The sequence below is a fragment of the Oncorhynchus tshawytscha genome, linkage group LG16 (genome assembly GCF_018296145.1).
Source record: "Oncorhynchus tshawytscha isolate Ot180627B linkage group LG16, Otsh_v2.0, whole genome shotgun sequence".
NCBI lineage: Eukaryota > Metazoa > Chordata > Actinopteri > Salmoniformes > Salmonidae > Oncorhynchus > Oncorhynchus tshawytscha.
In genome coordinates this window covers 76,331,375-76,453,270 of record NC_056444.1, presented here as the reverse complement: position 1 = coordinate 76,453,270, position 121,896 = coordinate 76,331,375, and the positions used below count along the sequence as shown (strand labels likewise).

The following is a 121,896-nucleotide window of genomic DNA, read 5'->3' as shown; positions in this document are numbered from 1 at the left end:
GCTACTCCGGGAAGTGACGTTCAGGCTAGCTCAGTGCTGCCACCTCTCATTGTCTAACTCAAATTGAAGGTCGACTGGGGTACTGCATGCTGCCATTAGCACCTAAATTATCCTTATAACTTCTGTATGTGATTTTTAAAATCATCGTTTGAAGGACATACATCTGGTGTATTAGAAGCAACTATTGGTACCATGATTGTCTTCTAAACATGTTGTTCTTTACACGAAGTTTGCCATTTTCCATTCACTATAACGGGGATCATGTTTGCCGCTAACAATGCCTGCAGTACCGCGGTCGACCGTGAACTTCCATGGCTTCAATGACATGGGGGGGCCAGTCGTTCTCTCCTGCCTCGCCAGAAAGCCCCTAGCTTACGTAGGAAGCGCAGTTGTTCTCGCGAGATTCAAACCTACCCAGCTCGCTAGTGCAAGATGGAGAAGTGAAATTTACACGCATCTAAGGTAAGCAACTATATGCATATCTTCGTTAACATTGGGCTCTAGTATGATGAATTTTTGAAATTAGGAGTCTTTAAAAACGGTTCATATAGGTTTGATAGTGCTAAGCAGGGGTCTGAAATGCGCGTCGTTTTAGGCTAAAATACGGACATTCTGCTGTGTGAACCGCCATTATTAATTTAGCCATGGACCATGCATACATAGTCCCACCAGAGTTTTCTCTTTGGTCCCACTGAGTGAAAAATCACTGTGGCAAAAATAATTTGAATAAACTCTGTCGTTGCGGTGCGCTATACACGCACTACAAACACACTGCAGCTTGCGTGTTTTCTGAAAAGCTAGCTAACCTAGCTTGCTATGTTTCCTGCATTTTGTGTAGGGTAAAGGCATTTTGCAAGAGGCAGATGCCCTTTGCTTTGAGATTTACAATGAGTAACCATGTAAACACGAACCTCAGCGGCAGAGAATCAGATATCCCGTTACAACTAACTACTACTCGTCGAGGAGCTTGTCGAGATTGCGGATGAAAGTTTAGCAGAAAACCGACACCAATGTAAAGAGGCTAGCGAGTTACTAGGCTAGCTAGCGCTGGACATCACATTATGCCGGTATTTTGATTGACAGGTCGTTTGTTTTACGAGGAGATCCTAGAAATGGTATTCAGAACTGAGCAGAACAGCCAGCACACATTCAGTTATTACTAGTAAGTAGAGGTTGATTTAGGTCAGATCAGCCCATTGGATTTGAAATAACATTTTATATTGTTGACATTGTATGAATAGTCAGTAGCATTTGAGTTTTTCATATTTGATTATTAATAAGCCCAGTCTTTTTTACATTTCTCATGAGCCTTTAGATTGAGATTTCATCCAGTTTCACAAACTGCCTTACAATATCCCATTTGCTTTTCCATTTTGTTTTTTTTAACCTTTGTTTAACTAGGCAAGTCACTTATTTACAATGATGGCCTAGGAACAGTGGGTTAACTGCCTTGTTCAGGGGCAGAAAGAAAGATTTTTACCTTGTCAGTTCGGGGATTCTATCTAGCAACCTTTCGGTCCAATGCTCTAACCACTAGCAACCACCTGCCGCCCCATCTATGACAGTTCCCTCATATCCTTCAGCTTCATTCGAATAGGTAGGCCAACCATTGTCTTAGTTGTTTTTTGTTCAGCTATAGGTTTGGTATGTCCCCTTACGAGCCCAGCTGTCTAAAAAAACAACATTTTGCTCAATAGATGTGCTTGTTTTTAGGCTCTCAGATTGTTTTAGGAGACCAGACAAAACAATGCTAAGGAGGAGGAAATGATGGTGACACTAGTGAACCAAAGCAGTTTCTGGTATGTACCAACTACTGGTAGTATTGTAAACTACTATAATTTACAATAAGTATTAATCTCTTCTAACAAAGTTGTCGTTCTTCTGTCATCATTTTATTATGCTATTTATCTAACTAAAATAATTAGGGGATGAACTTGAGAATATTGTATACTTACAACATGTTTCATTTGACTTTGAATTGTAGCTAAAAGCATTGTGGCCATCAGAAAGCCATTTGAATAGCAATGCAGTCTAATTGATGTCAGACAAACAGCAGCAGATCGAGATTCTTCCAGTGATTTGCTTTTATGTATTCCACTGTATTCAAGAGACCATTGTTTGCCCTCTGACATCCTCATGTCACATAGTGTGGTTATCCTTCTTGCTGCAGGGCTCTAAGGAGGCTTTCACACAAAATTGGTTTGGAGTTAATTTACCACTTTTAGTTTGGTTAGTGTTCACACCAGTCGAAACTATCTGCACTCCGAAGCGCACTAAACAACGCACCATGGTTCTCTCAAAGGGTGGTCACAGTCCGATTCCATTTGTGCAGTGATGCGGTTCGCGCCAGGTGAGAAAGCAGTCTGGACCAAACACAGGAAAATAACCAGAGGCGAGCTATATTATTGGTTGTTTGACTGCGATTGTTTGATGAAATGGATACATCATCGTAATTTCATATCCTGGGGATTTTGGCTACTGAATATAGCCTTTTCGCTTCAGTTAGAGCAGCTATTATGCTATTTCCTGTTATTCTTGGAAGGCCAAATTAATATGAAGCTTGGGGTGCAAGTGATGCTTAATTTCATGATAATCATAATTGGATTTAACATGAGCATTTTGTGCAAAATAAACTAATTACTAGCATGAACACATGATTTTGTTTAGGCCTTTTAGCTTGTTTGACATTTTGCAATGTGAAACCAACCGGACCAAATTGTGGGGGGAAAATACAATGTAACAAATAATCTAACTCTGATTTGAACTAGAGCTCAGAATTATGTGTGAAAACGCCCTATTATTGAGGCCAGACTGTACGTGGAGAATGGACAACATTTAGAATCGATGTATTTTGGTCCGTGTGTGACGTATAAAATGCCCTCTTTACTAATTGGCTGAAGGGGGGGGAATAATGGCCAATAATGCATATAGAGGAAACCACTGAAATTGTAAGGATATGGACCGATCATCTCAGCTGCATTTCCCATTGTGAAAGCATTTGAATTCAAGAATACAGATCAAATTAACGGGCCAGTCTGGCCTCACCTTAATGCTGCAATTGCTTTGGCAAATAGAAGAGAACCCAACAGTTTTAATTGCGTTCATCTAATACATTTTACTAGATTGGAGATGTATACATAGACAGACAGGATTTCCTGTCAAAATGCCAAAAGTATATTTGCTCACCTGCTGATGTTTTACATTTATGAAGTGTTGCTTGCTAAACGATAGTGGAGATGAGCTCTGTCTGCGTTGGTACCTTCAGTTTATTCAGAGGATAATGTTACTCTAGTTACAGGGGGGATGGATGGTGACTTGTGTTACTAGAAGATCTATAGATACAACTCTTATGATAAAGACAATATATGCACAATTTGGTTGCTGAGATTTTGTGGTTGCTGGATAGGGGCTTAATAAAATGTGTGTCAGTACTCTATAAAAGGCCATAGAGGGTGTTTTGATAGTTACTGTTTTTAGAAAGTAATACTTGATGTGGGGGAAAATAATCTCCACCCCAAAGTATTTTTTTAATACTGAGTAACACACAGGAATTCAAATCCTACATGTTTCTGCTGTTACAATGGAAAACATTGAGATATTTGTATTTAACTTTTGTACAGAAACTTGCAGCAGATATTCCCACACAAAATATGAACATGTTTTAGAGGGATGGAGAAATTAACGCCCATCTCCTATCACAGGTACTAACTAGCTACGCAAATTTGATGTACTAAAACTGAAATACACCACCAACTCGCTGTCACGTTAGGTCCGTATGGGGGAATGATTCAGCTGGTTATTAAACGTTTCGGCTAGCTAGCTAACCAACCAACCGGCTAGCCAGCGCGGTAAGTGAGAGCGTCTTTTTATCCACTTCAAGCATAATATTTTGGGAAGAGGTATGGTAAAACATAAACGACTGATTCGTTCACGTCTGGTCGGGTGTGACTGTTGCCAGCCAGCTAGCGAGTTGTGTGAACGGTTTGTGTATTGGTACGGATGCAGGGCAGGAGAGGACGGGCTTCTTGTGAGGCCTACTGCAGCCGGGCGCTAGATTTAACGGCGTGTTAAACCGTTTGAGGAATGAGGAAAATACTCGCGGTTGAATCTCTCAACTTGTCATTGCTAGGATTAGCATAGTTTGTTAATTTGCTAGCTAGTTTACCACACATGTCGTTAGATACGTCTTATTTGCTATTGCCTCGAGTATTAGATGTGTGTTGACATCCTCAAAAGCAATATTGATTGAAATAGCTAGTTAGCCAGTTCCCCACTGTCACCCAGCTAGCTAACTAGCTGCTAACTAACCTCCTACCCGGACATTTGTTCTTTCGATGGGGTATGCAATACATATGTATTATTACAGTTTAGCGAACTAAAAATTATTTTTATCCATTAGCCAGTTAGCCCCGTTAGCTAGTGAACTCTCCCCTTTTTTTATTAGCTAGCTAGCTAATAATTTCCTTACCGCAGTAGCTAGCCTGCTACAGTAATGTTAGCTAGCTAACAGTTGCCTAACTACCATTCGGTTGATGCTCTTTTCGTGTATGCTTTATTTGATAACGCCAGCTTTGTTTTGGATAGGAACATGCTTGTCTGGTGTTAGACTAGCTAGCTAATTTTGTTACGTTGAGCATGACCGCGGTATGTAGAGAAAGTCAATGTTAGCTAGATGGCTAACGTTAGTTGGCCGTATACTCACGTTGTTGTTGAATGTAGTAACTTTGCTAACGTTAGTTAGCCGATTGCGACGTTCTTAGATTCTACGGTCTATTGGCGAACATTCATTGAAGTTTAAATGCTTTTAAAGCACTTTTCTTGACAGGTTAGAGACATTAAACTGGTAACGTGTGATATTTTTGACTAGTTCTGTGCGGGAATCTTTCAGCTATATTCAGTTATGTTGTAATGTAGATTAATATAGCTAATATATTAGTTAGCTTGTTCATCAAGAGATTGTATCAGCAAGGTTTTCAAATGCTTGGAACCAGCTGAGCAAACCCCCCGAATCCAGTCAATTGCAAACAGGTTGAGGGTAAGCTGGCAACAATCGTCTTTATGATTTGTCTGGGGTTTGTCGTGAACCAAGCCTTAGAGAGATAATGTGATAATGACCCATGTTTGATAGTAAGTTGCTCAGAGATATACTGGTGGAAATGTGCCATGTTTCTCAACATTGTATTGATTGGAACTGTGTGGATGCGCAACTGTCCTTAGGCCTATACTTTTGAACCCACACTTGGCTGTCTTGCTCAGAAGCTGTGTCCAGACTGTTACCTAATTGTATAGGCTACATGATTTGAATCTGCACCACTGAGCAAATAGATTTTCCTAGCTAGGCCCTCCTTGGTTGTTCTGTCTGTTCGAGTTCAGAAAAATACGTTTTCAAACCAGGACTATCCAAAAAATCTGCATTTTAAACCATTTCACCTGTGTTTTTATATTCATTTATTTTTTTATTTTTTTCAATGGAGTGATCAGGGGTGTGCAACTATAATTTTCCTTAACAGAAAATACAACATGAAGTGCAATGCTATTTGGCTAGCAGCCACACAAGTAAATGAGCTTACAATGAAAATGGCCATATTTCTGTTTATCATAAAAAATAATGCAGCCAGCTACATTTCCTAATGTTTTGCTTGAAATGAATCTTGCATTTCACTTCAGGCTACACCAAGAAAAGCACCACAGAAAAGTAGCTAGACATCAGCTGTCTGCTGATAGATCTCATCCGATTGAAGTGCAACTGAAGTGTCAAATTAGTCTTCTGCAGAGCAGAAATTACAATAAGAGGCATTATAGATACGTGTTTACAAAATGCAGCAAGATGTTTCTTATGCATTATCTTTTTTCCTCATGGACAAACTCAGAATCCTGCATTAACACGACCCCTGGTTGGACAAGAAAAACCCATTTTTCATGGGAGGAATGTTTTTTTGATTAGGGCCTAATGTCTAACCCTAACTTACACATTTAGACAAGTTTTATTTTAAACTTCTCGCTATTCTCTCCCTTACAAGTGTTGAAAGGCTTGTACGGAAATTAGTGCCTTGACACAGGATAAAACTTTTTTTTGTCTTTCATAATGCCTTTATCTTTATAGTGTGAATGACTGTCTTTCTCCTGTTTCAGGCATTGTGAATGAAACATGCTGTTAAGTGGGTATTGCCAAATTACTTAACTGTAAGTGACACTTGTATATATTTTTTCTTCTCAAAAATACCCCAATGCATAAGCTCCATTTCAGTCTGAAATGAATTAAACTTACCATCTACTATTTAACTTCTCATTTGTTGTTGCTAGACTAGATGTAAGGCCTACATTTGCAACTATACACAACCGCACAATTTCCATGGAAACACACATGCATTTTAATCTATTATGTTCTGCATTCCAACAGGTGCATCAGATAGAAGCTATTGACAATGAAGGTTGACAGAAGCAAGTTAAAGAAAACCCCCACTGAAGCTGTGAGTATGCATCTCAATGTTGTCTCTGTCTGTAGTCCCTGTTGGACCCGGGCCTGCACTCTACATCCTTTACAGTCTCCCCCTCCTCTCTCGCCCTCTCTTCCTCACAGCCTGCGGACTGCAGGACGCTCATAGAGAAGCTTAAGGGATGCCGCGACGAGCAACTGCTGTTGGAGCTGCAGCACATCAAGACCTGGAATATTGGCAAGGTGAGCAGGAGGGAGAGGAACTTTACAAATTATTTGTTAATGTGACGTTCAATCTTTGTATTAGATCACAATTTCATTCATAGGCAGTACTTTACCTGATCAGGTAAATGTATAGAAATGTTTCAGATTTCTCAGAACCAATTTAAGGAACGTTTCAGGTTTCTCTGAACCGTTTTAAGCTTCCTCCTCGATTTTAATATTAGGCGTTTTAGTCCAGTACCAGGCTTAATCTGGGTCTGGGAAACAAGTACTGTATTATACTGACATGACCCTGAATTGGCGTCACCGGGGATATATCCTCGTTCACCTGGGCTGTAGAACAAACTATCCTCTGACATATAACAGCTATATTCATGACCTTTCTATCTGTAAAGTTCCACAACGTTTGTCTGCTGAACGTGGCCCAGGTGTTGATGCTGAATCAGCAGAATGTTAGCTCTATCTAAAGTGATTTCTTGAGTCATCACCTGCCCATATGTTCTCCAGTGTGAGCTGTACCACTGGGTGGACCTGCTGGACCGTTTCGATGGGATCCTGTGTGACGCGGGCCAGACGGTGGAAAACATGTCCTGGCTGCTGGTGTGTGACCGGCCGGACAACGGGCAGCTCAAAGCCCTGCTGTTGGCCGTGCTCAACTTCACCGCCCTGCTCATCGAGTACAGCTTCTCCAGGCACCTTTACAGCTCTATAGAGGTAGGAGTAGGACCACTCTCCAGTTGACACAATGACCAAAGACAGTAGGACCACTCTCCAGTTGACACAATGACCAGGGACAGTAGGACCACTCTCCAGTTGACACAATGACCAGGGACAGTAGGACCACTCTCCAGTTGACACAATGACCAGGGACAGTAGGACCACTCTCCAGTTGACACAATGACCAGGGACAGTAGGACCACTCTCCAGTTGACACAATGACCAGGGACAGTAGGACCACTCTTCAGTTGACACAATGACCAGGGTCATGTTTAGTAGAGCATACTGAATATTAAACTGTGGACCACTTCTTATTGGACAAGTTCATGTTCAGGCTGCCTCCCCTTTTCACTTCCTTTAAACATTTTCTCCCTTCTGACACTTTGTTCACAATGATGTGCTTTCCTCTTCTGTTGGTTGGGTGAAGTGGGCCTCCCTGCTTAGCTTTGTTGGGACCCACTTGCCTAAAATAGTTTCACCTCTTGGTTTAAATTGACAGTTTTGCTGCCAGAGAGTGTTGCTTTGGGGGCCTTTGTAAAATAATCCAGGAAACACATTGCAATAACATGTCCTGAGTAAAGGTTAAATTAATAAACTGTTTCTTCCTCTCTGAGTGATGCACCTGTCACAAACCTAGGTGGAATGAGCCAAACAGGTTTTCACTTTCTCTCCTCACAGCACTTGACCACCCTGTTAGCGTCATGTGACATGCAGGTGGTGCTGTCTGTGCTGAACCTCCTGTATGTGTTCAGTAAACGCTCCAACTACATCACTAGACTGGGCTCTGACAAGAGGACCCCTCTGCTGGCACGCCTCCAACATCTGGCTGAGGTACCGTACAGGTGGCAGAATGAGAACATGTTATCAGATATCCTGATGAAGACATGCTTGTTGATGCTTTTCTTCTGCATGTCCATGTTAAACCGACTAAATGTTGATAATGAGTGACATAGCCGTTTGTTTTTGGCTTTCAGTCTTACAGGTTTTCAACATGCAAGCCACAGCTTATTTTGATGTTAGCACTTGGTGTTGTATTTCAAAACCAACTGGCCAACCGTATAGTAGAGTAAAAATAGAGTAAAGTAAAAAAAAGTAGAGTAAAAATGATTCTCTGTTAATGTATTTGCCTTGATATTTAGCCTAGGTAATGAAGCGATTTGGATAGGTGGTCTGATGTGTGACGTTATCCCTGTAGAGTTGGGGAGGGAAGGAGAATGGCTTCGGTCTGGCCGAGTGCTGCAGGGACCTGCCTATGACGGTGAGGCTGAACCTTTATCATTGTCACAATCTGTAAAGGCTTGCGGTCTCCAGACAATCAGCTCATTTGCTTTGTAATGATTACATTTCCCATTATGACTGTCAAATGATACTGATGATGTTAGTTTCTATCACTCCCCCACGACTCACCTATCCTCTGTTTGCGTCCTTCACCTGTCTCTTTCCCCCTCCTTCCACATCTCTTCTCTTGGCATCCCCCATCCCTGTAATGGTGACCTGAGCAGAAGTACCCTCCCAGTGCCACCACACTGCACTTTGAGTTCTATGCTGAACCTGGCCCTGAGGTCAAAGTGGAGAGGAAGGTAAAGACTGACACATTTCCTTGTACTCTACCAGAAAACAAATATTAGTGGGCGACTAATGCATGTCCCTGGTCTTTAGTAAGGCATGTCTTGTTATGAGTGGATTTATTGACCATTTGTGAACTTTCTCTCTGCCTGACAGACCAGCAGTAACACATTACACTACATTCACATCGAACAGCTCGACAAGGTAAGGAACAAATGTTGTCTATTTTCTCAGAGCATTTAATGATTTTAAACGAAGACTGAACAGAAGTAAATTTACCTTTTTTATTTGTTTAGGACTTTGCTGCTTTTCTTACATTGATCCTACATTCATATTAAAGAAACCAACCTATCCCCCAGGCCAAATTCAGATGTTCCTGATATTCTATGTTGTCTTTCTAGATCTCTGAGAGTCCCAGTGAGATCATGGAGTCACTTACGGTGATGTATAACATCCCTAAAGACAAGCAGACCCTGCTGTTCACACACATCAGACTGGCCCATGGTTTCTCCAACCACAAGAAGAGACTGCAGGCCGTGCAGGCCAGGCTCCACGCCATCTCTATACTGGGTAAGGGGGAGGGAGGGAGTGTGTGCTGCCTCAATATAGTTCAAAAGAGGTTATAATTGATTGGATTTATGTAGAGCTTTATCTAGACTCTCAGACCGTCATTCACTGCCAATGACATGGTGCTTTTCTACATCCACCATTACAAGTTCTATGTTCAGTCGGTAATCAGTGCTTATGTCTCTGTGATGTTTACCTGTGTGTCCAAATTGTCTGTCTGATGCGTCAAATCCAATTTCCCCTCTGGGGATTAATGCAGTCAATTAATTTCATCCATTACATGTCGATCAGTCTTTGAAATGAGTTTGTGTGGTAGCTAATTGTATTGTGGGGTTCTTTCCCTCCACAGTGTACTCCAATGCACTCCAGGAGTCGGCCAACAGTATTCTCTACAACGGCTTGATAGAGGAGCTGGTAGATGTGCTACAGATTACAGACAAACAGCTTGTGGTAAGAAATTACATTCTTTCTCCTTTCCACTCTATCCTGCTGTCCTCTGCCCCTAATGGGGTGGTGGGTCTGTGTCACATACCAATAGTAGGTGTGAAATTGGAGCCAATATTGTGACTGCAATCATGTCATATTATAGACTAGTATCAGATGTCACTGGATTGTAGTTAATGTAACTAATACAAGACCGTGATCATTACAATGTGGTTTGTGGTCAGATTTGACAATACAATCATGATTGTCTTGGCATTGTATATGTACCTAAAGAGTTTCCACAGTCATGGACAATCCTGGAAATAATGATATCTTGAAAGTCCAGGACAACATACCCGTTGGCCTATATGTATTCCTCTATGCAGTTCTATAGTTTCATGAATACCCTGTCTCTTTCCTCAGGACATAAAGGCAGCGTCTTTACGCACCTTAACATCCATAGTGCACCTGGAGAGGACGCCCAAGCTGTCCAACATCATCGACTGCACCGGCACAGCTTCCTACCACGGCTTCCTGCCTGTGCTGGTGCGCAACTGCATACAGGCCATGATCGGTGAGTGGTCTAGCTGAGTGGTCTATCGATTTGAACTTGGACTGATTTTGATGCCAGTCCAATGAGAACACAAGCCTTTACATTTTAGCCATTTATCAGACACTCTTATCCAGAGCCACTTAGTTAGATAGGTGCAAACAATGGAGTAACACATCTTCAGAGTTGGTGTTATGGTCGGATATGACTGTTGTACTAAGTTCTGAAAAAAAACTCTTAAGAACTATTCTTCAAGACAAGATGGGTATTTTGGTCTCCTGTCACTATGCCTGTCTGTGTGACTGAGTAGAATCCAGTGGAGGCTGATGGACCCAGCTCTAGGAAGCAAGGCTGCCTAAACAAATGGGCAACTGCACTGGAAGGCCTGCAACAAAAATAATTAATTGAGGTGACCGTTGAACAGAGGTCAATATCCCTGACCGTGCCTCTAACCTGCGGTGGGTGTTTGTCTCCTCAGACCCTCTGATGGAGCCGTACCCACACCAGTTTGCCACTGCTTTGTTCTCCTTCCTCTACCACCTGGCCAGCTACGATGCTGGGGGGGAGGCCCTGGTCTCCTGTGGGATGATGGAAGCCCTGCTCAAGGTAAAGAAACACACTGTCACCTCTGACCTGGCATCCACTCGCCCTTTTTTATTCTGCTAAGCCGGCCTGGTTTCACTATGTACGTATGCTGCGCAGGTGTCTGACAATTTGAATGATCTGTTGATCGTCCACAGAGTGTGTATGTCCAGTCCAGCATACTCACTTGCTCTGCATAAAGGCTGAACAGATCTAAATATATCCTTCCTGCTTATGGTCCCCATAGGTATGCCAATTAAGCCCCCTTCTGCTCTAAAAGGCTCCATGTAGAGGAGCTTAATTGTTTTCTAAGATAAGAATAGGCTTGGTCTTGGAGTCTGATCCATAGTGTTTGTATGCGCACAGTCACAGCTCCCTCTCCACTCCCTTCCTCTGTAGGTGATCAAGTTCCTGGGGGACGAGCAGGACCAGATCACGTTTGTCACGCGTGCAGTTCGAGTGGTGGACCTCATTACCAACCTGGACATGGCAGCCTTCCAGTCACATACCGGCCTTACCATCTTCATCAGCAGGCTGGAGGTAGGGTCCTTTACACACACACATACCCCTAACACACCTACCATTCTAGATACAGGGCAGGCTCCTCTGCCTATCTCTGTTGCCCCCAGCCAAAACGCTTTTATTAGTTTAAATTGACATGTTGGTGCCAGAGGGCTTGGAAGTGGCTTTTGGGGGCCTTTGTGACCCACTTGGGAAATAATAAATGTGTTACATAAATAACCTGAGTGGGTGACGACGCACCTCACTGCCTGGGACCTGACGCAGCACTCTAGGGGCTCTGTACTCGGCTCAGTCTCTGCTGGAACACCCATGTGCCAAAGTCCTGAACTCTTTCCCTCTCTCTCGCTCCCTCATTGTTCTTTCTTTCCCTCCCCCTCTTTCACTCTCTGTGCAGCATGAGGTGGACCTGTCTAGAAAAGAGTGTCCTTTTGTCATCAAGCCAAAGATCCAGAGACCCAACTCTACTGTGGAATCTGAGGACATGGACACAGACGTGGATGGCCAGTCAGAAAGCTGTAGGCTCCTTTTTATTTTCTATTGTCCATCAGCGGAACCATACATTGGGCTATAGGCCTACATTTAGTTGAAGAGACCATATGAATTGATCAACATGGTTATAAGGTGTTAGTCTAAAATTGGTACCATGTTTTGGTCAGTCAATATAGATCCATTTGATTTGACTTTTGTTGAGGGTTAAACGGTATGTGGAGGTACTGTCCAGTAATTGTTCTATAATAGTTAGCTAGCTATGTGTTGTGTTACGGTCATTACTTGCAAACTAATCAATTCACAAAACTAGAATGTAAGAAGTTAAATAGCCTCCATTTTCCCATGTTTTCCTTGCCTTTGTTATGGGTGAAAATATAGATCCAGTGTTGGCTGTTGTGGTATGGCTGGGGTCTTATGGTGTTGTGGCTGGGTGTGGTGGTGGTATACTTGAGATCTAAAAAGAACTGGAGACTGCGTCCAGGATGTCCGACTGTTGTTTTCAAGGTAATCTACTCAGGTTCGTGGAACGCTGATTCATGGACTCTATCGTGCTTAAATCTGGTTTATATGGACCAACATGACATGTGCACAAGGAGCAGTAATGACATCATCCAAAAACATGGCAGACACTGGATGAATATAAACTCAGCAAAAAAAGAAACGTCCCTTTTTCAGGACCCTGTCTTTCAAAGATAATTTGTAAAAATCCAAATAACTTCACAGATCTTCATTGTAAAGGGTTCCCGTGCATGTTCAATGAACCATAAACAGTTAATGCACTTGTGGAACGGTTGTTAAGACACTAACAGCTTACAGACGGTAGGCAATTAAGGTCACAGTTATGAAAACCTAGGACACTAAAGAGGCCTTTCTACTGACTATGAAAAACATCAAAAGAAAGATGCCCAGGGTCCATGCTCATCTGTGTGAATGTGCCTTAGGCATGCTGCAAGGAAGCATGGGGACTGCAGATGTGGCCACGGCAATAAATTGCAATGTCCGTACTGTGAGACGCCTAAGATAGGGAGACAGGACGGACTGCTGATCGTCCTCGCAGTGGCAGGCCACAGGATCGGTACATCCGAACATCACACCTGAGGTACAGGATGGCAACAACAACTGCCTGAGTTAGACCAGGAACGCACAGTCCCTCCATCAGTGCGCAGACTCTCCGCAATAGACTGAGAGGGGCTGGACTGAGGGCTTGTAGGCCTGTTGTAAGGCAGGTCCTCACGAGACATCATCAGCAACAACGTTGCTTATGGGCACAAACTCACTGTTGCTGGACCAGACAGGACAGGCAAAAAGTGCTCTTCACTTACGAGTCTCATCAGCGGTCATGGTCGGATTCACGTTTATCGTCGAAGGAATAAGCGTTACACAGAGGCCTGTACTCTGGAGCGGGATTGAGGTGGAGGGTCCGTCATGGTCTGGGGCACTGTGTCACATCATCGGACTGAGCTTGTTGTCATTGCAGGCAATCTCAACGCTGTGCGTTACAGGGAAGGCATCCTCCTCCCTCATGTGGTACCCTTCCTGCAGGCTCATCCTGACATGACCCTCCAACATGACAATGCAACCAGCCATACTGCTCGTTCCGTGCATGATTTCCTGCAAGGCAGGAATGTCAGTGTTCTGCCATGGCCAGCGAAGAGCCCGGATCTCAATTCCATTGAGCACGCCTGGGACCTGTTGGATCGGAGGGTGAGGTCTAGGGCCATTCCCCACAGAGATGTCTGGGACCTTTGTGGAAGAGTGGGGTAACATCTCACAGCAAGAACTAGCAAATCTGATGCAGTCCATGAGGAGGAGATGCACTGCAGTACTTAATGCAGCTGGTGGCCACACCAGATACTGACTGACTTTTGTGTTAGTTTTGTGTTAGTCACATGTCTGTGGAAATTGTTCAGTTTGTCTCAGTTGTTGAATCTTATGTTAATACAAATATTTACACGTGAAGTTGGCTGAAAATAAACGCAGTTGACAGTGAGGACATTTCTTTTGTTGTTTAAAAAAAAATTCAGTGCTGAATAAGAAAAAAATCGGCCTCAGCGACAATTATTGGAGTAATTTAATGGATGTTTTGTGTACAAAGGTGATGACTGTCTTTTTAGTAATTTTTCTATCTGACTTATCTATGGAAATGGTCTTTCTGGGCCGGGCGGTAGTATAAATATAAGGATGTAAATTTGATCAGTCATGCTTATCGGTCTATAGGTTCATTTGCATAATTTTGTGGAATTATGGTTATGCATCTTATCACGCCCACAGCATACATGAATATCCTATCACCTATCAGACAGAGCCAGAGTAACTCCTCACTGGAGTGAAACGTGCTTTTGTAAGCCCAGTCATTGAGCAACCTATAACTATTCTAAATGCAATTGCCTTTGATGGCCATGATTGAAAAGGAAAAATATTTCTCAATCTCAACTCGTAATTAAAGTGTGCCTCCCATTTGCCATACGAGTACATAGCCTGCCTACCGTTGACTATAGCCTATCAGCGCATCACCCACCACTTTGCAATGTGAGCTTGAGGCAGGAATTATCTGAAAGCTTTACATCAAATAATGACAGGTCAACCAGCATTTCTCTCTTGTTCTGTTGGTTATCATTTCAACTTTCTTTCGCTGTCCAGAAGACCAGGGCACAATCCTAGTCATGTTAGCAACCAATCCTAGTCATGTTAGCAACCAATCCAAGTCCACCTCTGTCACATCTGCTCACATTAGGTTTAGAAAAGTTTTTTTTCCAGGGAATTGCGTTGTTTGATTGACTTACCCGCTTCATTACCGAAGTTACAGTCAAAATGCTATAGCCTATAATTGAGCATGTAAGACGATTGGCTTGCTATCGTTACATGTTTTCAATAAGCTCTTGAAGAAAAATGCCCGGTCTTTCTATGCATAGTATCATAGAGGGGGAGGCGAACTAAGAGCTTTCACTCACCAAAATCTGTCCAAAACAAGTCCAATGTTTCTGTCGCCTGCCTTCCAGCCTTGGGATGACTACCATTGCTAGGGCGGGGAGAAATAAGAATCTCATTATATACAGATCTCTGATAGTATTTTTTGTTGGTCACGTCATTTTACTGTTTATACATAATTTTATACATACAGTTTGTTAACCGGTTAATGAGGGTCAGTTGGTTGACAGCAAAATTGACTGTAATGTACATCCCTATGCAGTACCGAGGCAAAATTGTCGAAGCAGTTGAAACCATGCTTCTAGACTGGAACCCTGACCCCTCGGGTGTGGTGGCTGTGGTGTGGATGTTGGCTGTGTCTTGGTGACTGTTGGCTGTGGTGTAGATGTTGGCTGTGTCTTGGTGACTGTTGGCTGTGGTGTGGATGTTGGCTGTGTCTTGGTGACTGTTGGCTGTGTTGTGGAGGTGGTGTGGATGTTGGCTGTGTTGTGGTTGCTGAAACTGTGTCCTCTTAAGTGTCAGAAGAGAGGATGGAGAGCAGCCCTGGTCCCTCAACGTCCTCTGGCTCCAGACCTGAGACAGACCACCGAGCGCAGAGCAGCACTGCCAGCACGCCCCGCACAGGTACACACTAGCATAGCAACGCACATAAACAAACATTCTCAGCTTAGACTATCACACGCTCAGTCAAACACACACACACAGGCGCTCACACTCCTATGTGTTCCATCTCCCATGTGTTCTCTCCCTCCAGGCCTGCAGTGTATTCCCCAGAGAGCAGCTCTGCTGAAGTCAATGCTAAACTTCTTGAAGAAAGCCATCCAGGATCCTGCCTTCTCTGATGGCATCCGTCACGGTGAGTGAGCTTTGATAACCACACTCTTAAAAAGCATGAACAATGGAGATACGCAAAACTTAAGCTATCTGAGGGGAACTGGTCTTATATGATCAGATGGGTTAAGGTTGTAATGCTTATAATAGGTACTGGGGCTTCAACAAAACATGATGGGAAAATGTTGAATGAATTCCCCCTGGACGTAGCCCGACTAACCTCCTGGTCTCTGTATGGCCTCTCTTCTCCAGTCATGGACGGGTCTTTGCCTACCTCACTCAAGCACATCATCAGTAATGCAGAGTACTATGGACCTTCTCTTTTCCTACTGGGTGAGCACTTGAGTCACACAACATGCTTCAGAGGAATCTACCATGACATTCATTATAATGTGTAGTATGTTTACTAATATCACTTGATCATTGAGAAAGTTCTGTGAAGTCCATCAAAGCATACATTATGCCATGTTGATTAGAGTCAGTTTTTTCCCCCTCTGATTTTAAACATATTTCTCTCGTTTTCCCCCTCCCTCCCTCCCTCCCCCTCCCTCCCTCCCTCCCTCCCTCCCTCCCTCCCTCCCTCCCTCCCTCCCTCCCTCCCTCCCTCCCTCCCTCCCTCCCTCCCTCCCTCCCTCCCTCCCTCCCTCCCTCCCTCCCTCCCTCCCTCCCTCCCTCCCTCCCTCCCTCCCTCCCTCCCTCCCCCCTCCCTCCCTCCCTCCCTCCTCACTCACTCCTCCTCCTCACTCCTCCTCACTCACTCACTCCCTCCCCTCCCTCCTCCCTCCCCTCCTCCCTCCTCCCTCCCCTCCCCTCCCCTCCCCTCCCCTCCCCTCCCCTTCCACAGCGACGGAGGTGGTGACGGTGTTTGTGTTCCAGGAGCCATCTCTGCTCTCCTCCCTGCAGGATAATGGCTTGACTGACGTCATGCTGCATGCCCTGCTAATCAAAGACGTGAGTCCCACAGCACTCATCTCCTCTCGGCTCACCCTGCATTCAGACCACTCTATAGTCGTCGATGCAGGTTGGCTTTGATAAGTGCGAGGGAAAGTTTGTCGTTGGTGTCTGAATGCGAGGTCACTCTTTCTCTCTTTCTTCTCAATCTTTTCTCTACCTCTTCAGTCGCTCAGCGGACCCCCTCTCATCTCCCTCTTGTCCTCTCCTGCACATTTGACATGTTTAAATGTCCCGTTTTCTTTTTCAGCAGGGTCATACATTAACACCGGTGTAGCCAGTGGATGTAGAGCCTACACTGCCTAGTCTTCATCTTGCCCTCCATCTCCTCTCTGTCACACAGCATTGCATTAAACAGTCATTCTCCCTCCTTGGTTTCACCGCTTCCTTTCCTCCCTCACTCTTTCCTTCTGTTTTCCCCCTGCTCCTGATTGCCTTTACGTTTTGATTCCCTATGCCCTACCCTCACCCTCTCTTCCCCGCACCCTCTCTTCCCCGCACCCTCTCTTCCCCGCACCCTCTCTTCCCCGCACCCTCTCTTCCCCGCACCCTCTCTTCCCCGCACCCTCTCTTACCCGCACCCTCTCTTCCCCGCACCCTCTCTTACCCGCACCCTCACCCTCTCTTCCCCGTATCCTCACCCTCTCTTCCCCGTACCCTCCTTTCCTCCCTCCCCAGTCGCCTTCCTCCCAGTTGTTCCCTACCCTCGCCACTCTGTCTCTCACTCGCTCTCTCTCTTCCTCCCCTTTTTCTCTCTTTCTCCCTTTTCTCTCTCTCACAGTCTCTCTCTCTGCAGGTCCCGGCTACCCGGGAGGTGCTTGGTTCTCTCCCGAACGTGTTCAGTGCCTTGTGCCTGAATGCGCGAGGCCTGCACTCCTTCGTCCAATGCCAGCCCTTTGAACGCCTTTTCAAGGTGCTGTTGTCACCTGACTACTTGCCTGCCATGAGACGACGCCGCAGCTCTGACCCTCTGGGTGAGTTGGGCGCGTGTGTGTGTTATTGCAATCTAGTATGGTGAGAGAGACCTTTGAGAGAGGTGTGTTAACTTAAAGGAAGCTAGTATATTGGGACACAATTCACTCTGTTGAAAAATAGGTGTTTGTTATAGGAATGTTGGGTTGTAATTTGAAATACCTGCTACACTAGAAGTTAATGGTTACATGTATGAGGAATGTATATTGTAATGGAGGTTGGATAAGAGCCAGGGGCTTGTAGAGTTACTAATTAGGGGGAAAAGACAATCACATAGTTGTGGCCACAGGTAAGTGTGGATTAGTGAGGAATGGGGACTGTGATAAGTCACGTGATGGGGGAAGGAACAGTTTATTACTCACATCACTTAACTTCCTGCCTAGCTACAAAGATGTAGTGTTTAGAGGTAAGGGAGACTGCCTAAAGGGGGGTTTGAATACTGGTGCTGGTGGAAACATGTCTGTCTTTTCAGCTGTTTGACTCCGTGTGTGAATTAACTTGGTTTGAGCTTTAGATAGTTGTGCGTTAGTTTTTACTCTGTTTATTTTTTTACTCTGTTTATTTAGGGGAACAATACTGAACAAAAATATAAATGTAACCGTTTCAAAGATTTTGCAGAGTTACAGTTCAAATAAGGAAATCAGTCAATTGAAATAAATGCATTAAGCCTTAATCTATGCATTTCACATGACTGAGAATACTGATATGCATCTGTTGGTCAAATATACTACAAACAAAAATGGGCCTCACAATGAGCCTCAGGATCTTGTAACGGTATCTCTATGCATTCAAATTGTCATTGGTAAATCTACATTGTGTTCGTTGTCCATATCTTATGCCTGCCCATGCCATAACCCCACGGCCACCACGTGGTACTTGTTGACATCAAAATAACGCTCGCCATACACGTTGTCTGCGGTTGTGAGGCCAGTTGTACGCACTGCCAAATTCTCAAAAACTACGCAGGTGGCTTATGGAAGAGAAATGAACATTAAATTCTTTGTCAATGGCTCTGGTGGACACTCCTGCAGTCATCAAGCCAATTGCACACTTCCTCCAAACTTGAGACATCTGTGACATTGTGTTGTGTGACAAAACTGCACATTTTTGTGGCTTTTTATTGTCCCCAGCACAAGGTGCACCTGTGTAATGATCATGCTGTCTAATCAGCTTCTTGATATTCCACACCGGTCAGGTGGATGGATTATCTTGGCAAAGGAGAAATAATCACTAACAGGGATGTAAACTAAATTTGTGCACAATATTTGAGAGAAACCAGCTTTTTATGTGTATGGAACATTTCTGGGATCTTTTATTTCAGTACATGAAACATGGGACCAACACTTTTTTTAAATATTTTTGTTCAATGTAGTATGGCGACACTATACACTGTTGATGCAGATGTCTGTATGTAACCATGCTGGGTTGTGTGTGTACAGGAGATACAGCGTCCAACCTGGGCAGTGCTGTGGATGAACTGATGAGACACCAACCCACTCTGAAGACTGACGCCACTACTGCCATCATCAAGGTGGGTTTACAATGACATGTACAGGAGGCCTGGGAAAACTGCAATGATCAGCACCATTGAGCAGGTTTGGGAGTGAATACTCCAGTACAGGTTGGTATATGATTACTAATAATCAAATACAAGTATTCAATTTACAAATATAACTATTTTAGCAGGTTAAATGTATAAGCACAGGCACAATTTCCAACTGTAAGATGTTTATTGTTTTGGAGTATGTCAAATGCAGTGACGATGTTTAAGTTGTGTATCAGAACCATCAGTCATTGGAACAACCTTTAGCATACTGCAATCTCTTTTTGGCCTTCAAACCCGTTTCACGAGTACTCAATTACTCAAAATGATTTTAGTGAGTGCACAGACACTCATTCAAATGCCCATCCCTACCCATTGTTCATGTCTGGACTTGTAGTTTTAACTCCATGTGACTTGACCAGGAAAAACTGAGGTCTTGTTGTAGCTTTTAACTAGGGCACAGAGTTCAACTGGTTCAGGTCATGTGTTAGGACCCTAATAATATAGATTAACCTTGTAAACTGCATAGTGAATTAGCACAACATGATTGTTTCTTTAAGCTGGGCCATGTGATCTGAACAGGAACAACTTAATGTTTATCCTTGGAGGAGTTTTTACATTATGGTAAATTAACACACACTTGTCTTTTCTTCAAAACAAATACCCTTGCCTTGTTTTCACCAGCACTCAAACTTGTCTTATCTTGCCAGCACCGACTTTGCTGATAGCTACTTTACTGTAATGTGTGGTTGTCCCACCTAGCTATCTTAAGATGGATGCGCTAACTGTAAGTCTGCTGTGTATGAGCGTCTGCTGAATGACTAAAATGTCAACTGTCCTCTCCCAGTTACTGGAGGAGATCTGTAACCTGGGCCGAGCCCCGGAGTACATCTGTCAGAAGCCCTCTATCCAGAAGACTGATGGCACCGTGACCGCGCCCCCTGCCCGCTCCTCCCACGCTGCCGAAGAGGCTTCCAGCGAAGATGAGGAGGAAGAGGAGGCGCTCCATACCTTCACCCAGCAGCAGGGGGAACCAGAGAACAACAGACAGTCAGTGCCAGTTGAACTGTATGACATTCCAAATCAGCGATGTGATTCTTCCTGATCAATTCAGGATTTATTGCCCCTGATATAATTTTTTCTCTCTCTATTTATAAATAATTTATGTATTTATATTTTGTTACATGTTTGATAGGGAGTTGGGATAAGTGTTTTTGTCATTTTTCCTATAGGGTTGTTGGCACTGAAGAGAGGATACCGATTCCTCTGATGGATTACATTCTGAATGTGGTACGTGTGTTGATGCACGTTCTCTGGTTATTCTATGTGATGATACCTGCAATAAGGCAAACTTAAATCAAGTCCCTTTACTCACCAAAAATTGTCAATGAAGTGATGATAGGCAAGATCACATTATAACATTTGTCTTGTGTTCAAAATTAAACAGAACATTTGTACAAAATAATGACTTCTGGGAGCGTATAACGGTGTGCAGACTGTACTACTACTATTGTCTAATCACTTTTTGGGACGTGCTTCGTCAGTCACTAGACGGCTAAAACCCTGTTAGTGAACTCTGCACCTTAGAAGCTGCTGCCTATGTACATAGACATGGAATCACTGGTCACTTTAACCTTCTCACATGTGAGTTCCAAATATCTAACGGTCGCCCCAGCAAGAGTCGTTTTATGCACGCGATGTTAGAATGCACTCACTGTTCCAAAATGTGATTATTACACAACGGGACAGTTAACACGTGCTGCCTGCCAGGCATCTTTTGGCTACGTTTCAACTTGTCAATTTCAAATTATTTTCTATCAGTTTGAATTGAGGTGTGTTCCGCCACCTCATTAATTCACATAGATGTAGCCGATTTCAGCGTTGCAAACAATTTGTTTGAGACTTTACTGAGCAGGATAAACTTCGGTCTTTGAGGAGAGCCTACCACACTTCACTTATGTTTGCGCAGATCAAGTATGCATATGTTTTGCGCAGATCAAGTATGCATCTGTTTGCGCAGATCAAGTATGCATATGTTTGCGCAGATCAAGTATGCATCTGTTTGCGCAGATCAAGTGTGCATCTGTTTGCGCAGATCAAGTGTGCATCTGTTTGCGCAGATCGAGTGTGCATCTGTTTGCGCAGATCAAGTGTGCATCTGTTTGCGCAGATCAAGTGTGCATCTGTTTGCGCAGATCAAGTGTGCATCTGTTTGCGCAGATCAAGTGTGCATCTGTTTGCGCAGATCAAGTGTGCATCTGTTTGCGCAGATCAAGTGTGCATCTGTTTGCGCAGATCAAGTGTGCATCTGTTTGCGCAGATCAAGTGTGCATCTGTTTGCGCAGATCAAGTGTGCATCTGTTTGCGCAGTCTTCCAAGAATTGGAACATTTTCTTGCTGGCGCTCGCTTTGCCTTGTTGTTTTCCTTACAAATAATAACTTTGGATATGTGTGTGTTACTTTGATAGGAAGTTCCTTATTTTCTCTATCGTGTTTCTACTGTAGGCACGTATGGAGCATAATGAATTTACAGTTTTAACATGTTTTCAAGTACTTGTGACAAATAATGCATTCTGATAATTGCATCTATTGTAATGGGCACCTATGATGCGTGTAAAATAATTTTTTGCAGGTTATACTGATGATAATGAGCTAAACTATTTGCCAGCTATGTGTGGCGCCATGTTTGTTGAAATTATACAATGCATTCTGGGTGTCAAGTAATCTGTCCGACCGAAGATGTTATAATGAGGTGAGGGAATGGTTCACTCTTCTTTTGGGTGAACTTGCAGAAGTGAATGAAGGGAAGTGGATGATTGTAGAAGACACACCCCTTCAACATGCATACTATAAACAGACCAAACTCATCTGGTCTCTTATCTTTGGTTGATGCAAAAAAAATAAACATTCCGGCGCTCACAAACTACCCATCGTCGGATTACTTTCGATTTCCAGGAAGTGTTTTATTTCAATCAATGGTGAGTTCACCCGTGATGTGATTAATTATAAATAGTAGTTGCTATTAACTAATTCATATTGTAGTTTCTGTCAGCCGGGAGTCATATTTGAGTTATACAAAATATGTCAATCTTTCCTCAGTTAGCGCGAGGACAAATGTAGCTTTTATTTTCCGGTTTGGATGATTGTGTTACGCTGTAGCTACTTTGGTTTCCTTTTGGATGCAATGTTCAGACATTCACAGATCACATTCTGGACGTGACTTTGTAAGGACTGTGTTTGTGCAAAATGTTTCTGTGGAAAAAAAGTGTTGCGTCAATCGAGAATGGACGTTGTAAGTAAGCGTTCTCATCAACTGTTCTAATCACGCCGGTTTGATCGTATGCTACAGTGACTATACAACGATCACACCCGTTTGTTGGTACGTGTGAAAAGGTTAATGTTTACAAACGGTTTTACTCATTTCATATGTGCATCTACTGTATTCTAGTCAATGCCACTCCAACATCGCTCATCCTAATATTTCTTAATGACATTATTTTACTTTTAGATGTGTTTGTCTTGTTAGTTATTGCTGCACTTTTGGAGCTAGGAACACAAGCATTTAGCTACACCTGCAATAACATCTGCTAAATATGTGTGTTTGACCAATAAAATTATATTTGATTCCTTACCCCTTAACATTCCCCTTTTGTTTTTCCTTCCCAGATGAAGTTTGTGGAGTCGATCCTTAGTAACAACACGACAGACGACCACTGTCAGGAGTTTGTCAACCAGAAGGGTCTCCTGCCCCTGGTCTCCATCCTGGGTCTACCCAACCTGCCCATCGACTTCCCCACATCAGCTGCCTGTCAGGCTGTAGCCGGGGTCTGCAAGTCCATACTGGTGAGACCTGACACTGGGGATATGGGAGGTGTGTGGTTATGATGGGAGGCTGTAGCTGGGCTCTGCAACTCCATACTGGTGAGACTAAGAGATGTGGGGATATGATTTCAGTGAATTTGTTAGTGATGAGCTCAACCAGAGCTGGAAAATGGACTATAGCCTCTTCAGAATATATAACCTGTGGTATTTTGATGAGGTTCTCTGACGGTTGTGACTAAACTCCAGGGAGACCTGTTAAATATAACTGTTCAGTCTCTCCCTGTGACTGTGGTGTGTTGTCCTGTGGTCCCCAGACGCTGTCCCATGAACCCAAGGTGCTCCAGGAGGGGCTGTGTCAGCTGGACAGCATCTTGTCGGCCCTCGAGCCGCTCCACCGCCCCATCGAGGTCCCCGGGGGTTCCGTGCTGCTCCGAGAGCTCGCCACCGCCGGTCATGTGACCGACGCCACGCTATCGGCCCGCGCCACGCCACTGCTGCACGCGCTCACTGCTGCACACGCTTATATCCTGATGTTCGTGCACACCTGCAGGGTAGGGCAGGTAAGATGCCGGTAAACCAATCAGCAAGGACCTCTCGTTATGTCACTCCACACCTGTAGCCCACAAAGTAGAGGCTGTAGATTAGGTTGACTTTGTATTCAATACATTGAAAGATGTCAGCAGCATATAATCAACCAACTGTAGAGGTACTGCACCTCACCTCTGTGGATTTAGAGGGCACCGCCTCTGTGGATTGTCATTGTTGGGAAGGAGTTGCTTGACTGTGAGTGGTTTGGTATTGGTTTGCCCAGGTGTGTTCATTAACCTTCCCCTGTGTGTTGTGCAGAGTGAGATCAGGGCCATCAGTGTGAACCAGTGGGGCTCCCAGCTGGGTTTGAGTGTTCTCAACAAGCTGAGCCAGCTCTACTGCTCTCTGGTCTGGGAGAGCACCGTGCTGCTGTCTCTCTGCACACCCAATAGGTACACTACCTCTGATAAGCCTGTCTGATACGCTCTCTGTCTCTCTCCTCCAGGTTCTAGCTCTCTTTAGCCCTCTATCCTTTGGCCTTGAGGTTCTCACTGGTTCTCCCCTTCGGTCTCTCTGTCTCCCCTTCGGTCTCTCTGTCTCCCCTTCGGTCTCTCTGTCTCCCCTTCGGTCTCTCTGTCTCCCCTTCGGTCTCTCTGTCTCCCCTTCGGTCTCTCTGTCTCCCCTTTGGTCTCTCTGTCTCCCCTTTGGTTCCCCTTCGGTCTCTCTGTCTCCCCTTCCGTCTCTCTGTGTGTGTTGCTGTATCTCTTTCTCAGCATGCAGTCAGTTGACAGAACACACTAACTCTCTCCTGTTCCTCTCTCCTCTCCTCCCCCAGTCTCCCCCCAGGCTGTGAGTTCGGCCAGGCTGACATGCAGAAGCTGGTTCCCAAGGAGGAGAAGCCATCTGGCAGCACCACAGCCACCGCTTCTGCCTCTGGATCCAGGAGAACTGGTAAGAGACGCCCTTCTACTGAAAAAAAATATAAAAAAATAAGATGTTATCAATTGGTTAAGAATGATCATTCATGAAAGCAATAGAACAATGTTTTGTAGGTCGTTTTTCGTCACCTTTGGAATGTTGGAGTTTGTTAGGCATCATTTGAGCAATGTATAAGGTTATTTTAGCCAAACTACTCTTCCAGCACAGCCACCCCTAGCTCTAACCACACGCCTGTTCTTCTCTCTCGCTAGCTGAGTCTGAGGCTGTTGCTGTGGACCCCTCTGCCACGTGTCTCCTAGAGGGGATGGGGTTGGACGGTGACACGCTAGCCCCCATGGAGACTGACGAGCCCACCGCCGGCACCTCTGACCCCAAGACCAAGTCCAAACTAACCCCCGCCATGGCCACTCGCATCAAGCAGATCAAACCTCTGCTCTCTGGTGAGGACACCAGGAGCTTTGTCTTTTCTTTTTCACACCATTGTCTATTTGTAGACATACGTTAAGTGTAGATTGGTAGTCCCACCAAATACAGCAATGTACTGTCAGAATCTCTGCATTAGTGAAGAAAGACTTCACTCCTCTCAGGTGAAGGTTGAAACACTGTCCGTTGTGACTGCTGATTCTATATTTGTGAGTGCAGGCTGTCTCTCATCCTGGTGTGGTAACTCTCCCCTCTACTCCAGCGTCGTCTCGTCTGGGCCGGGCTTTGGCCGAGCTCTTTGGTCTTCTGGTGAAGCTGTGTGTGGGTTCTCCAGTCCGACAGCGCCGCTCTCACCACGCCACCAGCACCGGCACAGCCCCCACCCCCGCCGCCCGGGCCACCGCCTCCTCCCTCACCAAGCTGCTCACCAAGGGCCTCAGCTGGCAGCCCCCGCCGTACACCCCTACCCCTCGTTTCAGGTACTCTACTGTTACCCCTACCCCTCGTTTCAGGTACTCTACTGTTACCACTAGTTTCAGGTACTCTGTTACTCACAACGGCTACTTGGGTTGCTTCCGGATTCTCTACCCATCTCACAAAATGTGCGCCTACAAACCCAGTGGTGGAAACTTCCTTTAACTAATGCTTACACTAATTCAATACTTCTGTAGAAGGGACAAGACATCCCCCAAGGCTGTTCTGTAGATCTGAGAGGATTGGAGTTATCAGATGTGTGTTCTCATGGCCGTGATGTCTCTGCTCTCTCTCTTCCCCTCCAGGCTGACGTTCTTCATCTGCTCGGTGGGCTTCACGTCCCCCATGCTGTTCGACGAGAGGAAGTACCCCTACCACCTCATGCTGCAGAAGTTCTTCTGCTCGGGAGGACACAACGCACTCTTTGAGTGAGTAGAGCACCCTCTGTTAATAGACCTATAGCTACAAACAGCCTCATTACTGTTGCTGCTCAGCTCTCACCATTAATACCTGACTCAATATATATTTGGCACTACCTTATTGTCAGGATTACTAATAGAATGATTATAAGTAGGGCCTTTTCCCTGACCAGGAAACATTTGGGGCCGTAATTGTGATTGTACCCAACGAGCTGTTTCTCTGCCCATCGGCTCTGACACATCTCTTGTTCCCCCTCCTTTCCCCAGGACATTTAACTGGGCCCTTTCTATGGGTGGTAAGGTGCCTGTCTCTGAGGGCCTGGAGCATGCAGAGCTGCCAGACGGGACAGGGGAGTTCTTGGATGCCTGGCTGATGCTGGTGGAGAAGATGGTGAACCCCAGTACTGTGCTGGACTCACCCCACAGCCTGCCTGTCAAGGTTCCCGGGGTCACCCCCACCACCCCACAGTTCAGTGCCCTGCGATTCCTCATAGTCACTCAGAAGGTAGGGGGATTGGTTAGTGGTGTGTGTGTGGTTTTTCCTGGATGTGTTTAACTATTCTTGTGGGGAACAAGAAGTCCCCACAAGAATAGTAAACAAACATTTGACCTACGTGACATTTTGTTGGTCCTCACGAGGTCAAATGCTATTTAGGGATAAGGTTCAAATTAGTGTTGGGTTTAGAATTAGGTTAAGGGTTTGGGTTAAGTTTATGTTTTTTGGGTCAAGGTAAGAGTACTGGTTAAGGTCAGGAAAAATAGGATTTTGAATGGGACTGAATTGTGTGTCCCCACAAGGTTAGTTATACAAGACTGTATGTTACATGAAACAGTAATTTTTTTTAGGTGCATTTTTAAAAGACAAAACACATGTTGCTCCCTCTAATCCTGAGCCACTCTCTTTGCGTCCCATTTAGGCAGCGTTCAGCTGCATCTGCAGCCTGTGGAACAGAAAGCCCCTTAAAGTGTACGGGGGCCGCATGGCTGAGTCCATGTTAGCTATACTGTGCCACATCCTGAGAGGAGAACCTGTCATCCAGGTGTGTTCTTTTATATAAGGTGCAGTGGCACACTAGGAGAGAAACTAGTGGGGGAATTATTTGTAATGTAAACAAATTTCCTTTGTCAAATAATCTTTTGAGTGATGGTTGCTAGTGGCATGTAATGAAATTTAGTTCATTCCTCCCAGGAGCGCCTCGCCAAGGAGAGGGAGGGCACGACCCGTCCAGAGGAGGAGGGAGGTCTTGGGGCCTCTACGCTGCCTGTAGGCCCCAGCTCTGGAGGTGAGAGGAAATGGTTTATTTTCAACAACATTACATGGTATTAATGGCAGCGAAGGCTGAATTATTTGATACAATGTATTTTTATACACATGAAGGATAAATGCACAATAACTATCCCAACTACACATAATGATTTATAACACTTGAATGTATAATCCAGGCACAGGTGGATCAGCAGGGGCCCCTGGAGCAGCAGTAAATGCAGGAGAGGGCCCTGCCGGGTCAGTTCCAGGACCAGCCATTGGAAGCAGTACAGCACCACCTGCACCAGGGGGTGCAGCAGAGGACTCCACTAACACTACTCCCAGGAGAGAGCCACCGGTTAACCAGGCTCAGCTACAGCAGGTGAGGAGGGTGTGGCTGTCGGTCCGGTCCGTGTGTGTTTTTGGATTCCTTTACCTTTTGTGACTGTTTCTTCATGGAAAGGGCAGTTTTTGTCATACCATTTTCCTCAGACAGTTTTTGGCATTAAACACGCATCATTCGACAGCTTTGATAGATATAACTGCTAGCATTGCTAGATACAGTTGAGCGCATTGGTTGCACTGTTAGCATTGGTTGAAATTGCACTGTTCTGTTAACTCGTTGTCCCCTTGAACCCTCACCCTGGTGTGGCCTGCACCACTTTGTCTTGTTGTGACAGGCTCAGGGAGGAGGCAGGGAGCGGCAGCCAAATGTCAACCAGCAGCAGCTACAGCAGGTATACAGCTAGCCTGCTCCACACTCAGGCGCGAGCGCACATTTGACTAGAATTGAATCTGATCTCTTGTTTGTAATGGGTTCCCGGCTGAAGTTGGCCAGGAGGAACCAGAGGGAGGGAGGGAGCAAGACAGGGTGGGAGGCTGGATGTCCCTTGGTTGGTGGAGCATTTTTGATATACACAGGAAACTGTTCAGCGTTAAAAAAAACAGCAGCGTTGCAGTTCTTGACACAAACAGGTGCGCCTGCTAGCAACCTACATACCCCGTTCGAAGGCACTTAAATATTTTGTCTTGCCCATTCTCCATGGAACACATACACAATCTGTCTCATTTGTCTCAAGGCTTAAAAATCCTTATTTAACCTGTCTCCTCTACACTAAAGTGGATTTAATAAGTGACATCAATAAGGGATCATAGATTTCACCTGGTCAGTCTGTCATGGAAAGTGCAGGTGTTCCTAATGTTTTGTATAGTCACTGTATATAATATGTGAGATTGACTCACTGATCACACTGTGCCTTAGCCATAGTCGGCTCCTTTTCTCTCTCTGACACACACACACACACACACCAGCAGTTATGACAGTGCTTTACAGATACCCAGCCTGAAACACCAAAGAGATAGCAATACAGGGGCTAGGGAAATTACTCCCTAGAAGGAAGTCTTCTCTAACCCTGTCCTGTGGCCCGTTTCCCCTCTAACCCTGTCCTGTGGCCCGTTTCCCCTCTAACCCTGTCCTGTGCCCCGTTTCCCCTCTAACCCTGTCCTGTGCCCCGTTTCCCCTCTAACCCAGTCCTGTGCCCCGTTTCCCCTCTAACCCTGTGCTGTGACCCGTTTCCCCTCTAACCCTGTCCTGTGCTCGGCCTCTCTCTGTGGTTTTTAACCATTGTTCTCTCCTCTATGTAGCTGATGGATATGGGTTTCTCCAGAGAGCATGCCATGGAGGCCCTGGTCAACACCAGCACCATGGAGCAGGCCACAGAGTACCTGCTCACACACCCTCCTCCTCTACTCAGCGGAGCCGTCAGGGTACGCCCACACACACACTTACGTGGGAACGCACACGTAAATACAGAACATGCATACTCAGCCACGGTCCATTGACACACTATATACTCATATTACACGCATGCACAGGTACACACACACACACACACACACACACGTGTCTCCTCCCGTAATGCGTGTTAAGTGTACTCTGTTGGTCTGTTTGTAGGACATGACCATGTCAGAGGAGGACCAGATGATGAGAGCCATCGCCATGTCTCTGGGACAAGAGGTCAGCATGGAACAGCGCTCTGATTCGCCCGAGGTGCGCTGCCACACACACACACACACACACACTAAGACACTCCCCCACTCACAGGCGTACGGATGGAACATATTGCTGAATGAATGGACATCGGCTCATGAATGAATAACCAGGGCCCCCTCCAGAAAGGGGCTGTGGAGTCTACAATACACCTTAGGCACTTGAGTAGATCTGAAAGTATTGGATAGGTGTGTAGCCTAGTGGTTAAGAGCATTGGGCCAGTAACTGAAAGGTTGCTGAAAGGTTGCTGGTACTAATCCCTGAGCAGACTAGGTGAAAAATCTGTTTAATGTGCCCTTAAGCAAGGCACTTAACCCTAGTCGCTCTGGATAAGAGAGTCTGCTAATGTCTGAAATGTAAAAGGATATAGTGTTTTCCACAAGCACATGGAGTAGCCAGCCCAATAGAAAAAGTAGCCAGCAGCCTCCTTTGGTTAAGACATTTTTCCCAACAAGCTATATTTTTCCTAGATTAGATTTTCAACCAGCAAATATCAAGAAATAAATATTTTTTTTAAATCAGCTGTTGTACAACATGAGATATATATATATATATATATATAGATAGATAGATAGATAGAGATATATTTATATTTATTATTTTTTTTTTAATCTTTATTTAACTAGGCAAGTCCGTTAAGAACAAATTCTTATTTTTAATGGCGGCCTAGGAACGGTGGGTTAACTAACTGCCTGTTCAGGGGCAAAACAGAATAAATCACAGGGGGGAAATATTTCTATACTGGGCCTAAAGAATCCTGTAAGAGTCTGCTGACTTCCACAGGCTTCAAGCTTCCTTTTAAAGACATTTTCTCAGCTATCTGCAATACAGGTATGATAGAAGAATGTAGCAGGTGTTTAACATGGGCTTTGCTACACAGAGAACAGCAGTTAACTAGTCCATTGTCAACACTCTGGTGAAGTCAGTAGACCTGTATTAATAGGTTTAAAACAACTTGCCTACCTATTGTTCCTGCAGTGAGGAGGATTCACCATATTTGATAAACCAGTCAAGCTGTCTGTCTCTAAATCAAAGCATAGTAGATAGCATATGCCTCACCACTCCTTGGCTGCATATGAAACACACCTGGGTCCAAAGTTTATTTATTTTCTCACTGGGCACAAATCTACTGGCCTATCACAGTTTCTCCATGGTGTAGTTGTTAAATGCATTGGGGTCACGGAGGGCCTGTAGGTTATCATGGTTTCTCTATATTGGCCTATTCAGCTATTAATAGGCTACATTTGGTTATTATGTGTGTTTTAAAAAGCTGTGTAATATAATTCAAATAAGCAATGACTATTCTTTAGAACCGCGGTGTATTAATTGCATTGTTTGTATATTATGTATTTTTGAGAAGATTTGAAAATAGGATGCTGCCCCCTTTTAAGACAAATGTTCCAAAAGAGATCAACATGACCACAGTAGGCTAGCCAAGACCAATGCTACATGTCTTTTTTGCAGACTATCAACAGTAGCCGGCCTATTGATAGTATGTGCACAATCACTTAAAGTAAATAAGCTCAGTGAGTAGATGGATGGGCACTTCTTTTTACTCTTGACAGCTCGTGTGCTGTGTGACATCATCAACCTATGTACTGCTCGGAGTTATGATTGGCAGGAGAGGGGTGGTGCTTGAATGAACGGCCTATCCTATTGCTCAAATACAAATAGCGTGACATTTACTTGTGTGGTCTTCAATGGTAGAATGACAGAGCAGGCAAATGTTGAACTGGAATGAAAAAAATGTGTTGAGGTTACCGGCCCACACATGTTTTCACTGCCAGGGGCCAACGTTAGTCAGACCCTGCAGGCAAAAGGAAAATCAATGTGCCAGAAAACACTTTGGCGAAGTGGATTTCGACATGCAAATTTATGCTCTCTCTCAGTGTAAAGAAATTTGACTGCAACCGTAGCGCACCCAACACACACACAAAGGTACAGAGAGGCGGGACTGACAGTCACACCAGCAGTTTGTCCCTGTCATCTCTCACTTTGGTTGACGGGCTCCTGTCCTATCAATTGATGACTAGAAGATGCATGTTGTTCATTCTAGCAGGAGAGGGCTTGGCACTCTTCTTTTTTTCTCTCTCTCTCCTGACTGGCAAATTGAAAAGTAGTTCATTTTAAGTGGAGAAAGTGCCCGGCTGAAAATGCCTCTGTAATTCTCTGTATTGCCGACAGCCGGCGTTAGTGGAAAACACTGGGTGTAGAATTCTATTTATTGTTGCAGCTCCAGCTTTTCATTTCATAGACTTGGTGAAATATCAGCTGTATTGCTTTTATTTGATGTAAACACAGATTGGTTAGGGGTTGTTTCTGGGCCCACACCACTTCACCCCCACAGGTGCTCACATTCCCTCCTTATGTCTTTCTCTCAGGAGGCGGCGCGTCATCGCGAGGAGGACGATAGGAGAGCCCGGGAGCGTACGGAGGAGGAGGAGGCTCGCTGCCTGGAGAGGTTCCTGGAGGCCGAGCCCCTGGACAGTACGGAGCTCCACGCCTTCACTGACTCCATGCTGCCCGGCTGCTTCCACCTGCTGGACGAGCTGCCAGACACCGTCTATCGCCTCTGTGACTTGCTCATGACTGCCATCAAGAGGAGTGGTCCCGAGTACAGGGACCTCATCTTACGACAGGTGGTCAACCAGGTATGTGTAATACCAATTGGTCAACGCTTTGGAGAAGTGATGATGATTGCTAGTGTTGTCACTCTGTTAATGACCTCTGGATGATCAGCTGTAGGGGTGCCCTTGTGACAGTCTGCACCAATTATTTGAGTTCTCGGTGTCCTGTATGTCATGGTTTTCCCATCATCTATCTTGGGGCTCCCCCTGGGTGCACGTCTTGGTTTTTGCCCTAGCATGACACAGCTGATTCAAATAACCAACGCATCAAGATTTGATTATCAGCTGTGTAGTGCTAGGGCAAAACTCATGACGTGCACTCGGGGGGGAGTCCCTGGACAGAGATTGGGAAACTCTGCTGTGTGAAATATCAAGGTGTGATCTATTAAAGTATGTGATCTTTGACATGTGTAGGTGTGGGAGGCAGCAGACGTGCTCATCAAGGCAGCAATACCCCTGACCACCAGTGACACCAAGACTGTGTCCGAGTGGACCAGACAGATGGCTACCCTGCCCCAGGCCTCCAACCTGGCAACACGCATCCTGCTGCTCACACTGCTCTTTGAGGTACACACACACACACACACACACACACACACACACACACACAGAAAAACCTCCTGCTCAAACTACTTTAGTGACAGACACATAGATGAACAGTAATTCCTTTCTCGCACACCCCCACTGGCCCTGAATGTTGATGCATTGCTGTCTTCTGTTACCCTGTAGGAGTTGAAGCTGTCGTGTGCCAGGGTGGTGGAGAACAGTGGGATCCTCAATGTGCTCATCAAGCTGCTAGAAGTAGTGCAGCCCTGTCTTCAGGCTGCCAAGGAGCAGAAGGACATCCAGACGCCCAAGTGAGTAGCAACCACCCCAGAGCTGTGTATTTAGAGAGTTGGGCCAACTTTTAAAATTGTGAATATTGTTCTAATTCAGTTACAAAGCATTATTTAAATATTTCCCATGTAATTATAATGGGAGCTAACATGGCTGCCATAAAATGTTGAAGTGTCATTCATGTCACTGCATCATAATGCAGAAACAATTGTCCAAGTCTCTAAATACATGGCTCTGCCATCCCCCAGGCTCTTTGACAGCAAACGGACTAAAGGGCCGTTATTGAGATTAGCTAGCTAGCACACGTGTGGGAATGAATACCTTTCAGAAATATACTGTCCAGCTACAAATGGCGGCATGAACGATCTTCATGTTTTCAACAAAGTCTTTTCTTATTAGAGCGATACTTATTTTTTGTACTTGGGTGAGGTAAATGTAGAAGCGTTGCATCTGTCAGACAAAAGGCAATGTACAACACGACTGAACGTTGTCTGTCCCACTGTGTACAGGTGGATCACTCCAGTGCTACTGATCATTGACTTCTATGAGAAAATGGCTGTTTCATCCAAACGCAGAGCGCAGATGAACAAGGTCAGAGGAATGTCCCCGTGCAACATAAAGATTAACCCACATTATAGGATATGCATGTGATTACCATTGTATTGCCATGTCTGGTCATTAGTCAACCTTCTCTCACTACAAAAAAAAAAAAATTCTCCTCATCTGTTCGTCCCCACATCCACTCCACTCTCTCCAGTACCTGCAGCCCAACGGTAATAACTGGCGTTGGTTTGACGACCGGTCGGGTCGCTGGTGCAGCTACTCTGCATCTAACAACGGCACTATAGACTCAGCCTGGAGGGCCGGGGAGAGCAGCGTCCGATTCACCGCGGGACGCAGGAGATATACCGTACAGTTCAACACCATGGTCCAGGTATAGAGAGAGGTGTATGTAGTGCCTTAGGAAAGTATTCAGACCTGTGGCTTTTTCCACGTTTTGTTAGGTTACAGCCTTATTTTTGTCCCTCATCAATCTGCACACAATACCCCATATTGACAAAGCATAAACAGGTTTTTAGACATGTTTGCTAATTTATTAAAGATTAAACAGATCACATTTACATAAGTATTCAGTCTCTTTACTCAGTACTTTGTTGAAGTGAATTTGGCAGCGATTACAGCCTCGAGTCTTCTTGGGTATGATGCTACAAGCTTGGCACACCTGTATTTGGGGAGTTTCGGGCTCTTGCTGGGCCACTCAAGGACATTCAGAGACTTGTCCCGAAGCCACTCCTGCGTTGTCTTGGCTGTGTGCTTAGGGTCTTTGTCCCGTTGGAAGGTGAACCCTCACCCCAGTCTGAGGTCCTGAGCGGTTCGAGCAGGTTTTCATCAAGGATCTCTTTGTGCTTTGCCCCGTTCATCTTTGCTTCGATCCTGACTAGTCTCCCAGTCCCTGCTGCTGAAAAACATCCCACAACATGATGCTGCCAACACCATGCTTCACTGTAGGGATGGTGCCAGGTTCCTTCCAGATGTGACGCTTGGCATTCAGGCTAAAGCATTCAATATTGGTTTCATCAGATCAGAGAATCCTGTTTCTCATGGTCTGAGAGTCTTTAGGTGCCTTTTGGCAAACTCCAAGCGGGCTGTCATGTTCCTTTTACTGAGTAGTGGCTTCCGTCTGGCCGCTCTACCATAACGGCCTGAGATTGTGCTGCCGAGATTGTTGTCTTTCTGGAAGGTTCTCCTATCTCATCATAGGAACTCTAGTTCTCTGTCAGTGACCATCGGGTTCTTGGTCACCTCCCTGTCCAAGGCCCTTATCACCCCCCTGCTCAGTTTGGCTGGGTGGCCCGCTCTAGGAAGAGTCTTGGTGGTTCCAAATTTCTTCCATTTAAGAATGATGGAGGGAACTGTGTTCTTGGGGACCTTCAATGCTGCAGATTTTTTTTGTACCCCTCCCTAGATCTGTGCCTCACCACAATCCTCTCTGAGCTTTACGTACAACTCCAACCTCATGGTTTTTGCTCTGACATGCATTGTCAACTGTTGGACCTGATATAGACAGGTGTGCTTTTTCAAATCAATTGAATTTACCACAGATGGACTCGAATCAAGTTGTGGAAACATCTCAAGGATGATCAATGGAAACGGGATGCACCTGAGCTCAATTTCGAGACTCATAGCGAAGGGTTTGAATATTTATGTAGGTTTTTCTTTACATTTTTTAATACATTTTGAAAAAATGTCAACTGGTTTTCGCTTTGTCATAATGGGGTATTGTGTGCAAATTGCTAAGGATTTATTTTGTATTTAATCAATTTTAGAATAAGGCTGTAACATAACAAAATACAATGACTCAATGGCCAGTTTATTAGGTACACCCATCTAGTACTGGGTCGGACCACCCTTTGCCTCCCAGAACAGCCTTACTTGTTCGGGGCATGGATTCTACAAGGATTCCACTGGGATATTGGTCCATGCTGACGCGATGGCATCATGCAGTTGCTGCAGATTGGACGGTGGTACATCACCTCCACCAGCCTGTACCGTTGACACCAGGCAGGATGGGTCCATGGACTCATGCTGCTTACACCAAATCCTGACTCAGCTATCAGCATGACTCAAAAGAAACCGGGGTTCGTCAGACCAGGCAATGTTTTTCTAGTCCTCAATTGTCCAGTGTTAGTGATCGTGTGCCCACTGGAGCTGCTTCTTAGCTGATCGGAATCGAACCCGTTGTGGTTGTCTGCACACCACCGTTGTACTGTGCCATTATTTGTCTGTTTGTGGCCCGCCTGTTAGCTTGCTCGATTCTTGCCATTCTCCTTCAACCTCTCATCAATAAGTTGTTTTTGTCCACAGGACTTCCTCTGACTGGATGTTTTTTGTTTGTGGCACCATTCTTGGGAAAATCCCACAGGGCTGTCGTTTCTGAGATACTGGATCCGGCGTGCCTGGCACCGATGATCATAGCACGCGCCAAGTCTTTTAGGTCACTAGTTTTGCCCGTTGTGATGTTCAATCGAACAGTGACTGAATGCCTCTGTCTGCCTGCTTTATATAGAAAGCCACGGCCACGTAGGAGCGATCCATTCTGGTGAAAGTAGTGGTGTACCTAATAAACTCGCCGGTGAGTGTGGGAGGGGAGCCTCTTCTATACAGAGACCACTCAAAGGCACAGAGTTGACAAACAGTGGATTTTTTTGGTTATTAGACTTAAGAATACTTTAATAAATCCTGGTGCTCAATAGAGAGTATTCATTGAAAGTGCTTATCAGTCCAGTTATGGACATAATTTGGGTCTGGGAAACCATTGACTTCTATATCTTTGTTCTATTCCAGGTGAATGAGGAGACTGGTAACCGTCGTCCGGTGATGCTGACGGTCCAGAGAGTGCCTCGCATTCCTAAACCTGCCAAAACTGGCAGCATGACGGACTCTGAGAAGGAGGAGGGGGACAGGGGCAAGGCAGAGGAGACACAGACAGACCCAGGTGATGACTTTATAGGAGATACTGTTCTAGTATAGCCTCGAACAGATACCTGAGAAGGAGGAGGGGGACAGGGACAAGGCAGAGGAGACACAGACAGACCCAGGTGATGACTTTATAGGAGCTACTGTTCTAGTATAGCCTCGAACAGATACCTGAGACTGATGAGGGGGACATGGGCAAGCCTTAGGACAGAGAGACCCAGATAATGTACCTACTGCCTTCAGTGACTTTTTCCACATTTTGTTACAGCCTGAATTTAAATTAAGATTGTGTCACTGGCCTACACACAATACCCCATAATATCAGTGGAATTATGTTTTTACAAGTTAATGAAAAGCTGAAGTGTCAGGGCACTAAGTATTCAATCCCTTAATGGCCTAAATAAGTTCAGGAGGGAAAATGTGCTTAAGTCACATGATGGGTTGCATGGACTCACTGTGAATATTTTTTACATTATTTTTGAATGATTACCTTCTCTGTACCCCACACACACAATAATCAGTGAGATCCTTCAGTCGAGCCATCAATTTCAAACACAGGTTCAACCACAAAGACCAGGGAGGTTTTCCAATGCCTCGCAAAGAAGGGAAACTATTGGTAGATGGGTATCAATAAAATAAATAAAAGCAAAATAAAATCAATAAAAGCAGACATTTAATATCCCTTTGAGCATGGTGAAGTTATTAATGACATTTTAGATGGTGTCAATACACCCAGTCACTATAAAGTTGCAGGTGTCCTTCCTAACTCCATTGCCGGAGAGGAAGGAAACTGCTCAGGGATTTCACCATGAGGCCAATGGTGATTTTAAAACCGTTACAGAGATAACTGAGGATGGATCAATAACATTGTTGTTACTCCACAATAACAACCTAAATTAGAGTGAAAAAGGAAACCTGTACAGAATAAAAAATATTGCAAAACATTTTTTAAATTTGTAATTAGGCACTAAACTGCCAAAAAAATGTGGCAAAGAAATGTATTTTATGTTTTGAATACAAATATATATGTTTGGGGCCAACAGATCACTGAGTACCACTTTTTAAAAAATATTTTCAAGCACGGTGGTAGCTGCATCATGGATGTGCTTTTCATCGGCAAGGACATGGGAGTTTTTTATATTGATGAAAATAAATGGAATAGTGCTGAGCACAGGCAAAATACAAATGTCTGCTTTCTAACAGACACTGGAAGACAAATGTACCAGTTCAGCAGGACAATAACCTTAAACACAAGGCCAAATATAACCTGGAGTTGCTTACTGAGACGACATTGAATGTTCCTGAGTGGCCTAGTTACAGTTTTGAGTTAAATCAGCTTGAAAATCTGTGGCAAGACTTGAAAATTGCTGTCTAGCAATGATCAACAACCAACTTGACAGAGCTTGAAGAGTTGAGAAAACGATTCAGCAAATATTGTACAATCCAGGTGTGCAAAGCTCTTAGACTTACCCAAAGAGACTCATAGCTGTAATTGCTGTCAAAGGTGATATATGTATTGACTCAAGGTGTTGAATACTTCATCTTACAAGAAATATTAGTTTTATTTATTTGTTATACTTTTCCTTTCTATTTGACAGAGTATTTTGTGTAGATCTAAAAAAATCTATTTTAATCCCAATTTGTAACATCAAAATGTAGAAAGGGTGTGAATACTTCCTGAAGGCACTGTAGATTTATAGCTTTGGAAGAAATATGCTCCATATAACTCGTGTTTTATAAGCAAAGTGTGAAGTGTTCACCTATTATTAGACATTGCTATTGTCACAAAGCACACTTTGTTTAGATGAAAAATGTATAAATGTATGTATACTGTTACTTTAGTTGAATACCATAGTCAAATCCTCCCCCCTCTCTTTCAGACTCTGCCCCAGTAGCTGTGGAGATGAGTGCTCCTAAAGATGACAACACTACCCCTCAACTAAAGGAGTCCTTCTCTGGTCCTTCTGCTCCTCCTGCCCCCCCTCCTGCAGCCCTCCTGGACCCCACGTCTGAACGCACCGGGGCAGGAGCAGCCATCGTGGTGCAGGGCCTGACAGAGGACATGACCACAGTGCTCATTAGAGCCTGTGTATCCATGATCAGTGTCCCCGTGGACCCAGACACCCTCCACGCCACACTAAGGTTCCTACTTTTATTTTGTTCTCTTTTAAGTCTTGAATCTTTTGTAAATGCAGTGTTTTCCACTAGTGTCGCCTAATCAACTTGTTAGACAAATTTTCAGCTGACTACTTTGTCCACTTCAAAATCATATTAACTAGGTTACTTTTCATTTAAGTTTCTGTCGAGCCCCCTCTCGCTGGAAGGAACGATATGCATCTTCTAGCGATCTATTGATAGGACAGGTGCTGACCTGTTACACCCTCGACAACCACTGTGATTATTATTATTATTATACCATATACAGGGGGATTTGGAAATTACCAAGGGATATTTTTTCAATACTGTCATTATTGTTTATACTTTGTTTGATCTATTTTTATACATTTTGATATTTGTAGCTACTTTTTATGTAAATACCTGCAGTCAACTCGTGCATTACGTTAGGAGATGAGGAATATCGAGTTAATTTCCATTTTTAATTACTAACCTTACTGGTAGTCCCCATTCACGTGGCCTTTACAAGGACAGAACCATGAGAGACCGGAGCCTTGTTGTGGAGTAGTACGGAATCCACAACTAAATGTTTGCCAGCTAGATATCTTATAACTTAACTGTCTAAAATGTGCTAAATGCTCTGCAGTTGTGCATTTGATTTGCTAATTTATTAGCTTGTTACACTCTTCCATAATCAAGTTTTGCATGGTAACAGCAGGGAATCCCCTCCTAGATCAACAGCCTTGCGGTCTAATATTTATTTTGTGCAGCAAACTGTGAGTAGCGTTTTTGAGCTACTTCTGTAACTTTGAGCTGGGATGTCAGTCCTGCAAATAATTTAGGTCAGAGACCGTATAACATGTTCGCAATGCGCTCTTTAGCATTTTTAGTTAGCATTCTCTATAGGATTTTACATATTTGTTAGCATTGCTAACCTACAGATCAGCTCAGTGGGGGTTGAAAATAGCAGTCTTTCTGTTCAGTGCCGGTATGACAGTATGGATACTTCTCAAGCCAACTTAGAGCATCCAATGGTGTGGGAATTCATTCCTTGCAGTAAAACTATAAATAAGACATCAATCTTGAAGATTAATTGTAAAAAATGAAACATTTTTTTAAATTAATGTAATTTTACTTGTTCTTACATTATCAGTGATTTAAATTCAATATAAAGTAATCTCTTTCTACATAATACCACAACTACATTTTCCAGGTATTCAATAATTTTTCTGTGTATTTCGGATGGAATCAAGGCATTAGAATGTGCTCGATGCCACACATGGAGCTCCTTAAACAAAATATTTTGAACCCAGAGGGGCCAGACCCACCCGGCCCAGGTCATGCTGGCTGTCTACTTTTTCTATTTTACTACTCTAAGTACTTGTTGCACACTGAGAATGGGTCATGAAAGTGCTGTACAAATCAATTGTAGTAGTTTTATTTTACTGATCCGTAATGGGATATTGGTTTGCGTCAGTCATAAAATGGGACCATTTGAATCACAACTGCAAAACATAACATAAAATACATCTATATATAAATTGCACCGGAAGAACTGGCATCAATTGGACTGTGTGTAATTTATAATGTTTCTTCAGGCTGTGCCTGCGCCTGACGAGAACCCACTACTACGCCATGATGTTTGCTGAGCTGAAGAGTACCAGGATGATCTTGGGGCTGACGCAGGGGTCAGGGTTCAACGGCTTCACGCCGCTCGTCACCCTGCTGTTCAGACACATCATCGAGGACCCTGCCACGCTACGACACACCATGGAGAAGGTACTGTAACACTTTCACCTATTTCAACTGTTTGGTATTATTTTCAGTTTTCTGATCAGTGCAGCCGAAGGCAAGGAGAAACTGAGAGGAACAAACTTTAGACTGTTGAGAAACCCCCAGTCAGTGTTAAAATGTAGTGCACTATAGCCGTTTGTATTTTGCACTTAGTGTCTGTCTGACCTCTAGGTGGTGCGGTCAGCAGTGACCAGTGGGGCGGGCAGCACCACGTCAGGTGTGGTATCAGGCTCTCTGGGCTCCAGAGAGATTAACTACATCCTGCGCGTTCTGGGCCCGGCCGCCTGCCGGAACCCAGACTGCTTCGCAGACACGGCCAACAGCTGCGTCCGCATCGCCCTACCGGCACCCCGCGGCGCTGGTACGGGTACGTTAAAACACTGATAGTTGAATGTCCACAGGTCTATCCGGTTCAAAGGACCATGCAAAACAGCGTGGTTTGGGGACCAAATCTTTATGAAACTACTTCTGAATACATCTTGGACATCTCAGACAGACCTGTGGCCAGTCAACTATCTGCTTGCACCTATAGCTCTCAGCTAGTGCCCCTATTTTATAGTGTGACTTAATGTGACAGTGTGTGTGTGGTTGCTGTAAGTGTTGACATCTTTTTCTCACTCTGCTCAGCGTCAGATGATGAGTTTGAGAACCTGCGTATCAAGGGGCCCAACGCGGTGCAGCTGGTGAAGACCACCCCCCTCAAGCTGTCTCCGCTGCCCCCCATCCCTGACACCATCAAAGAGGTCATCTATGACATGCTCAACGCCCTGGCCGCCTACCACGCACCTGAAGAGGGTAAGACCCTCACACAAGCACCCTATCCCAATTTGTGTTTCCTCGATACCTTGCGTCCTATGTCCTCGCCTCCTTCACTATATTGAACAAGGTCCCTCTCCTCGGTTCTTAATCTCCAATGCATTAGGAGAAGAGGAGAGAGGATGTGAGGAATGAAAAGACATCAATGAATTGAGACAGCAAGCCGTACACTGAGTGTGTAAAACATTAAGAGCACCTTCCCAATATTGAGTTGCACCCCCCCTTGCCCTCAGAAAAGCTTGTGTCAAGTTGACTTATTGTCCTTTGGTTGGTGGACCGTTCTTGATACACACGGGGAACTGTTGGGAGTGAAAAATACAGCAGCGTTGCAGTTCTTGACAGAAACTGGTGCTTCTGCCACCTACCTCCATACCCTGTTTAAATGCACTTAAAGCTTTTTTTCTTGCGCATTCACCCTCTGAATGACACAATTACACAATCCATGTCTCAATTGTCTCAAGGCTTAAAAATCCTTCTAGCCTGTCCTCCCCTTCATCTACACTGATTTGAAGTGGATTTAACAAGTGACACCAATAAGAGAGCTTTCACCTGGTCAGTCTATGATATCTCATGGAAGCAGCAGGTGTTCCTGCTACACGTGTGTAAAGTGAAAGGTTCTGTGGGCTAACTTCCTGTGTCTCTTGTGTAGCTGAGCGTCCAGAGGAGCCTGCTGTGGCGGTGCCTGGGGGGCAGGACCTGTGTCAGATACTCCAGGATGATGATGTCTACCAGCAGTACAGACTCACCAGACAGGGCAGTGACTTTGACTCACAGTCCGCTTTCCACATCAACGTAAGTGTCATGTCTGGCTGGCTGTTTGTGAGAGTCCTTCTGGCCATGGTCCTGTTTCAGTAGTGGATACACTAGCGAAACGTTTTGCAGCAGAAAGCAGAAGATGTGTTCTTATTGGAAGTTTAGGTTATACCTCTCCATTTCAAAATGTTTTCCCACTGACTGAACAGGGCCCAAGAGTGAGTATTATCAATGGGAACATATTACTATGTATGTTTTGAAAACTGCTGTATTAGTCTAGATATTGTAAGTAATATTTTCTCTATCTCGTTCACTCAGGCCCAGGTGTTTACTGCAGATGGTGCTGTGGCTGACTCTTCTCAGTCTGGCACGCCCCAGGGAGAAGGTGAGGCACTCCCTCCCTGCTCTTCACCTCCAGCCTCTACTGGTATTGACTACATTTACATCCTTACACTTCATGCTTTTGTTTGATTACATTTTAGGATGAAAATATACAATATAGTGTTTACACAATTAATGAAAAAAGATTTTGTCAAGACTGCGTCCTTAAAAATGTGTTCTAACAACCTCTCTGCCCCTACTTGATCCCAACTCCTCTTCTCTTTCCCCTCCTCTCTTTCAACTCCTCTCTTCTCTTTCCCCTCCCTGTCCCTCTCATCTCCTCTCCCCAGCCTCTACTCCAGAGGAAATGCGTGAGGAGAAGAAGGAGGTGGAGGGTGAGAACGGAGCCAGCTCAGAGGAGGGTAAGGGGGCCAAGGCTAAGGCCTCCAAGCCCCTGATGCCCACCTCCACCATCCTGCGTCTCCTGGCAGAGCTGGTCAGGTCCTATGTGGGCATCGCCACCCTCATAGCATCCTACTGCTACACGGCCGGACAGTCTGAGCTCATCAAGGAGGTGGGTTGGTTTGTCTGGACAAAACTTCAATTTTTCGTAGTCTATTTGTATTGAGATTTTTACTACTGTAATACATTTAGCATTAAGAACCCAAAGGGATCTAAGCTTGAAGTTTCCCTAACTCTGTCCTCAGGACCCCCAGAGGTGCACGTTTATTATTTTATTTTTTTACCTAACACTACACAGCTGATTCAAATGATGGGAGCTGGATTAGGTCATTATTTGAATCAGCTGTGTAGGTGCAAGGGCAACAACCAAAACGTGCACCCGGTGGGATCCTGAGGCTCGAGTTGGGGAAACCCTGCTTTCAGTACTTAAAAATGCGTTCGCCGACTCCTGTTCAACTCTTCTCATCCCTGTGTTGCCGCAGCCTTTACTTGACCACGAAACAGAATGCAAATTCACATGAGCACCACAATGCCTACTCCACCCATGCTCTACCAAGATTTTCCATCACACTTTGATCTTCTACAGTAGCGATGTTGGTCCATTGTACTTCAAACAACTTGTGTAGGCAGGTTGATTATGGATTCAAACCTTCTCAAATAGCCTAATTCAAACTCTTAGCGGAGGTGCTCCCACAATAATGTGAGTTTGTACTGCGTACAATGTAAAGTTTGGCTTTTTCACACACCAAAAGCTTTGCTTTTATACTTACAAGATTGAGTGAGCTGTTTTGTCTGTGATGTGGTGTCTGCCTGTATTTCCTTAAACCTTTATTTTGGCAGTACATGTCAATATTTCATAACATGTTTTTTTTTGGTCCATAGGTGTCCAACATAACAGCAGGTGGTGGTGTTGTACACAGTCACTCATAGATGTAGAAGTCTTTACAGCCTGTCTGCATTCCTGTTTTCTCTCCTCATTAGCTTACCTGTGTAATGCTGACATCAGCTCAGAACCACTTGTTTTATCGATTGCTGTGCTCTGTCAAATGTATATTTAGTCTAAAGTTTGTTTTTCTATTTGTAATAGATTGACACTAATTTTACACTAAGCCTGTATTTGAAAATACACACAGCCTAATGAGACGTGCATACATTAATTTGGAAAGTGTTCAGACCCCTACCCCCTTTCCACATTTTGTTATGTTACAGCTTTATTCTAACATTGATTAGGTAAACAAACAATTTAATCTCCACATAATACCCCATAATGACAAAGGAAAAACAGCTTTCTAGATTCTTTTTCAAATGTATTTTAAAAAAACGGATCACATTTACATAAATACACAGTACTCAGTACTTTGTTGACGCACCTTTGGCAGCGATTACAGCCTTGAGTCTTTTTGGGTAGCTTGGCACCTGTATTTGGGAAGTTTCTCCTATTATTTTCTGCAGATCCTCTCAAGGTCTGTCAGGTTGAATGGGGTGTGTCACTTCACAGTTATTTTCATGTCTCTCCAGAGATGTTAGATCGGGTTCAAGTCCGGCCTCTGGCTGGGCCACTCAAGGACATTCAGAGACTTGTCCCGAAGCTACTCCTACGTTGTCTTGACTGTGTGCTTAGGATTGTTGTCCTGTTGGAAGATGAACCGTCGCCCCAGTCTCAGTTCCTGAGGCTCCGTTCATCTTTCCCTCGGTCCTGACTTGTCTCCCAGTACCTGCTACTGAAAAACATCCCCACAGCATGATGCTGCCACCACCCTGCTTCACTTTAGGGATGGTGCCAGTTTTCCTCCAGACGTGACGTGATATTCAGGCTGAAGAGTTGTATCTTGGTTTCATCAGACCGGTGAATCTTGTTTCTCATAGCCAAAAAGGCACCTAAAGACTCTATCTGACCAAACAGGAGAGTGGTTGAGTGCTGCATCAGATCACCTGGCCTCCACAATCACCTGACCTAAACCCAATTTGAGATGGTTTGGGATGAGTTGGACTGCAGAGTGAAGGAAAAGCAGCCAATAAGTGCTCAGCATATGTGGGAACTCCTTCAAGACTGTTGGAATAGCATTCCAGGTGCAACTATTTGAGAGAATGCCAAGAGTGTAAAGATAAAGAAAAACCCTTGAATGAGTAGGTGTTCTAAAACTTTTGACTGCTACTGTATTTTTATTTATGTAGTAGCAGGACACTGAATTTCATTATTCCACTGAAGAGTATGAATAAATCTAATCAGTCACGTGCGCTGAATATAACCGGTGTAGACCTTACAGTGAAATGCTTACTTACGAGCCCCTAACCGACAGTGCAGTTTCAAAAAATACAGATAAGAATAAAAGTAATTAAAGAGCAGCAGTAAAAATATATATATATCACACACACATATACAGGGCGGGGGGTGCCAGTTAGTTGAGGTAGTATGTACATGTAGGTAGAGTTTAAGTGACTATACTATGCCTTGATGACAACAGAGCGTGGCAGTGTTGTGGGGAAGGGGCGCAATGTGAATAGTCTGGGTAGCCATTTGACTAGATGTTCAGGAGTCTAATGGCTTGGGGGTAGAAGCTGTTTTAGAAGCCTCTTGGACCTAGATTTGGCGCTCTGGTACTGCTTGCTGTGGTAGCGTGGAGAACAGTCAATGACTAGGGTGGCTGGAGTCTGACGATTTTTAGGGCCTTCCTGACCACTGCCTGGTATAGAGGTCCTGGATGGCGGGAAGCTTGGCCCCAGTGGAGTACTGGGCCATTCGCACTACCCTCAATAGTGCCTTGCTGTCGGGGGCCGAGCAGTTGCCATACCAGGCAACCACCCTGCAGGATGCTCTCGATGGTGCAGCTGTAGAACCTTTTGAGGATCTGAGGACCCATGCCAAATCTTTTCAGTCTTCTGAGGGGAATAGGTTTTGTGTCCTCTTCACGACTGTCTTGGTGTGCTTGGACTATGTTAGTTTGTTGGTGATGTAGATGCCAAGGAACTTGAAGCTCTCAACCTGCTCCACTCAACCCTGTCGATGAGAATGGGGGTGTGCTTGGTCCTCTTTTTCCTGTAGTACACTATCTCCTTTGTCTTGATCACGTTGAGGGAGAGGTTGTTGTCCTGGTATCACACGGCCAGGTCTCTGACCTCCTCCCTGTAAGGCTGTTTGAGAATGTTTGAATCCTAAGCAACCTGCCTACTAGTGCTGACTGATTAGTGCTCCTGTAGGTCGGTAAGATGTTAGCGTTGTCAGAAATGCTACAGAAGGTAGAACGTTGTTAGTTCTAAGTTTGTCTGATAAGTTCCTCAGTATTGTCCTGACTCTAGTCCTCTCATGGCCTTTGTGCCGGACCACCCAGGGGTCCAACTCAACTCTGTTGGGTATAATACTTGTCCTCCTGACTAGCTTTGTTTTCTCTCTCTCCCCCTGCAGGACTGTAGTGTCTTAGCCTTCGTGCTGGACCACCTGTTGCCCCACACCCAGAGCTCTGAGGATAAGGACACCCCTGCCCTGGCACGTCTGTTCCTGGCCAGCTTGGCAGCTGCCGGCACAGGCACCGACGCACAGGTGGCTCTGGTCAACGAGGTGAAGGCCGCACTCAGCCGGGCGCTGGCCATGGCAGAGGGCACGGAGAAACACGCCAGGTGTGTGTGAGAGAATTGGGTGTGTGTGTCAACCTTGCGGCGGTGCGTGCTATGCCACTGCTTATAACGATAATTTGGTTTGCTAACTTGCTATCTAAGTGGCTACAGCAGAGACAGTCAATCCCCTCCCGGATCAAGATCTCTGTTGCCTAAAATTGTTTTGTACATACATTTTTTTTTTATCGATATAGAAATAGTGCCTCTTGTGTACACTTCTGGTAAAACCGTATACCCGGGTATGGTACAAAAACGGTATGAACATCTGTATACAGCCCAACCCTAATAGATATCACTGTTGTGTACTGAGTAATATAGCCATCAGAGCCAGTTAATACTTCAACTTTATTATGCAGTTTCTAATAAACATTTACTGACCCAGGCTCCAGGCAGTGATGTGTATCATCAGCACCATCATGGAGTCGTGTCCATCCACCTCTAGCTTCTACAGCACGGCGGCAGCCAAGACGCAGCACAACGGCATGAACAACATCATACGTCTCTTCCTCAAGAAGGGACTGGTTAACGACCTGGCTAGAGTACCACACAGCCTCGACCTGTCCAGGTACACACACCTCTGATGCTCTCAAACGCCCTGCTCACCCTCTCTCGGAGGATTCACATTCACCCTCTCTCGGAGGATTCACATTCACCCTCTCTCGGAGGATTCACATTCACCCTCTCTCGGAGGATTCACATTCACCCTCTCTCGGAGGATTCACATTCACCCTCTCTCGGAGGATTCACATTCACCCTCTCTCGGAGGATTCACATTCACCCTCTCTCGGAGGATTCACATATAAGAAAAGGTTATTGTTCTCAAACAATTGCAGTGCGCACATGGAGCGGGCTATTCTGTGTTGCGGGTAAAAGTGATCATTTGAAATGAAGACTTTGGTAACTTTACTTGTGATAGGCCGACAAACCTTAATGTCTTTGAAATCAAAACATATAGGCTGCATGCGACTATATTAATTATTTGGAAAAAGTTACAAAAAAGGCATGTGTTCTGTTCCCTGCTCCTCCCACCGATAGAGAGAACATTGCATGGCAGCTTGTTTGGCAAGCACATAGGAGTTATCTAATCAATGGAAGATGGAATTAAAATGACAGTATTAAATGAGAAGATTACAACAATCAAAAGCCAACCGGTGGGCTGCTATTTATAACCGAACAAAGTTGTTGCTTTTAGCTGTAGGTTGGGTAGAAGTGCAGTTATGTTATGTAGGCTAGCCTCAATTAGCCTAGCTAGCTAGCTTGACTAGCTTCTCAAGGTTTGGTGCAGTCAAGAAGAGTACTATGTAACCGGATGGGATGATAAATAACTAGCAAAAAGTTAGTCTACTAATGTGACTTAACAGTGCTTGCTGTCTCTCTGTTTCTATTCCTGCTCCTGTGTCACTCGCAGTGGGGAGACACCCTGCACGGCCCCTCCCCTGATCACTAGCACCGTACAGGCGCTGTTGTTCACTCTCCCTTTCTCCGTTCTGGTTCATAAAGTACAAATGCAACCGGGTGTTGAAAACCTGAAAAGAAAACATTATTTGAGGAACAGGACCTGGAACAGAAGTGAATCTGTTCCGGAATAGAACTGTTACTTTAAAAGTATGGGAACCGGTACATTTAAAAAAAGTTCAGAGCATGTTCTTCAAGTCCCACACAAAAAAAGCACCTATGCAAAGCTCTGTCACTCAGTTATTCCAGTGTCTGCTTGCCACATGAGTCTTTGCCAGTGCGTGTAGGCTACCAGCCCCCCCTCCAGAGCATAGATTACAGAGCGTGACTCAGAAATGGATATACTTTTTCGATGCAAGTTAAGGATACTATAGTTATCACGTTTCCCATTGGATTTATTACCTATAAAAAGGTAAGACATGATTTTAATTATTGTGCTGTTCCGCACACGTGCTTGATAGCTCTGGTGCAACGTTAAGTCACCTCTGAAGTTCAAAGACATAAAACATTTTTATTTAATCAGGTAAGTCTATGCTTTTTTACAATGATGGCCTGGTGTCCGTTAGTGAGTTGGGTACTAGCAACTTGTCAGTGCCATTCATGTAGGCCTACAGAGTGCAGATTGGGAGGAGATTACCTTGACTCAATGGTCATGTGGAATTTTACTGTCAGTGTGGGGGTCACCACAACAGCCCTAATTACTACATTTATTGTAAGGCATCAGTGAAATCTCCCCCATGGGTGTTTCTTCCCAAAAAAGTTATAAAAAAAGCCTGTCTAGCCATAGCTGGCTTGTGAGAGCTTCTCCCCCCCATTGGTCATTGCAGTCCCAAATTTGCATAATTTGATCAACTTGTCGCCGATGATCAAATCGCTGAATGATTTCTGCATATTTTCTCATTGATTTCTTCTCTTATCTCAGTCCTAACATGGCCAACACGGTGAATGCAGCTCTGAAACCCCTGGAGACTCTGTCCCGTATCGTCAACCAGCCCAGCAGCCTGTTTGGAGGGAAGGGGGGATCCAGCAAGAACAAGGCTGAGCACGACACTGTGGGAGCCGCCAGGGACTCAAACAGCAACACACAAGGTACCACAGGTGATACGTCTGTCTGTCTCTGTCTGTCTAAACTCAAAAAAAAGTAATGTCCTTTTTTCAGGACCCTGTCTTTCAAAGATAATTCATAAAAATCCAAATAACTTCACAGACCTTCATTGTAAAGGATTTAAACACGGGTTCCCATGCTTGTTCAATGAACCATAAACAATTAATGAAAATGCACCTGTGGAACCCTCGTTAAGACACTAACAGCTTATAGACGGTAGGCAATTAAGGTCACAGTTATGAAAACTTAGGACACTAAAGAGGCCTTTCTACTGATTCTGAAAAACACCAAAAGAAAGATGGCCAGGGTCCCTGCTCATCTGTGTGAACATGCCTTGGGCATGCTGCAAGGAGGCATGAGGACTGCAGGTGTGGCCAGGGCAATAAATTGCAATGTCCTTACTGTGAGACTCCTAAGACAGCGCTACAGGGAGACAGGACGGACAGCTGATCATCCTTGCAGTTGCAGACCACGTGTAACAACACCTGCACAGGATTGGTACATCCGAACATCACACCTGCAGGACAGGTACAGGATGGCATCAACAACTGCCTGAGTTACACCAAGAATGCACAATCCCTTCATCAGTGCTCAGACTGTCCCGAAGGAATGAGTGTTACACCGAGGCCTGTACTCTGGAGCAGGACAATTTAGAGGTGGCTGGTCGTCATGGTCCTGGGCAGTGTGTCACCGCATCATCAAACTGAGCTTGTTGTCATTGCAGGCAATCGCAACGCTGTGCGATATAGGGAAGACATCCTCCTCCCTCATGTGGTACCCTTCCTGCAAGCTCATCCTGACATGACCCTCCAACATGACAATGCCACCAGCCATACTGCTTGTTCTGTGTGTAATTTCCTGCAAGACCGGAATGCCCATGACCAGCAAAGAGCCCGGATCTCAATCCCATTGAGCAAGTATGGGACCTTTTGGATCGGAGGGTGAGGGCTAGGGCCATTCCCCCCCCAGAAATGTCCGGAAACTTGCTGCCTTGGTGGAAGACTGAGGTAACATCTCACAGCAAGAACTGACAAATCTGGTGCAGTCCATGAGGAGGAGATGCACTGCAGTACTTAATGCAGCTGGTGGCAACACTAGATACTGACTGCTAATTTTGATTTTGACCCCCTTTTGTTCAGGGGCACATTATTCCATTTCTGTTAGTCACATGTCTGTGGAAATTGTTCAGTTCATGTCTGAATCTTGTGTAAATAATTTTATGAACATATGTTCAGTTTGCTGAAAATAAACGCCGTTGACAGTGAGGAAGTTTTTTTTTTTTGCGGAGTTTGTATTTTTAAGTGTGCCTTGAATTCTAATCAGACATTGTCAGCAGCAAAGCACCATCACACCAACTCCTCCATGCTTCACTCTGGGAACCACACATGCGGAGATCATCCGTTCACCTACTCTGCGTCTCACAAAGACACAGCAGTTGGAACCAAAAATCTCATTTGGATTCATCAGACCAAAGGACAGATTTCCACTGGTCTAATGTTCATTGCTCGTGTTTCTTGACCCAAGCAAGTCTTTTCTTGTTATTGGTGTCCTTTTAATAGTGGTTTCTTTGCAGCAATTCAACCATGAAGGGCTGATTCAGGCAGTCTTCTCTGAACAGTTGACGTGTCTGTTACTTGAACTCTGTGAAGCATTTATTTGGGCTGCAATTTTTGAGGCTGGTAACTCTAATGAACTTATCCTCTGCAGCAGAGGTAACTCTGGGTCTTACTTTCCTGTGGCGGTCCTCATGAGAACATGTTTCATCATTGCGCTTGATGGTTTTTGGGACTGCACTTGAAGGAACTTTCAAAGTTCTTGACATTTTCTGCATTGACTGACCATGTCTTAAAGTGATGATGGACTGTCATTTCTCTTTGCTTATTTCAGCTGTTCATGCCATAATATGGACTTAGCCCTATTTGGTAAAAAAACATCTTCTGTATACCACCCCTACCTTGTCACAACATAACTGATTGGCTCAAACGTATTAAGAAGGACAGAAATACAACAACAAAAATGTTTAACAAGACACACCTGTTAATTGAAATGCATTCCAGGTGACTACCTCATGAAGCTGGTTGAGAGAATGCCAAAGTGTGCAAAGCTGTCAAGGCAAAGGGTGGCTGCTTTTGAAGTATCTGAAATATAAAAGTTTTGATTTGTTTAACACTTTTTTGATTACTACGTGCTTCCATATGTATTATTTCAGAGTTTTGATGTCTAAACTATTATTCTACAATGTTGAAACTAGTAAAAAATAAAGAAAAACCCTTGAATGGTGTATCCATCTTCTGACCGGTACACACTCTACATGGTCAAAAGTATGTGGACAACCCTTCAAATTTGTGGATTTGGCCATATCAGCCAAAACTTGCTGACAGGTGTAGAAACTTGACCACACAGCCATGCAATCTCCATAGACAAACACTGGCAGTAGAATTGCCTTACTGAAGAGCTCAGTGACTTTCAACGTGGCACCGTCATAGGATGCCAACTTTCCAACAAGTCAGTTCGTCAAATTTCGGCCCTGCTAGAGCTGCCCAGGTCAACCGTTAGTGTTTTTATTGTGAAGTAGAAACATCTAGGAGCACCAACGGCTCAGCCTCAAAGTTGTCGGCCACACAAGCTCACATTTTATGTAGCACATAAAAATTATCCTCGGTTTCAACACTCACTACCGATTTCCAAACGGCTTCTTGAAGCAATGTCAGCACAATAACTGTTTGTCTGGAGCTTCATCAAATGGGTTTCCATGGCAAAACAGCCACACACAAGCTTAAGATCACCATGCGCAAAACCAAGCGTCGACTAGAGTGGTGTAAAGCTCGCCGTTGGACTCCGGAGCAGTGGAAATGCATTCTCTGAATCACACTTCACCATCTGGCAATCCGACGAACGAGTCTGGGTTTGGTGGATGCCAGAAACTCTACCTGCCCGAATGCGTAGTGCCAACTGTCAAGTTTGGTGGAGAAGGAATAATGGTCTGTGGCTGTTTTTCATGTTTCGGGCTAGGCCCCTTAGTTCCAGTGAAGGGAAATCTTAATGTTACAGCGAACATTGACATTCTAGACGATTCTGGGCTTCCAACTTTGTGGCAACAGTTTGGGGAAGGCCCTTTTTTCAGCATGACAATGCCCCCAGGCACAAAGTGAGGTCCGTACAGAAATGGTTTGGAAGAACTTGATTACCATGCACAGAGCCCTGACCTCAACCCCATCGAACATCTTTGGGATGAATTTGATCGGACTGCGAGTCAGGCCTAATCCCCCAACATCAGTATCCGACCTTAATAATGCTCTTGTGGCTGAATGGAAGCAAGTCCCCACAGCAATGTTCCAACATCTATTGGAAAGCTTTCCCAGAAGAGTTTAGGCTGTTATAACAGCAAAGTTGGGACCAACTCCATATTAATGCCCTTGATTTGGGAATGAGATGTTCAACAAGCAGGTGTCCACGTACTTATATATAATCACACACACACACACACATTTTTAAATACTTTAATTTGAATCCACCAAAAAAAAGGATCCAAACATTTCAAAGGTCCCTGTATTCATGGCACGCAAGGGTACAGAAAGCACCCCCTTCTCCCAAACAGCTAGGCTGCCCACGGCAGCTGAAACGGAGCAGTACCTAGCCAATTGCTTTGCCCTCGTTTTTGTCAGTCCCTCAATTTGTAGGCCACTCCCTGCAAGCCTGTGTACATGGCCGAGACTGCCAAATATCAGCACTACCAGCTGGCACCTCCACCCGAGGCTGTCCCAGCATGCCACGGGGTGCTGGTACTGAAGCGGCTTCTCAGCCAAGGCCTGTTCGATGTAGCCGTCCAATGAGCACCCCACTTCCAAAATGAGCACTTCCCACTGGCCTCTCCCCCACAACAATATCTGGCACACAGGAAAACACACAATCATAAAACTCAATCCAGCTTCCCGTTACACAAGAATGTTTATGCATGTGTGCTGTTGATGACATTACTTTTCTCACCTTTCTGGCTATCAGGTCAACAAAGTGGTCATGTTTAGCAATGTACTAATCCTTGCATTAACATACAAACAGACACACGTTCGCACTCATAAACACACATACACATGTACTAACAAATATGTTCACACTACACACAAACACGTACTCCACAGTAGCAAAGGGAAATGGAAAAGCCTAATTTGGACTCTTCTAGGATTATCGTTCCATTCATCTTACTGTCATGTTCGTTACAGGTGACTCGGGTGAGGTTGAGGGGACTCTGGTCGAGGGCAGTCACAGGGTCCAAGGGACAGACAGTGACCTGATGGATGGAGAGACTGAGGGAGACACAGTGGTCATCGCTGGACAGCCGGAGGTGCTCAGCACCACAGCCATGCAGGTAGAGAATGAGCTGGTGGATCTGATAGACGAGCTGCTGGAGAGAGATGCCGGCGCCGTCAACAGCTCCATTATCGGTAAGCAAAGCAGCCTGCTGTCCAGGACTCTGTTCAGAAGGGTGAAACGTTACAAAACCTTAAGATATACATTTTTGGGGGGTAGAATAGCTGATTGTCTGTCGTGCAGAATTGGGCAAATGTTCTACTCTTTTGCATACATCTCTATTGGAAATACTGTTAACGTTTCACCCCTCTGAATACACCACTGGGCTCATCAGACTGATGGGATGATGTCAATTGAAAGGTGCGGGCACATACAATACAGTCTTGATGGGTTATTTTTTTATATTTTGTTATATCTGTTGTTCTGTTACTCAGTGGGGCGTGGTAGCGGTGAGGACGAATCACAAGAGGACGTGTTGATGGATGAGGCGCCATCCAATATCAGTCAGGCTTCTACTCTACAGACCAACAGAGAAGGTCAGTGCTGGCGCTGATGGTTTCTTTTCACGTTGTCCTCTCCGTGATTCCGACAGTTATGGTGGATGTGTAACCAGGCCAGCACAGTATAGCTTGGCTGTCATATATCTGTCATAAAGATACATTACAGTACTATTTCATTTGTTATATTCAGTACTATGGGGTTATTAGTGTGAAAAGGGTCGAAGTGTGTTGGGTCTCACTCCATCTGTCCTTTACTGTCTCTCCAACTCTCCTTCACTGTCCTCCATCTCACCCTCCTTCACTGTCCTCCATCTCACCCTCCAACTGTCCATCTTTTCCTAACGTAGACTCTATGAATATCCTGGAGCCTGAGGATGAGGAGCACACGCAGGAGGAAGACTCCAGCGGCAGCAATGATGATGAAGACAGCCAAGATGAAGAGGAGGAGGAAGAAGAGGAAGAGGAGGAGGACCAGGTGAGGAAAAAGGAGTGTTTTTGGTGTTTGTGTAACAAATAATCATACTTGACAAGTAACCTTTTTTTGCGACCTGAGGAGTTGCATTGGCTCCGGCTTAATGGGCTAATATAGGGAAGATCTGGTTGTGAACCCGCTCGGTCCCATTTGAATGGTCTCCATTCACTCTTTAGAGTTAGTTTTACACTATGTAATGTAAGAAAAATATTCCATGTTCTCTTTCTCTCAGGATGATGAAGAAGGTGATGAGGATGATGATGATGAAGGGTCGGAGATGGAGCTGGATGAAGATTTCCCAGACATCAACGCTGCGCCACACATCCGTTTCGAGAGGTTTGACCGCGACGATGATCTAATCATCGAGTTTGACAACATGTTCTCCACCACCGGTGAGTCATCTTGGTGTTTTATTCGTCTTTGTTTTTAATATATGGATAGATTTAGAAGGCAATTTATGTTATTGGCCTGGGCCCATATTTATAAAGCTTCTTGGTGTAGGAGTGCTAATTTAGGATTAGTACCCCCTGTCAATCATATTTCTTTTAATCTGACAGGCAGAACTGATCCTAGATCAGCACTCCTACACAGATGCTTTATGAGTACGAGCTCTATCACCAAGTAGATTTCTAGTCTCTCTTCGAAATCCTCTTTAACAACTAAGACTACAATTACCAATAGCTGGATTAGCTATGTAGCTATAGTAATATATAGCCTAGATTATGATAACCATGTAACGTTATGTAGAATGGCGGGGTTGTGTCACTACGTGTCCCCCTAATGTCTGCAACTGTTCTCTCTGTTTATCATGTTCCCATCAGCTGACATCCCTCCCTCCCCAGGCAACATCCCCAGCTCCCACCCCCTGATGGTGCGTCACGCCGACCACGGCTCCTTAACGCTGGGTGGAGCGGGCACCAACAACCGTCTAGCGCAAGGCATGGGTCGCAGCCAGAGAACGCTACGCCAGCTCACCGCCAACACGGGCCACACGATACACGTCCACTACCCTGGGAACAGACAGCCCAACCCCCCACTCATCCTGCAGAGGTGAGACGGATGCAACAGTGAATGAATAGATTCATTAATGGGACTTTTCCTTGATTCGGTCAAATACTTCGGCTGCCCTTTGATTTAGTTTGCCAGGTACAAAGGGATCTTTGTAGTAGTCTTCAAGTTCATAGTCTAAGCAAAATCATTCGCACCTCATAAACAAAGTATTGACACTAGTTGCTTTATTGATGTTTGACCCAGGTCCATTTCTAAGGAGGTCATGTCTGTGTATGTGGGTGGGTTTAAAGAGAATACTAAGATCATATATATGCCTGTGCCTTCCCTCTCCTCTAGACTGCTGGGTCCCAGTGCTGCAGCAGACATCCTGCAGCTGTCTAGCTCTCTGCCACTGCAGTCCCGCGGCCGTGCCCGACTCCTGGTGGGCAACGAGGACGTGCACATCATCGCCCGATCTGACGACGAGCTACTGGACGACTTCTTCCACGAGCAGAGCAGCACCGGAGGACAAGCAGGTAGGACACTCACTCACTGTCCACCAGTCCACGCTGCTCTATGGGGCCGCTTTACCAGACCCACGTTAAGCCTAGTCCTGGATGTGGAATCTTTCATTGGAGAATAAGTCCAGGAAAAGGAGGAATCTCTGTGGGGAACGGTGTCCTAAGGGCTTAGTCTGCGCTAGTAGCCCCCAGTCAAAGCTTTTAATTTGCATTTCGTTGAATTGCTCGTAATTCTGTTTGTATCCTGTCTTTCCAGGCACTCTGTCCAGTATCCCCACTGCCTTAACCCGATGGACTGATGAGTGTAAAGTGCTGGATGCTGAGAGCATGCACGACTGTGTCGCAGGTATTTCACATCTTCTACTAGTCTGCTTTTGGACTGACAAGTGATTATTATTGTATTCCCTGATTCTCATATTGTTGCTGAGTCATGCAGTCACACACAGTACACTTCACCTCTCTAACCCCACCCCTCTATTTCTCACTCTCCTCTCCAGTGGTGAAGGTTCCTATCCTGCAGCACCTGGAGACTCTGAGAGACGAGGAGCTGGAGGAGAGGAGGGAAAAAAGACGGAGACAGCTGGCTGAGGAAGAGGAGGCCAAGCAGAACGACAGAAGGACAGGAGGAGAGGAGACCAGGGAACAGAGTCTACAGGGCCCAGGACTGGGGACGGTCAACGGTGCTGCTGGAGAGACCACTGCTGGTACTGCCACTTTTTGTTTTCAAATGCCTTTATTTGTAATATTGATTTTTACCGGATTCATTGAAGTTTGAAGCTCTAACTTGTAAATAATTTTGCTCAAGTGAATTCTTTTCAGATAATGTTCTGGTCATTTTCAGTGTGCTGTTTAGTAGCCTAACCTGACCTAACCCAAACCCTCTGGACCCTTCTGAAGCCAGTGGACAGACGGGCAGATGGACAGATTAGCGGGCTGTGGGCTGAGGTAGTAGTTTGTATAGTTTTAGGATCACACCAGATCTGGGAGATGACTATACAGTCTACTGTCTTTCCCACGGCAACGCCATGGCGACCCCAACTATCACCATGGAACCAACCGGACTGCCGTTTTATTGATCAATAAAATTTGATTGATTTAGGCGGTTACTCTGCAACTGATGGTTGAAAAACATATTACTGTGACAGTATTACGTAATATTATATTTCTATGCAGCGATGTTGTAATGTGCTTGTGTCTGCTTGTAGTTCGGCTGGAACCATTCTATGGCTGTGCTGTGGTGAGGTAGTAAGTTGTGTTGTTGTTGGGGATCAGGATAGTGCGCCCCGTACGGGAGATAACTAGACAACTTACTGCCTTCCTCAGTGCTGCCCAACAACATCTCACTGATGTCATTGTTACCTCTCTGACTCGGTGCTCCTCAAACCTCTGCTTGAATACCACAGCCAGTTGCCCTGATAAAGGCTACAGTACTAGCACACCTGTAGGATCTGCTGTAACTGAAGTAGTGAACCTATTGCTCCCTACTGAGTTAGTTTGACTCATTTCCTGTTCTGTTTATTCTCCCTTCAGTGACATCAAGTGAACCTATTGCTCAAAATCAGAACTGTTTGTCAGTTGTCCCCTCTGTTCTGTGTGTTTTCTCTGGTTCAGAAGGTGAGCCCCAGGGCAGTGGGGTGTCCTGTCTGGATCCCCCCAGGGTCTCAGAAGGCTTCCTCACCGCGCCCCCTTCAGGAGAGGTCACCCCCACCACCCCAGCCCCCCACGAACAGGCCCTGGTCTCCCTGGAGACCGCCATCAGCCAGCAGGTCCACCAGCCAATCGCAGATCTGCTCCTGGCCGAGTCGCACGCCAATTCGCTAGCCACACTGGCGGGGGCGGGTCTTCCTGACTTGACGGCTTCATCCGATAGGCTGAACTGTGAAGCTGAGGCATCCCAGATGGAAATGTCCCCGGCGCCCCCTATTGGTGAGTGAGGAGGAGAGATGATGGATGGAGGCAGGCTTTGACTAGCTTTGGAACTGTAAAAAGTATTGGCGTGTTCGTTTTAGCTCGCCCCCAGCACTGGTTTGCCGAGTTGGCACATTTGAGACCATTCCACTCTTTCACAGAGTGATTTGATGAGCAGTGAGGACACACATCTTGTATTTGCAGTGATGATGTTGACCAATCTGTCCAACAACAATCTGTCTTTTAAATTTACCCGTCCATGGCTAACTACACATTGCTTCACAGTGAAATGTTAGTGTAAATATCGTAACAAAGCAGGTGTAAATGCAACCACATTGTTTTTCCCAGGATGTTGTCATCAGCCTATAAAGAGAGTTGCTTATTGTATCAACATTTTGCTCCTCTTCCTCGTCCTCTCCCCTGTCTTGCCCGCACCAGCCTCCTTGAGTCCAGACATCGTGGAGACCTCTGAGCCTGCAGCGGTGGGTGTGTCACAATTGGAAGGGTCTCCCATGGATACCAGTAGCCCCGCCTCTGCCACACAGGAAGAGCCCAACCCTGCCCAGGCTGTCCATCTGTCTCAGGCGCTGTCTGGGAGTGGAGACAGCGGGCTGACGGACACGCACACAGACGCAGAGACCAGGTGAGGCTTTTAGAAGACAATACGAACGATACATTCCAAATTTTAATCCTAGCCCTTCTTTAGCTCTAGAAGATTTAGATTTATATCAAACATGATACATTCTACCTCACTTGTCAGAGGGCAACATGGAGCTACGACTGTTCCATATTGCTTATATCAATGTGATCTAATCAGAGGCTCTGAGGGAAAGATGAGCTAAACAAAACTTTTTTTCTCATGCCAAGCCATTCGCCTCCTTTGCTTCCTCCTCCTCTCTCCCTCCCTCTGTAGCTCCACCACTGTCTCCCCCCCTGGAGAGACCATGCCCCTGAGTGATCGTGCCAACAGCCAATCCCAGGCCATCCAGGAAGAGCCACTCCCATCCACCAGCAATGAGGATGAGGACCCACTGGCAGGTAAGATGAGTCTCATTGGTTGTTGATCTGTCCCTCTCCTTCAGTGGTGGGCATCCATGGACAGTAGAGCTCTACATTTCTACAGTCGCCCCTCTCTCTGTCCAGGCATCAGTTTACCAGAGGGTGTAGACCCGTCCTTCTTGGCTGCTCTTCCAGAGGACATCCGTCGTGAGGTGCTCCAGAACCAGCTGGGTATCCGACCCCCGGCGCGCCCCCCTGTCTCCTCCACCCTCCCCTCCGCCACCACACCAGTACTAGGAGGACCCGGGGTCACGGAGGTCAGCCCTGAGTTCCTGGCTGCCCTGCCACCCGCCATACAGGAGGAGGTGGGGAACAAAACTTAGGACTATTAAAAAATCGTATTATTTAGCCAGCCATGTAGTTGTAGGACTCAACTGTGTAAGAATTATTTTGAAGACGTTAGGAATTCTCAATAAAGCCTGTATATGTTGTTTAACTTATTTTGGTTTAAAGTGGTATAGTTCTAGAAGCCTCCAAGTCTGTCGAACCTGCCTCTTCCCCCTCCCTTATCCCTGTCTCTCTCGCTCCCCCAGGTGCTAGCGCAGCAGAGGGCGGAGCAGCAGCGTAGAGAGCTGTCCCAGCAGCCCACGCAGGGCGACACTCCCCTGGACCCTGTCACCTTCATCCAGACCCTCCCCTCTGAGCTGCGTCGCTCCGTCCTGGAAGATATGGAGGACAGCGTGTTGGCAGTGATGCCCCCGGACATCGCTGCCGAGGCAGCCGCGCTGCGCCGCGAGCAGGAGGTGAGTGTAAGATTCGTTTTTCTACACACTATCACCAAGTAACACAACTGTTCCAACCCACGTAGAATATATTGGATAAAAAACAGAATTTATCAAATACTGTTTCGGCTACATCATGTGCTTAGATGTAAAACATGAGAAACCCCTTCTTATTATGTAGTTATTTCATCATCGCATTGAATGTGAATTTGACATCAACAGGCTCGTCAGAGACAGCTGATGCACGAGAGGCTATTTGGCCATAGTTCAAGCTCAGCCCTGTCGGCCATCTTGAGGTCGCCTGCGTTCACCAGCCGCCTGGGGGGAAACCGAGGAGTACAGTACACCCGCCTAGCCGTGCAGAGAGGAGGGACCTTCCAGATGGGAGGAGGGGCCAACCACAGCAGGTGAGAGGGACAGAATTGTTGGTTTTAAGGAGAAGGCGTGGTCTTAAGGTTCCGTCTAACGTGTCCTCTGTCCGCTCCCAAGGCCGTCTAGTTCCAGTGTAGACTCTCTGCTGCGTCTGCGTGGTCGTCTGCTCCTGGACCACGAGGCCTTGTCCTGTCTCCTGGTCCTCCTCTTCGTAGATGAACCCAAACTCAACACCAGCCGTCTGCACCGCGTGCTCCGCAACCTGTGCTACCACTCCCAAACGCGTGGCTGGGTCATCCGCAGTCTCCTCTCCATCCTGCAGCGCAGCAGCGAGAGTGAGGTGTGTGTCGAGACCACCCGCCTGGAAGATGCCAGAGGCAAGCGGACTGCCGGCGGTCAGGGAGGTTACGGAGGGAGTAAAGGATCTACGACCACAGCTACCTCCTCCCTCTCCTCCTCTTCCTCCTCCTCTCTGGAGTTGATCAACAGGGTGGAGTCTCGTAGCTCCTCCCAGCTCTCTTGGCTGTCTGTTTCCATGGACGCGGCTTTAGGCTGTCGCACAAACATTTTCCAGATCCAACGGGCGTCGGGGCGGAAGCACGCTGACCGGCACTCTGCTGGGGGGACGTCAGGAGGGTCGGGGGGGACCCTGGGAGGAGGAGTACAGGGGGTTACAGCTGGGGTGACGTGTGCAGGGGGAGGAGGGTCGACTGTACACATCCACCCCCAAGCCGCCCCGGTGGTCTGTCGACACGTACTGGATACTCTTATCCAACTGGCCAAGGTAGGAGACAGTTTAGTACTGGATGGGTGGGTGAACATGGTAGCTCTCAGGGTTAGTGGGTCTGGAATCTGTATCAGTCATTCATTTTAGGGCTCAGACCAGAGCCTTTGTATATCTTGGTCTTTAACTCTATTTTTTTTACTTTGAAAGTGGGTTTCAAAATGTTACGGAAATAGTGAATTGTTAATGTAATGTCTCTCAATTTGTCCAGGTCATTAACCTCGTGTGTTACTCTCCTATTGCCAGGTGTTCCCCAGTCACTTCACCCAGCAGCGCTGTAAGGACCTGCTCTCCTCCTCCACCTCTGATCTGGACTCCCGTCTGTGTGCTGCTGCCTCCATCGTTACTGCAGGAGGAGGCTCTAGATCTACCCAGACTAACACCTGCTCCACTCCCTCCTCAGCCCAGAACTCCCTGGGCGGGGGTGCCTGTGGAACGGCCATCACCCCCCAGTCCCTGGGCATCTCCACCGACTTCTGGGACCTGCTGGTGAAACTGGACAACATGAATGTGTCGAGGAAAGGCAAGGCCTCCATGAAGACTGTTCCCCTAGGTGCAGGAGGGGAGGCCGAGGGGGCTCAGTACAGCCTGGAGGCCTCTCCGCTGGGCCAGCTGATGAATATGCTGTCCCACCCAGTGATACGACGCTCCTCCCTGCTAACCGAGAAGCTGCTGCGTCTCCTGTCCCTCATCTCCATCGCCTTGCCTGATAATAAGGCTACTGAAGTCCCAGCTGGACACCCGACGCCGCAGTCTACCACCGCCGGAGCTGGCAATCCCGCCACTGCCACCAGTGCAGCAGCAACAGCCTCAGCCTCTGCTCAGGGGACCACTGTAGGGGTGGTAGTTCCAGCTCAGGGTTCATCTTCCACAGCTATAGTGTCCATACCCACCTCTACTGGAGCCAGCGCAACCGGTGAGAACGCACCGCAGCTTCACATTAGAGGCAATACACTGACATCAGTTTATCGGAGTGGGATAAGATGAGATTAACTTTGTCACCAAGGGGAGTTTGGGCTTGTCTTCCCGTCACACAATACTAATAGTGTCAATGTTTATCTTTGTGAACGCAACAGGGTAACGCACCATAATAGAAAACTATGATGATGTGTGTGTGATGTGATTGTGTTTTTTCTCAACAGGGAAGCATCGAGCAACAGTGCTCTGTATTGAAAGTGACACCAAGCTTGCCTCCACTGGACTCACTGAGAAACAACTGCAGCTCTCTGTCGAGGTACAGGCCAGAAACCACTCTAAAACAACACTGGGTCCCTAACTGGGAAGGCTCATAGCTCTCTACATAGCTAGGTGTATCTGTTGGTGTCGTAGAAACTGTTCAAACGTAGTGTAACACATCCAGCCGCTTTCAGTTGCAGGCTACAAAGCAACGTCTAGTGATGTCCCTACAGTAGTACTTCCTTCCTGTTGGTTTGTTTTCTTCCATTTGGTTCATAATGAACACCACCTAGGCTTTAGTAACACGAGTGGGACTCTGATGAAGTCGTCCTACGCTGAAATGTACGCCTGTTTCTAGGTCCTGAAAGTAAATTCAGATCAACGCCGAGTGCTGTTCTTTCTTGGTCTTTTGTTTCTTGGGGTTTCATCCGTTGAAGTGTCCTGAGGTAAGGAATGTTTTTTTGACTAGATTAACACTCTTCCCCACCCCTCCCCAGGTGCTGACCAGTCACTCGTGTTCAGAGGAGGGTCTGGAGGATGCAGCCAACATCCTACTCCAGCTGTCCAGAGGAGACGGAACCACCAGAGACACCGTACTGCGTCTGTTGCTGAGTGGAGCTAGACACCTGGGATACACACTTTGCAAACAGATTGGTTAGTAGGCTACATCATACACGAAATCATTCCTTTCAGCTTTGTATTCAAACTACGCACACTTCCAATGGTTACATTTGTTTCATTTTCACTAATATTTCACTTATGAACCAATGTAATGGTCAAGGTTTAAAAACGACTTGACCGATAGAACTCAGTGTATCTACTGATGGTGTTAAATTAGGTTTTCTGGACATAACGAAAGGTGCCCACAGGGGTCAATTCTGGGTTCTGAAATGTTTACATGAAATAAAATTGACTTCTGCAAAACAAATGTAACCTGCGCTTGTATGCTGCTGATACTGTTGTGTATGCTATTAAACCCATGGTTGACCAGGTTCGATCTAAACTACAATCTGCCTTCATTATATTACAGAAACACTTTATTGACCTGAAATTAGTATTGAATGCAGGTCAAACTAAGTATATGTTTGTTCTCTGATTTAATAGGTCATGCCTGTTGCTATATAGTAGAAAGCAGATTATTCAGTCGACGGTCCTAGATTATGGCGACATCTATATGAACTTCATTAAAGCTGTTAAATGCAGTTCATTCTAGTCCACCGTGCTTTATTACGGGTGATGGGTTTAGTATTCATCACTGCATTTTCTACCAGAATGTTGGTTGGCTGTCTTTTGATATCATGTAGGTTGATACGTTGCTATGTTTTCATTTATAAAGCCCTTTTTTACTGAACTCCCACTGTACCTAACATATTTATTAGACTTTAGACATGAGTTACCGCCCCAGGTCTCAGGGCAATTCAAAATGCGGATTGAGAACCTTTATTATTGATCAATGTCTTTGTTATTTATGACTGTATTCCTGCTTACATTTTGATGTGTATTTTCAGTCATTTTTGTAATTCAGGGCTCATCTGTGAGAGACCTTGGTAGTCTCAGAATGACTCCCTGATAAAATAAAGGTTACGTAAATAATGTGAAAATGTAACCAATTTACTATCCTGTCTACTCCCCCTCTCTCCTCTTCCAGGCACGTTATTGGCCGAGCTGCGGGAGTACAACCTAGAGCAGCAGAGGAGAGCCCGGGCTGACGCCCAGTCACCTGACGCACCTGCCGAGGACACCTCCATCTCCGCCAGGCTGAAGGCTGGCAAGCTCTCTAGCAGGTGAAGAGAGCGAGAGTCTTGCAACATACGGGGGTTAGGGGTCAGAGTTAGGGTCCAGCTCTCTAGCAGGTGAAGTGATTAGGTCTGGGCATAGATGAGGGGGGTTAGGGTTCAGGGATAGGGTTCAAGCTCTAGGAGGTGAAGAGGGAGGGTCTCGGGAGGCCGTAGTACCAGATGCTGTTTTTCTGGATCCAGATTAAGACTACACCTAAACTAAAAATCACTTTCAGTTTTAGTCCAGGGGTAGGCTTCTCTATTGCTTTTTAGTCAGCTTAATCTGTGTCTGGGAAACAGGGCCTCAGTGTCTAACTCAAGTGGTCTACATACTAGGACAGGGAAGACCGTGTGGAAGAACTGCTTCTAATTAGATGTATTATCTTGAGACTAAATGGCCAGTATTAAGGACCGTGTCCTGTTGAGGCAGCTATGTGTTTCGACTGACATTTAGCTCTCTTAACATTTCTGGTGCAGGCTTTCCGCTAGCAACCCACCTCGACAACATCCGGTGAAATTGCAGAGCTCCAATTTCAAAATACAAACTCAATATTAAACATTCATGATAATACAACTGTCATACATGATTCTTTAGCTTAGAATCTTGGCAATCTAACTGCATTGCCGGATTTCAAAAAGGCTTTACGGTGAAAGTACAGCATTCGATTATCTGAGGTCAGCGCCCCGCAACAGCATATTATCCAAACAAGCACAGGGGTCACAAAATCCCAAATAGCAACAAGATAAGTCACTTACCTTTGAAGATCTTCCTCTGATCGCAATCACAAATAAAATGTATTTATATAGCCCTTCTTACATCAGCTGATGTCTCAAAGTGCTGTACAGAAACCCAGCCTAAAACCCCAAACAGCAAGAAATGCAGGTGTAGAAGCATGGTGGCTAGGAAAAACTCCCTAGAAAGGCCAAAACCTAGGAAGAAACGGGCTATGATGGGTGGCCAGTCCTCTTCTGGCTGTGCCGGGTGGAGATTATAACAGAACATGGCCAAGATGTTCAAATGCTCATAAATGACCAGCATGGTCAAATGATAATACTCACAGTAGTTGTTGAGGGTGCAACAAGTCAGCACCTCAGGAGTAAATGTCATTTGGCTTTTCTTAGCCAATCATTAAGAGTATCTCAATCGCTCCTGCTGTCTCTAGAGAGTTAAAACCTGTTGACGGGTTAGGGTTCCCTTTTGGGAACGACCCCTCCCCCGTTCAGCTGGAACGTGGCGCATGGAACGCAAAAATATTCTTAGAAATATTTAACCTCCACACATTAACAAGTCCAATAGCTCAAATGAAAGAAACACCTTGTTCATCTAGCCAGCAAGTCAGATTTCTAAAATGTTTTACGGCGAAAACATAGCACATATTTTTGTCAAACCACCACCAAAGACACAGCTAATTTGAATAGCCACGTTGAACAAAATATGCAATCAACAACCGCAGGATTAAAAGAAAAATAATTCACTAACCTTATGAAAATCTTCATCAGATGACAGTAATAGGACATGTTATACAGTACATTTATGTTTTTTTCAATAATATGCCATTTATATCCATAAATCTCTGTTTACAATGACGCCATGTTCAAAAAATGCTACTCAAATGTCCGGAGAAATGATGATAGCCCCGGCAGATAACGTCAGATAACAAGCAATACACATCATAAACTTTGACTAAATATACATGTTCTACATATAGTTAGAAAGATACACTTCTTCTTAATGCAACCGCTGGGTTACATTTATTTTTAACGTTACAGAATTCGTTCACTAGGCTATAATATGAGACGGCGCTCATAGATTAGCAATATGACTCCGCTATCTTGGAGTCCACAGAAACCCAAAATTAACACATAAATATTCCCTTACCTTTGATGTTCTTCGATCAGAAGACAGGGAAGGAGTTATACTTACCAAAAACTGCGTTTAGTTTTCAAGTCTGTGTCTTTAGGTTATCAAACACGACAAATTCCAGTTGAAATGCAGCCAAAATTCTAGTGGATGCGCATCTAAACTTGCAAATGACATATTATATGTCGACTAAACTGGTCAAACTAAGTGCAGAATCAAACTTTAGCATGCTCTAAACATGCAAAACAATTCTTAGCTCGAACAGACAAACCTACATCGTTTGGTCAAACCTGGAACAAAGAGCGCTCCGGACCCGACGCGCGCATGAAAGTACATGTATTTTCGCGTGACCCGGAGGTTTCAGCCCGCCAACACTCGAGGGAGCGCGCGATTCTCACAATGACAGGCCCCACTGAAAGGGGACATCGCGCTGAAGAGATAGGAACTGTTCCCAGATCCGTAGCTGGTTGGGAAGGGTGGGGGCGATGACGTCAAAGTTGGGCCAACTTTCATGATGACAAGAGAGAGTTTGGGAGAATGGCTGCCCTGAGAGTTCTGCTTTACATACAGACATAATTTGAACGGTTTTAGAAGCTTTAGAGTGTTTTCTATTCAATAAAAATTATTATATGCATATTTTAGCAATTTGACAGATTTCTGTTTACTATGGGCACGCAATTCCTCCAAAGGGGGCAGTAGTCAGCCTTATCTTTAACAGGTTTTAAAAACAGCAGGTCTGGGACAGGTAGCAAGTCCGGTGAACAGGTCAGGGTTCCATAGCCGCAGGCAGAACAGTTGAAACTGGAGCAGCAGCACGGCCAGGTGGACTGGGGGCAGCAAGGAGTCATCATGCCAGGTAGTCCTGAGGCATGGTCCTAAAGCTCAGGTCCTCCGAGAGACAGAGAGCGAGAGAGAGAAAGAGAATTAGAGAGCATACTTAAATTCACACCGGATAAGACGGGAGAAATACTCCAGATAAAACAGACTGACCCTAGCCCCATGACACACACTACTGCAGCATAAATACTGGAGGCTGAGACCGGAGGGGTCAGGAGACACTGGCCCCATCCGATGATACCCCCGGACAGGGCCAAACAGGCAGGATATAACCCCACCCACGTTGCTAAAGCACAGCCCCCACACCACTAGAGGGATATCTTCAACCACCAACTTACCATCCTGAGACAAGCCCGAGTATAGCCCACAAAGATCTCTGCCACGGCACAACCCAAGGGGGGGCGCCAACCCAGACAGGAAGATCACATCAGTGACTCTTCCCACTCAAGTGACGCAACTCTCCTAGGGACGGCATGGAAGAGCACCAGTAAGCCAGTGACTCAGCCCCTGTAATAGGGTTAGAGGCAGATAATCCCAGTGGAGAGAGGGGAACCTGCCAGGCAGAGACAGCAAGGGCAGTTCGTTGCTCCAGAGCCTTTCCGTTCACCTTCACACTCCTGGGCCAGACTACACTCAATCATATGACCCACTGACGAGATGAGTCTTCAGTAAAGACTTAAAGGTTGAGGCCGAGTCTGTGTTTCTCACATGGGTAGGCAGACCATTCCATAAAAATGGAGCTCTATAGGAGAAAGCCCTGCCTCCAGCTGTTTGCTTAGAAATTCTAGGTACAATTAGGAGGCCTGCAACTTGTGACCGTAGCGTACGTGTAGGTATATACGGCAGGACCAAATCGGAAAGATAATTAAGAGTAACCCCATGTAATGCTTTGTAGGTTAGCAGTAAAACCTTGAAATCAGCCCTTGCCTTAACAGGAAGCCAGTGTAGGGAGGCTAGCACTGGAGTAATATGATCACATTTTTCGGTTCTAGTCAGGATTCTAGCAACTGTATTTAGCACTAACTGAAGTTTATTTAGTGCTTCATCTGGGTAGCTGGAAAGTAGAGCATTACAGTAGTCTAACCTAGAAGTAACAAAAGCATGGATACATTTTTCTGCATCAGTTTTGGACAGAAGGTTTCTGACTTTTGCAGTGTTACATAGATGGAAAAAGCTGTCCTAGAAACAGTCTTGATATGTTCGTCATAAGAGAGATCAGGGTCCAGAGTAACGACGAGGTCCTTCATAGTTTAATTTGAGATGACTGTACAACCATCAAGATTGTCAGATTCAACAGAAGATCTCTTTGTTTCTTGGGACCTAGAATAAGCATCTCTGTTTTGTCCGAGTTTAAAAGTAGAACGTTTTCAGCCATCCACTTCCTTATGACTGAAACACAGGCTTCTAGCGAGGGCAATTTTGGGGCTTCACCATGTTTCATTGAAATGTACAGCTGTGTGTCATCCGCATAGCAGTGAAAGTTAACATTGTTTTCGAATGACATCCCCAAGAGGTAAAATATATTGTGAAAACAATAGTGGTCCTGAAATGGAACCTTGAGGAACACCGAAATTTACAGTTGATTTGTCAGAGGACAAACCATTCACAGAGACAAACTGATATCTTTCCGACAGATAAGATCTAAACCAGGCCAGAACTTGTCCGTGTAGACCAATTTGGGTTTTCAATCTCTCCAAAAGAATGTGGTGATCGACGGTATCAAAAGCAGCACTAAGGTCTAGGAGCACGAGGACAGATGCAGAGCCTCGGTCTGACGCCATTAAAAGGTAGTTTACCACCTTCACAAGTGCAGTCTCAGTGCTATGATGGAGTCTAAAACCAGACTGAAGCATTTCGTATACATTGTTTGTCTTCAGGAAGGCAGTGAGTTGCTGCGCAACAGCTTTTTCAAAACATTTAGAGAGGAATGGAAGATTCGATATAGGCCGATAGTTTTTTATATTTTCTGGGTCATCGTTTGGCTTTTTCAAGAGGCTTTATTACTGCCACTTTGAGTTTGGTACACATCCGGTGGATAGAGAACCGTTTATTATGTTCAACATAGGAGGGCCAAGCACATGAAGCAGCTCTCTCAGTAGTTTAGTTGGAATAGGGTCCAGTATGCAGCTTGAAGGTTTAGAGGCCATGATTATTTTCATCATTGTGTCAAGAGATATAGTACTAAAACACTTGAGCGTCTCTCTTGATCCTAGGTCCTGGCAGAGTTGTGCAGACTCAGGACAACTGAGCTTTGGAGGAATAAGCACATTTAAAGAGCAGTCCGTAATTTGCTTTCTAATGATCTTGATATTTTCCTCAAAAAAAGAGCTCAGGTTTTTTCTGGGAGCTAGTTTCTTATGACAAATGTTTTTTTTTAAATTTTTTATTATCAGTTGGTTAACGGATATCTGTCCTCTGACATCCTTGGGTAGGCAGAGGGAGTCTGGAAGGGCATCAAGGAATCTTTGGGTTGTCTCAGAATTTATAGCATGACTTTTGATGCTCCTTGGTTGGGGTCTGAGCAGATTATTTGTTGCGATTGCAAACGTAATAAAATGGTGGTCCGATAGTCCAGGATTATGAGGAAAAACATTAAGATCCACAACATTTATTCCATGGTACAAAACTATTTCCAGAGTATGACAGTGAGTAGTTCCAGAGACATGTTGGACAAAACCCGCTGAGTCGATGATGGCTCCGAAAGCCTTTTGGAGTGGGTCTGTGGACTTTTCCATGTGAATATTAAAATACAAAAATTAGAATATTGTCTGCTATGACTACAAGGTCCGATAGGAATTCAGGGAGCTCAGTGAGGAACGCTGTATATGGCCCAGGAGGCCTGTAAACAGTAGCTATACAAAGTGATTGAGTAGGCTGCATAGATTTCATGACTAGAAGGTCAAAAGACAAACATTGTTTTTTAAATATTTTTTTATTTGCTATCATAAATATTAGCAACACCTCCGCCTTTGTGGGGATGCACGGGGGATATGGTCACTAGTGTAACCAGGAGGCCTCTTTTAACACAGTAAATTCATCAGGCTTAAGCCATGTTTCAGTCAGGCCAATCACATCAAGATTATGGTCAGTGATTAGTTCATTGACTATAATTGCCTTTGAAGTGAGGGATCTAACATTAAGTAGCCCTATTTTGAGATGGGGTATCACGATCTCTTTCAATAATAGTAGGAATGGAGGAGGTATTTATTCTAGTGAGATTGCTGAGGTGAACACTGCCATGTTTAGTTTTGCCCAACCTAGGTAGAGGCACAGACAGTCTCAATGGGGATAGCTGAGCTGACTACACCGACTGTGCTAGTGGCTGGATAACAGCCTGCTTCCCGGCCTGCACCGTATTTCATTGTGGAGCTAGAGGAGTTAGAGCCTTGTCTATGTTGGTAGATAAGATGAGAGCACCCCTCCAGCTAGGATGGAGTCCGTCACTCCTCAGCAGGCCAGGCTTGGTCCTGTTTGTGGTTGAGTCCCAGAAAGAAGGCCAATTATCCACAAATTCTATCTTTTAGGAGGGGCAGAAAACAGTTCAACCAGCAATTGAGTTGTGAGACTCTGCTGTCGAGCTCATCACTCCCCTTAACTGGGAGGGGGCCAGAGACAATTACTCGATGCCAACACATCTTTCTAGCTGATTTACATTATGAAGCTATGTTGCGCTTGGTGACCTCTGACTGTTCCAACCTAACATCGTTGTTGCCGACGTGGATAACAATATCTCTATACTCTCTACACTCGCCTGTTTTAGCTTTAGCCAGCACCATCTTCAGGTTAGCCTTAACGTCAGTAGCCCTGCCCCCTGGTAAACAGTGTATGATCGCAGGATGATTCGTTTTAATGACTAGTGTTTTAATGACTAATGACCAATGACTAGGGTTTTCAATTTGTCAGAGCTAATGGTGGGAAGCTTCGGCATCTCACACCCCGTACCGGGACGAGTTGAGACCAGAGAAGGCTAGGCCTCAGACTCCGACTCGCTGTTTAATGGAGAAAACCGGCTGAATGAGCGACACCGGTTGAGTATTCCTACAGCATTTCCCTCCAGTCCGGCTGTGGGGACCATGCAAGGGGATTTGTACTAACGTTACTATCTGTACTTACTGGTGGCACAAACGCTTTTTCATCCTTTCCTACACTGAAATTACCCTTGTCTAACGATTGCGTCTGAAGCTGGGCAGGGTAGCCTAGTGGTTAGAGCGTTGGACTAGTAATCGGAAGGTTGCAAGTTCAAACCCCCGAGCTGACAAGGTATGAATCTGTCGTTCTGCCCCTGAACAGGCAGTTAACCCACTGTTCCTAGGCCGTCATTGAAAATAAGAATTTGTTCTTAACTGACTTGCCTAGTTAAATAAAGGTAAAGTAAAATAAAAAATTAGAAGGCATTGTGTTAATGTTACTACTTAGCTTCGGCTGTTGGAAGTCCTGACGAACCATGTCCAGATAAAGCTTCGGGAGTGGAAAAGTTGAAAGAAAAAAAGTTGAGTGAGGGAAAAACAAAAAATATAAACGATAATTAATTAAAGTAAAAACCGTAAAGTTGTCAGGTAGCAAAGTAAGGTTGGCAACAAAATGCACAGCAACACGTAAACAAGTCTGCAAGTTGTGACCGGAAATGACGATGTCTCAGTACTGTGCAAAAGCTCCCAGGAACACAATGAATGGTCGTTTTGTTGATAAATTCCTTCTTTATATCCCAAATAGTCAGTTTAGTAGGCGTCATTGATTTCAGTAATCCACCCGTTCAGAATGCAGACATAGGAGTTCCAAAAGTTACCTGTAAAGTTTGTCCAAACAATGTTTCTAATTCATTATTAGGTACTCTAATATCTAAACTAAAGATAATATTTCATACGGAACGAACTATTTTCAATAGGAAATGAGACTAGCTTTGCCATAGAGTTCCCTTTATCTAAAAACAAGCTTGAAACCATGTATAAAGACTTGACATCTCCTGGAAGCCATAGGAACTGCAATTTGGGAGGCGGACGTCTTTGTTTTCAATAGCTTAACCTTTGAATTAGCTGGCAGGTCAACAGTAAAAACATTTTGCCTGCCAAATCAGTTCTGTTATACTCACAGACATAATTTTAAAAGTTTTAGAAGCTTTAGAGTGTTTTCTATCCAATAGTTCCATGCATATGCATGTCCTAGCTTTTGGGCCTGAGTAGCAGGTAGTTTACTTTACGCACCTCAATCATCCAAACTTCCTAATACTGCCCTCTATCCCTGTACATGTCCCTCTGATGATAGTGTCATAGTAATGCATAGTCATCAGTGGTTCTCTCCTAGTGCCAACTTGACCTATTCAGATTTGGCTAAATATGACACTTTAAATAGATGAGTCTGGGAGATTAGAGAGACCCACAGTTTAAGGCTTGAAATGGAAAACATTTATATTTTTATTTTAACATGGTCGTGATTTTCAAAGTTTATAGGCAACCATCTGTCAGTGTCTGATCATTTAGGCCACAGCTTTTTCCTTGGTGTGTCTGTATGCGTTTGTCTATACTGCTCTACTGCCACTCCGTTTCTGTATAATGACAGTACTTTGCCTTGTCGCCCGTCCTCGCGTGCTGACGGGGGCGCAGGTTCGACGGCTCTGAGAGCGTGGTGATTGTGGCTGCCCAGAAGCGGACGCTGGGCGGACGGGAGCTGCAGCTGCCCTGCATGTCTTCCCTGACCTCAAAGACATCCACCCAGAAGTTCTTCCTGCGGGTCCTGCAGGTCATCATCCAGCTCCGTGAGGACACGCGCCGCGCCAACAAGAAGGCCAAGCAGACCGGGCGACTTGGTGAGACGTGTGCACTACTAACACATTACACAGAGAGGGCAAAATCAGTCATAGTAATGGCTTCAGCCTGTTCTTTTAAAGAGATGACCCGGAACAAAACTGTTTTTATGAGCTGGTTAATATGACCAGGAAGACTAGAGCGGTTGAGGGCCTTCTCTGACAGGGATGGGATTTCTCTAATTATCAGGAATGACGGCGTTTCTATTTTAGACTTTCTATGTTGTCTGGATCACATCTCTGCTCTGGGTGTTCTGTAACTGGTCTCTCCTGTGTGTCCAGGCTCTACCAGTCTGGGCTCCGCCAGCAGCATCCAGGCGGCAGTCCGTCAGCTAGAAGCCGAGGCTGATGCCATCATTCAGATGGTGAGAGAGGGGCAGCGGGCACGCCGTCTGCAGCAGGCCCCCCCGCCCTCCGCCTCTGTCGCTGCCGTCACCACCTCCGGATCCTCTGTGGCCACCCCTCATGCCCCCGCAGCTGCCCCCGGCACGGCGAGCGCTGCCACGGTTAGCATGATGGGCCGCATCGCACTGACAAAATACTGCTACTATTGAGCAAACGTGACTAAACGCAAACGTGCATATTGATCCATAAGCTCACACATTATTGCTGTTGACTACATGACTCATACTGACCACATGCTCATTCTGAAGACCTGGCTTCAAATAGGCCAATTTTTTGTTGCACTTCTGGAACTTATTGGTGCCATTGTATCAGGCAAGCTCAATCAAGTGTAGCTGAAGTATTTGAAAGAAATTAAGACTATTTTAACCAAGGTCTGATGACATGCATATTGACCATACACTCACACTGCTACCGTTGACATTTCTATGCATATTGAACTTACTCTACGGGCATGTGAACTGACACAGTACTATTGACATCGTCGTTGCATTTACAATCAGCCTACAGTACAGCCTAACATCCATGATGCATGACAGTAGCTGAAAACTGACAGACGATCCACTGCATTCTGACGGCCTGTTTAAATACTATTAAAAATAATTGTGTATATACTATATCTAAGCTTGGCTGAGCTTTCCTGGCTTATTGGACCAATAGAATAGTCCTAAAATCTTGAGCCCCCCCAAAAAAGAAAATCTGGAACTCCAGGCAGGCAGGCTAGAGCAGACCCTCAAAGTATTTGGAAAATTTCAAATAGTATTTGAACCCAGGTCTAGAATGGATGTGCTGGCTGCTCTCTACTGTATGATGTGAATTGATGATGTGTGTATTGGCTGGCTGTCATGGCTTCATGCTTTTGCCCCCTCCCTCCCAGTCCCCCTCTGTCTGTGTCTGTCTGTTGCCTTATGAGAATGTCATGGTGCATCAGCATGCCCCACTGGTTTTCTGGAAAACTGGAAAACTGTCAGCCTTGTGTTGAATTAATCACATTTTTCATTCTTTCTTTTGTTCTTTCTCTCGCCCACCCTCTCTATTTCCCTCTTTCTTTCTCCCTCTTGTCTCTCTTGTTCGCTCTGATTCTCACTCTTTCTCCTCTCTTTTTGCCCTCCCTCCATTCCTCTCTCCAGTCAGAGGTGGGGTCAGTGTCTGAGCCCCAGGCAGTCCAGAGGGATGATTCTCCCATGGATGTAGACCAGCCCTCTCCCCTGGAGCAGGACCCTGCACCCCTGGGTTAGACAGGCCTCCACCACAATAACCACTACAATCCTCAGCTACCACAACACAGGTTCCAGCTCATCTTTATTGCAGTCACGCTGTGCAGATCAGATTTCACAACCCCTAAAAAGGTGTTTCAGGAACCACATTCGTATGATATAGCCAAGTTCTGAGAGCAGTGTGACTGCAAAGAAAGACAACCTTGAACATGACCAGAGCCACTCAAACCACAGCAGAAGTACCGCATGTTAGGGAGCACTTGTCTTGGCATAGTGATTCTAACATTATTGTGTTTGGTATTTCCTGCTCTTGTGCAGATGAAGAAGGCAACAGCCAATCAGAGACAGAGGAGCGTCTCCCGGACCTTCCCCTGTTGAGCGAGCAGCTACTATTGGACGAGTTGTGGGACATGCTCGGGGAGTGCCTGAAGGAACTGGAGGAGTCACATGATCAACACGCTGTTCTGGGTACGTTAGGTTTACAATATTGAATCTCACATGGGTAAAACTAGGGCCCTGAGATTTTCCTGAGCGTGACATCTGTATACTAAGTGTTTACACTATGTATCTGTTGTAGAACCTCCGTTGGAAAACCAATGTCCTGAATGTGTCAAAAGTAGTGGTCATTGATTTTGCAGTCATGCAGTGAAACATGGTCAACCCTCAGGCCATACGGAACAGGAAACGTTTGGAAATGGAATGTTTTGTTCTTACTGAACACCACCTTGGATAAAAGCCTTTTTTCACAGGAGTGATGACGTAGTCTGCTCACATCTCGCCTCTCCCTCAGTCCTTCAGCCGGCGGTAGAGGCCTTCTTCCTGGTCCATGCCACAGAGCGGGAGAGCAAGCCCCCTGTCAGAGACACCAGGGAGAGCCAGCTGTCTCACATCAAAGACGAGCCTCCCCCACTGTCCCCTGCACCCCTCACCCCCGCTACCCCCTCCTCTCTGGACCCCTTCTTCTCTAGAGAACCCTCTTCCATGCACATCTCCTCCAACCTGCCTCCCGACACACAGAAGTTCCTCCGCTTTGCTGGTGAGTTCTGGGACAAGGGAGGAGGGTATAGCAGGGTATGCAGTATTTTCTTTGCGTCCTCTCTCTTTGCCAGTCACTTAAAACATCACAGGGAGTGAGGAGTCGAGAAATAATACAGAGATTCAGCCTGGATCATTTTGGAAAGCCCACGTGTGTTAGTTGCACTGTAGGTCTTTGTCTCTCTTCCATTCTCTCCTTTTCTCTCCCTCCCTCCCCCCTACAGAGACTCACCGTACAGTGCTTAACCAGATTCTGCGCCAGTCCACCACCCACCTGGCCGACGGACCCTTCGCTGTGCTGGTTGACTACATCCGCATCCTCGATTTTGACGTCAAGAGGAAGTAAGGAAGGATTTTCTTATGGGGCATCATCTTGGTTGTGTTCATTAGTCACCTAATGGAGGAAAACTGATTAAAACGGAGACACCCTGGACTTGTACAAAAGATACTCATTTAGTTTTCAGTTTAAAACGTGTTTTTGCTTGCTCGCCCTAATGAACAACCCTGATCTCTCTCCAGGTCAAACACTGGTCCTTTGAATGGAAGTGTGCCTCTTTCATGATAATATTTGAGGTTTTTAAAATATTATTGACCCCCTCCCTCTCCCCAGGTACTTCCGTCAGGAGCTGGAGCGTCTGGATGAGGGTCTGAGGAAGGAGGATATGGCTGTCCACGTCAGGAGAGATCACGTGTTTGAAGACTCCTACAGAGAGCTGCACCGCAAGAGTCCCGAGGACATGAAGAACAGGCTGTAAGAGACTGATTTCTCTCTCTGTCTCTTAGGGTTTCTCTCTCTTAGGGTTTCTCTCTCTTAGGGTTTCTGTCTCTTAGGGTTTCTGTCTCTTAGGGTTTCTGTCTCTTAGGGTTTCTCTCTCTTAGGGTTTCTCTCTCTTAGGGTTTCTCTCTCTTAGGGTTTCTGTCTCTTAGGGTTTCTGTCTCTTAGGGTTTTTCTGTCTCTTAGGATTTCTGTCTCTTAGGGTTTCTGTCTCTTAGGGTTTCTGTCTCTTAGGGTTTCTGTCTCTTAGGGTTTCTGTCTCTTAGGGTTTCTCTCTCTTAGGGTTTCTGTCTCTTAGGGTTTCTGTCTCTTAGGGTTTCTGTCTCTTAGGGTTTCTGTCTCTTAGGGTTTCTGTCTCTTAGGGTTTCTCTCTCTTAGGGTTTCTCTCTCTTAGGGGTCTCTGTCTGTCGGGGTCTCTGTCTCTATTTATCTGGATTGCTTCTATCTTTTTGTATGTATTTATGTCCCTGTGTTGTGACTATTGACAGAATGACAGTGAAGTGCACTGACCTCGTACATCTCCTTTCCCCCCCACCAGGTACATAGTGTTTGAAGGGGAGGAGGGTCAGGATGCAGGAGGTCTGCTGAGAGAGTGGTACATGATCATCTCCAGGGAGATGTTTAACGCCATGTACGCCCTGTTCCGCACCTCGCCCGGCGACAGGGTCACCTACACCATTAACCCCTCGTCCCACTGCAACCCAAACCACCTCAGCTACTTCAAGTTCGTAGGTCGCGTGGTGGCCAAAGCAGTCTACGACAACCGGCTGCTGGAGTGCTACTTCACACGCAGCTTCTACAAGCACATCCTGGGCAAGAGTGTCAGGTAACACACACACACACACACACACACACACACTTCACACACAGCTTCTACAAGCACATCCTGGGCAAGAGTGTCAGGTAACACACACACACACTACTTCACACACAGCTTCTACAAGCACATCCTGGACAAGAGTGTCAGGTAACACACACACACACACACACACTACTTCACACACAGCTTCTACAAGCACATCCTGGACAAGAGTGTCAGGTAACAACACACACACTACTTCACACACAGCTTCTACAAGCACATCCTGGACAAGAGTGTCAGGTAAACACACACACACACACTACTTCACACACAGCTTCTACAAGCACATCCTGGGCAAGAGTGTCAGGTAACACACACACACACACACACACACACACACACACACATCCTGGGCAAGAGTGTCACACACACACTACTTCACACACAGCTTCTACAAGCACATCCTGGGCAAGAGTGTCAGGTAACACACACACACACTACTTCACACACAGCTTCTACAAGCACATCCTGGACAAGAGTGTCAGGTAACACACACACACACACTACTTCACACACAGCTTCTACAAGCACATCCTGGACAAGAGTGTCAGGTAACACACACACACACACTACTTCACACACAGCTTCTACAAGCACATCCTGGGCAAGAGTGTCAGGTAACACACACACACACTACTTCACACACAGCTTCTACAAGCACATCCTGGACAAGACACACACACACACACTACTTCACACACAGCTTCTACAAGCACATCCTGGACAAGAGTGTCAGGTAAACACACACACACACTACTTCACACACAGCTTCACAAGCACATCCTGGGCAAGAGTGTCAGGTAACACACACACACACTACTTCACACACAGCTTCTACAAGCACATCCTGGACAAGAGTGTCAGGTAACACACACACACTACTTCACACACAGCTTCTACAAGCACATCCTGGGCAAGAGTGTCAGGTAACACACACACACACACACACACAGCTTCTACAAGCACATCCTGGGCAAGAGTGTCAGGTAACACACACACACACACTACTTCACACACAGCTTCTACAAGCACATCCTGGGCAAGAGTGTCAGGTAACACACACACACACTACTTCACACACAGCTTCTACAAGCACATCCTGGACAAGAGTGTCAGGTAACACACACACACTACTAAACACTCCGTTTCCAGCTCCATACATGAGGGCAAACGGTGTTGAGATCATGGAGATGTATGTATCTAGAGATGTGTGTTAACTGTGGAGTGTCACTGTGCAGTAGTTGATTGAGCGTGTGTGTTTTGTCGTCAGGTACACAGACATGGAGAGTGAGGACTACCCGTTCTTCCAGGGTCTGGTCTACCTGCTGGAGAATAATGTGTCTACTCTGGGCTATGAGCTGACATTCAGCACTGAGGTACTTCCTTTCTGTGTCTTTTACATCAACCAAACTCACAAAACTGCTAATTATACAGGCCATTGTCTCAGGATGGGTATAGAGAATGTGACCTAAATGATCACTAACAGCCCTTGACCCAACATTGGATAAATCATGTTAGTTACATTTCTCTATAGCATGTGACCTCACACATACTATTACATTCTGTGGAAGCACTGCTGAACTGTCTCCCTCCCTTCAATCCCTCCACCCCCTCCCGCTTGCCTCTTTCATGTCCCTCCATCTCTCTCTCTGTCTCTCTCCCTATCCTCTCTCACGTCCCTCCATTCCCTCTCTCTCGTCTCTCTCTCTCATGTCCCTCCATTCTCTCTCACGTCCCTCCATCCTCATCCCTCTCTCACGTCCCTCCATTCTCTCTCACGTCCCTTCATCCTCCTCCCTCTCTCACGTCCCTCCATTCCCCTCTCTCTCTCTCTCTCTCTCTCGCGTCTCTCTCTCATGTCCCTCCATTCTCTCTCACGTCCCTCCATCCTCCTCCCTCTCTCACGTCCCTCCATCCTCATCCCTCTCTCACGTCCCTTCATCCTCCTCCTCCCTCTCTCACGTCCCTCCATTCCCTCTCTCTCTCTCTCTCTCTCTCTCTCTCTCGCGTCTCTCTCTCTCATGTCCCTCCATTCTCTCTCACGTCCCTCCATCCTCCTCCCTCTCTCACGTCCCTCCATCCTCATCCCTCTCTCACGTCCCTCCATTCTCTCTCACGTCCCTTCATCCTCCTCCCTCTCTCACGTCCCTCCATTCCCTCTCTCTCTCTCTTTCTCTCCCGTCTCTATCTCTCATGTCCCTCCATTCTCTCACGTCCCTCCATCCTCCTCCCTCTCTCACGTCCCTCCATTCTCTCACGTCCCTCCATCCTCCTCCCTCTCTCACGTCCCTCCATTCTCTCACGTCCCTCCATCCTCCTCCCTCTCTCACGTCCCTCCATTCTCTCACGTCCCTCCATCCTCCTCCCTCTCTCACGTCCCTCCATTCTCTCACGTCCCTCCATCCTCCTCCCTCTCTCACGTCCCTCCATTCTCTCACGTCTCTCCATCCTCCTCCCTCTCTCACGTCCCTCCATTCTCTCACGTCCCTCCATCCTCCTCCCTCTCTCACGTCCCTCCATTCTCTCACGTCCCTCCATCCTCCTCCCTCTCTCACGTCCCTCCATTCTCTCACGTCCCTCCATCCTCCTCCCTCTCTCACGTCCCTCCATTCTCTCACGTCCCTCCATCCTCCTCCCTCTCTCACGTCCCTCCATTCTCTCACGTCCCTCCATCCTCCTCCCTCTCTCACGTCCCTCCATTCTCTCACGTCCCTCCATCCTCCTCCCTCTCTCACGTCCCTCCATTCTCTCACGTCCCTCCATCCTCCTCCCTCTCTCACGTCCCTCCATTCTCTCACGTCCCTCCATCCTCCTCCCTCTCTCACGTCCCTCCATTCTCTCACGTCCCTCCATCCTCCTCCCTCTCTCACGTCCCTCCATTCTCTCACGTCCCTCCATCCTCCTCCCTCTCTCACGTCCCTCCATTCTCTCACGTCCCTCCATCCTCCTCCCTCTCTCACGTCCCTCCATTCTCTCACGTCCCTCCATCCTCCTCCCTCTCTCACGTCCCTCCATTCTCTCACGTCCCTCCATCCTCCTCCCTCTCTCACGTCCCTCCATTCTCTCACGTCCCTCCATCCTCCTCCCTCTCTCACGTCCCTCCATTCTCTCACGTCCCTCCATCCTCCTCCCTCTCTCACGTCCCTCCATTCTCTCACGTCCCTCCATCTTCCTCCCTCTCTCACGTCCCTCCATTCCCTCTCTCTCTCTCTCTCCCTCTCTCTCGTGTCCCTCTCTCTCTGTCTCTCGTGTGTCTCTATCCTCCTCTTGCTCAGGTCCAGGAGTTTGGTGTGTGTGAGGTACGTGACCTGAAGCCTAACGGAGGCAACATCATTGTCACCGAGGAGAACAAGAAGGAGTACGTCCACCTGGTTTGTCAGATGAAGATGACTGGTGAGACCAGACACATCAATCACATCAATCTTAGAAACCCAGCCTTTAAAAGTACATCTTTAATTGGCATAATACATTTGTGAACATTCAGTCGAATAGCCAGAGATATATATTATACATGTCATACACTTGTTGGAGGTGGCCATGTATAACAGGAGCATACTTAGTCAAATGTACACCAACACTGTCGGCAAAACATGAAGTAATGCGCTTTTGACCTGTGTGCTGCAATACTTCTTTTTTTTTTTTTATATATATATAAATCCTGTAAGTTGGGGAAGTCGGTTTCATGTGAACCTGCCTTCTTTCTCACAGCTTGCTTGGCAGAAATCGTCTGGTCATAGTGAGGTACTACTTGTGTAGCCTTGTAAGTGTTTAACTCTGTACTCCCCCTGTAGGTGCCATCCGTAAGCAGCTGTCTGCCTACCTGGAGGGTTTCTACGAGATCATCCCCAAGAGGCTGATCTCCATCTTCACAGAGCAGGAGCTGGAGCTGCTGATATCTGGCCTTCCCACTATAGATATAGACGACCTCAAGGCCAACACCGAGTACCACAAGTACCAGTCCAGCTCCATACAGGTAGAGACACACACCAAGTACCAGTCCAGCTCCATACAGGTAGAGACACACACCGAGTACCAGTCCAGCTCCATACAGGTAGAGACACACACACAGAGTACCAGTCCAGCTCCATACAGGTAGAGACACACACCAAGTACCAGTCCAGCTCCATACAGGTAGAGACACACACCGAGTACCAGTCCAGCTCCATACAGGTAGACACACACACAGAGTACCAGTCCAGCTCCATACAGGTAGAGACACACACCAAGTACCAGTCCAGCTCCATACAGGTAGAGACACACACCGAGTACCAGTCCAGCTCCATACAGGTAGAGACACACACACAGAGTACCAGTCCAGCTCCATACAGGTAGAGACACACACCGAGTACCAGTCCAGCTCCATACAGGTAGAGACACACACACAGAGTACCAGTCCAGCTCCATACAGGTAGAGACACACACCAAGTACCAGTCCAGCTCCATACAGGTAGAGACACACACAGAGTACCAGTCCAGCACCATACAGGTAGAGACACACACCGAGTACCAGTCCAGCTCCATACAGGTAGAGACACACACCAAGTACCAGTCCAGCTCCATACAGGTAGAGACACACACCAAGTACCAGTCCAGCTCCATACAGGTAGAGACACACACCAAGTACCAGTCCAGCTCCATACAGGTAGAGACACACACCGAGTACCAGTCCAGCACCATACAGGTAGAGACACACACCAGAGTACCAGTCCAGCTCCATACAGGTAGAGACACACACCGAGTACCAGTCCAGCTCCATACAGGTAGAGACACACACCGAGTACCAGTCCAGCTCCATACAGGTAGAGACACACACCAAGTACCAGTCCAGCTCCATACAGGTAGAGACACACACCGAGTACCAGTCCAGCTCCATACAGGTAGAGACACACACCGAGTACCAGTCCAGCACCATACAGGTAGAGACACACACCAAGTACCAGTCCAGCTCCATACAGGTAGAGACACACACCGAGTACCAGTCCAGCTCCATACAGGTAGAGACACACACCGAGTACCAGTCCAGCTCCATACAGGTAGAGACACACACCAAGTACCAGTCCAGCTCCATACAGGTAGAGACACACACCGAGTACCAGTCCAGCTCCATACAGGTAGAGACACACACCAAGTACCAGTCCAGCTCCATACAGGTAGAGACACACACCGAGTACCAGTCCAGCTCCATACAGGTAGAGACACACACCGAGTACCAGTCCAGCTCCATACAGGTAGAGACACACACCGAGTACCAGTCCAGCTCCATACAGGTAGAGACACTCACCGAGTACCAGTCCAGCTCCATACAGGTAGAGACACACACCGAGTACCAGTCCAGCTCCATACAGGTAGAGACACACACCGAGTACCAGTCCAGCTCCATACAGGTAGAGACACACACCGAGTACCAGTCCAGCTCCATACAGGTAGAGACACACACCGAGTACCAGTCCAGCTCCATACAGGTAGAGACACACACCGAGTACCAGTCCAGCTCCATACAGGTAGACACACACACCGAGTACCAGTCCAGCTCCATACAGGTAGAGACACACACCGAGTACCAGTCCAGCTCCATACAGGTAGAGACACACACCGAGTACCAGTCCAGCTCCATACAGGTAGAGACACACACACAGAGTACCAGTCCAGCTCCATACAGGTAGAGACACACACACAGAGTACCAGTCCAGCTCCATACAGGTAGAGACACACACCGAGTACCAGTCCAGCTCCATACAGGTAGAGACACACACCGAGTACCAGTCCAGCTCCATACAGGTAGAGACACACACACAGAGTACCAGTCCAGCTCCATACAGGTAGAGACACACACCGAGTACCAGTCCAGCTCCATACAGGTAGAGACACACACAGAGTACCAGTCCAGCACCATACAGGTAGAGACACACACCGAGTACCAGTCCAGCTCCATACAGGTAGAGACACACACCAAGTACCAGTCCAGCTCCATACAGGTAGAGACACACACCAGGAGTACCAGTCCAGCTCCATACAGGTAGAGACACACACAAAGAGTACCAGTCCAGCTCCATACAGGTAGAGACACACACCGAGTACCAGTCCAGCTCCATACAGGTAGAGACACACATAGAGTACCAGTCCAGCTCCATACAGGTAGAGACACTCACCAGAGTACCAGTCCAGCTCCATACAGGTAGAGACACACACCGAGTACCAGTCCAGCTCCATACAGGTAGAGACATAGATACACACCAGGGGCATATTCATTAGGGCAAAATGTAGGTCAACATTTTGCAACAGAAAACAAAGATGACTTTTTTTTATTCCGGTAGTCCCTCCCTTTTTTAGTCACTTGTCTTTTGTTTGGTGCCTGATGAATACAACCCAGGACCAACAATGTCCCACAATGCCAAATGATAGTCTGTTGGTTGTATTATATACTATTCATTCATATAGATGTGCTACTGGTCATTGTAGTGAGGCTGTGACCCTGACTGTTCCTCCCCGTCACCTCAGATCCAGTGGTTCTGGCGGGCCCTGCGTTCCTTCGACCAGGCGGACAGAGCCAAGTTCCTGCAGTTTGTGACGGGCACGCTCACACCTGGTAAAGTTCCTCTGCAGGGCTTATACAGCAGCTGGACCTGGGCATGAACTGGGAATACAGCCACACAGCTCACACCTTCAGATCCATACAGCCACACAGCTCACACCGCTCCACCACAGCTCCACCTGGTAAAGCTATACCAGTCCGCTCACACCTGGTAAAGACCTATACAGCCACACAGCTCACACCTGGTAAAGACCTATACAGCCACACAGCTCACACCTGGTAAAGACCTATACAGCCACACAGCTCACACCTGGTAAAGACCTATACAGCCACACAGCTCACACCTGGTAAAGACCTATACAGCCACACAGCTCACACCTGGTAAAGACCTATACAGCCACACAGCTCACACCTGGTAAAGACCTATACAGCCACACAGCTCACACCTGGTAAAGACCTATACAGCCACACAGCTCACACCTGGTAAAGACCTATACAGCCACACAGCTCACATCTGGTAAAGACCTATACAGCCACACAGCTCACACCTGGTAAAGACCTATACAGCCACACAGCTCACACCTGGTAAAGACCTATACAGCCACACAGCTCACACCTGGTAAAGACCTATACAGCCACACAGCTCACACCTGGTAAAGACCTATATAGCCACACAGCTCACACCTGGTAAAGACCTATACAGCCACACAGCTCACACCTGGGAAAGACCTATACAGCCACACAGCTCACACCTGGGAAAGACCTATACAGCCACACAGCTCACACCTGGTAAAGACCTATACAGCCACACAGCTCACACCTGGGAAAGACCTATACAGCCACACAGCTCACACCTGGGAAAGACTTATACAGCCACACAGCTCACACCTGGTAAAGACCTATACAGCCACACAGCTCACACCTGGTAAAGACCTATACAGCCACACAGCTCACATCTGGTAAAGACCTATACAGCCACACAGCTCACACCTGGTAAAGACCTATACAGCCACAGCTCACACCTGGGAAAGACCTATACAGCCACACAGCTCACACCTGGTAAAGACCTATACAGCCACACAGCTCACACCTGGTACCATTAATGAATACTGATGGATTGATGTCAAAATAATGTAGTTAGTTATGCATGTAGATTTGAAGTTTCCATTCAGCCAAGTCGAAATGATTGAACTTCGGGTACTCAGGTAAAGAGCTACCATTCTCAATTCCCTTACAAACCATTTGTCTCTTCTCCTGTAGCTTCAACCAGCTGGACCTCCCAGCCTACGAGAGCTATGAGAAGCTGAGGCACATGCTGCTGCTGGCCATTCAGGAATGCTCAGAGGGATTCGGACTGGCTTAGACCTACCCACACAGAGACTCAACACACACACACAAACACAATTTAGACGTGCATACATGACAGATTCAAGCTGATGACACACAGACACATTGTCACACTCACACTCGCACTATCAGACATTACTGGATGACTGGAAAAATGGCCTCTAGACATACAACTGGTTCCTAATCCATATAAAGAAACAGACGGACCAGCAGCGCAGTATGATTAACTGACTGACTGATATTACCTACTACACACAGAGCCTCATGTCAATAGACACAGACCTGTGCCTGGTATGTCTCCCTCCCCTTCCACATTAGAATGGCAGAAACCTGAGAGGGTGTATTGAGGATAAAAACCTGGACTAATATAAGACATTTTCTCCATTTAGTTTGATTTCTCTGTACAAAAGGTTTGGGAGTTTATTTTTCTTTGTTGTTCTTCTCTGGCTGTGTAAAAAGGAGAAGGTTGTTTGTGTGTGAGAACAGGATGGTTATAAAACCTTTGGGGAAAAAATGTTGGCTGTTTCTTTTTGCGAATTTGTGACCTCATAAGCCTTGAGGGGGGGGTGACATTTTTATGGGGAAGAAGGAGAAAGAGAGAAAAAAAAAAGTTTTGAAGAAATTCAAAGAAATGCACTTTTCAAAGTTTTGTGGCATTTTTAAGGAAGGAAAACAAATGATGAGAACAAGAAAGGAAAGGAGATGAAATTGACCACAAATTCTAGAGTATTTTTGGCTATTAAATCGCTGACCCCGCCTTGAGCCTTTGAATCAGAGTGAAATAACTACATGAATAAATGCATAAAATGGAGTCCCATTTGTCTCTTAACATTATTATATATTGAAACCTATATCACCCTTCATCTGAAACAAGCTATAGCCAATCATACTTCATCTGAGACAAGCTATAGCCAATCATAGTTAATCAGAAACCAGCTATAGCCAATCATACTTCATCTGAAACCAGCTATAGCCAATCATACTTCATCTGAAACAAGCTATAGCCAATCATACTTCATCTGAAACTAAATATAGCCAATCATACTTCATTTGAAACAAGCTATGGCCAATCATACTTCACCTGAAACTAAATATAGCCAATCATACTTCATCTGAAACAAGCTATGGCCAATCATACATCATCTGAAACAAGCTATAGCCAATCATACTTCATCTGAAACTAAATATAGCCAATCATACTTCATTTGAAACAAGCTATAGCCAATCATACTTCATTTGAAACAAACTATAGCCAATCATACTAGACCTTAATTATAAAAATATTTACTGTTGTAATAGTGTGCTATTGCACTAATGCAAATGATTTGAAACAATTGTTTAATTTTGTGGAGGACCTCTTCCCTGAAGATTATGTGCTCGTCCTTATGGTCATTTTGATTGTCCTTGAGCGTTCCCTGGCAGATCAAATTAAAACCAGTCATAGTGAACACCTCTACGAAGAGCCTGGATGGGTCACAGCGTGGGACCAATCAGAATCTACCATCACAAGGTCACTCAAGTCTGCACTGCCCCAGCAGAGAGAATCTTACTGTACACGTGTAACAGAATTCCATGCAACATTTCAGCCAGGTTAATTGGCACGACACTTGTCCTGGCCTTTGCTATGTTAGTGCATACTGATGGACTGTATGACACCTTAACAGACTGGCCTGTGAGGAGGCTGCAGAGAAAAGCAGGCAGCTGGAGCTAGAAACACAAGCATTTCGCTACACCCGCAATAACATCTATTAACGTGTATGTGACCAATAAAATTCGATTTGAGCTGCGGTTCAGGATCTGTTTGAGTTGTCTGGCTGACTCCTATGGCCATTTGTGATGTCGTGACAGCACATGGGTTTGGAACCAGGCTAGCTTTGTCCTGTTCAGTCAGGCTGGTGCAACTAGCATGCTGAGATGACAGTGAATCAGTCCTCCAGGCACCGCTGTCTTGTCATGTAACACAGACTGTGCTAGATAGTCTATGTGCCTGCAGCTCTACTGGTCTGCAGTCTGGGTCTCAGCCTCACGGTCTCACTGCTGATGGAAGTGATCGGGTGGCAGTGAGTTGTGTTTTGATTGGGGCATTTTGTCACATGGTTCATGTTGTGATTCATTCACCCGAGAAGGTATTGATTTGCAGCATCACTCTAGGATTCATCATGTGGTCATCTGGTGTGAGACCGGAATGACCACTGACTTGCCTAGTTAAATAAAGGTTAAATAAATGTTTAAAAATGAACACTGTCTGTCCTCCATTGCAATATCCTCCTGTCCGGTATCACATTTGAGCTGGTTCCTAATGATTTCCCCTTGACTGATTGGTGATGAGATTGTTTTATTTTTATCACCCCCTGGTCAAAAGTACACAGAGAGGGAGAGACTGGTCTTGTGGTCTGAGGTGTCTGCTGCTCTAACAGTGTAACCTGGTCCTCAAGCTAATAGCATGTGTGAGACAGAATGAGACGCTAGCTGTCTGGACCAGGGCTCGGTTTCCCGATGGGGATGGAATTTAGGCTTAAGAGTGTTTTAACGATGCATCTGTCATTCTAACGGCCGAAAATGCAAGATGTATTTCCCAAAACACCATGCAGAGAGAACTCTTGTTTGAGGATTGGGTTGATACTTATAGGATCGAAAGAAAGGGAGCACTGCTCTCGGATCAGCTTTGTCCATTCAAAGCTTACATTAACATAATTATTTCTCAATACAGACGACAATGCACTAAATCAAGATTTGGCACATAAACATGTTAAGTTTGCTGAAAATAAATGCAGTTGACATTGAGAGGATGTTTTATTTTTTTACTGAGTTTGTTAGGCAACACATGAAATAAACTCAGCAAAAAAAGAAATGTCCTCACTGTCAACTATGTTAAATTTCAGTAAACTTAACATGTGTAAATATTTGTATGAACATAAGATTCAACAACTGAGACATGAACTGAACAAGTTCCACAGACATGTGACTAACAGAAATGGAATAATGTGTCTGAACAAAGTGGGGGTCAAAATCACAAGTAACGGTCAGTATCTGGTGTGGCTACCAGCTGCGTTAAGTCCTGCCTTTGCATCTCCTCTTCATGGACTGCACCAGATTTGCCAGTTCTTGCTGTGAGATGTTATCCCATACTTCCACCAAGGCACCTGCAAGTTCCCGGACATTTCTGGGGGGAATAGCCCTAGCCCACACCCTCTGATCCAACACGTCGCAGACATGCTTAATGGGATTGAGATCCGGGCTCTTCGCTGGCCATGGCAGAGCATTCCTGTCTTGCAGGAAATCACGCACAGAACGAGCAGTATGGCTGGTGGCATTGTCATGTTGGAGGGTCATGTCAGGATGTGCCTGCAGGAAGGGTACCACATGAGGGAGGAGGATTTCTTCCCTGTAAAGCACAGCGTTGAGATTGCCTGCAATGACAACAAGCTCAGTCCGATGATGCTGTGACACACCGTCCCAGACCATGACCTCCAAATCAATCCCGCTCCAGAGTACAGGCCTCGGTGTAACGCTCATTCCTTTGACGATAAACGCGAATCCGACCATCACCCCTGGTGAGACAAAACCGCGACTCGTCAGTGAAGAGCAGTACTGTCTTTGCCGATGACGTCTGGTGAGGACCTGCCTTTACAACAGGCCTACAAGCCCTCAGTCCAGCCTCTCTCAGCCTATTGCGGACAGTCTGAGGGATTGTGCGTTCCTGGTGTAACTCGGGCAGTTATTGCCATCCTGTACCTGTCCCTCAGGTGTGATGTTCGGATGTACCGATCCTGTGCAGGTGTTATTACACATTGTCTGACACTGCAAGGACGATCAGCTGTCCATCCTGTCTCCCTGTAGCGCTGTTTTAGTTGTCTCGCAGTACGGACATTGCAATTTATTTCCCTGGCCACATCTGCAGTCCTCATGCCTCCTTTCAGCATGCCTAAGGCACGTTCACACAGATGAGCAGGGACCCTGGGCATCTTACGTTAGGTGTATTTTAGTCAGTAGAAAGGTATCTTTAGTGTCCTAAGTTTTCGTAACTGTGACATTAATTGCCTACCGTCTGTAAGCTGTTAGTCTCTTAACGATCGTTCCACAGGGGCATGTTCATTAATTGCTTATGGTTCATTGAACAAGCATGGGAAACAGTGTTTAAACCCTTTACAATGAAGGTCTGTGAAGTTATTTGGATTTTTACAAATTATCTTTGAAAGACAGGGTCCTGAAAAAGGGACTTTTCTTTTTTTGCTGAGTTTATAACGAGAGAAATTACAGACAGTAGTATACAAGTAGCAGAATATAACTAAATTGATTGAGAATAAAATGCAGGCTATTTCAATATGATTGAAATAGGCATAAGGCCTACTGTTTATGTTGTCATCACGTGGCCTTCTTTGGGTATAGCAAGTGCCTTCCCCCGCTCTCCCTCTTAAACCCAGGTTCTGTTATCTCAGGTCGTAAATTCCTGGAGGAGACTCTCTCCCTTCTGCAGTTTAGAGAGAGAGAATTTCACAGTAGAACAAAGGAATTTATTCTACCTCACAGAACTTAAGAACTGAACAATATCCATGTTTTGGAGAATGTGTACATGGTCGGTGGAGAATCCAGCTACGACCGGTCCATTTTGTCTCATGTTTGTGACCTCATGAGAGACAATACAGCCACATTACCATAACTCTGTTTATCCAGGAGCCTCCGTTATGAGTTTGCATCTAATTATTGTATAAAATGAATGAGTAAAGATGAAACTATTTGTGAAATTATGTAATGTGATTTTAAACTGTTTAATGAAAGAGAATCCAATTTCCTTTAAAGTTTCACTAAATCATTGGCCCGCCCCCATGAGCACAGACATTGATTTGGCGTCATGGGACAGCCTTTTATGCTGTTCCGAATATAACCCCCGCCTTGAGAAGCCCACTTCAGACCATGCGTACCTCGATTACCGAGAGGGCTAAGGTTTGAGTAGAAACCATGCATTCCTCGGTTGTTGAATTCCTAACCAAACCACGTGGAGCATTGGCTACACTGGTGGAAATGGTTAAACTCTGAGACTACCGATACCAACAGAATAAGAGTATATCTTCGATACTAATTACTGGTCTGCAGCTAGAATTTATGTCGACTGAATGCGAAGACCAACAACCGCCGAAACAACTATTCTATAAGAACATTTCTGAATGAGAATGGATACTTCAGAGTCCAACCATGAAAGACTCCAGGGACGCAAAGAGAAGTTCAGATGAATTTTCCAACAGAAAGACGGACGATTCCAACAGAGGTCATGACGACACACTGTGCGTAAATATATATATTGATAGCAATTATTCCCGAATGAGTCAGCATTCATGTGCAAAGGATTAGCTTTTCAATTATAATAATTATATTAACCTGTCGAGCGGAACCCCTCGCCAACAGCCAATGAAATTGCAGTGCGCCAAATACAAATCAAACACAAATCAAATTTCTCAAACATACAAGTATTAGGCACCCTTTTTAAAGATAAAATTCTCGTTAATCCAGCCACAGTGATTTCGAAAATGCTTTACAGCGAAAGCCCCAAACGATTATGTTAGGTCACCACCAACTCACAGAAAAACCCAGCCATTTTTCCAGCCAAAGAGAGGAGTCACATAAAGCACAAATAGAGATAAAATGAATCACTAACCTTTGATCTTCATCAGATGACACTCATAGGACTTCATGTTACACAATACATGTATGTTTTGTTCTGTAAAGTTCATATTTATATCCAAAAATCTTATTTTACATTGACGTTCAGTAGTTCCAAAACTACGTTCAGTAGTTCCAAAACATGCAGTGGTATTGCAGAGAGCCACATGAATTCACAGAAATACTCATAATAAATGTTGATCAAAATACAACTATTATACATGGAACTTTAGATAGACTTCTCCTTAATGCAACCGCTGTCAGATTTCAAAAAAACTTTACGGAAAAAGCATAATCTGAGAACGGCGCTCAGAGCCCAAACCAGCCAGAGAAATATCCGCCATGTTGCGTAGTCAACATTATTCATAAATAGCATTATAAATATTCACTTACCTTTGATCTTCATCAGAATGCACTCCCAGGAATCGCAGTTCCACAATAAATGTTTGTTTTGTTCGATAATGTCCATCATTTATGTCCATTTATGTCCAATAGCTTTTTTTCAAACCGCTCCCATCCGGCCCCCCTTCACATGAGAAGCCTGAAACAATGTTATAACACTTGACACTTGTACCAGAGAGGTTAAGACAATTGATGTATGGAGGATTCATAGTGAAGGCTGGGTTTGTGCAGATAACCAACTTACGCTGTTTGGAATGAGACTAACGAGAGGTAAAGAATAATTCATTAATTAGAAGACTGATTGATCAGATATTTAAATATCTGAAAAGTTATATTAGGAAAATTATGACTTTGTAATCTGAAGATTTTCTTTGGTGCCCCAACTTCCTAGTTAATTACATTAACATTATTAGTTAATCACGTAATAATAATTATGACAATATTCTAATGCAGTCATCTCAGTTTCAGTTTTTATATGACTGTAACATGACTGAATACAAACAGTGCAGCTATTCCCTCCGCAAGGCTATCAAACAAGCTAAGCGCCAGTACAGAGACAAAGTAGAATCTCAATTCAACGGCTCAGACACAAGAGGCATGTGGCAGGGTCTACAGTCAATCACGGACTACAGGAAGAAACCCAGCCCAGTCACGGACCAGGATGTCTTGCTCCCAGGCAGACTAAATAACTTTTTTGCCCGCTTTGAGGACAATACAGTGCCACTGACACGGCCTGCAACGAAAACATGCGGTCTCTCCTTCACTGCAGCCGAAGTGAGTAAGACATTTAAACGTGTTAACCCTCGCAAGGCTGCTGCCCAGACGGCATCCCCAGCCGCGCCCTCAGAGCATGCGCAGACCAGCTGGCCGGTGTGTTTACGGACATATTCAATCAATCCCTATACCAGTCTGCTGTTCCCACATGCTTCAAGAGGGCCACCATTGTTCCTGTTCCCAAGAAAGCTAAGGTAACTGAGCTAAACGACTACCGCCCCGTAGCACTCACATCCGTCATCATGAAGTGCTTTGAGAGACTAGTCAAGGACCATATCATCTCCACCCTACCTGACACCCTAGACCCACTCCAATTTGCTTACCGCCCAAATAGGTCCACAGACGATGCAATCTCAACCACACTGCACACTGCCCTAACCCATCTGGACAAGAGGAATACCTATGTGAGAATGCTGTTCATCGACTACAGCTCGGCATTCAACACCATAGTACCCTCCAAGCTCGTCATCAAGCTCGAGACCCTGGGTCTCGACCCCGCCCTGTGCAACTGGGTTCTGGACTTCCTGACGGGCCTCCCCCAGGTGGTGAGGGTAGGCAACAACATCTCCTCCCCGCTGATCCTCAACACTGGGGCCCCACAAGGGTGCGTTCTGAGCCCTCTCCTGTACTCCCTGTTCACCCACGACTGCGTGGCCATGCACGCCTCCAACTCAATCATCAAGTTTGCGGACGACACAACAGTGGTAGGCTTGATTACCAACAACGACGAGACGGCCTACAGGGAGGAGGTGAGGGCCCTCGGAGTGTGGTGTCAGGAAAATAACCTCACACTCAACGTCAACAAAACTAAGGAGATGATTGTGGACTTCAGGAAACAGCAGAGGGAACACCCCCATCCACATCGATGGAACAGTAGTGGAGAGGGTAGCAAGTTTTAAGTTCCTCGGCATACACATCACAGACAAACTGAATTGGTCCACTCACACAGACAGCATCGTGAGGAAGGCGCAGCAGCGCCTCTTCAACCTCAGGAGGCTGAAGAAATTCGGCTTGTCACCAAAAGCACTCACAGACTTCTACAGATGCACAATCGAGAGCATCCTGGCGGGCTGTATCACCGCCTGGTATGGCAACTGCACCGCCCTCAACCGTAAGGCTCTCCAGAGGGTAGTGAGGTCTGCACAACGCATCACCGGGGGCAAACTACCTGCCCTCCAGGACACCTACACCACCCGATGCTACAGGAAGGCCATAAAGATCATCAAGGACATCAACCACCCGAGCCACTGCCTGTTCACCCCGCTGTCATCCAGAAGGCGAGGTCAGTACAGGTGCATCAAAGCTGGGACCGAGAGACTGAAAAACAGCTTCTATCTCAAGGCCATCAGACTGTTAAACAGCCACCACTAACATTGAGTGGCTACTGCCAACACACTGTCAATGACACTGACTCTACTCCAGCCACTTTAATCATGGGAATTGATGGGAAATGATGTAAATATATCACTAGCCACTTTAAACAATGCTACCTTATATAATGTTACTTACCCTACATTATTCATCTCATATGCATACGTAGATATTGTACTCTATATCATCGACTGCATCCTTATGTAATACATGTATCACTAGCCACTTTAACTATGCCACTTGGTTTACATACTCATCTCATATGTATATACTGTACTCGATATCATCTACTGTATCTTGCCTATGCTGCTCTGTACCATCACTCATTCATATATCCTTATGTACATATTCTTTATCCCCTTACACTGTGTATAAGACAGTAGTTTTTTTGGAATTGTTAGTTAGATTACTTGTTCGTTATTACTGCATTGTCGGAACTAGAAGCACAAGCATTTCGCTACACTCTCATTAACATCTGCTAACCATGTGTATGTGACAAATAAAATTTGATTTGATTTTGATTTGATTTGTATCAATTGCAAAGATATTGGCAACTTTATTTGTCGTCAACTTTGTTCTGAAGTTATCGGCGCTCACAGAGAGACAGATAAAAGGTGTGATAATGTTCAGTGGCTATCTTCTGTGTATAAAAAGATGCAGGAGGGCAAAAATGCCCACTTTCCCTCTTACCTCCACAGCCCATCCTCCATCCCCCGTCTTCCCTCTCCTCCCTATCTAGCCTTGTCTCATAGCAATCTCCCGTTACCGGCTTTAGTGTGGAACTTTTGTCCCACTTGAGAACTTGCTGCTACAACAGAGGGAACTCTTCCACTATGATAAGGGAATTTATATGTTTACGGTAATGACTAAAGAATTCCACCTTGAAACGTAATTATTAGATTATGTAACATGTATAATGAATTAGAATGATAAACTTCAGTCTAATAAGGTTTGGTCGAGACAAGTAGAAATGTGTGTGTGACTAATAAAATACAGAGAACACTTAAACTATGTATGACCTGACCTGGCTAGAATGGAGAAACTTACGGCAGGAAAGGGAGTCCCGTGAAGGTCCCTCTAATCTCGGGAGGATGGAACTGCCAGCTTGGTAGTGATACAGTGCCTTACGAAAGTATTCGGCCCCCTTGAACTTTGCGACCTTTTGCCACATTTCAGGCTTCAAACATAAAGATATAAAACTGTATTTTTTTGTGAAGAATCAACAACAAGTGGGACACAATCATGAAGTGGAACGACATTTATTGGATATTTCAAACTTTTTTAACAAATCAAAAACTGAAAAATTGGGCGTGCAAAATTATTCAGCCCCTTTACTTTCAGTGCAGCAAACTCTCTCCAGAAGTTCAGTGAGGATCTCTGAATGATCCAATGTTGACCTAAATGACTAATGATGATAAATACAATCCACCTGTGTGTAATCAAGTCTCCGTATAAATGCACCTGCACTGTGATAGTCTCAGAGGTCTGTTAAAAGCGCAGAGGGCATCATGAAGAACAAGGAACACACCAGGCAGGTCCGAGATATTGTTGTGAAGAAGTTTAAAGCCGGATTTGGATACAAAAAGATTTCCCAAGCTTTAAACATCCCAAGGAGCACTGTGCAAGCGATAATATTGAAATGGAAGGAGTATCAGACCACTGCAAATCTACCAAGACCTGGCCGTCCCTCTAAACTTTCAGCTCATACAAGGAGAAGACTGATCAGAGATGCAGCCAAGAGGCCCATGATCACTCTGGATGAACTGCAGAGATCTACAGCTGAGGTGGGAGACTCTGTCCATAGGACAACAATCAGTCGTATATTGCACAAATCTGGCATTTATGGAAGAGTGGCAAGAAGAAAGCCATTTCTTAAAGATATCCATAAAAAGTGTAGTTTAAAGTTTGGCACAAGCCACCTGGGAGACACACCAAACATGTGGAAGAAGGTGCTCTGGTCAGATGAAACCAAAATTGAACTTTTTGGCAACAATGCAAAACGTTATGTTTGGCATAAAAGCAACACAGCTCATCACCCTGAACACAACATCCCCACTGTCAAACATGGTGGTGGCAGCATCATGGTTTGGGCCTGCTTTTCTTCAGCAGGGACAGGGAAGATGGTTAAAATTGATGGGAAGATGGATGGAGCCAAATACAGGACCATTCTGGAAGAAAACCTGATGGAGTCTGCAAAAGACCTGAGACTGGGACGGAGATTTGTCTTCCAACAAGACAATGATCCAAAACATAAAGCAAAATCTACAATGGAATGGTTCAAAAATAAACATATCCAGGTGTTAGAATGGCCAAGTCAAAGTCCAGACCTGAATCCAATCAAGAATCTGTGGAAAGAACTGAAAACTGCTGTTCACAAATGCTCTCCATCCAACCTCACTGAGCTCGAGCTGTTTTGCAAGGAGGAATGGGAAAAAATGTCAGTCTCTCGATGTGCAAAACTGATAGAGACATACCCCAAGCGACTTACAGCTGTAATCGCAGCAAAAGGTGGCGCTACAAAGTATTAACTTAAGGGGCTGAATAATTTTGCACGCCCAATTTTTCCGTTTTTGATTTGTTAAAAAAGTTTGAAATATCCAATAAATGTCGTTCCACTTCATGATTGTGTCCCACTTGTTGTTGATTCTTCACAAAAAAATACAGTTTTATATCTTTATGTTTGAAGCCTGAAATGTGGCAAAAGGTCGCAAAGTTCAAGGGGGCCGAATACTTTCGCAAGGCACTGTAAATGAGTGGTGAGAACTGTGGGGAAAGATACATCCCACCTACTGTTTGTGTGTCTGTATGTGCGTGTAGTAGGTAGGGAGGGGGTGAGTTATAAAATGGCATGTCTTTGTATTATGGACTTTAGAACATTCTCTGAATAAACTGTACAGGCCTTTTGCATAAGCTGAGTCTTTGCCTAATTATTATTAAACCCAGGGTCTTACAAACCTCGGGGAATGGTCAAAGCTTAAATAATTGTTAGTACTTTGCACACTTCTAGAGAATCCCCCTCATACAGCCAGCCATCATTCTCTGATGGCTTGTTGCACCGTGTGTGTGTGTTTGGCTTTGTTTAGACATGCAGCCCAATTCTGATATTTCTACCACTAGTTGGTCTTTTGACCAATCTCATTAGATCTTTTTCAGAGCTGATCTGATTGGTCAAAACACCAATTTGTGGGAAAATATATCATAATTAGGCTCCCTGTCTAAACACAGTGTGTGTGGCTCTGGCTTGCAAGTACCCCTTCAGCCCCCAGGAGGATACCAGAACATGGTTGGTGGGTGACAGAAACAAATCTTTAAAACCTTTATGCTTGATCCGAAAATGTGGTTGGATGCTCCATATGAAGGGGGGTGACGCAATCGCGGAGCCTCCAGAGACATGCATAGGCCAAATTGATCTCTGTACTGCATTGCCATGCGCCTCCCAAATGTTTCAACAATACAGAGGGCTGCATATACTATAGCTCAGCATTGACATGATTGGTTGATGGTAAGTGGGGGCGGGAGGTCCTGTATAAACACAAACACACTTCCTTGAAAACTTCCTTGACAACAGCTCTACACTGCTCTGCGAAGCGCAAGAAGTATACATGCTATGATTTCTGCAGAGGCCGTATCACTGTAAATGCTGCACAGTCAATGCAGATGTCGGATTGACCATGCAGTGTCTTTTTAGTGTGGGAATCTCTGCATGGGACTTATTTCATTTACCACGCATGACAGAGAACACACACCCACCATGTGTTTTACTATCCTTGTGGGGAGCTAAAATTGATTTCCATTCAAAATCCTTTTTTCTCTAACCCCTAAACCATGATTCTAACCCTAACCTTAATCCCTAACCTTAAAATAGCCTTTGTCATCGTGGGAAATGTACCCACAAGGGAGAATTTTCTTTGTTTTCCTATCCCTGTGGAGACTTAGGGATTACTGGTACCCACAAGGATAGCAATACAAGCACACACACACAAACAGGCTATTGGTCACACATGATTTAGACTGAGTGAAGGCAACAGCTATTGTGTGCTGGCAGCTTGGGGATTTAGTTTCACCAATTAAAGTAGAAAATAATTTGTCCCTTCACACTGGGATTTAGCTGGCAGATGAGTGAGGGAATTTACATTTTCCATTGCACTGTGCTGCCATTTTCACAATGTATTTTGAGTAATTGTATTGATAACAATTGTGGTTATACAGTACCAGTCAGAAGATGGACACACCTACTCAAGGGTTTTTATATTTACAAATAACTACATTGTAGAATAATAGTGAAAACATCAAAATTATGAAATAACACATGGAATCATGTAGTAACCAAAAAAGTGTTAAACAAATCAAAATATATTTTAGATTTTAGATTCATCAAAGTAGCCACCCTTTGCCTTGATGACAGCTTTGCACACTCTTGGCATTCTCTCAACCAGCTTCATGAGGTAGTCACCTGGAATGCATTTCAATTAACAGGTGTGCCTTGTTAAAAGTACATTTGTGGTATTTCTTTCCCTCTTAATGTGTTTGAGCAAATCAGTTGTGTTGTGACAATGTAAGGGTGGTATACAGAAGAAATGCCTATTTGTTTATTGACCAAGTCCATATTATGGCAAGAACAGCTCAAATAAGCAAAGAGAAATTACAGTTGAAAGTTTCAAGTGCACTTGCAAAAACCATCAAGGCTATGATGAAACTGGCTCTCATGAGGACTGCCACAGGTAAGGAAGACTCAGAGTTACTTCTGCTGCAGAGGATAAGTTCATTAGAGTTACCAGCCTCAGAAATTGCAGTCCAAATAAATGCTTCACAGAGTTCAAGTAACAGACCCATCAACATCAACTGTTCAGAGAAGACTGCCTGAATCAGCCCTTCATGGTTGTGGCCGTGCTGTGCCAGTGACACTGATTGTGATTTATTTAGAATTCAAGGCACACTTAACCAGCATGGCTACCACAGCATTCTGCAGCGATACGCCATCCCATGTGGTTTGGGCTTAGTGGGACTATCATTTGTTTTTCAACAGGACAATGACTCAACAACTCCAGGCTGTGTAAGGGCTATTTGACCAAGAAGGAGAGTGATGTAGTGCTGCATCAGATGACCTGACCTCCACAATCACCCGACCTTGACCCAATTGAGATGGTTTGGGATGAGTTGGATCGCAAATTGAAGGAAATGCAGCCAACAAGTGCTCAGCATATTTGGGAACTCCTTCAAGACTGTTGGAAAAGCATTCCAGGTGAAGCTGGTTGAGAGAATCCCAAGCCTGTGCATGATTCCGTATGTGTTATTTCATAGTTTTGATGTCTTTCTATTGTTCTACAATGTAGAAAAGAGTAAAAATATACAAATACACTTGAATGAGTAGGTGTCCAAATTTTTGACTGGTACTGTACAGGTCTTATGCATACAGTATCTGTTGTTGCTGTTGTATGACAGATGAGTTGATGCTCCTTTTTTAATCACACAGTACTGACAGTCTAATAATGTGTTGATAGTTTATTTAATCACAGTTCCCTACAGTCTAATAATGTGTTGTGATTGTAGGGAACTGTGTGATTAAATAAACAATCACAACACATTATTAGACTGTAGGGAACTGTGTGATTAAATAAACAGTCTAATAATGTGTTGATAGTTTATTTAATCACACAGTACTGACAGTCTAATAATGTGTTGTGGTAGTTTATTTAATCACACAGTACTGACAGTCTAATAATGTGTTGTGATAGTTTATTTAATCACACAGTACTGACAGTCTAATAATGTGTTGTGATAGTTTATTTAATCACACAGTACTGACAGTCTAATAATGTGTTGTGATAGTTTATTTAATCACACAGTACTGACAGTCTAATAATGTGTTGATAGTTTATTTAATCACACAGTACTGACAGTCTAATAATGTGTTGTGATAGTTTATTTAATCACACAGTACTGACAGTCTAATAATGTGTTGATAGTTTATTTAATCACACAGTACTGACAGTCTAATAATGTGTTGTGATAGTTTATTTAATCACACAGTACTGACAGTCTAATAATGTGTTGTGGTAGTTTATTTAATCACACAGTACTGACAGTCTAATAATGTGTTGTGATATTTAATCACACAGTACTGACAGTCTAATAATGTGTTGATAGTTTATTTAATCACACAGTTCCCTACAGTCTAATAATGTGTTGATAGTTTATTTAATCACACAGTTCCCTACAGTCTAATAATGTGTTGTGGTAGTTTATTTAATCACACAGTTCTGACAGTCTAATAATGTGTTGTGGTAGTTTATTTAATCACACAGTTCTGACAGTCTAATAATGTGTTGTGGTAGTTTATTTAATCACACAGTTCCCTACAGTCTAATAATGTGTTGTGGTAGTTTATTTAATCACACAGTTCCCTACAGTCGAATAATGTGTTGTGGTAGTTTATTTAATCACACAGTTCTGACAGTCTAATAATGTGTTGTGGTAGTTTATTTAATCACACAGTTCTGACAGTCTAATAATGTGTTGTGGTAGTTTACTTATTGTTTCTTCACATATTCTAATTATTTATAGATACAATATGTATGGTGTAAATAGTGAGCATTTAAGCTGCACTATATTACTGTTTCCAGTAGGTGGAGGTTTTGATTTGATTAGGATTCCCATTAGTTGATGCCAATGGTGACAGCTAGTCTTACTGGGGTCCAACACAACGAAAAATACATTACAGACTAAATGCTTTACAGTTGACATACCTTTAAAAACATGAACATGTCATGTGTGTGTGTGCTCATCTAACAGTTACACATGTCAATACTTATACTCAACAAGTAGGTCACATGGGGGAGAAGCGTTGTGAGGTGATGCTTTGTTTGTTTTTTTGAAACCAGGTTTGCTGTTCACTTGTGCTATATGAGATGGAAGGGAATTCCATGTAATCATTGCTCTGTATAATACTGTACAGTTCTTTGAATTTGTTCTGGTAGATCATGATGTTGTATTGCAGGACGGATTGGATTAAACCATTTCAATGTGGTTTGTTTCTAGCAGGGTTGGGATTAATCCAGGAAATACACTGAAATTAAAATGATCTGCAATGCTTTTCAATGAGGAAAATTCGGGAATTGGAATTTCTTTCTGAATTGACTGGAATTAAAAGAGAATTGACCCCAACCCTGGTTTCTAGCCTGGTCATTCAATTTTCCTGTCTATTCTTATCACCTGTATGTTCTGTGTTTTTCCAAGTTCAACCATTTTTAAGGGTTGAACGAACAGTTGAAGAATTTGAATCAATTCTCGTCTGGTAAGTATTGATAGTTCTGATCATCTAGTGACACCTGCTCATCCAACATCTCAATACAAAATCAAGGGCATTACTATGTATTTTGTCCCCTTTGCTGCTATAACAGCCTCCACTCTTCTGGGAAGGCTTTCCACTAGATGTAGGAACATTGCTGCTATAACAGCCTCCACTCTTCTGGGAAGACTTTCCACTAGATGTTGGAACATTGCTGTTATAACAGCCTCCACTGTTCTGGGAAGGCTGTCCACTAGATGTTGGAACATTGCTGCTATAACAGCCTCCACTCTTCTGGGAACTCTTTCCACTAGATGTTGGAACATTGCTGCTATAACAGCCTCCACTCTTCTGGGAAGGCTTTCCACTAGATGTTGGAACATTGCTGCTATAACAGCCTCCACTCTTCTGGGAAGGCTTTCCACTAGATGCTGGAACATTGCTGTGGGGACTTGCTTCCATTCAGCAATAAGAGCATTAGTGAGGTCGGGTGCTGATGTTGAGCGATTAGGCTGGGCTCACAGTCGGCGGTCCATTTCATCCCAAAGGTGTTCGATGGGGTTGAGGTCAGGGCTCTGTGCAGGCCAGTCAAGTTCTTCCAAACCGTTTCTGTATGGACCTCACTTTGCATGGGGGCATTGTCATGCTGAAACAGGAAAGGGCCTTCCTCAAACTGTTGCCACAAAGTTGGAAGCACAGAATCATCTACAATGTCATGGTATGCTGTGGCGTTAAGATTTCCCTTCACTAGAACTAAGGGGCCTAGACCGAACCATAAACTGCCCCAGACCATTATTCCTCCTCTGCCAAACTTTACAGTTGGCATTACGCATTGGGGCAGGTAGTGTTCTTCTGGCATCCACCAAACCCAGATTTGTCTGTCGGACTGCCAGATGGTGAAGCGTGATTCATCACTACAGAGAACGCGTTTCCACTGCTCCAGAATCAAATGGCGACAAGCTTTACACCACTCCAGCCAACGCTTGGCGTTGCGGATGGTGATATTAAGCTTGTGTGCGGCTGCTCCTGACAAAAAGTTATTGTGCTGACGTTGCGTCCAGAGGGAGTTTGGAACTCGGTAGTGTTGTGTCTTTGGCTATGCCGGATTAAGTGATATGACATGCTATTCTATAAAATCATTTCTCTGTAATTAATATTACCTGATTAAGCTAATCATGTAAATGTAATTAACTAGAAAGTTGGGGCACCACGAAAGAATGTTTATAGAGCTGTTATCTTCCGAATAAACTCTTAAAGACCTAGTAATCTTTTACATCAGTAGCAGTCAATATTAATCGTCACCTTAATTCAGTCTCATCTGAAAGTTGTAAATTCTTGGTTATCTTCACAAACCCTGGCTAACAAGTTGAATCAGCAAATACAAAATTTGGTTTAATTATTTATTTGCTAAATACCTAAATAATCACACAGAATTACATATGCACACAATGTATCATATCTTGATTACAAATTATGTCATAAAGGAAAATGTCCCTTTGTTACACAAAGAAAGGGGGTTGGGTTTGAGTGAAAGAGCGGGAAGACTGAGGAGCAAAAAGGTTTTGTGTCTCTATCGGGCCGTAGGCAGCTATGTTATCGTAAATACAGTATCTTATGCATTCTAAATAACTGTCCATTTGAAAAAGGAAAATGCAACAAATATTTACTCTGAGCTGCACTTCGGTAGATTGGTCGTAGATAGAAGGCGGGTTGGTCCAGCTTGGATCTCTGGTCCTCTGAAGAATGTCTAGTGGTGAACTGGAGCATGGTAGAATGGATACTCTGTCCATCCTCTCCTAGCCCACGTTTAGCGGGCGGAGAGGGTATCACTTCTTTAGTGAATAAGAGTTCAAAGTTCATACCAGGTTTCCATGCTATATGCTCATGCTATATTCTGGCTGGTATAGTAGAAATTCATATTTTCGGCGTGTCGATAGTCACCTTCACATTGAACACAATGCTAATTTCGTTCGGTTATTATCTGACGAGTTTATATAGTGGTGAAAGAAGGGCCTGTTTCATAGGTTACAACCCATGTCTGTTCACTTGGGTGGGGCCTCTGAGTGAGCAGAGTGGTGTTCTTATGACAAACCGTTCTCTCATTAAGAAGCTAAAAATTACAATTAATGTTTTCACAAATTGTTTCATATTTAAACATTAAAATTGCACAACAATTCCATGTGAATCTGATAACTAGAATGTGAAGATTTTCCAAGATACAGTTTATGTTGTCCTATCATCAGTAATAATGTCTCAGACGCCAACTGATCTGACATCATATTCATTAAGTACCAACTCATATTTTCAACTGGTTGGGTTACCGAAATATGGTTCAGTTTCCCTCCTTTTGATATTACCAGACTCTCTATGTTAACGAAGGGATTTTCAATAGTCACATAGGTAGAGTAGAGAGAGGAAAAAGGGGAAAGGTATTTATGGAGGTCATAAACCTCCCCCAACAGGTCAACGTCATGACAGTAGTGAGTGTTGCAACCAAGGACAATTTTTACATGCTACTCGCTTCAGCACTTGGCGGTCCCGTTCTGCGAGATTGTGTGGTCTACCACTTTGTGGCTGAGCCATTATTGCTCCTAGATGTTTCCACTTCCCAATAACAGCACTTAGGGGCAGCTCTAGCCGGGCAGAAATTTACGAACTGACTTGTTGGAAAGGTGGCATCCTATGACGGTGCCACGTTGAAAGTCACTGAGCAATTCAGTAAGGCCATTCTTCTGCCAATTTTTTTCTTTGGAGATTACATGGCTCTGTGATCAATTTTACACACCTGCCAGCAATGGGAGTGGCTGAAATAGCCAAATCCACTAATTTGAAGGGTTGTCCACATACTTTGTATACAGTGCATTTGTAAAGTATTCAGACCACTTGACTTTTTCCACATTTTGTTATGTTACAGCCTCATTCTAAAATCAGTTAAATACAAATGTCCTCATCATTCTACACACAATTTCCAATAATTACAAAGTGAAAACAGACCCTTTGCTATGAGACTCAATTGAGCTCAGGTGCATCCTGTTTCCATTGATTGTCCTTGAGATGTTTTAACAACTTGATTGGAGTCCACCTGTGGTAAATTTAATTGATTGGACATGATTTGGAAAGGCACACACCTGTCTATATAAGGTCCCACAGTTGACAGTGCATGTCAGAGCAAAAACCAAGCCATGAGGTCAGACGATTTATCCGTAGAGCGCCGAGACAGGATTGTGTCGGGCCACAGTGCTGGGGAATGATACCAAAACATTTTTGCAGCATTGATGGTCCCCAAGAACGCAGTGGCCTCCATCATTCTTTAATGGAAAAATTTGGGAACTTTTCCTGGAGCTGGCCGCCCGGCCAAACTGAGCAATCGGGGGAGAAGGGCCTTGGTCAGGGAGGTGACCAAGAACCCAATGGTCACTCTAACAGAGCCAGAGTTCTTCTGTGGAGATGGGAGAACCTTCCAGAACAACAACCATCTCTGCAGCACTCCACCAATCAGGCCTTTATGCTAGAGTGGCCAGACGGATGCCACTCCCCAGTAAAAGGCACATGACAGACCTGTTGGAGTTTGCCAAAAGGCACCTAAAGGACTCGCAGACCATGAGAAACAAGATTCTCTGGTCTGATGAAACCAAATTGAACTCTGGCCTGAATGCCAAGTGTCACATCTGGAGGAAACCAGGCACCGCTCATCACCTGATCAATACCATCCCTACGGTGAAGCGTGGTGGCAGCATTATGCTGTAGGGATGTTTGTCAGCGGCAGGGACTGGGAGACTAGTCCGGACCGAGGGAAAGATGAACAGAGCAAAGCACAGAGAGATCGTTGATGAAAACCTGCTCCAGAGCACTCAGGACCTCAGACGGGGACGAAAGTTTCCAACATGTTGCTGGGTTGAATCCACTGTCTGACAAGGTACAAATCTGTCGTTCTACCCCTGAACAAGGCAGTTAACCAACTGTTCCCCGATAGGCCGTCATTGTAAATAAGAATTTGTTCTTAACTGACTTGCCTAGTTAAATAAAGGTTAAAAAAATAATTAAAAAACAGGACAACGACCATAAGCACACAGCCAAGACAACGCAGGAGTGGCTTCGGGACAAGTCTCTGAATGTCCTTTAGTGGCCCAGCCAGAGCCCGGACTTGAACCCGATCAAACATCTCCGGAGAGACCTGAAAATAGCTTTGCAGCGACGCTCCCCATCCAACCTGACAGAGCTTGAGAGGATGTGCAGAGACGAATGGGAGTAACTCCCCAAATACAGGTGTGCCAAGCTTGTAGCATCATACCCAAGAAGACTCAAATCTACACACAATAAATTCCCGTAATGACAAAGTAAAAACAGGTTTTTGGAAATATCACATTTACATGAGTTAGAGTATTCAGACCCTTTAGTACTTTGTTGAAGCACCTTTGGCAGTGATTACAGCCTTGAGAGTAAACGCAGTAACGTAACAAAATGTGGAAAAAGTGAAGGGGTCTGAAAACTTCGCGAATGCATAATTACTGAAGATAAAACAAAAAAATCTCCTGAAAGCATTTGATATCTCATTCAATAGGCTACTTCCAGTAGACTGTAAAGCCACAACACTTAACACTCGTCTCTCTCCTGATGGTTTTAGGAGGAGGGAGAGAGGAAACTACGGCTCTAGAGCAGCTCATTAATAAACAGTACTTAGTGTGTGTTGGAGGCAGAATGCTCTCAGACTAATACAGCACTGCTCTCCCAGATAAATCACAATATTACTGCCCTCTCTCACCATAAGAGAGAGGAATTAGAGAGAGAGAAATTATAAAAGCAGGGGAAGCAGGATACTGAGAATGAAATGGAAGGGGACCACATAGTGAGTGAGTTCATTACTGTAATTGGTTTAATGTTCCCAATTGGCAAAATGGGCAATATTTTTCTAAATGGCAGAATGGGCTTAAGTTAAGTGTGTTATTTTTCTGGGAATTGATGACAGTGATGAACCATTCCCTTTGGCACAGTGGCACAGCCTTGCATTTTCATTAATTCACACTGACTCAACTCCTGTGATCCTACTCCAAGTGCATTCTGCATTGGGAGTGCCTAGTCTTGTGTTGCCATCCTTGACGTCAGACCCTCTAAGAGGAGTTAGGCACCTCCTAGCCTCGGAAGCCCGTCTCATTCACGTGTGAGAAGCCTGGGCTTCTGAGGCTAGGGGGTGCCCAACGCCTCTTAGAGGGCCTGATGCCAATCTTAGATTTTTGGAGGGGGGATAATTTCTTATCCTATATTTTATGGGTTTTTTTCTCCATTGATTGCACATTTTAGTCTAGGACTAGGCTTAATTTAGGCTTAAACTAGATTTATCGTAGGGTTTAAAAATAAAAAGTAAAAATAAACGTTTTAATATAAAATATGTGCTATCTGGATCCTTAAAGGGTTCTTCAGCTGTCCCCATAGGAGAGAACCCTTTGAAGAAGCCTTTTTGGTTCCAGGAGGAAACCCAAAAGGGTTCTACCTGGAACCAAAAAATGTTCTCCAATAGGGACAGGCAAAGAACCCTTTAGGAACCCTTTTTTCTAAGAGTGTACAGTAAGGCATACATTGACAGTCAAATTATAATGCTTTTATGAAATTAATAATTTAACCATTTGAGTTTTAGGCTTGCAGTAATAAACAATCTTTCACATATAATTTATTGTATCCTATGTTTCCATGGTACAGAGACTGATCATAAAAAGACCCCTTCACCACTGACAGTATATCAAATGTACTGAGTATACCAAACATTAGGAACACCTTCTTTCCTTAGGAGAGAGATGGGGTTCTCTCTGGGTCGCTGGACTCTCTGGGTCGCTGGACTCTCTGGGTCGCTGGGCTCTCTGGGTCGCTGGGCTCTCTGGGTCGCTGGACTCTCTGGGTCGCTGGACTCTCTGGATCGCTGGACTCTCTGGATCGCTGGACTCTGGGTCACTGGACTCTCTGGGTCGCTGGGCTCTCTGGGTCGCTGGACTCTCTGGGTCGCTGGACTCTCTGGATCGCTGGACTCTCTGGATCGCTGGACTCTGGGTCACTGGACTCTCTGGGTCGCTGGGCTCTCTGGGTCGCTGGACTCTCTGGGTCGCTGGACTCTGGGTCGCTGGGCTTTCTGGGTCGCTGGACTCTGGGTCGCTGGGCTCTCTGGGTCACTGGACTCTCTGTGTCGCTGGACTCTGGGTCGCTGGACTCTCTGGGTCGCTGGGCTCTGGGTCGCTGGTCTCTGGGTCACTGGACTCTGGGTCGCTGGGCTCTCTGGGTCGCTGGACTCTGGGTCGCAGGGCTCTCTGGGTTGCTGGGCTCTCTGGGTCGCTAGACTCTGGGTCGCTGGGCTCTCTGGATCGCTGGGTTCTCTGGGTCGCTGGGCTCTCTGGGTCGCTGGGCTCACTAGGTCGCTGGACTCTGGGTCGCTGGACTCACTAGGGCGCTGGGCTCTGGGGCGCTGGACTCACTGGGTCGCTGGGTTCTGGGTCGCTGGACTCACTGGGTCGCTGGGCTCTGGGTCGCTGGACTCACTGGGTCGCTGGACTTTGGATCGCTGGGCTCTCTGGGTGGCTGGGCTCACTGGGTCGCTGGGCTCTCTGGGTCGCTGGACTCAAATCAAAATCAAATCTAATTTTATTTGGGTCGCCAACACACATCTGGGTCGCTGGGCACTCTGGGTCGCTTGACTCTCTGGGTCGCTGGGCTCACTGGGTCGCCGGGCTCTCTGGGTCGCTTGACTCTGGGTCGCTGGGCTCACTGGGTCGCTGGACTCTCTGGGTCGCTGGGCTCACTGGGTCGCTGGACTCTCTGGGTCGCTGGGCTCACTGGGTCGCTGGACTCTCTGGGTCGCTTGACTCTCTGGGTCGCTGGGCTCACTGGGTCGCCGGGCTCTCTGGGTCGCTTGACTCTCTGGGTCGCTGGGCTCACTGGGTCGCTGGACTCTCTGGGTCGCTGGGCTCACTGGGTCGCTGGACTCTCTGGGTCGCTGGGCTCACTGGGTCGCTGGACTCTCTGGGTCGCTGGACTTTGGATCGCTGGGCTCTCTGGGTCGCTGGACTCACTGGGTCGCTGGACTCACTGGGTCGCTGGACTTTGGATCGCTGGGCTCTCTGGGTCGCTGGACTCACTGGGTCGCTGGACTTTGGATCGCTGGGCTCTCTGGGTCGCTGGGCTCACTGGGTCGCTGGTCTCAAATCAAAATCAAATCAAATTTTATTTGGGTCGCCAACACACATCTGGGTCGCTGGGCACTCTGGGTCGCTGGACTCTCTGGGTCGCTGGACTCTCTGGGTCGCTGGGCTCACTGGGTTGCTGGACTCTGGGTCGCTGGGCTCACTGGATCACTGGGCTCTCTGGGTCGCTGGGCTCACTGGATCACTGGGCTCTCTGGGTCGCTGGACTCACTGGGTCGCTTGACTCTCTGGGTTGCCGGGCTCTCTGGGTCGCTTGACTCTCTGGGTCGCTGGGCTCACTGGGTCGCTGGACTCTCTGGGTCGCTGGGCTCACTGGGTCGCTGGACTCACTGGGTCGCTTCACTCTCTGGGTCGCTGGGCTCACTGGGTCGCTGGACTCTCTGGGTCGCTGGGCTCACTGGGTCGCTGGACTCTCTGGGTCGCTGGGCTCACTGGGTTGCTGGACTCTGGGTCGCTGGACTCACTGGGTCGCTGGACTTTGGATCGCTGGGCTCTCTGGGTGGCTGGGCTCACTGGGTCGCTGGGCTCTCTGGGTCGCTGGACTCAAATCAAAATCAAATCAAATTTTATTTGGGTCGCCAACACACATCTGGGTCGCTGGGCACTCTGGGTCGCTTGACTCTCTGGGTCGCTGGGCTCACTGGGTCGCCGGGCTCTCTGGGTCGCTTGACTCTCTGGGTCGCTGGGCTCACTGGGTCGCTGGACTCTCTGGGTCGCTGGGCTCACTGGGTCGCTGGACTCTCTGGGTCGCTGGGCTCACTGGGTCGCTGGACTCTCTGGGTCGCTGGGCTCTCTGGGTCGCTGGACTTTGGATCGCTGGGCTCTCTGGGTCGCTGGACTCACTGGGTCGCTGGACTCACTGGGTCGCTGGACTTTGGATCGCTGGGCTCTCTGGGTCGCTGGACTCACTAGGTCGCTGGACTTTGGATCGCTGGGCTCTCTGGGTCGCTGGGCTCACTGGGTCGCTGGTCTCAAATCAAAATCAAATCAAATTTTATTTGGGTCGCCAACACACATCTGGGTCGCTGGGCACTCTGGGTCGCTGGACTCTCTGGGTCGCTGGGCTCACTGGGTTGCTGGACTCTGGGTCGCTGGACTCACTGGATCACTGGGCTCTCTGGGTCGCTGGACTCACTGGGTCGCTTGACTCTCTGGGTCGCTTGGCTCACTGGGTCGCCGGGCTCTCTGGGTCGCTTGACTCTCTGGGTCGCTGGGCTCACTGGGTCGCTGGACTCTCTGGGTCGCTGGGCTCACTGGGTCGCTTCACTCTCTGGGTCGCTGGGCTCACTGGGTCGCTGGACTCTCTGGGTCGCTGGGCTCTCTGGGTCGCTGGGCTCACTGGGTCGCTGGGCTCTCTGGGTCGCTGGGCTCTCTGGGTCGCTGGGCTCACTGGGTTGCTGGACTCTGGGTCGCTGGACTCTCTGGGTCGCTGGACTCACTGGGTCGCTGGGCTCACTGGGTCGCTGGGCTCACTGGACTCTCTGTGTCGCTGGACTATGGGTCGCTGGACTCACTAGACTCAGCTAGTCATCAGGTACAAGTACTTTTGCTACAGTACACACACACACACACGCACGCACACACGCATGCAGTTGGACCTAACCTCCCAATCCTGACACAGAACAGTAGTGACACTTTCTTTCTAGTTTAAAGGCCAGGGTGTATCTGAAGCTGAATAGTCCTCCACCTCTCAGGTCAAACGATGCATCCCAAATGACACCCTGTTATCTATGGGCCCTAGTCAAAAGTAGTGCACTATATAGGGAATAGTGTGCCATTTGAGATGCATACTAAATCTCCATTCCTTCTCACTATGACATCATACCTGCTCTCCGCCACTGTACCCTTAGTCCCATACCCTCTAACCCTCACTCACCTAGCCCTCTCAAACAGGCCTCTCTCGCTCTCTCTTTTTCTCTCACTCTCCTTCCCTCAGGCACCTTACATGGCCTGGCACTGTGTGTTCTCTCTGTGACATTTCAAAGAAGCCAGGTGGCCACCTGATTCCCACTGTTTGGTCACCTGGCCAGATCGAATCCACCTCTGGAGCCTGCCCTCATCCCCCAGCTGGCCACGCCCAAGAGGAAAGAAATCAGAGAGACAGATGGTCCGGCCAGCTGGAGTATGACCATCATTATTCCACATGCAATGCAGTGAACAACTACACTGCTCAAAAAAATAAGGGAACACTAAAATAACACATCCTAGATCTGAATGAATGAAATATTCTTATTAAATACTTTTTTCTTTACATAGTTGAATGTGCTGACAACAAAATCACACAAAAATTATCAATGGAAATCAAATTGATCAACCCATGGAGGTCTGGATTTGGAGTCCCACTCAAAATTAAAGTGGAAAACCACACTACAGGCTGATCCAACTTTGATGTAATGTCCTTAAAACAAGGCAAAATGAGGCTCAGTAGTGTGTGTGGCCTCCACGTGCCTGTATGACCTCCCTACAACGCCTGGGCATGCTCCTGATGAGGTGGTGGATTGTCTCCTGAGGGATCTCCTCCCAGACCTGGACTAAAGCATCCGCCAACTCCTGGACAGTCTGTGGTGCAATGTGGCGTTGGTGGATGGAGCGAGACATGATGTCCCAGATGTGCTCAATTGGATTCAGGTCTGGGGAACGGGCGGGCCAGTCCATAGCATCAATGCCTTCCTCTTGCAGGAACTGCTGACACACTCCAGCCACATGAGGTCTAGCAACCCTCCATGGGTTGATCAATTTGATTGCATTAGGAGGAACCCAGGGCCAACCGCACCAGCATATGGTCTCACAAGCGGTCTGAGGATCTCATCTCGGTACCTAATGGCAGTCGGACTACCTCTGGCGAGCACATGGAGGGCTGTGCGGCCCCCCAAAGAAATGCCACCCCACCGCCGGTCATGCTGGAGGTGTTGGAGGATGTTGCAGGCAGTAGAATGTTCTCCACGGGGTCTCCAGACTCTGTCACGTGCTCAGTGTGAACCTGCTTTCATCTGTGAAGAGCACAGGGTGTCAGTGGCGAATTTGCAGAATTTGCCAATCTTGGTGTTCTCTGGCAAATGCCAAACGTCCTGCACGGTGTTGGGCTGTAAGCACAACCCCCACCTGTGTATGTCTGTGTATGTCGGGCCCTCATACCACCCTCATGGAGTCTGTTCCTGACCGTTTGAACAGACACATTTGTGGCCTGCTGGAGGTAATTTTGCAAGGCTCTGGCAGTGCTCCTCCTGCTCCTCCTTGCACAAAGGCGGAGGTAGCGGTCCTGCTGCTGGGTTGTTGCCCTCCTACGGCCTCCTCCACGTCTCCTGATGTACTGGCCTGTATCCTTTTATTTATTTATTTATTTTACCTTTATTTAACTAGACAAGTCAGTTAAGAACAAATTCTTATTTTCAATGACGGCCTAGGAACAGTGGGTTTAACTGCCTGTTCAGGGGCAGAACGACAGATTTGTACCTTGTCAGCTGGGGGGTTTGAACTTGCAACCTTCCGGTTACTAGTCCAACGCTCTAACCACTAGGCTACCCTGCCGCCCCTGGTAGCGCCTCCATGCTCTGGACACTACGCTGACAGACACAGCAAATCTTCTTGCCACAGCTCGCATTGATGTGCCATCCTGGATGAGCTGCACTACCTGAGCCACTTGTGTGGGTTGTAGACTCCGTCTCATGCTACCACTAGAGTGAAAGCACCGCCAGCATTCAAAAGTGACCAAAACATCAGCCAGGAAGCATAGCTATGTTATTTAGAGAGACAAAAAGGGTTGTTGAGAGACTACAGTATACCTTTGAAATAAGTTTTTGAGCCTGTTATTTTTCCAGAGGGAATTAGACATAAAAGTAGAACAGAGATTTTTTTTAAAGACAGACACGATGTCAAAAGATGAGTGTGTCTAAAGACAGTTTTTAATGTAAGATTTTATTTCCCTCTCTCTTTTATTCAGACAGATTTTTTATTTTTTATTTTTTATTTCACCTTTTTTTAACCAGGTAGGCTAGTTGAGAACAAGTTCTCATTTGCAACTGCAACCTGGCCAAGATAAAGCGTAGCAATTCGACACATACAACAACGCGGTGTTACACGTGGAATAAACAAAACATACAGTCAATAATACTGTAAGGGATTTCCTCCTCTTCGTCCAACGCCACTAATGACACCTGCCTCTGATTGAGAACCATACTAGGCCGAAACCTAGAGATCCCAAAATCATAGAAAAACAAACATAGACTGCCCACCCCAACTCACGCCCCGACCATACTAAATAATGACAAAACAAAAGAAATAAAGGTCAGAACGTGAAAAATAGTAGTAGAACAAAATAAAATAAAAGTCTACATACAGTGGGTGCAAATGAGGTAAGTTAAGGAAATAAATAGGCCATGTTGGCGAAGTAATTACAATATAGCAATTAAACACTGGAATGGTAGATCGGCAGAAGATTAATGTGCAGGTAGAGATACTGGGGTGCAAAGGAGCAAAATAAATAAATACCAGTATGGGGATGAGGTAGATAGATAGATGGGCTATTTACAGATGGGCTATGTACAGGTGCAGTGATCTGTAAGCTGCTCTGACAGCTGGTGCTTAAAGCTAGTGAGGGAGATGTGAGTCTCCAGCTTCAGAGATTTTTGCAATTCGTTCCAGTCATGGGCAGCAGAGAACTGGAAGGAAAGACGACCAAATGAGGAATTGGCTTTGGGGGTGACCAGTGAGATATACCTGCTGGAGCGCGTGCTACGAGTGGGTGCTGCTAAGGTGACCAGTGAGCTGAGATAAGGCGGGGCTTTACCTAGCAGAGACTTGTAGATAACCTGTAGCCAGTGGATTTGGCGACAAGTATGAAGCGAGGGCCAACCAACGAGAGCGTACAGGTCGCAATGGTGGGTAGTGTATAGGGCTTTGGTGACAAAACGGATGGCACTGTGATAGACTGCATCCAGTTTGTTGAGTAGAGTGTTGGAGGCTATTTTATAGATGACATCACCGAAGTCGAGGATCGGTATCATGGTCAGTTTTACGAGGGTATGTTTGGCAGCATGAGTGAAGGATGCTTTGTTGCGATATAGGAAGCTGATTCTAGATTTAATTTTGGATTGGAGATGCTTAATGTGAGTCTGGAAGGAGAGTTTACAGTCTAACCAGACACCCAGGTATTTGTAGTTGTCCACGTATTCAGAGTCAGAGCCGTCCAGAGTAGTGATGCTGGACGGGCGAGCAGGTGAGGGCAGTGATCGATTGAATAGCATGCATTTAGTTTTACTTGCGTTTAAGAGCAGTTGGAGGCCACGGAAGGAGAGTTGTATGGCATTGAAGCTCATCTGGAGGTTAGTTAACACAGTGTCCAAAGAGGGGCCAGAAGTATACAGAATGGTGTCGTCTGCGTAGAGGTGGATCAGAGAATCACCAGCAGCAAGAGCAACATCATTGATGTATACAGAAAAGAGAGTCGGCCCGAGAATTGAACCCTGTGGCACACCCATAGAGACTGTCAGAGGTCCGGACAACAGTCCCTCCGATATGACACACTGAACTCTATCAGAGAAGTAGTTGGTAAACCAGGCGAGGCAATCATTTGAGAAACCAAGGCTGTCGAGTTGGCCAATAAGAATGTTGTGATTGACAGAGTCGAAAGCCTTGGCCAGGTCGATGAATACGGCTGCACAGCAATGTCTCTTATCGATGGCGGTTATGATGTCGTTTAGAACCTTGAGCGTGGCTGAGGTGCACCCATGACCAGCTCTGAAACCAGATTGCATAGCGGAGAAGGTATGGTGGGATTCGAAATGGTCAGTAATCTGTTAACTTGGCTTTCGAAGACCTTAGAAAGACAGGGTAGGATAGATATGGGTCTGTAGCAGTTTGGGTCTAGAGTGTCACCCCCTTTGAAGAAGGGGATGACCGCGGCAGCTTTCCAATCTTTGGGAATCTGAGACGATACGAAAGAGAGTTTGAACAGGCTAGTAATAGGGGTTGCAACAATTTCGGCAGATAATAGATAATAGATGAAGACAAGCTGTTCTGACAAGGAATAGCCTGATTACTACTGCTGTTGTTGTTGTTGCTGAATCCTTGACTACCGGTAGTTGATATTTCGTTGTCCCTCAGTCATCAGATCATATGTCAAATTGAAATAATTAAAAGGTTACAGAGGCCATTCTTTACTCAGGATATGACAATTATTATCCTGAGTCAAGATTTATTGTCCTTTCATGACTCTGTCCAGATGGTCCTCTGTAACCCAAGTTTGTTCTGATAGTTCAATGTCAAATTCTGTGCAAAAGCTGCCTGCTTTGCATATCAATGATGTGCAAAGATAACTAAATTATTCTCAACCACTAACGAAAACATTATGAGTCATGTTAATTTAATAATGTAGATCTCTCCTCTCTACTGGCTCCTCACCTCTCCTCTCCTCTACTGTCTCCTCTCCTCTCCCTCCTCCTCTCCTCTCCTCTCCTCTCCTCTCCTCTCCTCTCCTCTCCTCTCCTCTCCTCTCCTCTCCTCTCCTCTCCTCTCCTCTCCTCTCCTCTCCTCTCCTCTCCTCTCCTCTCCTCTCCTCTCCTCTCTCTCCTCTCCTCTCCTCTCCTCTCCTCTCCTCTCCTCTCCTCTCCTCTCCTCTCCTCTCCTCTCCTCTCCTCTCCTCTCCTCTCCTCTCCTCTCCTCTCCTCTCCTCTCCTCTCCTCTCCTCTCCTCTACTCTACTCTACTCTACTCTACTCTACTCTACTCTACTCTACTCTACTCTACTCTACTCTACTCTACTCTACTCTACTCTCTACTGTCTCCTCTCCTCCCTCTCCTATCCACTCTACTCTACTGTCTCCTCTGGAACTCTACTGTCTCCTCTCCACTCTGTCTCCTCTCCTCTCTGTCTTCTCTCCACTCTACTGTCTCCCCTCCTCCCTCTCCTATCCACTCTACTCTACTGTCTCCTCTCCACTCTGTCTCCTCTCCTCTCTGTCTCCTCTCCTCTCTACTGTCTCCTCTCCTCTCCTCCCTCTCCCATCCACTCTAATCTACTGTCTCCTCTCCACTCCACTCTTTCTCCTCTCCACTCCACTCTGTCTGCTCTCCACTCCACTCTGTCTCCTCTCCTCTCCACTCTACTGTCTCCTCTCCTCAACTCCTCTCCCCTGTCCCCCAGTTAGTGACAATAATAATCATTCTTTATTATATGTCAGAGAGCAACAGATTCATAAAAGGCTGTTGCTACTTGCATGTGGTAAACATGCTTAATAATGAGAGTGCAGTGTTGGCCTCTTCACAAATGGCACCCTTCCCTATATAATGCACTACCATAGAGTAGTGCAATGTGACTATGTAGGAAATAGGGTGCCATTTGAGATGTACCCTTGGTCATATCTGATAGACAGACAGGGCAGAACTCTGTGGGTTGTAGGAGGAAGCTAAATCAGAGTAATTTCCCTTCAATTAGTGAGTGATTAATGCCGGGTCAAGACGGCTGGGTGACCTTATAGCCACGTAATGACTTTAACCCGATCAATGGAGAGAGCATTGAGAGAGCAGAGAGCCATGGAGGCAGAAACACAGCAGCTAAATCAGCTCAGGCACCCTCACTAGGAACTGACTGGCTCACTAAAGAGTGCTAGCTACAGCCGTCGCTCTGCCTCTTTCAGTTTCTCGCTCAAACACTCTCTTTTCTCTCTTTCCCTTTCCATCACTATGTCTTTCTTTCTCCAACACACGCTCTGTCTCTCTCACTCTCTCTGGCTGGAATCCTATCTTCAGATTCGACATGCGTAACTAGTTTTTCGTACAAATCTCTGATTGACCTCAATGCATGATTTACACTAAAGTCATTGAGTTAAGCACATGGATCTCAAGTTAGGATTTAGGCTTGTCTTGCTCTCTCCCTCTCTAAACCCACACTCACTCACTCACTCACTCACTCACTCACTCACTCACTCACTCACTCACTCACTCACTCACTCACTCTCTCTCTCTCTCTCTCTCTCTCTCTCTCTCTCTCTCTCTCTCTCTCTCTCTCTCAATTCAATTCAAGGGCTTTATTGGCATGGGAAACATATGTTTACATTTCTAATGCAAGTGAAATAAATAATAAACAAAAGTTAAATAAAAAATGTTCAGTAAACACTTTACACTCACGAAAACAGGCAACCAGTAAAGTAATGATGGATTGTCATTTCTCTTTGCTTATTATATATATATGGAGATATATATATACCACCCTTGTCACAACACAACTGATTGGCTCAAACACATTTAGAGGGAAAGAAATTCCACAAATTCCTTTTAACACGGCACACCTGTTAACTGAAATGCATTCCAGGTGACTACCTCATGAAGCTGGCTGAGAGAATACCAAGAGTGTGCAATGCTGTCATCAAGGCAAAGGGTGGCTACTTAGAAGAATCTCAAATCTCAAATATATTTTGATTTGTTTAACACTTTTTTTGGTTACTACATGATCCCATATGTGTTATTTCATAGTTTTGATGTCTTCACTATTATTCTAGAATGTAGAAGAAAAAAATGAAGAAAAACTCTGGAATGAGTATGTGTGTCCAAACCTTTGACTGTTAATGTATGTTGAAGAGGGTGGGGATAAAGCTGCATCCCTGTCTCAACAAAGCATGAGAAAACTTTGACTATGTTTTGGTTTGTTTGTATGTCAATTAGGGTGTGCAGGGTAAATACGTGTTCTGTCGTACAGTAATTTGGTGAAAAGACAATTTGACATTTGTTCAGTACATTGTTTTCACTGAGGAAATGAATTGGTCTGCTGTTAATGATAATGCAGAGGATTTTTCTGGGGTTCCTGTTGACACCTATCCCACGGTAATTATTGGGGTCAAATTTGGTTCCACTTTTGTGGATTGTGGTGATCAGTTCTTGGTTCCAAATATTGGGGAAAATGCCAGAACTAAGAACGATGTTAATGAGTTTAAGTATAGCCAATTGGAATTTCTGGTCTATATTTTATAATTTCATTGAGGCTACCATCAACACCACAGGCCTTTTTGGGTTGGAAGGTTTATATTTTGTCTTGTAGTTCCTTCAATGTAATTGGAGAATCCAGTGGGTTCTGGTAGTCTTTAATAGTTGATTCTAAGATTTGTATTTGATCATGTATATTTATGTTTTTGCTGTTTGTTCTTTGTTATAGAGCCAAAAAGACTGGAGAAGTGGTTTACCCATACATCTCCATTTTGGATAGATAACTCTTCGTGTTGTTGTTTGTTTAGTGTTTTCCAAATTTCCCAGAAGTGGTTAGAGTCTATGGATTCTTCAATTACATTGAGCTGGTTTCTGATGTGCTGTTATTTATTTTCTCGTAGTGTAGTTCTGTATTGTTTTGGTGATTCACCATAGTGAAGGTGTAGGCTCATCTCTATGTTTTTGGTTGGACAGGTTTCTCAATTTCTAGCTTAGGTTTTTTGCATTCTTCATCAAACCATTTGTCATTGTTGTTCATTTTCTTAGGTTTCCTGTTTCCATTTTTTTGATAGGGGAGCTGAGAGGTCAAATATACTGTTTAGGTTTTCTACTGCCAAGTTTACATCTTCTGTCACACTCTGATCTGTTTCACCTGTCTTTGTGATTGTCTCCACCCCCCTCCAGGTGTCGCCCATCTCCTCTATTGTCCCCTGTGTATTTATACCTGTGTTCTCTGTTTGTCTTTTGCCAGTTTGTGTTGTTTGTTCAAGTCAACCAACGTGTTGTGTCCCAGCTCCTGGTTTTTCCAGTCTGTCTTTTCTCGCCCTCCTGGTTTTGACCCTTGTCTGTCCTGACTCCGAGCCCGCCTGCGTGACCACTCTGCCTGCTCCTGAGCCTGCACATTTGCCCCCTTCTGGATTACCGATGCCTGCCTGCCACCCGTTACCGTTGCCCCACCTCTGGTTACTGACCCCTGCCTGCCTTGACCTGTCTATTCCCTGATCCTGTTGGAATATTAAACTATTGTTTATTTGACGTGGTCTGCATCTGGGTCATACCTTCATACCTGATATCTTCACTATTACAGTATAATGTTTTGTCCAGGAAGTTGTCTAAAAGGGATTGCATTTGTTGTTGCCTAATAGTTTTTTGGGTAGGTTTCCACACTACTTTCCTTCCATCTATAGCATTTATTAATATTATTCAGTTCCTTTGGCTTTGATGCCTCATGATTGAGTATTGCTCTATTCAAGTAGACTGTGATTTTGCTGTGATCTGATAGGGGTGTGAGTTGGCTGACTGTGAACGCTCTGAGAAACTGGGTTGAGGTCAGTGATAAAGTAGTCTACAGTACTACTGCGAAGAGATGAGCTATAGGTGTAAATCAAATTGTATTGATCACATACACATGGTCAGCAGATGTTATTGTGAGTGTAGTGAAATTCTTGTGCTTCTAGTTCCGACAGTGCAACAATATCTAACAAGTAGTCTAACAATTCCACAACAACTACCTAATAAACATAAATCTAAGTAAAGAAATGGAATAAGCATATAAACATATGGATGAGCAATGACCGAGCGGCATAGGCAAGATGCAATAGATGGTATAAAATACAGTATATACATAGTAATGCTAGATACAGTATGTAAACATTATTAAAGTGGCATTATTGAAGTGACTAGTGGTCCATTTATTAAAGTGGCCAATGATTTTAAGTCTGCATGTAGGCAGCAGCCTCTCTGTGTTAGTGATGGCTGTTTAACAGTCTGATGGCCTTGAGAGGAGCGCATGGCCACGCAGTCATTGGTTCACAGGGGGTGGCTGAGCACGCACCCCTGTGGGGCCCCAGTGTTGAGGATCAGCGAAGTGGAGATGTTGTTTCCTACCTTCACCACCTCGGGGCAGCACATCAGGAAGTCCAGGACCCAATTGCACAGGTCAGGGTTGAGACCCAGGGTCTCAAGCTTAATGATGAGCTTGGAGGGTACTATGGTGTTGAATGCTGAGCTATAGTCAATGAACAGCATTCTTACATAGGTAATCCTCTTGTCCAGATGGGATAGGGCAGTGTGCAGTGTGATGGCGATTGCATCATCTGTGGACCTATTGGGGTGGTACGCAAATTGAAGTGGGTCTAGGGTGACAGGTAAGGTGGAGGTGAATGATCCTTGACTAGTCTCTCAAAGCACTTCATGATGACAGAAAATCATAATCAAACTTTATTTGTCACATGCGCTGAATACAAGTGTAGACCTTAAAATTTTTTTAAAAAACAAACAAGTGTAGACCTTGCTATGAAAGTGAGTGCTACGGGGCGATTTACCACTTAGCTCATTTGCCTTTGCTTCTTGGGTACAGGAACAATGGTGGCCATCTTGAAGCATGTGGGGACAGCAGACTGCGATAGGGAGAGATTGAATATATCCGTAAACACACCAGCCAGCTGGTCTGCGCATGCTCTGAGGACGCGGCTAGGGATACTGTATGGGCTGGCAGCCTTGCAAGGCTTAACACATTTAAATGTCTTCCTCACGTCAGCCATGGAGAAGGAGAGCCCATAGTCCTTGGTAGTGGGCCGCGTTGGTGGCACTGTATTATCCTCAAAGCGGGCAAAGAAGGTGTTTAGTTTGTCTGGAAGCAAGACATCGGTGTCCATGACGTGGCTGGTTTTATTTTTGTAGTCCGTGATTGTCTGTAGACCCTGCCACATACGTCTCGTGTCTGAGCCGTTGATTTGCGACTCCACTTTGTCTCTCTGCTGAGATTTTGCTTGTTTATTGCATTGTGGAGGGAATAACTACATTGTTTATATTCGGCCATATTCCCAGTCACCTTTTGCGCAAATGCCTCTATCCACCGTTTCTGGTTAGGGTAGGTTTTAATAGTCAAGGTGGGTACAACATCTCCTATGCAATTCCTTATAAAATCACTCACCGAATCAGCATATAAATCAATAATATTCTCTGAGGCTACCCGGAACATGTCCCAGTCCGCGTGATCAAAACAATCTTCAAGTAGTGGATTCCAATTGGTCAGACCAGTGTTGAACAGTCCTTATCACAGGAACATCCTGTTTGAGTTTCTACCTATAGGAAGGAAGGGGCAAAATGGAGTCGTGGTCAGATTTGCTGAAAGGAGGGTGGGGGAGGGCCTTGTATGCATCACGGAAGTTAGAGTAGCAGTGATCCAGTGTTTTGCCAGCACGAGTGCTAGAATCAATATGCTGATAGAATTTAGGTAGCCTTGTTCTCAAATTTGCTTTGTTAAAATCCCCAGCTCAAATAAATGCAGCCTCAGGATATATGGTTTCCAGTTTGCATAAAGTCAAGTGAAGTTCCTTGAGGGCCGTCGTGGTATTGAGGGGAGATATACACGGCTGTGACAATAACCAATGAGAATTCTCGGACTTGAGTTCCTGTATGTTGTTACAATTACACCAGAGCTGTGTTCGAATACTCATACTAACCACTCTAACCGTACTATTTGTGACGTGAATTACAGTGAAGTCGGAAGTTTACATACACTTAGGTTGGAGTCATTAAAACTCGTTTTTAAACCACTCCACAAAGTAGGTTAGGACATCTACTTTGTGCATGACACAAGTAATTTTTCCAACAATTGTTTACAGGCAGATAATTTCACTTATAATTCACTGTATCACAATTCCAGTGGGACAGAAGTTTACATACACTAAGAAGACTGTGCCTTTAAAAAGCTTAGAGAATTCCAGAAAATTATGTCATGGCTTTAGAAGCTTCTGATAGGCTAATTGACATCATTTGAGTCAGTTGGAGGTGTACCTGTGGATGTAGTTCAAGGCCTACCTTCAAACTCAGTGCCTCTTTGCTTGACATCATGGGAAAATCAAATGAAATCAGCCAAGACCTCAGAGAAAAAATTGTAGATCTCCACAAGTCTGGTTCATCCTTAGGAGCAATTTCCAAAAACCTGAAGGTACCACGTTCATCTGTACAAACAATAGTACGCAAGTATAAACATCATGGGACCACGCAGCCATCATACTGCTAAGGAAGGAGACGCGTTCTGTCTCCTAGAGATGAGCGTACTTTGGTGCAAAAAGTGAAAATCAATCCCAGAATAACAGCAAAGGACCTTGTGAAGATGTTGAAGGAAACAGGTACAAAAGTATCTATATCCACAGTAAAACAAGTCGTATATCGACATAACCTGAAAGGCCTCTCAGCAAGGAAGAAGCCACTGCTCCAAAACCGCCATAAAAAAGCCAGACTACGGTTTACAACTGCACATAGGGACAAAGATCGTACTTTTTGGAGAAATGTCCTCTGGTCTGATGAAACAAAAATAGAACTGTTTGGCCATAATGGTCATCGTTATGTTTGGAGGAAAAAGGGGGAGGCTTGCAAGCCGAAGAACACCATCCCAACAGTGAAGCACGGGGGTGGCAGCATCATGTTGTGGGGGTGCTTTGCTGCAGGAGGGACTGGTGCACTTCACAAAATAGATGGCATCATGAGGAGGGGATATATATGGATATATTGAAGCAACATCTCAAGACATCAGTCAGGAAGTTAAAGCTTGGTCGCAAATGGGTCTTCCAAATGGACAATGACCCAAAGAATACTTCCAAAGTTGTGGCAAAATGGCTTAAGGACAACAAAGTCAAGGTATTGGATTGACCATCACAAAGTCCTATAGAAAATTTGTGGGCAGAACTGAAAAAGCATGTGCGAGCAAGGATGCCTACAAACCTGACTCAGTTACACCAGCTTTGTCAGAAGGAATGGGCCAAAAGTCACCTAACGTATTGTGGGAAGCTTGTGGAAGGCTACCCAAAACGTTTGACCCAAGTTAAACAATTTAAAGGCTATGCTACCAAATACTAATTGAGTGTATGTAAACCTCACTGGGAATGTGATGAATGAAATTAAAGATGAAATAAATCATGCTCTCTACTATTATTCTGACATTTCACATTCTAAAAATAAAGTGGTGATCCTAACTGACCTAAGACAGGGAATTTTTACTAGGATTAAATGTCAAGAATTGTGAAAAACTGAGTTTAAATGTATTTGGCTAAGGTGTTTTAAACTTCCGACTTCAACTGTAAGTATATAGAATGGTTATTAGTCATAGTATGGATATAGTTAGTATGCCAAAAGTTCCCGGATGTCGTACTAAATTTCCCAAAATATGAAATATACATGCAGAGGACACTATTTCTGTACTTTAGGGACCATAATGCAATTCTTCAGGAAATGGGCATGGCTTCACATCGTTTTCAGATTTGAAGAAAATGGCGGAAAATATGCAGCCGAAGTACAACGAAAGCAGATACAAATCCATTGCTTTAACTAATTATGACATATGTTAAGAAACTGTTGAGCTATGTAATAAAGTAATGACTTTTCAAATAAGTTGCCTTACACGTTATGTTGGCTGACAATCTGTTAACTACGCTGTCCTTACAAACCACATAGCATATCATTAAAGCAGTATGTTAGCTAGCTACCTAATGTTAGTTTGCTACTTATACATCAAACTTGCCAGTATATTAACTGTAGGCTATCTAACTACCCAACGTTTATTGACTTGATTATTCCCGTCGTTCTTGGCTTAGCTAAATGGTATATGGACATTCTCAATGGACTTTCGGGAGCTTTCGTAAATTCGCTCTGGCTATCTACTCAGATTTCAGAGCACTCTAGTCTGAGTGTACAGTACCAGAGCGCAGAATAATGAATTTACGAGTACTCAACACCCGTTGAAAATGGCTAGTGTCAGTAAACTGTGGCAAAAAAAGCGTAATTCAATTGTTGCCGGCAGCACAGTTACAGTCACCAACGCTCTGGATAACATGAAAACTGCCTAATCAGCTCTGCTTGGGTGAGTAAAATGGTCAGAGTGGTCTTATTTGTGTCCGGAAGTAGCTAGCCAACGTTAGCTTGGGTGCTTGACTGCCATTGTAAGGTCAGAACGCTCAAATCAACCCTACTCCTCGGCCCGAGTGTCTAGTGTGCGCTCCGAGATTGAAACGCTCTGAAATTACAAACGGACAATCTGACAAAGCTCTGAATTTCCGAGTGCACTCTGGCACATCACATTGAATTTAAGAACACACCCAAAGTAGTAAAATGTCTAACTAGTCATACTCGTGAAGTATACAGTATGTTAGTATTGGTATTCGAACACAGCTCATGAGTCGTTAATAAAGAAACATACACCCCCTTCTTTTTCTTCATGAAGAGGTGTTTATTTCTGTCGGTGCAACACAGACAGCATATCCCGAGAGAGCCATGTTTCTGTGAAACAGAGTATGTTACAATCCCTGATGTGTCTCTGGAAAGCAACCCTTGCCCTAATTTCGTCTACCTTGTTATCTAGAGACTGGACATTAGCGAGTAATATACTCGGAAGCGGTGGGTGGTGTGCAAGCTTCCAAAGTCTGACCAGAATGCCTCTCCGTCTTCCTCTTCTGCGGTGATGTTGTTT

The 121,896-nt window shown here is 45.4% G+C and overlaps 1 protein-coding gene across 1 annotated transcript; it reads left to right on the top strand.

Moving 5' to 3' along the window:
• The first annotated feature begins 304 nt into the window (after positions 1 to 304).
• LOC112216367 (E3 ubiquitin-protein ligase HUWE1-like) lies at positions 305 to 82,586 on the top strand. The gene is made up of 85 exons (XM_042299938.1): positions 305 to 462; positions 1,714 to 1,799; positions 6,133 to 6,183; positions 6,401 to 6,470; positions 6,581 to 6,679; positions 7,166 to 7,372; positions 8,054 to 8,206; positions 8,571 to 8,633; positions 8,878 to 8,955; positions 9,098 to 9,145; positions 9,343 to 9,511; positions 9,858 to 9,958; positions 10,355 to 10,505; positions 10,960 to 11,087; positions 11,463 to 11,603; positions 11,980 to 12,100; positions 15,519 to 15,626; positions 15,757 to 15,858; positions 16,086 to 16,166; positions 16,678 to 16,784; positions 17,581 to 17,758; positions 19,196 to 19,287; positions 20,147 to 20,349; positions 20,532 to 20,589; positions 22,966 to 23,142; positions 23,436 to 23,681; positions 23,968 to 24,101; positions 24,485 to 24,600; positions 24,840 to 25,028; positions 25,274 to 25,490; positions 25,791 to 25,913; positions 26,172 to 26,409; positions 26,822 to 26,944; positions 27,094 to 27,187; positions 27,348 to 27,532; positions 27,831 to 27,887; positions 28,795 to 28,917; positions 29,105 to 29,200; positions 31,582 to 31,851; positions 32,242 to 32,394; positions 32,557 to 32,684; positions 33,174 to 33,255; positions 33,422 to 33,598; positions 36,010 to 36,160; positions 38,022 to 38,283; positions 39,855 to 40,035; positions 40,222 to 40,417; positions 40,678 to 40,845; positions 41,516 to 41,658; positions 41,938 to 42,004; positions 42,291 to 42,514; positions 45,806 to 46,017; positions 46,397 to 46,579; positions 48,392 to 48,558; positions 52,795 to 53,016; positions 53,317 to 53,418; positions 53,730 to 53,857; positions 54,087 to 54,246; positions 54,676 to 54,904; positions 55,202 to 55,380; positions 55,622 to 55,711; positions 55,863 to 56,069; positions 56,977 to 57,291; positions 57,712 to 57,916; positions 58,187 to 58,311; positions 58,417 to 58,637; positions 58,866 to 59,075; positions 59,277 to 59,461; positions 59,544 to 60,210; positions 60,457 to 61,126; positions 61,353 to 61,444; positions 61,884 to 62,040; positions 63,035 to 63,170; positions 71,463 to 71,665; positions 71,945 to 72,168; positions 73,195 to 73,297; positions 73,600 to 73,749; positions 74,072 to 74,317; positions 74,541 to 74,658; positions 74,927 to 75,067; positions 75,630 to 75,917; positions 77,224 to 77,329; positions 79,229 to 79,346; positions 79,745 to 79,926; positions 82,452 to 82,586. The coding sequence occupies exons 4-85, from the start codon at positions 6,426 to 6,428 to the stop codon at positions 82,584 to 82,586; spliced, it is 13,629 nt and encodes a 4,542-aa protein (XP_042155872.1). The 5' UTR covers positions 305 to 462; positions 1,714 to 1,799; positions 6,133 to 6,183; positions 6,401 to 6,425.
• Positions 82,587 to 121,896: the final 39,310 nt, after the last annotated feature.

Excerpts from the sequence above, each read along its gene's own strand:
- LOC112216367 (XM_042299938.1), top strand. The coding sequence starts at position 6,426 with ATGAAGGTTGACAGAAGCAAGTTAAAGAAAACCCCCACTGAAGCT. Across the intron at positions 9,146-9,342 it reads ACATCGAACAGCTCGACAAG|ATCTCTGAGAGTCCCAGTGA; the intron begins GTAAGGAACAAA and ends TTGTCTTTCTAG. Across the intron at positions 38,284-39,854 it reads ACCCTCCACGCCACACTAAG|GCTGTGCCTGCGCCTGACGA; the intron begins GTTCCTACTTTT and ends ATGTTTCTTCAG.